This window comes from Scatophagus argus, chromosome 14 (genome assembly GCF_020382885.2).
Source record: "Scatophagus argus isolate fScaArg1 chromosome 14, fScaArg1.pri, whole genome shotgun sequence".
Classification (NCBI taxonomy): Eukaryota; Metazoa; Chordata; class Actinopteri; family Scatophagidae; genus Scatophagus; species Scatophagus argus.
Genome location: NC_058506.1, coordinates 16,689,820 through 16,821,079, shown reverse-complemented (window position 1 = coordinate 16,821,079; position 131,260 = coordinate 16,689,820). Strand labels below are relative to the sequence as shown.

General features: G+C 39.9%; 7 protein-coding genes and 1 long non-coding RNA gene across 15 annotated transcripts; 3 read left to right on the top strand and 5 right to left on the bottom strand.

Moving 5' to 3' along the window:
- Nucleotides 1-20,769: 20,769 nt before the first annotated feature.
- On the bottom strand, nt 20,770-27,344 carry LOC124070882 (solute carrier family 22 member 4-like). Its single transcript, XM_046411204.1, has 10 exons — nt 26,814-27,344; nt 25,946-26,049; nt 25,675-25,829; nt 25,288-25,459; nt 24,098-24,224; nt 23,520-23,620; nt 23,143-23,357; nt 22,601-22,783; nt 21,933-22,068; nt 20,770-21,495 (listed from the first exon to the last, which is right to left on the bottom strand). The coding sequence occupies exons 1-10, from the start codon at nt 27,219-27,221 to the stop codon at nt 21,417-21,419; spliced, it is 1,680 nt and encodes a 559-aa protein (XP_046267160.1). The 5' UTR covers nt 27,222-27,344; the 3' UTR covers nt 20,770-21,416.
- A 536-nt stretch (nt 27,345-27,880) lies between these two features.
- Nucleotides 27,881-37,507, bottom strand: LOC124071066 (solute carrier family 22 member 4-like). The gene is made up of 10 exons (XM_046411500.1): nt 34,174-37,507; nt 33,981-34,084; nt 32,295-32,449; nt 31,986-32,157; nt 31,750-31,876; nt 31,105-31,199; nt 30,762-30,976; nt 29,873-30,055; nt 29,613-29,748; nt 27,881-29,253 (listed from the first exon to the last, which is right to left on the bottom strand). The coding sequence occupies exons 1-10, from the start codon at nt 34,561-34,563 to the stop codon at nt 29,148-29,150; spliced, it is 1,683 nt and encodes a 560-aa protein (XP_046267456.1). The 5' UTR covers nt 34,564-37,507; the 3' UTR covers nt 27,881-29,147.
- Nucleotides 37,508-38,180: 673 nt separating this feature from the next.
- Nucleotides 38,181-49,177, top strand: LOC124070502 (solute carrier family 22 member 4-like). 2 transcript variants are annotated; one of them, XM_046410456.1, is made up of 10 exons: nt 38,182-38,952; nt 39,188-39,291; nt 40,504-40,658; nt 40,772-40,943; nt 41,668-41,794; nt 43,525-43,622; nt 44,892-45,106; nt 45,297-45,479; nt 46,618-46,753; nt 47,472-49,177. In XM_046410456.1, the coding sequence occupies exons 1-10, from the start codon at nt 38,422-38,424 to the stop codon at nt 47,566-47,568; spliced, it is 1,818 nt and encodes a 605-aa protein (XP_046266412.1). In that variant the 5' UTR covers nt 38,182-38,421; the 3' UTR covers nt 47,569-49,177. The 2 variants fall into 2 exon arrangements, with proteins under 2 accessions (XP_046266413.1, XP_046266412.1); XM_046410457.1 differs by lacking the exons at nt 40,504-40,658; nt 40,772-40,943 and having other exon boundaries at nt 38,181-38,952.
- On the bottom strand, nt 43,090-54,021 carry LOC124070503 (solute carrier family 22 member 5-like). Of its 4 annotated transcripts, none has more exons than XM_046410459.1 (11): nt 53,046-54,021; nt 52,260-52,442; nt 51,886-51,989; nt 51,408-51,562; nt 51,108-51,279; nt 50,773-50,905; nt 50,442-50,542; nt 49,621-49,835; nt 49,171-49,353; nt 48,934-49,069; nt 43,090-44,671 (listed from the first exon to the last, which is right to left on the bottom strand). In XM_046410459.1, exons 1-11 carry the CDS (start codon nt 53,250-53,252, stop codon nt 44,647-44,649), a joined length of 1,614 nt encoding a protein of 537 aa, XP_046266415.1. In that variant the 5' UTR covers nt 53,253-54,021; the 3' UTR covers nt 43,090-44,646. The 4 variants fall into 4 exon arrangements, with proteins under 4 accessions (XP_046266415.1, XP_046266414.1, XP_046266416.1 ...); XM_046410458.1 differs by lacking the exon at nt 43,090-44,671 and adding an exon at nt 47,931-48,185; XM_046410460.1 differs by lacking the exon at nt 43,090-44,671 and adding an exon at nt 47,931-48,185 and having other exon boundaries at nt 51,085-51,279; nt 51,408-51,476.
- A 597-nt stretch (nt 54,022-54,618) lies between these two features.
- On the bottom strand, nt 54,619-73,530 carry LOC124070507. Of its 2 annotated transcripts, XR_006845198.1 has the most exons (6): nt 73,428-73,530; nt 73,080-73,181; nt 71,411-71,476; nt 62,277-62,371; nt 61,631-61,866; nt 54,619-54,972 (listed from the first exon to the last, which is right to left on the bottom strand). It is a non-coding gene; the product is annotated as an uncharacterized LOC124070507 (long non-coding RNA). The 2 variants fall into 2 exon arrangements; XR_006845197.1 differs by lacking the exon at nt 73,428-73,530 and having other exon boundaries at nt 73,080-73,229.
- LOC124070506 (sodium-dependent phosphate transport protein 2A-like) lies at nt 57,524-63,915 on the top strand. The gene is made up of 13 exons (XM_046410463.1): nt 57,524-57,736; nt 57,884-58,145; nt 58,356-58,499; nt 58,665-58,776; nt 58,855-59,047; nt 59,318-59,410; nt 59,535-59,586; nt 59,850-60,017; nt 60,155-60,271; nt 61,022-61,146; nt 61,393-61,505; nt 61,606-61,889; nt 62,315-63,915. The coding sequence occupies exons 2-13, from the start codon at nt 58,010-58,012 to the stop codon at nt 62,596-62,598; spliced, it is 1,821 nt and encodes a 606-aa protein (XP_046266419.1). The 5' UTR covers nt 57,524-57,736; nt 57,884-58,009; the 3' UTR covers nt 62,599-63,915.
- LOC124070504 (T-cell surface antigen CD2-like) lies at nt 64,002-70,829 on the top strand. 2 transcript variants are annotated; one of them, XR_006845196.1, is made up of 6 exons: nt 64,002-65,228; nt 65,466-65,539; nt 65,765-66,082; nt 66,826-67,146; nt 67,304-67,435; nt 67,652-70,829. XR_006845196.1 is itself a non-coding variant. In XM_046410462.1 (6 exons), the coding sequence occupies exons 2-6, from the start codon at nt 65,473-65,475 to the stop codon at nt 67,759-67,761; spliced, it is 936 nt and encodes a 311-aa protein (XP_046266418.1). In that variant the 5' UTR covers nt 64,004-65,228; nt 65,466-65,472; the 3' UTR covers nt 67,762-70,829. The 2 variants fall into 2 exon arrangements, 1 of the variants encoding a protein (XP_046266418.1); XM_046410462.1 differs by having other exon boundaries at nt 64,004-65,228; nt 65,466-65,527.
- A 10,587-nt stretch (nt 73,531-84,117) lies between the features above and the next one.
- Nucleotides 84,118-126,954, bottom strand: pdlim4 (PDZ and LIM domain 4). 2 transcript variants are annotated; one of them, XM_046410309.1, is made up of 7 exons: nt 126,620-126,954; nt 116,938-117,089; nt 106,943-107,024; nt 96,690-96,955; nt 95,144-95,301; nt 88,321-88,459; nt 84,118-86,677 (listed from the first exon to the last, which is right to left on the bottom strand). In XM_046410309.1, the coding sequence occupies exons 1-7, from the start codon at nt 126,719-126,721 to the stop codon at nt 86,473-86,475; spliced, it is 1,104 nt and encodes a 367-aa protein (XP_046266265.1). In that variant the 5' UTR covers nt 126,722-126,954; the 3' UTR covers nt 84,118-86,472. The 2 variants fall into 2 exon arrangements, with proteins under 2 accessions (XP_046266265.1, XP_046266266.1); XM_046410310.1 differs by lacking the exon at nt 126,620-126,954 and adding an exon at nt 121,888-122,533.
- Between the last annotated feature and the right edge of the window lie 4,306 nt (nt 126,955-131,260).

Genomic DNA, 131,260 nt, shown 5'->3' with positions numbered 1-131,260 from the left:
TTCCACAAAAGATGAGGTTATGACATCACAAGTGATCAGATTAAACATCCTCTAGCTGAATACAGTCTGGAGTTTTCATAGAAACTCCTCATCTTCTGCCTGACCATATTCTTAGTTATAACAACTTCAGAAAGGGTGGAGCCATGGGATGAGACAGAACTAGCATGTATTTATCTAAACATCACACAATTGCCCCAGATCTGCCCCAGATCTGCCCCAGATCTGCCCCAGATTTTATCCTCAGTGGAGTGTACAGACCACCTACTGCAAAATATGTGATCTTTCACAGATTACATATTAAGGATCGAATGCTAAGTAGGCCTTTAGAAAATATGCAAATAGACGAAAGACAAGCAAATTAAGAAAAAATCTTCATCAATTTGACAACACGTGTGAAGCATTTAGAAAACATGCTGCAAATTCAAAAAACAAAAAAACAAACAAACAAAAAGCTAAAAAAAAGCTAATCTGATTCGAATTTGAAAATGCAGTTGACTATGGATGATAGCACGTCTCTGTCCATAATTTAAAAAATAAAGCAGAATAATTGCTAAAGAAAAGGAAATCTGACAGAGAACATGCTTTGTGAACATTTCTTAATATTAAGTCATTGACAAGCATGTCACCTCTCTGTAATTTCAGTACTAATGAAGTGATTAGAGTTCTTCTACACTTGGTATGATGACTGCAATAAATAAAGGTATCGGTAAACATGTCGCATCAGTTGTTTTTCTCTCCTTATCTGGGCTTCGTACCAAACTTTTGTGGTATTGATGTCATGACACGCACCTTAGCCACACAATAAATAGCATTAACACAGACAAACAAAGAGTGTGGGGAATCCGGCTCAGACCTCAACCGATAAAGACGTCTGCATGTTTGGCAGCTTCTGTTTTCCCTCAAATGAAACCTCTAAAGTGTAATGAGATTCTTTTCATTTATCACAATGATCATTTCAGGTTTGTCCAGATGTTTGTTCACGACAGCGAAGCACACAGGTCAGTTTGTTAATCCATGTGCACGAGGATGACAGTGAATTGGCAATGCCGGCTGTAAAGACTTTTCAATCTGAGAAACAGGTTTAAAGCCCAGATGCGAGTGTGTCGATTGGAGATAAATGTTAAAGTATGTCATGACACATCAAAGGCCTTTTGAGGGAAGGCCACATATTTCGAGTTCAGTTCTCAGATTATGCAAGTGTTTTTGAATTTAAAAATCTTTTAAATTTCAAACCTTATCAGAGGTGTGTGGGTTTGCTTCAGATGCTGTTGTATGGACCCGGATATGTTCTCTGTCTTATCTCTGCACCTGCTTAACACACTCAGCTCTCTCTTGTTCTCAATTAGAGAACAAGAGTACAATCAAAGCAGTATGACAAATTTCACTGCTGAAAAGGATTCTCTGTTGGGTTATCACTGGCTCAAATTCACTGTATTCAGACGCTGGTCTTTTGTTTTCAGACTCTTTCAGATGAAATCAGCTGTCTTCAAGCTGACTAATTCATTTTAAATTAAAGAAGTGGTTACCCACATCTAGCCAATAGTGCCTTTCAGCAACATTTAGAGGAAAAAGGCAAGCCATACTTTCAATAAACGCTTGATTTTAGGGATTTAACAGCATACCTCTCCAGTTCAAGTAGGTCTGTGATCACTGGGGTGTCTTCAATTGCATCGGCATAAATTTCTAGTCTCTTCTCAGTCTATTGTGGCTTGAATAAACAGAACTGCCATTAAGGACCTACTTTAAAGTGCTGCAATCCAATTTTATAGAGTGATGCACAGATGCAGTCACAAAAAACTGCAAATGGATTTTGTATCCTGGGGAATACAGCTATTTAACAGGCTGCTGTGGAAGAAAGGGCACCAAGTGTGTGTATTTTAAGTCACAGGAAGCACTGAATTCCCACGTGACTTCATGCTAGTGTTCAAAAATATAGTCGTCATTGTTATCAAAATCCAAAACGGCAGCATCCGTGGCCTGACTCTGGCCAAGTTGTCATTTTTATCTCATATTATTTCATACGTTCATGTTGAAAATGAATGACATTTTCACAACTTTGATAATCAGGGTTTGAATGTATGTATGATGAATGTTTGTATGTATAAAACACAGACACACAGACACACAGACAGACACACACAACTTATCTCAGAACTAAAGGATTGCTCTCCTGAGCTGTGAGGTGTGTCCCCTCCCCCACACAGGTTGAAGTGCCTCCAGCCGTGAGCTGCTACTAGCCACATTTCCATAACAAAAGGGAATATCCACGGGGGGGCCTTTAGTCATTTGGCTTTCTTGTGGGCATTTTAGGTAGAAAAACCAAATGGCTCTTCTCTGGGACTTCTAGTGTTAAGTATATATTTCCCAGATGAGGGCATAAAACATTGTGAACCATCACCCTTGCAACTTACAATTCAATGTTTCTATTCTTCTCCAACAATAAAATATCAGATGCATTAAAAAAAAAACAAAAAAGCAGCTTTAGTACAGAATTGTATAGTTTTATTATATACCACATGGATAACAGCAGCACACATTACAGTTTAACTCATCTCATGCATCTGCATCATCAAACCATAACTTAACTTACCATAACTTGCATACCCAAAGCAGTATTTTGTTCACTGTGGCTCTACATGGGTTGTTTATTGCTTTACAGGAACACATTAACTCATCTAACTAGCAACTAAGGTTAGACTGATCATCAGTCTAACATTTCATGTTAGAAATGTTCAGAATCCATACCATAAAGGTTTGAATTTACTGACTCGTGTCCTGAGGTTGGTAAATTGTTGACTGGGCAAATTGGAAAAACCAATAAAAAACAGACGTGAAACTGTATAAATACTGACTTCAGACCTCTTTTTTCTTTCTTTCTTTTTTTACCATATGTCCATATCTGACACTGAATACTTTGCACTGAATACAGTTCCTTGTCAAACAGACAGCCATCATCCTTTCTTCCTCTTCTTCCATCCTCTTCTGCTGTGGACGAAGACGTGGCACACAGGTCGTGATCCTATCAGAAAAGAGAACAAACAGCGTATGTTAAAACACACCCGTACTTCTATCATACAGCAAATATTCAAGTATTGGTACACATATCAGTCACCTAACCAGCCATGACATTACAAACAGTCATTTTAAACTGTTTCACTTTAACCTTAGTGGCTACTGTGAAGATCAAATCAGTTTGGGATCTTGGGATTTCAGGAGACTTGAATTACAGCAGACAAGCTGTACGGAGCTATTTTATGTTTACCTATGCAATAGTCTATCATTCACAATTTTAAACCAGTTAAGTCCCTGAAAGTATGTTGCTGTACTCAACGTTTGACAAGACCCTCATTTTTTAAAAGATTTATACCCTTCTGTTTCAAACTTCCTGAATGTGACTACATGTAAAAAATTTGGCAAAGCACTGCAGGAAAGACCAAAAACTTTCTTGCTTCCTGTTATAATCAGGACACATGAAAATACAGGTATAATACATTTTAAAAATAAAACATTTTCTGCATATTACATGTGTGTTATTATACAATAAAAACTGGCCAGTTCTCCTTTAAAATATGCTGATTTTTATTTTATTTTTTTGGTATGGATCTGTTTTTTTCAGAATTTCCAGAAAATAGTCTATCATTTACAATACTTAAAAGGTTCCTACAGAATTTGAGACATACAAAATATATTCAAAGTATATAGAAATAATTTAGCCATAACTCCTTGTCTTAAATATTTAATGGCAATAAACATAATTCCGATAAGTCAACAGGTGTTCACCAGGTCCTGTCAGGGTACAAAGTTAAACAAGAGGAAAAACACAATACGACTGTGCTGTCAGCTCCAAATATATTTCCTGCTGCTTAATTCAACAACGGCAGGTTGTCAAGGACGTTGTCAAGGACGTCTTGATATGTTGTTATCTGAAGCTCCTGCGACTTAAACATTGATCTTAAGGATTTTTTTAAAAACGTGTATAAAATTCATGTTTTTGCATAGATCGAATCAGTGCATTTGCTTGGCAGCTGACCTTTCAAAAGTTTCAATTTCTCATTTTTGATTTATTTTATAAACTATGATTTCAGTCATGTGAAATATGAGCTTTACGATGTCTGTGTCCAGTACGTTTATGTTAATTGAGTCGTGTTTTAAGTCTATAGTTTTTCCGTTATAAGCGATAAAATGTGTAAACCAATTGAAACTGGAGTTGAAAAACACCTGCTAGTGAGTCTTCAGGTGGGACTTATTTTCAGGTTAATTACAGTTAAATAACGCTATTTTCATGTGGACAACTGTATAGATGGGTTTCTTTGACTCACTGTATAGTCTGTGGTTGTGGTCAAATGTTTTTTAACTGCTTTACTGTGGAACAAAGGTATAAATCTGCTGTTGCAGCAGACAACGAGAAGGAGGAAGTGGAAAATGGCTCCATGTTTTCTTGAGACAGTGTTGATGTTGCATACCACATAACCTGGTCTAGAGACAGGGGATGATGGTGGTGACTAATGAATGTGTTGACTACCTGAATCTACATTTCTTGATACCAGTTTACCGAGGCGGCCAAGGGTTGCTGTGAGGAATATCTGCTGTATCCCACTTCACCTGGCAGTAATAACATTAAAAGTCCTTTTAATTTTAATGTAATATTCTGTAATCCAGCTCTTTGGAATTGTTTCAGATTTCTGAGGGTCTGAACAAAGTTTATGTATTTCACATATATTCTCATATATTATCATCTGCTACAGCTTTAAAATTGCCCATCTGTGTTATTGTGGATGTGCACTCATTATATTTTATATTTACCTTATATTTAAAATATACATAAAATATAAAAGCAAAACACTGGTGTTATTCTATGCTTTTCTTAATGTCAAATACCTTTGGTGTGTAGATGAATTTATCCTTCAAATCTATCCTATCAGATGATGAAAAGTAAAAGGGGAGTCCCTAAAATGCTTCAATAATTTCTCAGGAAAAGGAGTGGCACTCGAGTGGAGACACCAAACCTATAAAGGAAAACTGTTCCTCCCCTGTAGATGAGATTGCAACAAAAACAACCAATTTATTAAAACCACAAGAGGACTGCAGAAGCAGACAAGACAGAGGAGCAGCTGTGTGTGTGTGTGTGTGTGTGTGTGTGTGTGTGTGTGTGTGTGTGTGTGCGTGTGTGTGGGTGCATAAAATAAAAGGGGAGGAACCTAGACAGATATCTCTGGTGCTTTCCATCTGAGTGTAAACATTTCGTGTCATGTGCTAATTTTAATGACACTACACTGTGCGTCACTTTAGAGAGGAGAGTTGTTTTTTTTATATAGTTATGAAATTAGAGAAATGCGAGATGACTTCCCCTGAAAACACATAAACACACCTCAGTAACCAGCAGGGTAAAGTCAAGTCGACTTGGTATTTCCCTAGGTTTTTCATTCTCATGACACTGACTGATATCACTCAAAATTTAACAGTGTGGTTAATACTTCAATTCAGTATTTTTAAATGCTAAACTCATACTTAATATGCATATATTTTGGCCGGTAAGACAATATGCTATATGATTTCTTCAGCTAACAATCAGCTTGACTGGTGAGTCATTGCTCTGAAAATAGACCAGATGTTGCAAATAAAAGAGTTTGCTCTAGAGCTGCTCTAATTGGAAAGTGGCATGAGTTTTTTGACTGTTGTTGTGATTTGGTGCTTTATAAATAAACTGAATTACTTACAAACTTACAAATTACCAGTGAAGGATCATTTTGAAGCATTACATTTCTAGCAATAAATAGAACGAGGAAATGTTATTCATGAATGTGTCCACAGTGTTTTCCACCAAAGTATCCAGTATTGCATTCCAACACATCCTCAAACTCAAACTCTAAATTGGATTTTTGCATCTTGACCTTGGCTTGAAGATTTTATTTATATTTATTTATTTTTTTTTTGCATTTTGGGAAGCGATCTATCAGTATTGGAACTTGACATCTGCAGTAGCAGGGACTAAAAATCAAGACATCTTGACTTTTCCTGTATCATTTTTGTTAGGACACAGTACAGTATGTAATTTGGTATTCTGATAGGGACGTGATTTGCTCAGCCTCCTCAAAACTTCTTGCATGTGTCACTTCAAATGTATTAAGAGGCTGAATTTGGTGCATGGTCATTATTATATGCTTAGAATTTTCCGAGCTCTTTTAGCACTTTAACGTTGGCAGATGAGATGAAGCAAAGACTCTCTGCAGATATAACAACCAGATTCCACTATGAGTTTTTGTGTGTGGGAAGTGACAGAAATAAATTCTGTTTGTGGTTCAGTAAGAAATGATGTCAAGTTCTGTAAACTGTAAGGAATGTGAGTTTGTTGGACCATTAACTTTTTTGTTAAATACGGGTGCAATGTATTACTCTTTCATATGCATCCTTCACTCAGTATCTTTCTTGGAAAACATGTCTGAGCGTGTTTTACTTGGCAATAGATATCAGTTTACTGGAAACACAACCTGTCCGAGATCAACTCCAGCGGACCCCTTGGGAGAGACGTTTCTGTGCACGTATGAATTTGTAATGTATGTAAAAGTGAACAAAACATATACAAGCAGCTATAGAGAGCCGAAAACTATAGTTTTAAGTGTATTTTATATCCTTGATTTTCTAAACTTGAGCAACTGCTGCTATTTATGGCTGCAACACACATTAAACATGAAGGATTTTCCTGTTTGGATCTCCTAATGATTCTCATTGCAACTTACGTGGGACTGAATTCATGCCCACATTTTCAGGAGGACTTGTCCATGCTTGCACTGATACACAGTGATGTTATTGAGATGAATGAACCAAACATAAGGGAGGAAAGTCTTCCTTGTTTTTTAAAAAAAACACCCTCAACTGGACTGAACTGACCCTTTGTATGCATGCTTAAAAGATGAGATCATCTCCAACACATCTCCTAATGCACCTTTTGCTCTTTTATTCCTTCATGTGTAAAGTTTTGAACTTATGAAATGCTGGGCAAAGGAAAACCTCTGCTTTTATTATTACTCTTAGGAGCTCTTGCACATCATTCCGAGATATTATTCCCCCTGTGGTCAAACTATGCAAACAGCCCACATTTACAGTGGCTCAGAGATCTCAACGGACTGCAACGTAAGAAACACAAGCAAAAAAAAGCTAAAGAAAACACAAACTGTTGCCAGGTGATATTAAAAAGGATGAACACAGCTGGGACACACTTATTACTGCCATGTTTTGTTAGGCCAGAGCTTATTAAAGTTGAGGATGAGTAAGTGGGGTTTTGAAAAGAGCCGAAACATTTTTCGTGGGAAGTGTCGCCCACTTGTCCCGCAGGTTTTGTTGTTGTCTGTGCTTCAGGTAGGGTTTTTGTAATACCTCGTGGGTTTTTTTTTTGTTTTTTTTTAAATATGCACTGTGTTCACCTCTCAGGGCCACTGTAATAATTAGCTTTCATTGTGCTACTTGTGGCAGTTGGTTATTAGATGAACTCAGCTAGAAAAGGTGAGCATTTCCTTCATAATTTGCATATATTTAACTGTAACTGCCACAACTAGAAACTTCTTTTTAGCCATCAGGTTGACACTTTTGTATTACTTTCCATCAAGTGGGAGATGCAGTCCTCAGAAATTAGCAATATCTCTGATTCAGATTCACAACTGGGAGACTCATACTCATCAACAGCCATGCTTATTTCATGTTGTGTGTATTTATTTAGGGAGGTATTTAAGCTATTTATTTTTTTGCACTACATTTCCTGTCCTGGAGCTATTTGTGTGGTTGTTACTGTAAAATAACCAAAATATTACAATGTCAGGAAAGAAACGTGCTTATGGCTTGTTCAGTTAATCGTTTGACACCACTGGAAAACAAAAAAGCAGAAGAGAGTAGCAGGAAAGAGTTAATACGCAAGTGTAATGTAATTTGATTTCCTCCAAGCTAAAACACTCTCCCGCCAAATGAAACTTTGCCCTTTGTTTGACACTCTTTAGCAGGAAACAAAGTGGTTTAGTGCTGCAGAAGAGCCATTTCTACACATTAAGTCCATGGGAGACAATCACCCTTCATCATAAGGCCATCAACTGTCAGTTAAACGATTTAGTCTATTGTATATATATATATGTATATATACACTGCAGCGCCTGGTGTCAGATTACAATTACAATACTGTGTTCTCTTTTTGAAAGCTCTTCACACAGTAAGTGTGTACTAAAATACTTTCATTTGCTTTGACCCAAATTTCATCCCAAATCTCTCTCTCTCTCTTTACATTCCACTTTGTACGTGTTTACATACTACCACAAAAACTTACATTTAACTATCTTAAGATAACACGAAATTGTTGAAAATTAAACTTAAATGTACTAGCTTCCTCTATGAGGTTGAGCATCCATGACGACCAGGCACATAATTAGATGTCCCTCTTGGACAACGCTGGACATCAGGACACATCTGCAGAAGACTGAGTGCCAGGGATGAATCAGATCAGGCGTCAAAAACATTCTCTCTCAGGTGTTTGTGATGAAGTGTGATGTGGATGAAAACTTCTGGCCAAATCTGTCGTGACATTAGCCCATAGAGAAATGCGTGTTGTTGTAAAAAACAAACACAAAAACTGATTGATGACAGAAAAAAGACTTTCAGCTCATACTGTCTTTATGATTTAATGAGTCAACCAGCATCTGAAAATCACTGAAGCAACAATTATTTGCAGCAGCGGAGTTTCGTTTTGAGTCAAGCTGCAACACAAAGATGACTCATAAATACTCCTATCCCAAAACTACAAGCACTCAAAGCTGGAATTGTCCCAGCCTGTTGGAGTTTTCCCCAAAAGGTGACATAATCAGGAAGTCGCTTCTAAAGCAAAGACTGGAGGTTGAACAAAATTAGCTTCTGGAATTTAACATTGTAATGGTTCAGGATGTATGGTTCTTTAATATCATGTAACACCTGGATAAACTGCGACTGTGCTCATCCATCCCAGTTAACAATACTTGAGTTAAGGGGAGTTTAGATGAAGCATAGTCTCTCTGTAACAGCTCAGGACAAAGATCTGGCACTCAATGTCGTCTTTGAAAAAAAACCCCAAAAAAACAAAAAACAATGGCAGGAAGTAGAACAAGGAAGGACATCAACTGGAGGGCTTATCTCAGTAACCCATGCTTTAATTTTGCTCTCCATCTCTAAAAGGGTGTTTGCTAAATTAAAGTCTTTGGAAAAGTTCCAACTTTGTTTGCAGTTTTTTCCCACCCAACTGTTTGAACGTGTTTCATTAAAAGTACAGCTCAGCTTCTCAAAACTCTACACACAGAACAGTCAACAATCCACAAGTGTCTTGCACTGGACAAACCGTGTTTTCTCTCGTCGAAATGGATTGTTTCCGACAAAAGATACGCCAACAAGTTCTTGCGCCCAATTCGTCAAATACGGCAGTTTGGTTTGTGCCTCTCACATCACTTTTTCACATGCAGGGCTCCACCATCAAGCTAACAATAATAACTTGACGGTGGAGCAGTTTGGTTAGGCTTTGCCATAAAAACTACTTGGTTAGGGTCAGGAAAAATTCATGCTTTCGGCTAAAATAAGAAAGTTAAGTTAAGAACTTGCTTAAGTTAACAACGTACATACCTGACACATTTGCGTAACTTACATCATTACATAAAGTAAGTTCAAAACCAAGCAACTGACATTTGTTTACACGTGTGTCTCGAGAAAGGGCTCGATATGCCCAGATCTCATATCTCTCACAGAGTATTTAAATGCTGGTGTGAAAAAAACAAACAAAAAAAAAAAACCAAAAATTTTATGTTTTGGCTACATGAGGCCATGTTACATCCCAGAGTCATACTGTAAACCCATACTGCAGCATTGTGAGAGTTCAAACCCAAGACTTTCAATAATTATCAAAGCATTAATGCACCACCAGTATATCATTATGTTTTATCAAGCGGGATAAGGTAATAAGATGGTAAAAAGTTTTATGGCTGCCGCCAACTTTTTTCTTTATTGACTGGTTTGTTAATTATTGTCAGTTGGCACTTCATCACAAATACTGGCTTGCTTCCCTCCCTTCCTCTCGTCCGCTTTCTGTCTTTTCTCCATGGAGCTCCAACACATAAGGGGTTACGTGAGGCCTCTTTTATGCTCTGACAGGTAACTGAAGTGTTTCGCCAGTTGAGTCTGAATAGGTGAGAACAGAGCGAGACCAGCTGGTGATGGGCTTAGTATTTTGAAGGCCAGTGACTTCCATGTGAAGAAAGTGCACTAAATGATGTGATTTGTGTTTAGAGTTTTGTGAAAATGAGAAGGCAAAGGAACTGTGCTTAGTGTTTCGAAGTCCAGAGATTTGATTTTGATATGTGAGCTTTTTGGGATTACGTGTGCATGCAATAGAGAAAAACTGCAATAATCTAACTAGTGTAATTATTTTATTACAGTAAGTCACATTTAATCACTAAGTTATTTAGTGGATCAATAAATTTGAGGGTGTTATTCACCATCGTGCACGGATACCAACTGATGTAGAAAAATAAATTAGTCATCCATCTGTACAAGGACATCCACGAGTGCTGGACCATATGCCCATCGCTGCGTAGGTATTTGCTGTCTGGCAGAGATATGCAGGGAGGGAGGGTGAGGGAGTGAGCATATGTGTGTGTGTGTGTGTGTGTGTGTGAGAAACAACTAGTGGTAGTTTGTCTGCTGATTTACAGGAAATGGCAGAGCCGTCTCTAATTTCCACAAATTGAAAAGAAGTGGTAAAAAGCTTGTGGACACAAGTGTTCTGTAGGAATCAGAAAGAAGGTAAAGGAGTCAAATAAATGCAGCAGGAACCTTGACTCCTGAACCTTTACATGCTTCACTATTTAGACAACCATTGCAAGCATTGCATTGCTCAGTCATCAACAAAACAACAAAGACAGCATGGCAGACTGATACAGGACATGTAGGCACTTGCTGAAAACCAAGGTCAGATTAGAAATTAGGCCAGACGGAACCCAGAAGTCACTTTACAATGTAAAAACACAGATGTAGTGTGTGTGTGTGTGTGTGTGGGGGGGGTAACTTCAAAAATTTGAAGTTACTTTGTAAAGATGGATGGAGGTTTGTGAAGCTAATGTCTACCTGCAACCACTGGAATGAGTTGAGTGCTTGTATTCAAGGCAGAGGTCGGGGTACTAAAGAGGGGGACAACCAAGTACAGTTTGTTGTTTTTATCAGCTGAGAAGCACCTCTAAATCCAAACTGTTTCTGTCTGCCGCTGAAAGTTATTCATGCCCTTATTTAATCTCGTATTGTATCTCCCCATATGCAGCAATGTCTTCCAGTTGGGCGACTTTGCATTTGCTGTCACAGCACCTGAACTGTGTAATTAATCGCCCTTCACAATCTGCGTGGCTAATCTTGTATTTTACTCTTCACTGTTGGTTAAGCAGCTCCCGTATGTTGGCAAAAACCACTGCAATTGCACACAAGCTGAAAAAAAAGTGAGAATGTTCTGTATGTCATTGTAGGCTCTAAAATGTTTTCCTGTCCTGAATAGATTTTATGGCACCGTGCAGATTTAAGCCTGTGTAAATACTGCAATGAAATATATAACAGCTAACTAACTAATAGAAGACAAACTGATGCAGACCTTTGAGTGAAATGTAAACAACATTTGGTAACCAGTGCTGGGGAGTAACTGAGTACATTTACTTTAAAAACATGCTTTAGGTACTTCTACTTCAGTTGAGTATTTCCATTTTATGCAATTGAATACTTCAACTCCAAAAGTACTTCAGCTCCAAAAATGCATTACTTTGATGATCATAGTTACTTCTAAGATTCAGATTTAACATACTAAACATATGATAATCTCACACAGTTATTTTATATAAACCAATAAAGCAGCTCCAGGTCAACTAACAATATACATACACTGAATAATAATACAATCAAATACTAATAAATACTGTAACACTCACTTTCATTTTCTGAAAGTTATTTTTTTTATACTTTTGCCATTAATACCAGGAATTTTTACAGTGTAGTGTTGTTGTAGTTTTATTTACATAAGGGATATAAATACTGAATATTACACCACCACTGTCAGAAGGACTACAGAGACCCTATTCATTCGTGTTTAATATTATCAAATTTGTTTTGACTCTTCTGCAAACAGGAGTTGCCTGTGTGAGTGCATCCCTGTGTGCATGAATGAAAAGTAAAATTATATGTGAGTGTGTGAGGGACAGAGACTTTAAGTCAGCTGACTTTCTGGAAAGAGCAAAGCTGCAATTGTGTGTGTGTGTCTGTATGTGAGTGTGTGTGTGTGTGTGTGTGTTGGGGGGGGGAGAAAGAAGAAGATGACAGTTTGCCAAAGTCTGCTGATTTACTGGAAAGACCAGAGACTCAAACGCAACCCCCCCCCCCCAACACCCACACACACACACACACACAGAAGAGGGTGTATGCTAGACACTGCAGGGATGCCATGGTGCCTACCACACCACACGAAGCAGTGAAACAGGTCGGACGAGATAAGTTTAATTTTTATCTGGCTCTAACCATGCCCAAATTCACATCATGGTGAGAGATTAATTCACACCACCCAACCACATTATTACGCTCAAAATGTCCATCTGACATACTGATATTTAAATTACCACAATTTGATGACATCCATGGATTTAAACAAAAATCATTATCCTAATCAAATACTCATTAGCAAATGTAACCATATTTAGAGCTAAGCCTAACATTACTACCAGTTCTAGTGTTACACTATAGGCTACTGCAGTCCCGCATGAGGTTTGTCCAAGTGGTGTTCCTGTACCTCGGCAGAAGTTGTGTGTAGGCACCATTTATATCAAACACTGGACTTGGACTATCTCTGCATTCATTTTAAATGTATTAATTGGTGTCATATAAGTGTCACAGAGGCTATATATGACTGTTGATTGTGATAGTATGTGGAGAGTGTGTGATTACGGTCACCAAAACCTCACGCATGTTGACGATGATTGACTACAGCTATGGCCTTGTGTGTATAGCAATACTACTTGAAAAAACAACTTGCAAACTCATTCAGGGAACACCTAACATACAAATCATAACTCATACAATTAACACAGAATGACTCCTTTAAAATAAACACTCCAGGGATAACCGTGTGACTCAGCCAAATCACCATGAATGACTCAGTTGGCTAAAAATACACAACTGCCATTGTGGTGCTTTCCTGAATGCATTTCACCATTCTTGAGTTACATGTCAGTGCACCGCAACATGTCTTTCTTCAAGAGCAACATACATGTGTTCGACTGTTAAAAATAATAAATAAATCACATGACGAGGCTGCGATTGAGGTTTGGTTACATCGGACAAAACAGGTAACAAACATCCGTCCCCCCCGTGTTAAAGTTTCTTTGAGCCATCCATCCATCCCCACCTCGTCGCCCTTGTTTCTCCCTAACATTACACGACTTCTCCCTTTGCTTCGGCAAAAGCTAAGGCTGCTAAGAGGTCTTTGCCATCTGTTTTTAAGGCAATTGCTGAAACGACTGATGCTGTCGTTTCTCTTGGGAGGACAGTTTCGGAATCCCATGTTTTATTTTAGGAACATCGTTTTACTAGCCCACAGCGTTGTATCGCTTTGTGTTTCAGCCTTGTGTTACTTAAGCGATGGATGTCAAGCCTCAGGAATGCTTGTTGATTACCCTGCTGTCTGACTCACCAGATGAACACAGCTGGCATAAGTCTGCCACTGGCTGCCTATCTCAGACAGCACTCCCCTATCTTCTGCCTATCCGTTACCATTTTCAGAATTTCTTTGGCCAATGGAAATGACCACAACAACAACCTCAGAGCTAACAACCTACAAGCTGAAACTGGGCAAGTCACCATAATGCTAACCTGGTCGCTTATGGCACTAACTCAAACAAGCAAGCAGCTGTTACCGTTTCTTTTTTGCAGTGTCTTAACCGTTACCAACCAACACATTATGCAAGTGCAAAAGGTTATCTGTGCATACACATATTGGATGCAGCTAACAGCAATGCTAATCTAACAGCCGTCAAGAAATGAGTTGCTGCCACACCTCAGTGTGGTATGGTATGTGTTATTTAACAGAACTGACACACTCTTGCCTTGGCAGACAGGAAACACTTAGAATCTAACCAAACCTTCCCACTGAATACCTCAAATTCTTTACCAGCTCACTGTTTGTAATGTGTGTAATGTGTTGAACTCTATCTGCAATATCAGTCTGATTTTGATATCAGGACTGGGTCAACATGAGCAGAGGTCATTACAGTAAATACAACGCTGCCCTTCTATGTTCAAAACAAACAAACAAATACAGTTTGAACGTGCAGATCTGTTTTTTTTGTTTGTTTGTTTGCTTTAAAAAACTTCTCATGTGTACGTGTGACAGCCAATGTACACATCTGAATCCCTCATTTACCTGAAATGCCCCTTTGAAAATAAGAATGTCTTTGTGCTGCCATGCCATCTGCTGTGGGAGTGGCCACAGGTGAGGCATACTCACGTTATCAAGTACAAAGCCATAGCAACAGCAGTTAAAGCAGAAAACAGGAAGAAAACAAAGAGGAGAGAAGCTAAACATGCGGGCTGCAAAACCTGTTCAAAAACATGCCACAGACTTTTATTTATTTTCTTTAGAAAAGCGTGCATGCATGTAGCTCTTTGTACTTTTAGGCGGTTTTATGGTGGCTGCTATCTCAGTCTCAGGTTAATTTGGGCCACCTCCATTTGATTTTTGCTTACTGCATTTTTAATCCACACCACCTTTTCCTGTCCAGGACGCACACCACGCTGGGGTTATATCACTGGCTTTGAAAGACTAATCACCCTGCCACATCCACCCTTAATTTCCAGGGGAATTTGTACACATCAACTGGCCCCACTTACTCCCTCCATCGCTCATGAATGTTCCCTGGATAGCCTGGATAACAGCTCTGGCACAACTCTGCTTACCACAAGCAAAACAGTTGCTAACAAGAGTAGAGGATCATCCTCCAGTTTTTCTCAAGTTTGAAAAAAAGCCATCTTGTGGCTAAAAGCGCCAATTCACTCTGAGTCAGAGAACAAAAGCAAAAGCACAGCTGCTTTTCTGTCTTTTCAAACAAAATATGTCGGCTTCATAACAACTTTCTATCTGTAGCTTTGCTGCAAAAGGATTCCATGGGAAACTCTGGGTGATCAGCTCTAAATGTGGTTATGATAAACAGATCCCAATAAAAGGCACTTGACTGAAAATATGAGTCTCACATTGAAGTCACAAGACAAAGACAAAGCTAAGACCAGTCACCACCAGTGACTGACAGGGATCATACATGCAGGACTTGTCTGAAATTTCAGAATTGTCAGATAAGAGAAATAAAACTCCACAAACACATGATGCAAGTAAGACTGCTGAGTCAGCAGCCACACAATTGCTCCGCGAGGCTGTGGGACTCAGCATGCAAAATCTGGAGGCTCGATTTCTTCTAAATCACGTGACTTGCAAGAATTGCAAAGCATTGCTGTGCATTTCTGTCATCTGACCAGAAGATGGCGCTGCTCACAGGAGACAACAAGGCATTTATGAGAAACCTGCCTTGAGTTGGGAAATTCAATTCTGGGTTTCTAACTTCCACCTCCCCTCCCTGCAAACATGCCATCCTCTGTGAGCTTCACTGGCTTTACAGTAAAAAGCTTTGTAAGAAGCCAATGCAACTACAGCGCATTTACAGAAAATCACCTGAAAGGGTCTTTATGTTTCCTTATGAGGGTTACTTTTTTTCCAGATAACCAAATCAGCAAATTTTCTACTCGATGCATTGGTTGTTTACTGGTGAGGTGAGGAGCTGATAGACGACAGTTTCCTCCCTGTATATCACACTCAAATCATCCTCGCAGATGTTTGTTTTCGACGCCTTATTCGTGGCGAGAGTACAAGTTTAAGGTGTCACACCACATAAATAAGCTTCATACGTTAGCACTGCAGCCATATGAGAACCACAACTTAAACCTGCAAGGGTTCACAAGGTCAAAACATTACAAGTCTGGTTACAGTATTTTAGAACTGATTATCCTACTGTGTACATTTGGTCATCTGTGGTATTGAATTCTATCATTTTAGCATCACTGAAATCACCAAAAAAAAATCCAGTTTACTCCAAGTTCCATGTCTGTCTGGCCATACTATTTTGTGCACTTATAACAAAGTGTATGTTCAACAAAAAAAAAAAAAGAATCTGTTTTCATGACCGTCACTGTAACTGATAAACAACCAAATATGTAAGATTGCAAAGCATGAAATCGCATCGCACATACTCTTCACTCCACCGAAGCTGGAGCTGGCAAGGACAAGCAATCACTTCCTACTTGTTTTTGATGACTTCCAACTTAAAAACTGCTTTCAGAACAATGGGTGTTTGTCTCTTCTGCATATCCCCAGCTCTCGGTATCTCTGGCAGCCTGCTATCTATTTGTCTCACAGTCGTTAGATCTCATTCACTAAGCAATGAAACCTGATAAGACAGCAACAGCAAAACAGATTCCTGGGAAACAAGGCAAAGACATGCCTAAAGCTCAGTCATTCATATGCCGTGACACACGCAGAGCTGCTAGAGTTGAGGCTTTTGGATGGCATTTTGTGTGAGGGTTTCATCAGACAATGGTATGGTATGGTATAAGTTTGTGAAATCTTATAGATCTGCAATACATGTTTATGCAGCACAAAGGTCACTGGTTTTATGCAAAGGCCTCTCCTGGCTTTTTGGGTTCAAAGTAGATCAAGTATCACTGACCTCATTTAGAGTCATTTCCTGTTTTCACTGTCGGACTCAGCAGGGCGATTGTGATATTAAGAAAAAGGTTAGTGCTTTGGGGCGACAACGTGTCTTGAAGTGAACTGATGTGGGAAAGTTAAATTTCAAGGTGAGTAAACAAACTATGCACAAACCCAGTGAGTCATTAACAGTGAAACCACACTTCCTTTTTCACATGCCATTGACAGACTGTAAGCTTGGGAAGAGCGAGTCAAACTCAGGATGGTTATGTTAAAGGCTTTACTGCCATCTAGTGGTCGTTCATGATACAATGTTTATCCATATCTTGACCAATGATGACATCTTGTGTTCATGTATGAAATCTTTTAATACTGTTCCTTGAACAAAAATCATTTCAATCATTTACTCAAGTAAAAAATAACTATATATATATACATATATATACAATAAATAAATAAATGAAACGATGAAAGATCTGATTTAAAGTGAATATATCATATATCAGTGTGCTTAGTGTACTTAAGTATAAAAAGTATTCACTTAGAAACTTGGTCAGTGTCAGAGTTTTAGTTGTACGCGGTTCTGAAAACTCTAAACTCAGGTATCAAAACAAAACTCCAGACTGCTAAACTCTAAGCACAAGTACTGCGTTTTCCCTTTCAAACAGAAATTCTAAATCACATTTTTGCAGACCTCGAAACACAAATCTTTTAGCACACTTTGTTCCCCTTCGCTGTCTTTCAGAACTCCACACAATAACTGCCAACTGGTCCCACTCACTTCTCACGTAAAAGGGGGGGTGAAAAGGCGAGCCGATATTTCTAACAAAATCTTCACAACTTTTCTTTGACCATGTACTTCATTATGGCCTAACGAGGGCCAAAACTGGTCAGTGAGTCCAGCCTATTGTGAGGACGTATATCCTTTTCACTAGGTCATATTTTTATTTTATTTTGTTGTCATTCTATGAAAGCATTTTTTTCTCCGAACCAGTTCAGTCAGTAACAAATAAATAGGCTGCTGTATTTTCTTTGCTACCTTTTGCATTTGTTCACTGATTTCATCATTAGAGGACAAAAAGGAAACAATTCTGATTTTTAGTTTTATATGTTTGAACATGTGCCATGGCCTCATGGAGCCAAGACATATAGAAACATTGTTTCAGTGGTATTGTTTTCGATTTATCACACCAGCGTTTGAACCTGTGTATGGTTTTGACAACAGCAAGAGATCTGTGGTGTTTTGACTAAATGTCCGAGCCTTTTTTCAGTTTTGTGTTTGGAGCTTTAAGAAACTGAGCTACAGTTTCGGGAAATGTGTTTTAACAACGGCAAGAAATCTGTAAGCAGTGGCAGAAGTAGTACTCGCATCTTGTACTTACGGAAGAGTCACGTGTAGGAATACCGAAAATTCACAATGTAAAAATGTAAAGGTATTTGCATCAGAACATACTTAAAATACCAAAAGTAAAAGTACTCATCATGCAGAATCCCACATCTCAGAATAACCATGAATATTAAATCATATATATCAATATATCATACAGTTAGATTATGATAACTGATGCATTCGTGTACAAGTATCAGTAATATTGCAGTTGGCAAAGTTGGGCCTAATTATAATCACTTAATGCCCTGCGGTGTAGCTTAAAAATTTTCCTGTTGGGGAAAAGTACCGTAAGTAAGTTATGCCTTATTTTAACTTACCTAACAATATGTATTATTACAACTGTAAATTAACTAGTAGTCAAAGTTATCACACCAGTGTAGTTAAAGTAAAATATTTGCCTCTGAATTATAAAGTAGCAGTAGCTCAAGTGACACTCAACTTAGTATAAAACCTCCGGTCTAATCATTGACAGCGTATTAATGACGTATCTTAAAAGCTTCATCATCCGCTTTATTGTGCTGTTGCAGGGTCAGTAATAATTAATACAAATTTCCCTCTGCAATGTAGTGGAGAAGAAGAACAGGAGATCAAAATTCTCAAATAAAGTGCATGTAAGTGTATTACGATTCTGCATTATTTTGGATACAGCGTTAGAGTGCCAAGTGCATATCACAGATAAAAGCAGATGACAAAAAAAACACAATGTACAGGAAAAGTGAAAAGTCACCCAAAAAGACAATCAATTTGTTAAGGCAAACTAGACCTAAGAACACACTAATTCATAAAAGGTTAAAGATATTTTTGGAAATAAGACTGGTTAAGAGAAAATAAATGTTTTCCATGAAACATGCGCATTTGGCGACATCTAGCGGTTGTGCATGGTACAGCGCTCATGTATATTTTTAACTAACCTCTGAGGACTGACCTGAGAACAGTTATTTAAGAACACGGCGATTTCTTTTTTTGTTTCACGTTTCTGATTGGCTGTTACAGATTCGACTCTCTGCCATGCACTCCTATAGCTTAACATCCAATTAACGGCATGGTGTTACGTTAACAGTGTTGCTGTACATTTGGATTAGATCAAATACAAACGTAAGGACAAGAAATCCGTTCATTTTGACTATATTTTTTTTTTACAACAATAATAAATAAATAAATACATACGTCAATAGATCCTCAAACCCTGAAAATGTACGTGAGACATCCATCTGCTATTCTATGGAACCCAGTGCAATCAAAACTAAATGTGCACGCTGGCCTCGGTTGTGTCAAAGAGACATTACAGGCCTGTCGAAACAAAAACGAAGGGACTAAAAAGTGAAATAGCAAGAGAAAGAAACGAGTCCTCGTTTACGCACCGTGACTGGGCATTTTTTTTTTAAAAATAAAGCAGAGGAAATCTCAAGAAATGTACTGATCTAAATCTCCAGACTGCGTTAAAGCATGACGGTACATTTAAGACATTTTGTGTTTCCTTTAGAAACCATATTTCGAACGTGAGGATATTTGTGTAGCGGGCCACGGGATGTGGACCAACAATTTAGAGCAAAAAAACTCACCTTATATCAACGTCCGTCATATTTTTCCATATGGATGTTGTGCTGTGAAAATAAAATCCATCCACAAATGTGATAAACGTCGTATAAAGTGAACAAAGCCTGGGGAAACGACTGACTGAACGGACTGGGATGCCTGCGTTGTTTGTACTTTCACTTTTGATTTAGCGAGAGACCTTCAGGCGTTGCGGGGTTAACTCCCATCCACAGCTGCTGAGCCGAGCTCAGTTTACCAACAGCTGCTTCAGTTCCCAACAGCGAGTACAGCGTTTCCGAAGAGGACGTGGGGCTATTTTTAAGTACAGCTGAGAGATTTTAAAGGGTATGTTTTAAGAGGTACATTTTAAAGCGTCTGGCAGATCTTGAATTGAAGGTGAAATGAAACAGCTGAGATGTCTTTGTGGGGTTTTCCCGGGACACTCAAAGCCCACAGGCTTGTACAGTGCAGGCACTTTTTGAACCCTTTTTTTTTTTTTCAATAAAAAGATATTTAAGATATTTCCATTCAGGTGTATTTATGAATAATGCTGAGTGATGAAAAGAAAGTGAAATCATCTTGCAGACCAGTTAACTTGCCCACACACGCCTGTGTCAAACAGCTGTGGCCTTGTTTCTACTTGCTGCAATCAAATGCATTTTTGTTCATTGTTTTTCCTGACAGAAATCCAGTGCATTTTATCAGACTTGTTGTCGAATTACCCAAATGAAGGAGGTCACGCTACACCGGCATTAAAATCAAGCAGTTTCAGCCTGTTAAAAAGATTTTAGATGTACACCAGTGGAAATGTAAATGAATAAAATTGGAGGACTGAGTCCGTCAAAAGACACCAGTAATACTTCATTGATTTGTACGGGTTTCACGTAACAGAAAAAGAAACTTATTCATAATCAGCATTTGGCTGGATCAATTTTCAGTCAAACTTTAAAGATATGCAGGAGGGAGTGTGAGTAAATAAAATATGACAAGTCAAAATGACAATTAATTAGATCTTTTGTTTGGAAAATAAAACACTTTGGATGCATTAAGCCTGTGAATATGAGGAAATTCAATCGAATGCAACTGGACTTAGTTATTTGTCTTTGAAGACGTTTCACCTCTCATTCAAGAGGCTTCATCAGCTCATGCTCGCTTGACTAGGCTGGGACTAGTCCGATTAGTCAAGTCAAGACTAGTCCCAGCCTGGTGCCAGCCTCCCTTTCCTTGGATTTGGATATATTTTTAACTTTTGCTGAGAGCTGCATCTGGTTGTCGGAATTTACACCTGAAAACTTCAAGGAAAAAAGCTATTGTTTTTGCTTTCTCAGATATTCATGAGAATATGCAAAAGTCAGGAAATAGACAGCATCAGCATGCATATGGTCACCTTGTTTTCCCTTTTTCCTTCGACATCTAACCCCTACAACTTGTGCTGTCAAGTCCTCCTGTTTAATGCTATCATGTTCATATGGATTTTGTATTATTCTGATCCGCAGTCCAAAAATATTAAAAACGTTGTATAAGAAACAACGTTTTAAGAGAGAGCTGAGAAACTTCAGTTTTGACATAGATATAATACATAAAACAGATTTAGATCTGCAAAAAGGGTATTAAAATCTAAAAGTCTAGTTACAACGGGAGACCGTTATTGTCGTCTACGGAACCTTTGGCAAAAGAACAAAACAGAAATACATACAAACAAAAAATCATAACTAACTACAACTTGGATTCTTTCTTCTGACAGTCAGCCGTGATCTCTTTGTCTTCAGCGGCCTTCCCTTTTTGTCTTCTTCTCCTGTTTGAACATTGAGAGGACATTTAGTGACAGTGTAACAGCAGGGACATCGAAGGTCATTGGTCAACGCAACAACACACACACCTCGGCCTGTTGTGCGCGTAAGAGCAACAACAAAATAATTAACTTCTTATGTCCTCTGTTCTTGAAACCAAGTGGTGTCAGTCATTAAAACTATCAGCACTGAAATATTTATTTGCATTTCATTAGTTGGTATTGCCATTGACAAGTGATACAAAGTGTTTAATTGGTTTCACTTAATTTTCATCATATAGTAGTGGAAGAGGAACTGAAGAAACTTGTTTTGTTTATTCTAACTCTTTGTGGAAAAAACGGAGCCAAACATACAGCTGTGACCTTCACAGTGCCTACAGCCTTTCTAATAGTGAAAAACCGTATCCAGTAAACATACATGTACATCCAGTGTGTACGCTCACCTGCATATCTGCTGCATTTGTGTCATAGTCTCTGGTAAAGCCTTCCCATATGTTTCTGGCAGCAGGAGACACAAGATAGCACCACAAATGGCTAAACTTCCCATCAATATGTATGGGAGTGACTTGTAGTATTGCCCTGCAAAAAGGAAGCAAAATACACTAAACACACACAAATCTTAATGCTTCAGCATACCAAGACATTTTGGACAATGCTATGCTTCCAACTTTGTGCCAGCAGTTTGGAGAAGACCCTTTTCTATTCCAGCATAACTGTGCCCCAGGGCACAAAGCAAAGCTCCATAAAGACATGGTTGGATGAGTTTGGTGTGGAAGAACTTGACTGGCCCACACAGAGTCCTGACCTCAACCCCATCCAACACCTTTGAGATGAACCGGAATGGAGATTATGAGCCAGGCCTTTTGGTCCAACATCAGTTTCTGACCTCACAAATGCTCTACTGCATGAAGAATGGAAGCTGTTACAATGGCAAAACTGTCTGTGTATTTATAATACAATGTCATTAAAACCCCTATTGGTGCAATGGCCAGGGGTCCCAATACTATTGTCTACATAGTGTATAATGAGAAAATGGCACAGGTACAATTCTGTACTGAAGGTGTAATTTTAATTTAAAAAATGCTAAAAACAGAAAGCTACATGTACTTACCCAGATAAATGATGAAGGGAGAAATGATGGTTCCAACACGAGCAGCCATGGAACAACACCCCATGGCTGTATTTCTGATAACAGTAGGGAAGAGCTCTGATGAAACGGCATACACCACACAAAAAGAGGATGTGATGCCAAACTTCCCCAACATCTCAAGAAACACAGCGACACCTGGTAAACCTGGAAAGGACATAAAAACAGGATTTATTTTTTTTATTTTCTGTAAATTGTAGCAAGCACTAACAAAGATAAACAAGCTTTATTTCCTCTGTGTGATAATGCTGCAGTAGCTACTGGATGGGCTGGCACAAAATTAGGGAGACACGTTCATCTCTCCCACAGGATGTAACGCCAACACTGTCACTGTTGAACATGTTTGTATGCCCATTTTTTGAACTCAAAAGATCACTTTGCCTTGTCTCACAGAGCTGTCAATATGGCTGTAGACTCTTGGTCTTATTAATATTTCTTGGTGACAAAATAAAGCCATTGTGATGTCCCTTGATCATGTTTCAGGAACTAAAGCATTTGGACATTACCTATTGGAATGAGGTGAACACACAGGATCATAATGCCTCCAACGAAAAGTGTAGAGGACTGGCAGAAGTGCCTGGAGCAGAACTGGAGCAGTAACAGGGCAATTATGTAAGCCGGCACTTCTGTCACAGCAGACAGGAAGCAGTTTATGTACGGATTGCCGTGCAGGTTGGAAGTGTTGAGGATTAAGGCATAGTAACTAATGGTGACGATGACCCTGCAGAGACATTCAGAACAACAAACTGATTACACACAGGATGGGAAACACCAGAAACTAAAGCATAAACCAAACAGTTTTTTTTTGTGCAACTGTAATAATTTCATCTTTTGGTTTAGATGCTTGAGGAATTTATGCAGTGAGGAAAATCCTTAGACGTACCACAGAAGTGCACACACTAATGTGATGGAGAAAGTATTGCAGCTGCTTAGAATAGCCAAAATGTTATATTTCTTGTCTTTCATAGCCAGTGCATCTTCGATCTGGGAAACACAAGAAGAAAAGGGTAAACCTTTTAGTTTGTAGTTGAAACACGAGCCGTGCCACAAGCGTTGCACTGTGGACATGGATTATTCATAAAGCTGTATAGATCATTTAGACCATATGGACAAATATAATCAGTTCTACAGTAGCTCACATTGTAACTAGCAACATCATATTATAAAATGTGACAAAACAGTGTTTGAACTGCTGTGCATTTCAAAAATAAAACAAAGCTTTTCCAAGAAAAAAAAATGGAAGGGAGGCAATAACATCCAATACTGATGAGGCCCAGTAAACAAATGTTACCGGAATACCTGATTATAACCAAAGACACTAATGTGTGTGGAGGTGTGTGTGGTTATTTTGTCCACACCAGTGGATTTCACATACTGTAAGAGTCAGGCTGTCCTGAGGTGAAAGAGTGTCTAGTTTATGTTCACCGTATGTTAAAACTAAAAACTAGCTGATAAACTCACCTCAGCTTGTGTAAAAATGGTCTCTGGAGCCTCTGTTTTATTTGCCTTGGCCGCGTTTCTCAGTGCGGCTTCAGCCTCCTTCACTCTTCCCTGATAGAGCAGCCAGCGAGGAGACTCGGGGACTAACCTGCAACACATTGAACACATTGATATAACATCATCAGGTGAATCTTCCCTTAAGGGGAACTGAAAACAATATAAAGGAAGTCATCATATTGTGCATAATCTAAAAATCTGGTCTAATGACATATTAATCCGGTTTAAGGCTCTTTTATCACTGTGTGGATAAAGCAGGTGAGTATTGGAGATGGTAAAGCCATGCTTTGGCCAAATCATCCATATCATTTTTGCACGACTTGTTCGAGTAAGTCTTTGAGTGAGTGAGTGCGTGTGTTGTTTTTTGACACATTCTGATGTGTCAAGCCACAATGGGTTCATTATGATTTCCTGAGGGTGGAGAGAAGAGAACAGTGAGCGAGTGTGGGTTTTTTTTCCCCTGCAGCAGGTACTGGGTGCAGCAACAATTCCTTTTCATTTTGGAAAGCAGACTTACAGTAAACCACACAAAGGTGAGATGTATGCTGTTGGAAATGTTTATGATCAGAACTATTTTGTTTTACGAGAGATAAGGCTTCAAAGGCAGAACAGCCTACAGTTGTTTACGCACATTCCTTTTTGTGTACCATTTTCTTGAAGTTCTTACTTGCAAGTTCCTTTGCAATATAAATATGTTTATGCATCACCGCAATACCTCAAAAGCTAACCATCCATCCATCCATCCATCCATCCATCCATTTTCTATACCGCTTATCTGTCAGGGTCGCGGGGGAGCTGGAGCCTATCCCAGCTGACTACAAACAACCACAAAGACAAACAACCACACACTCTCACACTCACACCTAGGGGCAATTTAGAGTAGCCAATTAACCTAATGTGCATGTATGCAGGTATTGTGGGAGGAAGCCGGAGTACCCGGAGAAAACCCACGCAGGCACAGGGAGAACATGCAAACTCCACACAGAAGGGCCCAGACCGGGATTCGAACCTGGAACCCTCTTGCTATGAGGCGACAGTGTCAAAAGCTAACCACTTCATTTTATTGTTTGATTTCTAAAATTTTTGTTTTTTGCAATTACTATTTGACCATGTTTCCTTTTAAGAACATCATTGCAGTATATGACTGTTCTTACCACCACAGGGGGATGTAGATCAGGCCAGAGGCAGCCATGGGAATCAACAGCAACCGCCAATCACGGAGAAAGTAAGCCACAGCTGGCATTGCCATGTACCCCAAAGCAGAGCTCATGAAAACCCCAAGGGAGCAGAAGACCACTCGGGCTTTTGGGCTTAGAGTTTCTGTACCTGTAGGTGTATTAAATTAATTTAGAATTTATCAAGATCAGCAGGAGCAAGAAAATAATCTTTTCAATACATGGGTGTTCTTATGCAATCAAATACTTTAACAATAAGCATCATATACAAAAAGTTGCATCCTATAGATGGGCCATTACAACATATGGTACCGTAATTAAACACATAAAGCAGCATATATTGGAAATTCTTTATGGAAAACATACCCAGCACAAATGCAATGGTATAGTTGGAGAATCCTCCTGCCCCCGCAAAGAAGAAAATAAGAGTGAAGACCTCCCAGTTCGGGGAGAATATCTGTGCTGTGATTGAAACAGTCTGAAGAAACATCATGAGAAAGAGTGCCGGCCTCCGTCCATACCTGTGCATAACAAATATAGTTTGTAGATGAGTAAGTTTCATGATTTCCCTTCATCCCTTACAGCAAAACTGGATTGTTTGTTAAAAATTTCAGACAATGTTGGGTTCAGTACAGACCTGTCAGACATCTGGCCTGAGATAAACGCTCCCATCAGCACACCAATGTAGTGGATAGAGGTGGTCAGGGGAGTTTTGTATCCATTGTCACATACCAAGTCCCACTGCAACATCAACACATTATTCTCACTTTCAGCTGTAGCTACTTACACTGTAAACATTAGGAACATCTATCTCATGTGGACATCCTCAAAGATTGGTCATCTTAACACAGTGGAGGGGTTTTTGTGTCCGTGATCCTGGGGGCTGTGGCCCCTTCGCCTGTCTCCCACGGGAAGGGCCAGACTACAAGAGATTCACGCATCATAATGAATTGGCCAGAGTTTCGAGTTTCGTCTGTAGGGTGGCTGGGCTCAGCCTTAGAGCTATAATGAGGATCTTGACAGCCACAGGCAGCTGAAATGACTGACAGACTAGACAGCTTCTAAGCTTCACTGAGGATGTAATGTGAGGATGAAATCTCAATAACTGCAATTGGCAGTCCTGTTCACTTTGGCTAAATTATCTCTCACAGTTGAACACTAATGTGTCACTCAATCCATTAAAATACAATGCATATACTGCTTGGGAAGTGCTTAATTTCATGACTATAAATAGGCTTGCATGAGCAATGAATCAAAGTAGGGCCTTTGACCCTGCTAAAAGCTGTTGTGACTGTAACTGCTGCCAATTCTTCTTTTGTCAGGGATTGTTCATCACTATGTTTCACTCCTAGGGGTTACCTCGTTGCAGGTTTATAATAATACTACTGTAACTATGCAAAAATATTAACTTTATCTGAAAACTATAAACCTTCTAAATATAATTATTTGTAGAAACCTTGAAAGCATTTTGAAGGAAAGTTAATTCATAATCACTTATCACTCACCTCTGTGACAATAGTTGACTGGTAGATGTCCTTGCTGTACGTCCACCCATTCAGACAACCCTCCAAAGGAATTTCACTTACATTCACATCGATGTTCGGGAGGAATTCATGCTGAGAGTAGTTCCTGACGATTTCCAGGTTAAGCCTTGAGCAAGAGCTGCGCTTTTCGATGCCATTGACTGTTTCCAGAGGGATTGTCACATTTCTCCATATCTCACTGATACTGTAGTCTTCGGGGATATAGCACTCGTGAGGTGGGGTATCAGCCACAAATACAATATAGATACCAATAAACCCATTCGGGAAGATGCTAATGGCCAGTGCTAAAAAAATCCTTCGCTGAAAGGGTCCCCAAGATCCAAGAAAAGATGCAATGCTGTCATAGTCTCTAATTTTTCCGCTAGTCATTTTCTCACCAAAATCTTTGTTTTTTAAAAAGGGAAAGGAGGAAAAAGACAAGTAGGAACTTAGTCAATGCTGGAGTGTGCTCTACTGCTGTATGCATTTGAGCCATAAAGCTGAGTTCAGGTTTTATATGCCAGCGTCATCTGAAGTGGGAGGTTACACAGTTTCATGCAGGGCTTTGAAAAATAAAACAACAAGTATAATACCATTTCCACTTTCGCTTATGCACAATTTTGTGCTATAAATGCTTTCAAACATATACTTCAGATTAAAATGTTTTCTATCAAACTTGAGCAGTAAGAAAACTATATTCATTATGTAACACAAAACAAAAGGAGACATTAGTGAAGGAATCCTTGAAAAGGGAGTTAATTATTTCCAGGTGAGTGAAACATTAATGAAGATTGTCACTGTCATTTCCAGTGAGGCTTGAGTTGCATTATTTTTCTTCTAGTGCAGAGAGATGGTTTAAAGATAAAGACAAAGAAGGCTTCAAGACATTAGCTGTTCAAACAACACTGTTGCTACCCAAATAGCAAAAACAGCAGATTATAACACCACATGAGCTCAAGCTGTAGCAAATTCTTCTCTGATATCACATTTGTGTATTCAGAAGAGGAGCAACTTGAGCCAAACAAGTTTTTCCAAATTATGTTTGTTTGTTTGTGGTCTTCTGAGTCCGCGAGGAATTTTTTAATTCAGCTTTGACAAAAAAATACAATGAATTAAACGGGCTTGTAATTCATCAAAATTCACACAGGGACACTCATTTTGTATTCAATATTTGTGAGCATTCCCACTCAACTCAATATCTGGTTTGGTAGGCATGGTTTATAGCCATTGCCACAGGAATGTTACATACTACAGGACACTATTTAATGGCACAACTGCAGATAGATAAGCACAATAAAACACAATAAAAATGTCCTAACTTGAAAACATTTATACGGCAGTTTCAAAACAATCTAACCAGAGCTGTGTCTCTGGTTAGATTGGATTTTGAAGCCATTATGACATGTAGTGGGCTCTAAAATACATTTTCTATCACACGATTTGTCTGTATACCTTTTTAAACCAGTATAACTCATATTCACAGGCATAGATTCAACATTTTTAGCTCACAAGGAGAATTCACATGAGTCCAAAAGTTGTTATCTCAGCTGACTCTTCTAGGGTCTTCAGAGATTCTTGATGCAACAGCATCACAGCATTGTCTGTTGACACCAACCTAGTGGGAAATAAATTCTCTCTCACCCAACTTTGACTTTTCATTTCAGTACTTTGCTCAGTCCACATTAGGTAAACTGAGCTTAATGCAACTGTTAAGCAAACAAGACAAATTGTGTTACTAGTGAGCTTTAAAGAAGCTCATAGATGGATGTTTGTTTCATTTGGGCAGAGTCTTGCTAGCTGTTTCAACCCATTTCCATCTTTATGCTAAGCTAAGCTATTTGGATGTGGGCAGTAACCTTATATTGACTGTATTGATCTCAGAGTAGTCATTTTTCTCAAGTGTTTCTCAAAATGCCAAACCACTGCTCAGTGAAAACAGCTTACATAATCATAACACACAAAAGACATAAGTTAATTCATGATCTGTTGTGTAAAAGACAACAACTCACACTGTGCATAAAGAGAGTTCATATTTTAATTACTTGCATTGACAGAAAGTCAAGACCGATCAGACAGGAGTTTCAACTTTGTACAAAATTTTTAAGATCTAAAAATGTGTCAATTCTTTGTAATATTTCTAAAACAAAAAAAAAAAATCTTGAATTAGCCAGCGTCAACTGAGTAAAAAAATATTTTTATAATTTTTTGTTTAAAAAAATCATAAAAAACCAACAGTTCTTGGCAGCAAGAACAATGTATTTTCACTCTTTCTGTCTGTCTGCCTGTCTTAAAAGTGAAACCAGGCCACTGACAAAACTATGGAGAAAAAGTCTGCATGTCAGATTTGGCTTCATGTTGTGCAGGTGGATTCCCACTTCCTACATTTTCCACATACTTCTTCTTTTGAGGTCCAGTGCACAGCCTGTAATCAAAAGGAACACCACGTTAAACAAATTCTTTTTCAATTCTCTGTTTATGAAGTTTGCCATAGCCTGAGATGGAACCAGAAAAATTGAAAAATATGTGTCTCATCATATCAGTGAATCAACCAGTTCTGACCAGATCTTTCTAATGGTTAAAAATTCTGACAATATGTTTTCTTTCCCTGTCAAGTTCTTTCAAGGATGAGCACTAAAATCACTGAAGCATGCGTCTAGTGCAGCTCTTGCGAGACTGAGCAAGTTTATCTTCTCTAAAGTGTGCTCTAAAATAATGTCGTCATGCTGACCTGACATATTTGCAAACTTCAGTACACTTTGTGAAAACGTGACATGCACCTACCCCTGACATTCCTGCATCTGCTCCACAGTTTCCGGAAGATCCCTGTGGAGAGTCTCCGGAAGGAAGAAGTTCACCACAGAGGAGGCGATTGTGAGACTTCCCATGAGAATATAAGGCAGAACCTTATTATACGTACCTTTAATAACAAAAGAGCAAAAATTCTACATGAGAAAATGACAAATTTTACTAGAAGGCAAATGATTATTCCCCATATCTGTATGAAGTCCTTCAATTAAGTGAATATCTTGACATCTGCACACCTAAATAGATGACATAAGGAGCTGTGATGCTGCCAATGCGTGCAGCAGATGAGCACATTCCCATGCCGACGTTCCTGAGTACTGTGGGGTAAACCTCGGCGGTGTAGATGTAGACGATGCTGAAGGCCATGGTGAAGCCAAACTTTCCAGTCATTTCCAGTGTCAGAGAAACATATTGAAGGGCTGCAGAGGTGGAGGAAAGATAACAGGAGGGATTTATGAAAGACTTCCTATACTCTCAAAGAAATAAAAACTGGTCACAGAAAAGAAAACACAGCAGTTATATTTAGAGCAGTTTAGGTTGTGGTGCAAGGCTGAAGTTGGTAAGCTCACGTGGCCCAGTTCAATGTGTAGCTTCATGAGTCCTATGATGATAAAACACTGATGTCAGCAGCACTGCATGCACTTTAACTTGTACTTTGAAGCTTAGTAAGCTTTTTCTAAGAATGATTACATTTCCTGTGAGTGAATGTGCTTCGGCTGACACTGTGCCAAACCCTCAGTGCTTGCACTTTAGCACAGTCCACTTATATAAACCTTACGTCTAGGAAACCACCTGTCCATTCACTTGGTGACTATACATTACACATAGCTACACTCTTCAGAAAGAATGACAGACGAAGGAAGAAATAAAGAAAGAATGAGATTTATGACTGAGTCACAAGGAGGTAAAGTGCATTTTATGTTGAGTAGCTTTTCCGAAAGTCCGGTGGTTTGAATTATCCTCTGATTATCCAGAGTAACAGGATGCTGCCCTGTTGTTTTAATTCTCACTGCTGGAAATGCGGCTCGCCTTCACTGAACCGCCGTCAATCCAAAGATGAGTAAATGTGTCAGCAACAACAAAAACACCCGCCACTAGAGGTAAATGAGAAAATGTCTGTCTTACTGTCAGGGATGAACTGAATGAGAAGAAGAACTCCTCCTCCGATGACGAGGAACGTTGACAGAAGTGCTCTTCTTGGACATTTCTTTAGCAGCCAAGTAGAAACAACATAAGCCGGGACCTCAGAGGTAGCTGATAAAAAACAGTTCATGAAAGGGTTGCCGCTCAGGTTGGAGGTGTTCAGGGATAATCCAAAATACCCAATGTTTATTGCCATCCTGGTAACGAAAAGAACCAAAAAAACAGAATTAATGGTGCATATTTGTATTATCTAATAAATATCTCCTTATTGATTGAATAAAGGTTTGTAAAGTGAGAATTATCAAGGCATAAAACGGCAACTTACCACAAAAGGAGACACATCAGTGTGATGCATCTGATGTTCTTGGATTTCATGATATCAAGCATGGTGTATTTCCTGCTTGGAGGCATCGTCTGTAGCTGAAACCAGTGCAAACAAGAGAATTCATGTTGCTGCACACATACACTCTTTATATTGCCTTGTATATATATTTTATTTTGCCACTTTTTTATATTGTTATTTTTAACATTTTGTATAGCTTATTGTAAGTATTGCTGCTGCTGCACCGTAATTTCCCGGCCTGGGATCAATAAAGTATATCTAACTATCTATCTAAACATGTTATGAAGAGATTCAGTTTAGGCTTTGGCCAAGGAATAATTTATGCAGACTTGAAGGAGTTTAGGATATGGGATTATATATAAATACCTCCTTCTTTCAGACATTACTGTAAAATTACAAAATAATGCCTAATTTCAAATGCACATAAATGGTTCCAGAGTCAAAAGATCAATTTGAAATAAAATGTAAAGGGACAGGAATAATATGTTTAGCTGGACAGAAATATGAAATTTCTCTTCCCAGAATCACATGTGAAGACCCTGTTTTGAGTATTTCCATGTATGAAAAACCAAATTTTTGGCACGACACATGAACAAATGATCCAACAATATTAATTCAAATCTTCACCTCAGGGTCTTTAAAAATTACTGGTGGGGCTTCAACTTTATTCTTCCTTGCAGCATCCCTCACGATGGCCTCGGCCTCCTTCACTCGCCCCTGAGTGATCAGCCACCGAGGAGACTCTGGGATGAACCTGCAAAATCAGTTTAGGTGTACTATATCAACATATCCTTTAAGCCATGGATTCTGATTATGAGGCCATTATATTCATGCTCAAAACATTAGTTCAAAAATCAACGTACCACCACAACGGGATGTAGACCACAGAAGTCATGGAGAGAACAGCAAGAAGAGTCCTCCATTCTCTGATGCCGTAGGCAATCCAGGGTAGAGTCATGTACCCAATGCAGTAGAAAAGAAAGGCACCGAGAGTTGTGAAGACTACTCGCATCGTTTTACTTAACACCTCCGTTCCTGCCCAAGAGAAAATAAAATGTGAAAATTTGGTGGTGAGCAAGAGATTAAAAAAAGACAAACATGCAGGCAGTGAGAGTCATGGCGAAAAAAGTAAAACTATCAATGCAGATGTAGAAGCGGTTTACAGTTCCTACCTAGTACAAATGCAGAAATATAGATGGAAATCTGGGAGGCTCCAACAAAGAGGAACATGATGCAGAACATCCTCCATGAATGAGAGAAGGACTGAAGCAGGACAGAGACACACTGTGCGGCAAGAGACATGAAAATAATCTTCTTCCTCCCAAACCTGAAAGGAAAAGAGGTGCGTGTTACTGATTCATAAGCACTTCTGCCATCCAAATATTACATCTATTAACTTTACTCAAGTTTAGATGTCGCTGTGAGTAACTTTTTGCAAATGAAGACATGTGTTTAAGGTTTGTAAAGTACATTTCATATTGGTTAAGTCACACTCCAGATAAGCTAAATATGTTTTGTGTGCAAAGTTGACTTGGCACTGGCAGATAATTTATCTGGCAATTAAATGAAGACAAGTAAAGACAATCATTTTGGGTAAACATAAACCCACTGTAGGGCCATCCAGTAACTATCACCATTACCTGCCAAGCACTTCAAATGGTGATCTGTGGAATCTGGATTTTCTGAAACATTTTGGGTATTACTAAAGGTAAAAAATATTCATGCCACTTCCCAGTACAAAAAAATACATGTAGCATTTAATTTTTAATGCCATAACAAGATGCTGTGTTCTTAACCGTCTGATGGTCACCACATCACACCATAAACTGGATCTCAAAAAGAAAATGCTGGGACAGGTTGGCTTAAATGATTATTGTTCTCATTTTGCTTGGACGGGCAAATGTTAGCATCTTCTCCTGAACCTTTACTCTTCAGCAGCTTAGTTTGAGTCTTTAATATTATGTGACACTGTGATCAAAAAGATCTTAAACCTCTGAACCTGTTACCCCCTCTTTCTCAACCACAGTTTTCACAGCTGCAACAGAGCTGAATAGTTCAACACACGAATGCTCCACACCGCTGTGTCCTGAGCCCCCTGCTTTTCTGCAATCAAAGGTACAAGCCATGAACATCTGCCAGAGACGATCCATAAACATAAGGAACACCAAATACTCTAAACTTTAAAAATACTTCATAATAGTATTCAGTAGTATTCTCACACCTGTCAAGACCAACAACCCTGACTGCTGTTGTCTCTTAAATTAAGTTAATTTCCATTGGCAGCCTGTACCACAAGACAATGCTGAAATAAAACATATCGACAGTCATTATTACAGAAATTTACCCTCGGGGACAAATTGTAGATAAATTCTCGGTACATAACTTTTAAAGTGTGTTCTTTTGTAAGACTGGTGAAAGTAGGAGACGTCCATCTCTTCTCTATTCAACTTCAACAGTAGATGGAGCTGTTGTCATTATAACAACAGTCACTAATGACATTCATTACATAGGCAGTTTTTCCTCACCACTGTTGCCAAGTGCTTGCTCAAGTGGGAATGTTGGGTTCTCTATATTAAAATTTAATTAAAGATTTTGGTCTAGACCTGCTCTAATTGGACTTCTGATGCGTTAACTTTTGTCGTGAATTGGCGCTATATAAATAAACTGAATTGAACTGAACTGAAATTATACGAAATCCTCATGTGGCAATTTAATATTTTTATAAGCAAAGTTGTAGGTACATTTTATAAAAGAGAAAAAGCCATCAGTCTTACAATGCATAAGGTACAAATGACCCATACTGGGATATGACATGAGTGTGTTTAGGGGGGTTTCACTGAAAAAGAAGGATGAAATACCTGTCAGAAAGTTGGCCAGAGATTAGGGACCCGAGGAGATATCCCACAAAGAGTGTTGAGGATGCAAATGGAACTTTCCACTGGTTGTCACAAACAAGGTCCCACTGTGAAGACAAGCGATTTAGACACATTTCAAACAGAAAGGGGCAAACTGTAACTCTCTCACACACACACACACAAAAATCATGCTGACCTCAGTGACTATGTTGGATTTGTAGATCTCGTTGCTGTAGTTCCATCCATCCAAACATCCCTCCTGCTCCAGGCTGGTGAGGTTGACATCCCTTCCAGGAATATATCCCTCAGCGGAGAGATTCCTCACCACATCCAGCTTGTATCTGCTGCACTGGCTCTTCACCTCCTCACCATCCGCTATCGTGAATGGAATGATGGCATTTCTCCACTCCTCAGTTAAGTTAACATCTGGGATGAGGCAGTGGTGTTTCGGCGCTGCCCCAATGAATACAATGTAAAGTCCGTTGAATCCAGTTGAGACAAAAACTGTGTTTAACAGGAAGAATGTGGTCCAGAAATAAGGACCAGTCTGTTTGAGAAATGCAGTGTCTTCGTCATAGTCCCCCATTCTTTGGAAAAATGCCTCCCTGCTCTTGAGGGAGAAAAAATCCGGTGAAATTCTTCAGAGTATGAGACGAGGTCTCCCTCTTAAAGTCTTAGTACCACAGTTGCAGGGTTGAGCTCTCCGTGGGGGAGACTGAGCTGGTCCCTCGGTGGGACGGAGTCACCCTGAAAAAAACTTCAGTTTCCAGTACTGGGAGAGTATTAAATCTCCTTTTCAAGGGGCTAACTTTTTCATCCGAGAGTGACTTAAAGCAGTGCTGCTGGATACTGTGTCTCTCAGTTAATGAATAGGCAGGGAAACAGTTTATCTGAGATTAATGAATGGGGAGCCTCTCGCTGACTGATTTGATTTACAAAAATGAAAATGATCAAAAGCTTCAGAGTGGCCCATTCTATCCACCCAGCCCCCACACGGCTGTGGTCAGATGTGGCATTTTCTCTAAACAACATTCCACACTTTTAAATACCCCAAAGAAGTGCACGTGCCTGTACTCTAAATGTTGCTAAGTAGCATTGCAGACACCCATTGGACAATTTTAAGTCATGCAAAGGCAAGAGGCCTTTATGGGAAGCTCAGCAGAAACTGCAGCAATCCTGTATTCATGTATTCAGGCTTTGAATTGTAGAATAAATGGGTTCATTTAACTATATTTAGAGTAATCTGCCAAAATGGCTTATTTAGAAAAAAAGTACACTTTGTTTTATGGTAACACATTTTAGTCTGTTGAATGTTCAGTGCATTCTTGTATTCACTACTTCAAGTAAATTTTCTTATTTACTGTACAATTGTGATGTACTGTCTCTTGAGCATTTCCGTACTTAATACTTTGACTCCACTACATTTTGGAAGCCAACATATTACATTTTACTCCACTTCACATTAATTTGACAACATTAGCTTCTAGTCACTTTGCAGTTTCAGATTATTTGTGCAAAGTATAAATCAACTAAGAGATAATGATGTGGATTAATCTACCTGGCAGCATGAAGAGATAATATGCAATATCGAAATGGGTCAGTATGCACCGTGAGCACTTTTTGGAACTTTAAATATATTTTGATTCTAACGCCTTTGTGCTTTTATTCAAGCAATGATGCCACACACTAGTGATCAGTTTAATCAGTACCCACTTCAACAACTTTTCAGCAAGATAAGCAGTAATGTTTGAACCGAGTTCAAGGCAAAAGGGTGATTCGGGACATTTATGCATGACAAGATTAGGCCATTGTGAACTGTAGGCTTTTATCAGTGAAGACACCACACGGCTTCTAGAGACATCCCATCAAAACAGATGAAAGCAATGTAAACCAACACAAAAGATGTAAGTTAGTGACTGTATCCCAACCAGTTTCTCATGAGTGGATAATGAGCTTAAATGATTTATCCTAACCAAGTTATGATAGACATGTGACATTTGTGACAAACAGCAGTTTACTCTTTCAACCAAGTTACGGGTGGGTTTCACCCAGCAGAAATAAAGTGAGTTTCTAATTCAAGAGCACTGCAGCAAAGCAGATGCCTTCCAATACATGGGCTGCAGCCCAGGTTTTCATGTGGAGGCATATTTATGTGAATTTTAGGCTACTTAATTGCAGGAAAGATATTTTATAATAATTTTATATGCATTTCAGGATGCAACATTTCTTATCAGAACTAGTCATGTCTAGGGGAAAAAAACAAGACCTTATCTTCCTTCCAGTTTCACAACATAATCAGATCATAACATAATCATTAACTTGGGCTTTCGCAGGGAAAAAACTAATTGCTATCAACACTGGATTTTAGTAGCCTGCGACTGATAAGGTCAGGGTTTACACAGTCTTCAAAGGTTTTAATGATGAGAAAAATGATTTTTATTTTGAGTCAGGGGACATACTGTTCGTACTGATGTGGGTTTGGTCAGCTGCTAGACTCCTGAGTAGTAATAGAATAATACAGGGAAATGTTCCCAATTGGATTTAGATTTATCTGAGTCTTAATTTATTTGCAGACAAATATCGGAAGGTGTCGTCCTACTCTTTGCATGTAGGACTCATTGCAAACAAACTATCATCCTAAAGGTGTGTAGCTTGCATGAGACTGTAGAAAATATGGAGAAAACAGATGGAAGCAACATTTTTCCTGCTGCTTAAATAGAAATGTTGCCTGGAACAAGTTGGTCTAAAGAGCATGGGGAGCAGGTTTAAGTAGCTTAGCTCTGTCTGATGAAAACAAAATCCACTTACAAGTGCCTATAAAGATCACTATCAGTTTGCTGTTTTATGTGGGGTGGTTGTCTGACTACTTAGCTGGGAGCAAGAAAACCAAGAAATAGTCCAATACATAGCAGCAAGTAAGCTTTGTACGACAGTGAATTATCTTTTTTTTTAAAAACAATTCCTTTTTTGTGAGGACTAAACAAAAAAGCTATAATGTGTTAATTAATGAGCTTCAGAGGTGCTGGCAGCTGGATTTTATCAGCGTGTCACCCATATCTGAGGTAGACGAAAGTGTCTGTTGTTCTGGGAAGAGAGACAGGAGATTTTTAAAGAGTTGTAACAAAGAAAAAAACAGTGTTTTCTGTTCTGACCTTGGACCAAAGATAATTAGCCACTGTTGTCATCGCAGAGATAAAGGGATACAGAGTGCATCAGAGTTTTGTGTGGCAAGCACAGAAAGGCAGTGTAAAAAAATCCTAAATTGCTGGTAGTGCAGGGGAGGGAGAGTCTCTGTCTGCTGGACTCGTGCTCCCTCTGCCGTCTAATGACAGGCTTTTCCAACGCGTTGGTTTGAGTTTTAATGCTTTCTCTTTGATGATACAGAGATCTAAACACAAGTTTTCCCACATCTCCAGCTGGAGCTCCACAACATGCCTGCTTTCATTTCATAATACTCATGGTGAACAAATGATCTCACACCAGTTCACAGAAACTCTCTAAATTTGATCGAATTTATATTTAGTGCCAGCAGCAGCCTAATCTGTTCTGGGTCAGGGCAGCAATTACAATATATAATTCATGTATTCAAATGCTCAGAATATCCCTCCACTATGTTGACCAAAAAATACAAATCAAAAAACTGCTACACTATGACAGGCACCCACGCTTGGCCATCCAAAGTAGTGATTAGCAGATATAATCCCAATCAATACTATGCTGGATTTTCCTTAGATAGCTAGCTGTCATCAGCATCAGTATTTGACAACCTGGTAATGAGACTTGAGCAATCAGTTTATCTGCTGCACCATTCCAGAATGGTGCAACAGCAGCTGAGAAACCCTGCATGGCAGCTAGCTATACCTTAAACAAACCGCCATCATTAGTAGCAAACAATTCTAGTACTGCAGTTCTGTGGGTAGGCACAATTAATGTACTGTATTCAATTCAGTTCAGTTTATTTATATAGTGCCAATTCATAGCAAAAGTTATCTCATAACACTTTTCAATTAGAGCAGGTCTAGACCAAACTCTTTAATTATATTTTGTAATACAGAGAATCCAACGTTCCCCTATGAGCATATGTCATATGAAATTTGGTGAGAAAAAACTGCCTTTTAGAAAGCAGAAACCTCGAAGCAGACCCCGGGTCTAGGTGGACGGCCATCTGCCTTGACTGCTTGGGTTGAGATAGAGAGACTGATAGAGAGAGGGTACTGTAGGCCCATACTATCGCTCTGTCACCAGCCTATTTTAAAATGTATTGAAAAGTGCAAAACTAGAATGTAAAAGCGTTACACAGGCGACATCACCGTAAATAATAATGACAGCACCTGCCTGATAATGCCTGATTTTATGTTTGATTTGGAGAGGAGAGACCCGCGGCAGAGGCCCCCCGCCCCCGAAACTCCATGGCTACGGCCTTGGCTAATTTGTTGTGGGAGGGATGGTTTTTACAGCTGTAACAAAACCACTGCTTTTGAAATGCCCACTGCAAAGTCCTGTAAATTCGTGTCCGCTCTTCTGCCCCAGCACTTTGTGCGTCCGGCGCGTACAGGAAATATCAACGCGCACACGCAACATGACCGATTATGAAGATGCAATCGCCTTCCTCGGGGAGTGGGGACGTTTCCAGCAGCAGGTGTTCTTCCTCCTCTGTATGGCCATCATCCCTAACGGTTTCGCCGGAATGTCCATCGTGTTTGTGGCCGACACGCCGCCCCACAGCTGCTCCATTCCGGCGGACGTCAACCTCACCGCCGCCTGGAGGAACAGCAGCATCCCTCTGGAGGAGAGCCTCACCGGCGACCTGGTGCCCAGCAAGTGCTCCAGATACAGACTCACAGACATAGTGAGTTTCTCCGAGAGGGGCTTGCTGCCGGGCGTTGATGTCAACCTGTCTAAGGTGGCAGTGGAGGGCTGCTTGGACGGGTGGGACTACGACCGCAGCGTGTACATTTCCACCATCGTTTCTGAGGTTTGTGTTGTTGCTCCTCAACGCAGAACGTTTGCATATAGTGTTTCTAATATTTTGTCCATAACAGCTAGTGAAACTGCAGAAAAAAAAATACCCCAGCATTGAGTCAACATTAAGGTGTGGACAAGGTTTTTAAATTCTAAAATTGTAGTAGACTATACTTATTGCAGTTATTTATTATGTTTTGGGTTTTTCTTATTATGTGCACTGTTCTCTTGTGTCTGTGTGTTTGCAGTGGGACCTGGTGTGTGATAACAAGTGGAAGAAGCCGCTGACCTCCTCTCTCTTATTCTGCGGAGTTTTCACTGGCTCCTTCATTTCAGGACAGCTATCCGACAGGTAGTTTGTTCAAACTGTATATGTCACTTAGCACAGTTTCCTGCCAAAAAGAAAAAAGAAAGACATTTAAAAAAAAGAAGAAATCTGGGAATGTGGCAGGCTAATCTGTACGAGTGTCAAAGTTCAGTATATAACCTTCAGCTCCCTATCCCCTCTCAGGTCTCAATATGACAACAAAGCCTTTGCCAATGAATAGTTCTTTTAATTATTAAACCTTTAAGACTTTGCATTCAGACTCAAGTTAGGTAGCTTGACATTCCAGCAACAGGAAGATAGGAGACTGAAAAGTGCTTTACAATGAGATCTGTGTATTGTGTTTGCATCGTTTTCAGTGGAATTCTGACTGACAGCAGAATGATATTGGTTGTACCTCATCTGGCTTAGACATTATATGAATTTCTTCCTTAAAATGTCAAAATGACTTTTCCATCAATGTTCAAACCCAGTGAAATACATTATTTAGTTACAGTGTATTTGCTTCAGGAAGAGAGTCAGGGAGTGAAGATGGAAGTTCACAAATGTGAATAAACCATTACCATGTCTGTAAACATTTGTGTCTGAGTGGTGTCAGTAACTTTTCATCAGTTGTTTGACAATGAAGACAACAACTCCTGTGATCCCAGCTGCTTACGTATGTGTGTGTCAGATAAAAATCAAGCAACAGCATAAAACTTTCAAGAATTTCCAAGACTACACTCATGTTTTGGTTCTGCTCAAAATGTACGGCACAAGTTTTCAACAATGAAGAAGAGTGTTTCTGGTTCTGCTGCACTGACCTTAACAGGCTATTTAAAGAAGATAATAATGAAAAAATAATCCTGCTATTTAAAGCTCTGCCCCAAAATGTAGCAAAATTGTTTTAAAGTTTGCTTTCATTGATTTTTGGCTGCCTTGGGGCCCACGATCTAAATAAAAGGGGAAAACACAAATGACATAGTTAATATGACTAATGTGCTATGGCTGTACAGTCACCTTGACTATGTATAGCTCTGGTTATTCTTAAAATATCTGGGCCTTTGTTCGTTGCTCGATGTTTAACTCTCTTCAGCAGCTCGTTGCTAACACTGCCTGCCATCTGATGCTTGGCAGATTGTGCACAGTGGAAACAAGGCTAATGAGCGCAGCGAGAGTGGGGTCGGGTTGTTTGAACTTCCCATCGACACAGCTCTCTTACTTTGTCATTTACTCGCGCTTGTGCCAAATCATTTTCAGGTATGGGAGAAAAATAGTGTTGTTTGTTGCCATGGCGGTCCAGACAGTGTTCACCTTCGCCCAGGTCTTCTCTCCATCCTGGGCCGTGTTCTGCACCCTCTACTTCATTATCGGGGTGGGAAACATCTCCAATTATATGACTGCGTTTGTGCTAGGTACCTTTGTTCTCCTTTACTCATTAAGTTGCTCAAATGGTTCATGATAATGCAGAAAACTGTGCAAATCATTTCATTTCTTCTTGAATGCTCCCCTTTTCTCTTGTGCAAAGGAACAGAGATACTAGGCCCACGGGTCCGGACAATTTTCACCACCGCTGGTGTGAGTCTTTTCTTTGCTGTGGGCTACATGCTGCTGCCAGTGCTTGCTTTCTTCACCAGAAACTGGAAAATGCTAGTCTTATGCCTCGCCCTGTCAGACTTTCTCCTTGTGCCTTTGTGGTGGTAGGTGTGTGTGTGTGTGTTTTAAGTTGATGTTACATATAGTATTTGTCCATCTGTGATGTCAACTGATTTTATAATGTTGAGAAATTCTTTTTCTGCCATGCTGATATGTACAGAGTGCTTGGGAGCTTTCAGTCGGTAGATTCAAGCATTTAACCTGAGTCCTCCAGCGTATCGATCATTCCCATCTCTTGCCATGCCTGCTTTTGTCACATGTTTAGAATTTTAACATCTGGCCAGGGATTACACATGAAACTTAGTCGTCTTGGCTGTGAATCAAAATAACTGTCTATATGTGTGGATCTGCGCTGTTTTACCGCGGAGGCAATCAGTCGATTAATTGGTTAGCTGATATACAAAATCATCAGCTCATCATTCATTCAGCATCTGCTTTGATTGTTGACATTTCAAAAAAGAATCTTCTCAAATGTTAATATTTTTAATGTCTTTTTTGATAATGAACTGAATGTTTTGGGGCTTTTGAACCATTTGTCAGACAAGTAACAAGTAATGTGAAGATGTAATGTTGCATTAGTCTAAGCACAGCAGCATGTGCTTATTGCAGTGTTTTGAAAGCTTCACAGCTGGCTAGCTGTAATACAGATTTTACTTTAATGGTGCAATCCAAATTAGGAAAAAGCCTCCATAGTACTTTCACTGTGTAGCATCTTTTCCTCTATCCCAGGAGACTGAAGCTTCATCTCTCTGTTGTGTGATGACGCAGGTACATCCCAGAGTCTCCTCGTTGGCTGCTCTCACAGAGGAGAGTAGAAGAGGCTGAGGCTATAATCAGACAGGCTGCTAAGAAGAACAAAATCGAGCCGCCGCAGGTCATCTTTGATCCTTTGCAGGTGAGATTTCACACCAAGATGCTGGTGCTCTTTGGCCACTCTTGTGGTAACCAGAAGTACTTTGGCGAACAGTATAGTCAGTGAATGGGTAAACATGTTAGGGGGAAGGAGGGAGTCAAATCTTTTTGATAGCTTCCAGTGACTGATGTAAATATGTTGAATTAATAGTTCAATTTTTTTTTAAATTCTTCCTTCCTATATGGGGAAAGATAATGAACAATTTATGTTTCACTGTTCAGTCAAATGTTATCATTTACTATTCTGCACAGAAGCAAATAATCTGAACTAATCTGCATGCCAAGTGATAAACCCATTTCTGTCTGTTGCTGGAATTCTTTGCCAGAATATCAAATGCTAACTATAACAATAACTATAAATAAAAATCATTCTAACTCAAATGGATGGCAGACTCCCAATGACACCGGCAAATTATATCGCTGGGATTATTTTCGGTTTGATAAACAGTAGAAGCACTAACAGCAAAACAAAATCTGTCCATGCAGTGCTTATAATATTGACTTCCAACTGTAGCCGACCTCTTTTATGTAAACTAATTGATGGCATTTAGGAAACACCTTTAAGATGGTCTACTCTTATCACACTCATAGCTAATGTAACATCAGACTGCAAATTACAGATAAATAAACATAATTTTACCTGACATACTACCAAACAGTCTTCAGGGTCTCTCCTTGCGGATGTCTTCCTTCCTGTTTGCCAGGATACCTTGAAAATGATGTTGACTCATACAAAAGTAGGAATAAATTTCATCTTCAACAGACATCAAATTCTTGTAACTCCTCTCGCCTTTGAAGAATTTCGTGGTTTTCTTTGTGTTTCTCTGTTCAGCATACAGCAATAACAAGTCAGAAATATCCATTTAACTACCAGTAAGCTGCTGACAGAGCTGTAGTGCACAGTGCGTGATTTGTGCCTCATTTTATAGAACTTTATCATTCATCAGTGGATGTGCATGCTCACATCGTTCTCATTATAGTTATTATTGCAGTTATGGTGCGGCGTTTGGATTGAAGGACGCGTTTGGATTGAAGGAAATTTCCCTCAGTTACAAAATGAATGAATTGGAGTGTACTGTTGCGTGGCATACTGGTGTAAAAATATTATTAGAATGTAAATTTAGGAGGTCCAGCAGCCCCGCATGGAACTGGATGTTGCTCTTCCACCAACAGAGTTAAAAAGTTGCTGCTAAAAGTGCTGTTGTTTGGCAGCAATTTTGTGAAGCTACAACAATATTTAAGAGTTTGAAAAATGTAATAAGTGTTTTTTTTTTTTTTTTTTAAAGAACTGAGACCAAAGGTAGATACCAAGTGGGACAGCGTAGAAATAAACCAGTGCTCTCTGGTGGACAAACTAAGTAATACTTTGACACTGTTTCTAAATGACCTCAGACCTAGTTTCTGTTCTTACTTATCAGCCCACATATACTCTGATATATGCAATAAGCTATAATTTTGCCAATTTATCTGTCTAGCGCTATTTATACTTATTACAAGCTTCTTTGTCTGCTCAGCTTTTCATTGCACATTGTTTTTGCCTCACTTAATCCTGATCCTGGCATTTGGGTCCTATACATGCACTCATGTGCACATGCATGTGTCCACTCACCAAGCGGCCATGCATTCATAAGCTTCTCTCTAACGAAATTATTTCCAGACTGATGGCTCTGCTAGTTAAGTGTTTGTTGTTCCACATGCTCTGCTGCCCCGCAGAAGGAACTTCAATCTGAGAGGAGGAAGGCACAAAACATCTGTGACCTGCTCCGTTCTCAAAACATTCGCTGGATCTCTGTCACGCTGTGGCTGGTCTGGTGAGTTCCTGCTGTCCCACCGCATTCAGTACAGCGACCCCGCACGCACAAATACACACAACAAAACACACACATGCGGACGTACTGTACACTGCAGACACATGGTTACACTTCCACTAACACACATACATGCACACACAGCGTGGCGCCTGTTCATGCATCACCTGCGACCACATGTCAGCCCATTTCACTAACAACAAATAATGACCTGTCAGGTGCTGTGAAGCCTGCGAATAACGTCCAAATCAGAATTATGTAACAGCCAACAGCAGAGTATATCTGTATTTTTCTTGTACACACTTCCTTGCAGAGTCTGAACTGTGTGTATTTTGCCTTGCAGAAAAAAAAGAAGTTGTTAGCCAATCATAGCAAGTGGATAACCTTGAATGTCATTTTGAAGGACTTGTATGCAAAAGCCAAATGTTTTTATGATCAAATGTGTGTCATCACAGCTCAATTAACTGTCTTATAAATCTCTCAGCTAGTCGCATTTCTGCCTCGTTTCTCTAAATAACTTCAGCCTTTTCCTTCTTCCTAACTTGTCATTAAGACACTTGAAACCCTCCTTATATCTCCTTTCTGCCTTGAAGACCATGTATTGCAACTGTTCTTTAAACATTATGTACTGTTAACATTTCATACATATGTTTGGGCCACTTCAGAGCTGCGGAAAGTAGTTGTAAACCTGTGAGCAGTTACGGTCACTATTCACACATCCAGCAGAAAGTAATCCATGATGAACCTAAGTCCTGTGTTAACTCTCCATTAAATAAAAACACAGCAAAACCAGAAAACAATGAGCTGGAAGATGCTACAGCTTGGTGATAATTCACACCGAGGTCCCCGTTAGTCCCTCCTTCTTATCATTTGATCTATAGTAAAAATACTGATTGTAGCCGCTTTAAAAATCGATACAATCACCACATAGAGCTTTGTTTTAACGGACACTTCATACACTTACCTGAGGTTGGTGCTTGGTTGACAGCCATTGTGATGGTATCATCAGTGGGTCTGCTGTGGACATCTAGTCGGGCATATCCGGTCTTGTTCTGTTATGAGAGAGGGTAGATCCAGTCTTTGGTGCCCAAAGTGTGACCATCTTTCCCTTTAATTCTCTATAACCTTTCAATTCATCACAATCTTAAACACACACAAACACATTAAGTGTACAACAGATGACAGAGAGACTAATAACATGTTAAAAGTTTCTGATTACAATGTATTATCATCTCATAGAGCTACACAGGATAATTAACATTCTCCCCACAGGAACATCGTGACCATCGCCTACTTTGCTCTTTCCCTCAACACAGCGAACCTTCATGGTAATGCCTACTTCAACTGTTTCCTGTCAGCACTGGTAGAGATTCCAGCCTACGTTTTGTCATGGGTTATGTTTCGCTGGTTTTCCAGAAGACTGAGTCTTTTTTCAACCCTCTTCTTGGGAGGATTGTTTCTACTCCTCATACAGCTCGTACCAGCAAGTATGACAGACTTTTTAAAAACAGATTAATATAGCCTTGATCGCTTTAAGATCATTAAATATCATTATATAACAGGTTAATATGCAACATTTTGTTTACTTGCATGCAGCTACACTCCAGATGCAGTGGGCAGATAGACCATTCAACTCACTTTTTAACCTCTAACAAAGTAATGCTTTATTCCCTCTAGACCTGACTTACCTAGCCATTACACTCGAAATGATGGGGAAGTTTGCAGTAACGACAGCATTTGCTGTTGTGTATGCATACACAGCAGAAGTCTACCCAACTGTACTGAGGAACACGGCTTTGGGCGCCTGCTCGATGGCCTCCAGGATCGGCAGCATCGTTGCCCCGTACTTTATTTACCTAAGTAAGGATGATCTTATTTCTGTTCAATGTACAAGAAATTCACTCATCTTAATGAGCAGTCTGCTGCTATACTGTCAGATGAGCGTCAGTTTGCTTTTGAGGCAAACATCCTGAATATCCAGCTTTCTTTTTTTTCTCCTTTATTTCGCACAAGCATGTAAAAGCAATGCAAATGTACATCCTGGTCCCAGGTGGTCCAGACCAGTTGTATGAGCACTTGCTTGATGTAAAATTACAGTTTGGTAATTTACTGCAATATTTGTAGAAAATCTCTCAGAAATGAACACTAACAAAAATAAGAAATATAATAATAATAAAAAAAATATCCAGTTGCCTGCAGCTGTTGCAGCCCATTCAATAACTTCATTCACAAGTTTTCTACTTGCCTGCCTACGACCGTATCTGCACCTCCCTGTGCACTATGCTCGTTAGGGATGAACGAACACAACACCATCTGTATTTGTATCAGTTCAAACAACTAAATGCATCTGTAGCTGTACTAGAACCAGCCGGGGCTTAAACTGGAAGTGTGGGAACTGTGTGGGACAGTTAATTAATTTTAAGATTGAATATAATATGGGCTGTTGCTATATTAATTATTTATTAGAAAACTATTTACAGAGGAGCCTTGCAATTGGGCTGCAGGTCAGTGTTTTTGATCACAAAGTATAAGAGAAGGATTTACACATTTTTTTATAAACCCAATCATCACCAGTATAGATATCCACACATTTAACTTGGATGATATTCGTAAAAAGTACATTTAAAAAAATGTACATTATCTGTAGCGGATACTCGTTTCCACCCTCATTGCGAATGACTCGCTTCTCTCCCAAGTGACTAGAACCGAGAGATTAACAAGAGCTGGTACCTTCACAGAAACAAAACTCACTAGAACAAAAAACATAAAAGCAGCCTTGATTAGCACTCAGATCGGATAGACCAGTCTGTCCCAAACCCAAAAGCTTTCTGTTAAAATTTAAGTTTCTTTTAGGATTTAGTGACTTGGACTGAAACTACTGATGTAGCCACATAAAACTTAATTGAGTTAATCCAACTTTTCTTTTTTAACTGCTCAATGGCAGCACCGTAGCCAGGGTTGTTTTTCCACTTTGTCCTCTTTTGATGTGTTGCCACAGGAAGCTATTCAGTTTCACTGTCTTACATCCTCATGGGAAGCCTTACAGCTCTGTGGGGGTTGCTGAGTCTCCTTCTGCCTGAGACCTATGGAATGCCTCTGCCTGACACCATCACTCACATGCAGCACTTCCCTGGGTAAGACTACATCCTCCCTGTCACAAAGTACACCAGAGACCAGCTACTGTGGATGTGGATTGGTTGTTTACATTTTCGTACGTTTTTTTTTTTATTATTATTGTCATGTTGATTTGAGCTTAGTTCGAGTTTAATTGTTTCATTTTGAGCTTTCTTTGCGAATCATAATCTTCATTTTTCAAATATAACTCTTTTTTTTCTCTTTTGTACACACAAAAAAAGAGACCCTGGCTAGCTGTTTTCAGTCTAAGCTATGCTAAGCTAAGCAGCTGCCGTAGTTTCATATCAAACATATGAATGTGGTATTGATTTGGTCAACTAACACCAGAAATACATTTATTTCACAAAATGAGTAACATTGTTGGTTTATGCATATTATCTCTTATTTATTCAAAAATATTGTTGTTTTATGGAATTTGAAGTTCATGTCACATCATCATTCAGAAACATTTTAGTTATTGCCAAAGTGTGTTGCAGGTGTGTATAAGGTTTGGTTTATTCTTATTATGGTTATTCTTACTATAAATATGTGTACTGGGTACACATATTTATACAATGAAACATTTTTAAAAGGTGCTCTTCCTCCTCTTTTGGGCCAAACTGATGGTGCTTTAGTTGCCCTCCAAAGTTCATCCACATTAACTTTTAAAACAGCCCCAGACAGCCCTGTGAATCATTACTGTAGCTGTATCACTGTTTTTGTTTTTTTTTGTTCTAGATGTTGTCAGAAGACACTTAATAAATGCACAGACATAGAAGAGAAGGAAAACGCCAATGAAGTCTCCAGCTGTCCCCTGAACAAGCAGCAGCAGTGACATCCTGCTTGAGGCAAATAACTGAACGTCTGTCGTCATCTGACCATATTGTCAAATGATACAACTTCAGCAGGACCAAGGAACATAACAGTTAGCTCCAAAAAACTGAAGCAAAAATCCAAGTCATTGTACATGCTCATGCACCAATGCAGCTGTTGCCATTCTCAGACAATACAGCTGTTCACTGCTGTAAAAGATGAAAATACTAACAGTACATACAGCTTCTAATATTCTGATACCAATTTAATCACAACCAGAGGCCACAGGTGTGGTGATATGGAACAAATGCACCTTTAATTTCACATTTACCTCTTGAATACTAAATATTTTGTATACATCTCGATTTCAGATAGCATGCACAATTCAAGTCCAAGCACAATTTTATTTACTCCACTTTTTACGAAAAGGTCATGTAATGTCATTAAATCTTGTTTATCTTGTACTGACTGGCATTTTACGACATGAATCCTCAACTGAAACAGTAAGGAGTAGGAACGAAATGCGAAAACAGTGTTTATTAATGATTAATTCATGTAAGTAATGGGTCAAACAATCAGAGTCGACTTTCGATTTCAGGATTTGAATGTTCTTTTTGAGTGATGATCGGACATGTCATGCTGTTGGAACAAAACAAAACACACAAAGAAAACATAATTTGGTTTAGTTTTCAGCAAAGGGAAGGGTCAAGTTTGAATATTTTTTTCACTGCTACCAGCTTTATTATAAAATGAACCCTGCAAAGACTGAAGCCACCACTGACACATCCTCTCAAGAGCGATGATGATGATGATGGTTTCTGCGGTTTTATAAAAATAATTATCTGTGATATTTCGTGTTGTTGTTTTTGTTGCTACTGGCTTGTCTGAATACTGAGTATCAGGAAGTTTTGTGTGGGGAAAAACCTCAGGCACTTAAAATGAATCCTTTTCCAGCACTTGTCACAACACTACAGTTCGCCATACATTCACAGTATACTGTAAAGTGTTTACTTCAAATCCACAACTGACCACTGGGTTCAGCTATGGGATGAAACAATATTACCAGAAAAACAGAACCGTCTGCAGAAAGCCACGGCTGAGACTTGAGCTAAACACATGCTGTGTGAGGTAAAGCTCTTAAGATGAAGTAAAACTTGCTGATTTTGGGCTGTGACAACAGAGTACTTATAGACTTTCTAACAGCTGATATGTTACAAATTCAGAGTGAGTAGTTTAATTGACTTTTGTCTTTTAATACTTCTAGGATCTGGTTAGTCGACACACTGGGGCCTTAAATACATAAGTGCATCATTTCGAATTGTTTGTACATTATAATAATATTGACAAAAGAGTTTTCAAAGATGAATGCATTCCTTCAGGGACCCACCTTTCTGCCTTATGCATCTGTTGAATAGTTTGAGGTAGAGGTCGTCTAAAGGTCTCTGGCAGGAAGAAAGCCGCAAAGGCAGACGCAACAGCCAGAGTCCCCATTATGATATAAGGCAGGTGCTTAAAGTAGAATTCTGTACAAGGAGAAGGGGACATTAAGTTCTTTGCCACTGTGCTAAGATGAATCCAGGTTAAACAAGCGTCGGTAATGACTATTAAAGACAAGTTTACTCACTCAGTTCCAACAAGAAAGGTGTGATGCAGCTTCCTACTCTGGAAACTGTGCTGCATGCCCCTGTGGCTGTGTTCCTGAGCACCGTTGGGTAAAGCTCTGCAGTGTAGGTATACATCAGAGCTGAACACGATGTGACAGCAAATTTACCCAGCATCTCCAGAGCAACAGACAGATACGACAGACCTGAAAGATAAGAAATGTGTTCCTCTTATTCTTAACAATTCTGCAAACTTGGAAGGCCTCTCAGAGGGGAAACCAAAAGCTGGGGTGGGGTTGCATTGTGGGTAATTAAGGCACCAGTTTATGACAAGGAAGAGTATGTACAATAAAATCAGATTGTATTCTCTTTTTTTAACTGTACATCTCGAGTCCAACATTGTTATGGGAAGGCAATGCTGACTCCGAGGAGCATAAACAACGTAAACATAGAGAAATATAACAGTATCGTACTTTGAGGCACCAGTGGGATGAAGTACAGTGACATTGCTCCGAGGAGAAAGATACTGATGACAGACAGTCGTCGTGGAAAGTACAGCAGTATCAGCCATATGAAAATGTATGCTGGTATCTCTACCACGGCTGAGATGAAGCAGCTGAGATAGGGGTCAGCATAAAGTTGTGATGTGTTCAGGGACAAGGCAAAGTAACCGACGCTGTGACTAAACCTGGGAAGAGCAAGGAACAGACGACAGAGAGATGTGAATACAAATCTGCACTTTATCACACCAAAACCATTAGATTCATATTTATGCTTCACTGTCATCAAGACAGAAGAGGTTAGCATGCAAGATATGGGGAGGAAAAAAAGTAACAACAAAAAAAGAGAAAGAAAAGTAAGACAGAACCTTCTCCATAGCTGCCCCCTCCCTCTCGGACTTTTGGTACAGAGATTTATGTTCCACATGTTCTACAGGTGTTCTTTAAAGTGACTTTAAGTACCATGAAAAACACCATATAAATAAAATGTAGTAATATTAAACAGTGAAAATGTGGAAGTGTGAAATGGGTTGATGGGAAAGACATATAGAGTATTTACTAATTATGATGTATTAAATATGATATATTCAAATTTCATTAGGAACTGACCCACTGAATCAGCCAGGCATCCAACTCTATGTTTTTTGACTGTTTAGTTATAGGCTGTAGTGTGTCTGTGGTGCTCAACTGAACTGATGAAGGGGTTATAAAAACATTTAAACATTCAGTATAAATAAGCAATTGTTAATTGATGTCTAAACCTTACTAGTTTGTGGCTCAGACTGGATACTCACCACAGCAGACACAGAATTGCAGTTGTCTTTCGAACATTTCTCGTACTGAGCAGCTGGAGGACACTGTTGTGTTTCTTAGAGCGTGTCTTTGTCTCTTTGGCCTGAAACACACAAAACTTCGGTCTCAACCAGCAGTTTGTTGTGTTTTAGCAGGACGGTCTATTGGTCCACCAAGTTTGTCCAGAATCAGTTACCTCAACAGCTACTGGATGGATTTCCATGAAATTTGGTACTTATATTCGCATTCTCTATGGGGTGATTTGTACTAACAATGTGTGTAACACTGGTTACTGTGCTTGGCTCTGCATGATTGAGGTCAAAGCAGACTTACATGTGCACTGTAATCTTCAAAGATGACCTGAGGAGCCTCAATTTTGTTGATCTTGGCAGCCTTTCTTATGACAGCTTCTGCCTCTTCCACACGTCCCTGAGAGATTAGCCATCGAGGAGACTCTGGGATTAACCTGCCTCAGAATTCAATGAAACAGAGAAATTCAGGCTGGTTTAGAGGGACTTAAAACACCAAGCTACCAAAAGGATGAATGCAAATTAGAATATTTCTCTAGTGAAAAAATGGTTATTTTTTAATCTCCTGAGAAGAGCAAAATTGTGACATTTATGAAACGCGGTAAGGTAAACTTACCAGAAAAATACAGTACAACCTACCACCAGCAGGGGAGGAACACCAGGCCAGGGAGCGAGATACCCAACAGCAGAGATTTCCAGTCCCTTAAGAAATAAGCGAAGAGAGGCAGCACCATGTAGCCAAAGGCAAAACTCAGACACACACCCATGGATGAGAACATGACCCGCACATTTCCAGGTAAGATCTCCACGCCTGCTCCAAAACAGAACAACACAGAAATGCATAATAAATGATAACATTATTGCAACGAGTAGCGATACAACAACGCATGTAAAAAAATATTATTTGTTGTTACTGGAGCATAAAATGTTCACACTTACCCAGCACAAAAGCAGATACGAAGTTGGAGAACTGTCCCAAACCCGTGATGAAGAGGAAGACAGCGAACACTGTCCACGACGGTGAAAAGATTTGCGCGAAGCTAAAAATGGTCTGAACTGCTATGGTTGCAAAGAGGAGAGGCTTTCTTCCAAACCTCGAGTCAGAAGTTAAACAGTGACATAAAATTTTCATCTAATGTATACTCACTACAAATCCTTCAGAAAATAACAGTCTATCGTAAAGGATGCTATCTTTACTTAGGCTGCAGTAGAGCCATTTTCAGGAAAAAGTTAAAAGATTCTCAGAATGTACATTTTAAACATGCTGCTCAACACTTTGTACTTAATGAAGGATAATCAAAGACTATCTAGTCAAGTCAGATAAATATAAGACAAACATTAACAGCAAGTTTAAAAGTAATTTTTCAAACCACTGAGTGTCTACTGTAATTTCTCTATGAGATGCAGTTTTCAGTACCTGTCTGAAAGCTGCCCTGAGATGGAGGATCCGAGAAGAATTCCCAGGAACAAAACTGTGGTGGTGAACGGCTGCTTCCACTGCTCGCTGCACACCAGGTCAAACTGCATTCAAAGCATGAACAAACTATTACATACATGTGCTAGGAGGAATCCATGTCAACTGTAGTTTTGAGTGACTGAGTTATATCCAAAAAGTCAGACACTTATCTATATCTATCCACAGAGCTGATGCCATGTTTTAGTCAAGATAGATGAGTAATTAGAGGACTGAAACATAATTGTCTAAAACAACCAAATCTTAAATAAAATTCAATACAACTCAATACAAGTCTCAACTTGACCAGCAACATATGAGGAGGTATACACGCTCACCTCAGAGACGATGGTGGACTCATAGATGTCTTTGCTGTAGCTCCACCCGTCCATACAGCCTTCCTGTTCCAGGCCTGTGAGGTTCACATCTATGCCGGGAATGAGCCCCTGAGCAGAGAGATTTCTGACCACATCCAGTCTGTATCTGCTGCATCTGCTCAGCTCCTGTTTCCCATTCACCATCTCACAGCCACAATGATACAAACATTACTTATAACATTTCTGTGGAGCTACACTGTGCTTTTTAATTTAACTTGTGATTCAACAGCAGGTGGTGACAAATATGTTCCTGAAGTATCTGTAACTTAATGTACCCGAACTTAATCCTGGAATGCAGCTATACTGCCAACATAACAACAATTATTCCCCAAGGCTGAACTCACAAGTAGTATCACTGTAATGAGCACACACCAGTGCGGAATATTTGACGTAGAGATCAAAAGGTATCTTTTGAAATATAGATCTATATATCTTTCTATATCTATATATATAGATATAGATATATATATAGATATATATAGATATCTATATATATACACACATACACACATACATGTAAAAAGTGATAATTTATGTTGTGTATTGTTTCATGAAAATGTTATTTTTCATCAATTATAGCTTACAAATACCACAGCAAATACAAAAACAAAAAGTATCTATGATAACGTCAGAATACAAACGATTTCTATTGACTTCGTGTTCTCTGGAAAAGCTTTTGTAATGAGAAAACGAGGGGTCAAAACTGCTGCTCTCTATGTACAGGAGCTTGTTCAAAATCTTTATTACCTGTATTGGGATGGTAGCATTGCGCCAGTCCTGTGTAAGGTTTACCTCAGGAATCAGACAATGATGACTGGGAGCATCGGCCAAGAAGACGACAGAGAACACGGTTAATCCATTAGGAATGATGCTGCCACAGAGCAGGAAAAAGATTATCTGTTGGAAACGACCCCAAAGACCCAAAAAAGCTGTACTGTCATCAAAATTCTTCATGGCCTCAGAGTCCTGACTGTGGATCTCACAGTGTGCATCTACTAATGCTGGAAAAAAAGGATGCCCTCAGCTCACCTGTCAGCTGGCCACGCCTCAAAAGTCATATAACAAGCCAGTCAAAGCGCAAATGAAAAGGGAGGGTTAGGCTGTACAACAGGACAACGCGTCTCCAAGGAGTCTGTGCACTATGCGCCCGAGGCTGAGCTGAATTTGATACTTTGGAGATGGGCTGGCAACTTCTTCTCGCTCACTTTGATTTGATGACTGACATAAACCTGAGAGAAATATCTGTGTTCTTGCAGATCAGTTGTTTTTCTCCTCTGAAAGCACATATGACTGAGACACCAATTCATGAGGAGTTAATGTAAATATACAGCAAACAACCCAAGGGCTTAACTGAAGAATGTTCTCGTTCACCAAGAATGAAAACTTAAATACACTAGCCTGTGCAATTTAGCTGTGGGACAAAAGCAGGCCAACCTGGCTACCTAACTGGGACTACATTGGAAAATGATTGTTTTACAGAAAGTAATAACTTAAACAAACTTACTTCCTGTTTTGTCAGTGACTCATATTTACTTAATATAATGTCAAGAAGACATTTTAATAATTTTGAAACCAATTAATGTTTAAGAAACAGTACTCCTGTTTTACATTATCTTGATTACTCCTCTTTGTAAAAAGTTGGTGTGAACAGGAACTGGACTAGAGTTTGCTTGTTTTGTAGAACAAATAAACCAAACTACAGCTATGCATGCATTTTCTCTTTTCTCCAGTAATATAATCTTATCAAACAAACTGAGTAAAAAAGAAGAACAAAAACAAACTACTGTAAAGTAAGGAGATGGGACACCGACATGTTAGCTCGACATACAATCATACTTTAATGGGTTACCTGTGGAATTCCTGCACAACCTATCATATAGCATTATGGGTACTGTAGTCTACCGCTATGACTACCAGTAATCATAACACACCACTACAATATCTTTATTTATCAGTGACCCAGAATTGAAAAAATCAGGTTCTGTTGTTTCTTTTTGAGCGATGCAGAAACATTTCATCCTGTGAAAGAGGAAGAAGACAGGAGGAGGAGCTAAAAGTTTTGAGTACTATTTAGACAAAGGTATTGGGATGGGGCTGTCTAACCACGAGGCTGGGGTTGGCTCCTTGATTCCAGTGCTGGGAAATCTTAATGCTTCAGACATTTTGGACAATAATATGCTTCCAACTTTGCAGAAACAGTTTGGCTAATGCCCTTTTGGTGTAATGGTCAGGTGTCTCAATACTTAATCAAAGCGTAAAATAACGCATTCTGTTATTGTTGTAACAGTTGTAATTATGTAAGCATCCATGTAATCATATAAAGAGTTGAAATTAATCTTTTAATTTTTCAAAAATCATCACAATACAATACTGTATCACAGAAGTAGCACCTTTTGCTTTCATGCATCCCTTGAATAGTCTCTGGTAGAGATCGTCCAAAGGTCTCTGGTAAGAGTGTGGCCAAGGCACACGCAACAGCCAGAGTCCCCAGTATAACATAAGGAAGGTACTTAAAGTACACACCTGTAAGGGAGGAGTTCCCATTTTAAGATCAGTTTACTCACTCAGCTGGAACAGAAAAGGTGCTGTGCAGGTGCCCACTCTGGAAAATGTGGCACATGTCCCTGTGCTCCTGAGCACTGTTTGGTTAATTTCCCGCTCTGTAGCAGTAAATCTGAAAGAGGAAAAAAAAAATTAAATCACAACTCACAATAAAATGACCAAGTGAAATTTATTAGGTGAAATGATTTTTTCCACCCTTATGATGGTCAATATTCACACATAATCAATATATAATCAATAACATATAATATTGTGTGTAAAACGATAAGATCTTCTGAGACTTAATATAACAAGCAGAGAATCAGAGTTGAATAAAATATTATAAAATTAATTTCACTTCTTCCAGAACTGTATTTGACCCTCACTGAAAATTAAACTCAACACTCATCCACATTCAGTTCTCACAACTCACATTCAGTTCTTGAAATTCAAATTCAGTTATTAAAATGAGTTTTAGTTTACCAAGACAGCAGCCCGAGCAAATTCTAGAAAACAAAGCTTGAAAGTGTGCATTTCACATTTTCATTGAGATAAGTCCATTGTCGATCAGCAGAACAGAGGCTGCTGCTCACGGTGGACCAACACATCCTGAACTCCATCATATCATTGGGATATAATATATATACATACTTGTTTTATGCAAGGTTACAATGAAATGCTCCTTTAAGTTCTTAAGGAGTTTACAGTAAGGTTACAGAGTTCATCGATACCCATTGTTCATTGATTGAGTTCACGTGCACTGTACAAAATGTACTTTCTTAAAGGAAAATTCATCAAATCAATCAAATTCAAGTGTAAATGAGTAAAAATTCAGTTTCTGCTGATACACATTTTTGCCCATAGGTTTGCATGCTTTCATGTCTATCTCTTGATAGACTTTAGACTATAGTGAGGCCCATATAGGATCATTAAAACAGGTTTTTCTGGGTGTAATACTTCCTGCTTGCCAGCACTTGTAATACTTTCTATGACTTGCCATGGAAAGGTCCCTCCCTAACATGTTTCCTTAGACAGTGTTTCCTTGCTCAAACTTCAGTTTGCATTTTTACACAGAACAAAAACAGTGTATTTTGCCCCCCCACCTGCTGAAAGCACAAAGAAAAGGATGTTTTAATGGATACAAAACCCGGTTCAGTGTATATATGGATAGCATCATTATCTGACTAACTGGGAATGAGACTCAACAACTGGTTATCTTTCTCCAGAATGTGCTGGAACTACACCATTAAGAGAACATTTTTCATGTTCACAAAAGCAATACTGATAATAAAAAACAACTGCCTTAAAATAGTCAGTAATCAAAACAGTAGCTGAAACTGCACACAGTAAAGTGAGTCATTTTAACAAGTACAACCCACCACCAGAGAGCGGTGTAGAGCAGGTCAGGCAGACTAACAGCCAGAAGGAGCGATCTCTAGTCTCTTAAAAAGTAAGATAGGAGTGGTAGGATCTAGTAGCCAATGGCAAAACACAAACACACACCCAGCGATGAGAAGAGGACCTGCACATCACCAGTCACAGAAAAACACAGATTTCCTGTATTACGGAGACCAACAAAAAAAAATTGTAGCAAGAAAACAAACAAGACATCTGACATGTACACATGGAATTTTTATTGTTTAAAAATATGCTTAAATGCTATCTGTAGAACATATTTCTACCTGTCTGTGCTTATATCAGGTTTGAGAAATAAAGTAGTTAAGCGGAACTACATTAAAGATAAAAAGCAATGTCACTTTATCATTACAAAAATACAAATACAGTATTATTAGACCTGGTGCTTGGTCAACTAAAATGAAAACAAATCACAATTTAATCAATAAAATTTTTACTTCATCCAGTGAGAAGAATTCAACACATTCAAAACTTTTCAAAGCAAGAACGACCCGACAAGAACTAAAAGGAAGTCAAGTGTGGATGTGAACGGCTGCTTCCACTGTGCTTCTTATTCCTATGGTTCAATGTTTGAGCTCCACTGTGCAGAATGATGTGGGATTGATTTGACATGATGAGGCTGTTTTCACATTAATTGCTGCAAGTGTAAATAATCTTTGTGCTCACTGAAAATCTGATTTCTAAGAATTGAAGCCTTCAAACATGACGTGATTTCACAAAGAGTTTGAAATCAAATGCTGGTCCAACGTTAAGCATACACTAGCGTGATGGGAAAACTTGAAACTTCCAGCGCACACACAGTGAAATAGGAGACATTGTGTGTTCAGCAGTTAAACTTATGAAATGAATGTTTGCATATTCATATATTATAGAGTTTTTGATGAGTGAGACAGAATAAGCATTAAACGAGCGCAGTACATTTAAAGATACGCTGATCAAAATTCATGTTGGAATCAAGTCATGACAGTTCCACTTTAGTCAGAATCAAATTAGAAAGATATGAAAATAAGGGTTTAAAGTGTTTCCTCTGTGATAAAAACATGCCTTGGTTATTCCATGAGCAATTTTTTCTATATGTAAGCAATCTGACTGTCTTACGTTCCATAGTGTAGCAGTTTTTTAACAGTTTGACACACATTTATCTTCACTGGGATGATAAAACTGAGCCACTCTGGGCTGAGAATGAGAAAGGACCTTAGCTATCCATTATACAAGCTCTACCAGTAAGAGTTAATGTACACTGCACAGTAGCGCCTCCCTTTCTTTTCCTTCTTCCTTCTATTTCTCATCTTGATGTCTCTCTTTCCCTTTTTCTTTACCTATGCAACAGTAATGCGTGCTGTAAAAAGCGCAACCGTTTTGTTTTCGTCGTTTCACTCAAAGAAGTCCCTTGCGTTTTTGTTTCTTCTTTTCTTATCGGCTTCAGTTTAAGTTTGTACTGATTTTCTGAAGAAGAGGCACCATTTCATCAAAAACCAAAGGTATGCTGAAACAATAATATTTGTACAAAAGTAGTTTGTGCTTGATGCAGCACTGATTGCAAGGATTTTGTTCTACAATTTATTTGTGTTTTAGGTCATAGCTTTATTTATTAATGAACATAACTAATCTATTGCTCTTTGTTGCAGTGATCCGATTTACTGCTGTGGATTCTGTTGCTGCTGCTGCTTATGCACCAGTATCATTACCACAGACACCTGCTAGTCTTAATTTTACTTCTTTAAACCATTACCGACTCCCTTCAGGATCTTAACATGGAAACTCAGCCGCAAACACAACGAATTAAAACAGCAGTATCTGCTCTCTGCAAAATCCCGTTGCTCTTTGTGCTCCTTTACCTCTTTGTGTGCTCCCTTGATATTTTGAGCTCTGCGTTCCAACTAGCTGGAGGTAAGCAGTGTCACCACCACCATCCTTGATCAAACTTTCAACTTGTCAGTACTCCCAGTAACTCACATAGTTAGATACTTTAGAAAATATAGCAACATGTGTGGTGTTATAGACATGTAATTGTATGTTTTATTCATTATTATGGAGGCTAAGCTTGATTTTAAATGTCAAAACTGTCCACCTGTCTGTCTCTTTGTTGCTTTCCTCCAGGTAGGGTAGCAGGAGATATCTTCCAGGAAAATTCCATCCTGTCTAACCCAGTGGCAGGACTGGTGGTGGGAATACTGGTGACAGTGTTAGTGCAGAGCTCCTCTACTTCTACCTCCATCATCGTCAGCCTCGTCTCCTCTGGTTGTGAGTTAAAGTATTTAGCAACTTCACTGCAGACTACTGAGTGCAGACATGTCAATGCCAGCACTTGGATGAAGCATGGTCAACAGAATACCACAAACTAAAACCTCAACTAGCCAATCTAAATTTATATCTACAAACTTATTACAGTTATTTTTTTCTGCGCAGTGCTGGATGTTCAGTCAGCTGTTCCTATCATCATGGGCTCCAACATTGGAACATCAGTCACCAATACAATTGTTGCCCTAATGCAGGCTGGGGAGAGAGATGAGTTTGAAAGGTACAGCTGGGAGTGCAGGAGCCACGTGTAACTAAGTAAGTACGTATTTTAAAACCAAACATCTGAAACTCATTCCAGGGCCTTTGCTGGAGCTACAGTCCACGACTGCTTTAACTGGCTGTCCGTGTTGGTGCTTCTCCCTCTGGAGGCTGCGAGCGGGCTGTTAAGGCGAGCGTCACGGGCTGTGGTTGATACACTACAGCTCAGTACTGAAGAAGCTCCTGAACTTCTTAAAGTCCTCACCGAGCCACTGACTAAAGTTATTATTCAGGTACTGTGCCAGAGAAGACTGAGAGAAAGAGCTCTCTCACAAAAATGTAACCTATTAAATATTTTTAATGTAATTATTCTACATCAAATAATTACCTATTAGAAAGAGGCAATGGTGCTCTTGGGCACACCTCAACACTTTCAAAAAGCAGCAGGTAATAATAACACCCTTTCATTTAGTACGTAGTTACTGTGTAACCTCTCTGTAGACATAAACTGCAGTTCTATAATTCTGTAATAATGAAGTCAGAACACAATTCTCTCTGTGTAGCTGGATCGGTCAGTCATTACAGCCATCGCTATAGGAGACCAGAGTGTGAGGAACAAGAGCCTGGTGAAGAAATGGTGTCAAACCAAAACCATGGTACCGGTGCCGAAAAATGTGTCCGAAAAAATGTCAAGTTATGCCTGTTTCATCAAAATGAGCACAGTGTTTTACAAAACTGCATGAGACCAGGTTGGTTATACCCGTTTCTCACTGCTCACAGGACAATCAAACATCCTGGGGAACACACAACCTTTCAGAACACACACAGAAATGTATGTCATTTTGTCAGTTTTTGAGCATTTCTGTGATTTTAAGGCCTGAAGCTCCCTGTTATGGAACAACACCTCTCCTCTCATAAATTTTTTTCCTGACGGCTTGCTTCGCTGAATTTAACCTGTTCGTCAATCATCAACGTGCGCTGCAAATGAAGCACACTGATCACAAAGATTTTTGCCAGTAGTTCTTAGAAATCTTATGAATTAAATTTTGCTTCTCATACACACTCACGATGTCACCTCCCTGTCTCTCTGCCCAGGTAAGCATCTCTTTGTGGACTGTTCTCTGTCAGACTTAGCCATAGGTCTGATCCTCCTCGCTTGCTCCCTGTTGGTGCTCTGCAGCTGTCTGATACTGCTGGTCAAACTGCTCAACTCCCTGCTGAAAGGCCAGGTGGCCAGTGCTATTAATAAAATTGTTAATACAGGTAAATGCGTAGTAGAAGTAAGAAAACAAAAAAAAAGCCCTCATCATAAATGTCACAGCTTTTATTATTCTCTTGACCTGAAATTGATCTTAAATTGAATGTTAATGCCCTGTGTGTTCTGTCTTGTCCTGTGTTAGATTTCCCCTTCCCTTTTACCTGGCTGGCAGGTTATATGGCTCTGTTAGTGGGAGCAGGTATGACGTTTTTGGTTCAGAGTAGCTCTGTCTTCACTTCTGCCATCACTCCTCTCATAGGTAACACACACACACACACCATGTTTCAGCTTATTTTTTTTTTTACTAAAAAGCAGAGCTTTGCACTGATTTACAGTTCTGGTTTTCTGAAATGCTGCAGCTCTGAGGAAATTCTGCTAACATTGTCCTCTTTAACTGTCTACTACGACTAATTAACTGCCACAGTGTTTTTACAGTTACATGCAGCACTCTCCTGCCTGCTTGGTATAGCATTAACAGGACTGCAGCACATAACGGCATCTTTATATATGTGTTTGTAGCTGTTTGGTTAAAATTTGCCACATCTTTACCTCTTCAGCTATGAATCTTAACTAACTGTACTGTGCCATCAGCTGTAAAACGTTTTAAAACAGACTGGGATTCCTTGTAGAACCTTTATGTAAATTTTAAAATGTTTAGATTGACCCACACTTTAGTATGTTTTTGGTGTTTTCTGCTCTGTCACAACTGTTGGTTCCTTAAAGTCCAGTGAATGATAGCTCCTAATGATTACACTTTACAATTACACTTTTTTTCTAGCCCCCAAAGACAACCCCACTATCAAATGGATTACATTTTATAATTCATCTTTTTACCTTCAGTAGGTCTATTACTTGTTGATAATTGACTGGTGCAAATAATTAATAGTTGACCTTTTTTATGTTTAACTTGTGTCTTCTTTTGTTTCTTTCATTTTGTGTTTTGTATTATAAGATTAATTTAGCGCAGTCTAGATTTTGACCTGCTGTTAATCATACCATGAACCCTCAGGGATTGGTGTGATCAGTATTGAAAGGGCCTACCCTTTAACCCTGGGGTCAAACCTTGGAACCACGACAACAGCGACACTGGCAGCCCTGGCTAGTCCAGGAGACAAGCTAGCTGCTGCCACACAGGTATACACACACCTGCGCACAGTACAAACAGACTGTGCAGATGATTGGCTGAATTGGCTGATCAGATGATTCCCCCTTATTAGTCCAGACCATAAACACATTCGCAAGTTACATTGAGGGCAAACATGTCCTACAAAACACAGTGCACACCAGCAACCTCCAAAAGTTGCCTTATTAAACAGCCTCATACACCATGTTTGACTCACTTTTACGTACTTTTCTCCTTGACTCATTCTTTTGTTCCAGGTTGCTTTATGTCATTTTTTCTTTAACCTCTTTGGTATCCTGCTGTGGTATCCCATACCAGCCACCCGCTTACCCATACGTATGGCCTGTGGCCTTGGCAAATGCACTGCCAGGTACGATCAACAATATCTTCTGTTTTTACTCACGACAGGCAAAATGTTGAAGTAAGTAGCTGAAGCATCAAAGGAAATCAAAATACTCGTACACACACAGGTACCGCTGGTTTGCTGTTTTGTACCTTCTTGTCTGCTTCCTGCTATTCCCATCCCTCGTGTTTGCCCTCTCCATGGCTGGGTGGAAGGTGATGGCCGGGATTGGTGTACCAGTAATTATACTGATTATATCTGGAGCAACAGTGAACATTCTCCAGGTGCGTAGACCAGATTGTTTGCCACTTCAACTGCAGAACTGGGACTTTCTTCCTGTCTGGATGACCTCGCTGCAACCCCTTGATGACCTCATCACCAGGGTGACCTTGTTGTGCAGACAAGGAAGAGGTAAATATCTTAAGTGAGACTTTTCTGTGAAATTCTTTACTGATTGATTAATTTTTTAACAAACTAGTGACTGTGTGCAAAGATAGGCGACATGAGAGCTACAAAAAAGTGACATCATCTTGATTGCCCCCTGGTGGCTGGTTGTAGCATAGCTCATAAAAGAAAAATTCATTTTTCTGATAAGTTTGCTTTTAATTACTTATTTGATGCTGTTTGTATTGCTTGAGTCAAATGGGTACATAGTTGGAAACTTGATCTTGTGAATCCACCACCAGATCACTACTAATCAGACACATTCAGGATATTTTGGCTTCACCTTTTCACAGTGGGAGGAAGTGGAGACATGTCGATCATCTTTAAACATGTCAAATTATGAAACTGATTTACCTCTCCCTGGTTTGCTGTTCTATGTGTTCTGATCCTAGGTTGTAAGTCCAGGCGAAATGGACAAGAAACATCACTGGAGGGCATTACTGTCAACCCTGAGAGAAAAGGGACAGAAAAATGGCAGCAGAGTCAGGAAGGGCAAGAGATTGATAAACACTGCCAGAAGCAAACCGTACTGGACAAAGCAGAAAATTGTGATCTACATTGCAGTCAGGAAAGCAACAGAGACTACACAGCAACCAACATGACTTTAGAGAACAATATATTCAACTTGGCTACAGTGTGCAACCAGAGTAGTCAGCTGAGCAGCACTTACTTGTAGTGCTTTACAGGAGTATTTGAGTGTCTACATGAATTTAAAGATCTTAATTGACATCATCCCTGAAAAAGTGTGAATGCTGAAAAAGCACATACATGTAATTGTGAGGATATGTACTGTATATTTAAATGTCTGCTCTCACATCAGTAAGGTATGAATAGTTAATAAATAACATGTTGGTGTCTTGGCACCATACAGAAAGATAATTATTTATAGGTTAGCTTTAATTTTACACAATGTACACAAGATGACAGGATGACTTTGTTTTTTCCAGTGTAAGCTTTCTGTGTAGAGATTTGCACAGATAACTGCTTGAGGTTTGACATTGCTTTGAATGGTGCATTTTTTTTGTTATGATAAAGTATTTAAAATTTTAAATCTGTGTTGGAAAAAAGTGCAATAGCACTGGTGTGTTGTTATTGGCTCTGGTCATCTGTTCTTATAATAAATTAACAGGTTATCGAAAAGTGTCATGTCAGTTGACTTGAACACAAATGAGGGTGCTGCCTAAAATACAATCCAATTTATAGTGCTTTTTGTAAGCGCTGACCTTTACTGACTCATTTGGAAAGAGTCATGTTCGGCTGTGTTTACAGCAGAGAGGAGAGTCTCTTCTAGAGCCGTGAGTGTTTCAAACCTGGAGGGAAAAATTTGTGTGGTTTCTAAGTGTCAGGCTCACCCAAAACTGCAGCATGTGTTGCAATATGTGAGAATGTTTACAGACACAGATTTGTGGTAGTAATGTGTAGCATATAAAAGGCTTTTAATACATAGTTTATAAAAAACCAAAAAACTTACAGGTCTCCAAGCACGGATGTTGAAACCATTTGTTTTTTTTAAAAATCACTGTGAATATATATATAAAATTATCCCTCCATTAGCAGTTGTAGCAGTAGTTGTAGTTTCTGTGTCTACATCTTTAAGAACAAACCTTCTAAAGAGCCTACTTAGTTCAATCTGTAATGAGTCCAAATCTATGCAGTTCAGGAAGGAAAATCAACTATAGTTAAATGCCTGTTTGACAACTGTGAAAGATGAAACATTCACACCAGGAGGCTTTGTGAGCAGTGGTCACGCCTGAAACTTAAACGGAAACTAACACCTTGAGCTGAGTAAAGACCTTCACCAGCTGCATGTCTTTGTTATTCAGCTTACATTTCATGCAGATGTGGTGTATAGGGGGAACACTGGTGTGAGCAGTGGTTATTTGTACATCGCAATTATAACTGTTACAGCTTAGGACTGGTTACATTGCTCTCAGTGTACGTAAGGGCAAAGCACAGTCTGATTTAATTTCATATTAAATGTGCTGCCTGTGAGTAATTTCAGTGAAGCAGATGTTAACGAGCAATGTACAGAATATGTTATATAGAATATGTCAGAATATGTTTTGTTTTTTAATAAATAGTTGTGCTGTAGAATATGTTGTTACAGTACGTCATAAGAATAATGAAACAAAGTAAATAGTAAATGGTAAAGTACCTCAACTACAGACTTGTTTGAGAGGTTTACATAATTGTTCACAGGGAAACATGGGAAATTGTTATGTTTAAGAAGTCAGTTTAATCTGTGTCTCCAACTGTGTGGTATCTTGTCCTTAAACAGCCATCCATTATCATCATACTGTAGCTTTTTTCAAGGTTACGTGAAGGAAATGTGTGCTGACAACTTCAAAAGCCGAAACCCATCACACATTTTCACCAAGCTTCTTAGAGGTTGCACTTACAAAGGCCGCATCATTGCATACACCTGTACAATTTGATGCTGTTCAGTGCAACAGCTCTGGAATAAATTTTACCTCCACTGTAACTGTGTATAATGTTGAGACTGACTAAATTCAATTACATATTTATGTTATTGAAGTGGTCGTATTTAAATGTGTTGTTGTAGCGGATTGCCTTACACTGAGAGATGGTGCAAATGTTACTTACTTACATATGAGTGGGATAGAATAAGATTGCTTCTCAAGATAATGCAGCACAAAGAAAATAATGACCTTAGTGCTAAAATATAAAATTGAACAAACAACTTCAAGTCACTGGAAGATCGAGATTCAGGCCCATTCTCGCTGATACATACTTATTTTTACTGTTTTAAGAGTTTAAAAATTAAAATCTTTTGGTTGTAAATATTAATACTGGGTCCCTCTGTAGAGATGCACAGGAAAAAGCTTATGTCTACAATCAAAATTTGTTTTACAGAATAGCTGATAATACATGCTTGCCTCTTATGGTCATAATCTTGCAAAAATATGTTGTGAACTACATTTAGAAAGTGTTGGCATCCAAACTGCAACATCCCCGCACATGATAATATAGAAATATTAAAATTAAAAACCTCAGAAAATGTTTTTCCACTTTTTGCTACAACAAATGATAAAATGATAAAATAGCACATTATTTCAGTACTCTTTCTTTCAGCATTACCAGATGAAAGATGCAAAGTAAACTATCACAGCAGTGAATTGTAGCACACTGTCAACTGGCAACTTGTGGGTGACAGTGCAGCAACCGCTTCCTTGATTCTTACCAGACAACATAAAGACAAGAACACAAACTAGCCTTCTGTCAGTGCAAAATTCACAGTTTAGACTGAAACAGCCAGGAAGAAGATATTGCACCATTGTGAAGGCAGTGAGTGATATTTTTCAATTTTAATCTTGAGCTATAGTATTTTTGCATAATTTTTAGCGTGTAGAGGGTGGAAAATCATAATGAAAATAGATGCAAACTCCAAATATACTATTCATACTGTTCACACTTTTGGAAAAAATTTACTTCAAACTAAAAACTAGAGTATAATTCAGTAACGCTATAAGATATTTAAAATAAAAATGAATATAATAATGTTTGATTTATGTGTTGCAACAGAAAAACAATGATTTGCATCTACATGATCTTCACTGCTCTGGGAACAGCAGCATCGGCTAAAGGTACATCTGAGTGTATGTATGCACAATAATTCAGGAAAATATTCAAATGTTGAGAAATTTTAACAGAGACATTTTTGTATTTATTTAATTTAGAAATGTAGTTATAAGTAGATTTAATGTTTATTCTTTATACGGGAAAAAGTAGGACTTTGGCAGCAAAATGTTAAAATATAAAGAAATCACAAAAAATGTTTACAATTGTTAATAATATTATGGCGATTATGTTGTGTTTTTTAGGATCAACTGAATGCAATTTCTCTGAACTCACTGCAGCTCAGTGTTTTGGAGCAGAGGGACAGATGCTGACTTTTCATCTTCAACATAGCAACACATACCAAATCACTCTGAAAAAGGATCATAATTCTCCGATTGCAAGAGCAAAAAATCACACATGGACGTTGTATGGGGAACATGTGAATCAGTCTGAACTCTTCACCAATGGAACACTCAAATTAGGCAAAGCAATGAAGAGACACTCAGGAGATTACTTGTTGGAAGTATATGACTCTGATGGAGTTTGGGTGAAAAATGTCATAAAGCACCTAGAAATACAAGGTAAGTAAAAAAAAAGTACAAAAATTTTGATTCTTCTGGAACAAAAATGTTTTGAATCAATTGTGGGTTAAAAACTATTGTATACGTAAAACAGGGAGAGGCCATTTTATATTCATTTACGGGAAAGAAAAATGGAAAATTGGAAAATAAATCAAACCGAAATTTAAATCAAATATCAGAATATTTTTGACTAAATACGTTTGTATCCGTATTGCGACCATATTGTAGGGATGACTATTGGTGTTTCCACAAAATATCGACATTTATTGAATTTGAGCGCAAGGAGAATCAGGAGCCATCAGTACAGACTGCTGCGTGTGATGCCACCCAGTACTGCCTGAGAAACCCTGACACTAGTTCTTTATACAACTTGAAGAATGCTCAAGATCGTTTCAACCATTCTTGGCAAAAGTCCAAAATAGACGATAAGGAAGGCACTGAGCATATACTTCACAGTGAAACAGCCAAAACAGAACAGTGTAACGCACAGAGTCAAGACTCACACAGTGAGCATCCAATTATCTGCCACTATCAAGGCCTTGCTATCTGTTGGCTCCCCAGCTACCTCTGGGAGAGACGCCTGTGTGTCTGTCACTGACATTTTAGAACAACGGCGATGACCAAGGTCAACCCCTAACGTAAAGGGAGAACGAGAGAGAAGTAAAAGAATTCCCTTACAGTAGGAATTGGTCAAATGACTTCACAATTAACAATTTAGCTGTGGATTTTACTTTGTCCTCCAGCTCCAGTGTCAAAGCCTGCTGTGTCTCAGACGTGTCTGTCACCAGAACAGATGATCATCAGCTGCTCCTCTGAGGGAGATGAAGTAGAGTTCACTTTGACCTTGGATGGTCTCTTACTGGTGCAGACCAGAAACCACAGCCAGTCCCAGACAAACTGGACAGCAAACATGAAGCCACTGGCTGGGAGTGCAGCTGAACACAAAGCCAGCAGTTCAAATGTTACCATCAGCTTACATGGCCAAGTGACAGGAAGCTTGAAGTGTCATGTTGGGAACAAAGTCAGCAGAGACGAAACAGTCATTCACCTGACAAGCTGTGAAGGTAGTGCAAATCAAGGAATTTTATTTTTATTTACCGATTTACTTATTTCTTTCATTAGTTAATGTAATATTGTCACTGCAACTGCAAAATTTTGGAATCGATTTCTTAAATGAAACAAACTTTCCAGGATTTGCTTATTATTGTTTTTCTTTCCAAGGTTCCATTTCTCACTTGTCTCTCTTGGCTGTGGCTGTGATCGTGAGTGTTGTCACTCTGCTTCTGCATGCGGCTTTGTTTCTTTGCATCAAACATTTAAATAATAAAACAAGACCAACGACTGCCAGTGAAGGTAAGATAAATATGTTCCTGCCTCCCTTTAGAGAACTGAAAGCATTTTTCTGCATCTAAGGTAGCTGTTGCACGACATTCAATTTAGTGCCCCACGAAAATTGGATGTTTTGGATGTTTTCCCCTTTTATTACTTTAATAATATAATTTGGATTTTTTTTTCAAATGAAATATTTTGACAAGACCCAAAAGTTACATTTCAGATGTCTGTGTTTAGCTCTTTCAGACAACCCTGAAGATAAAATCATCTACTCAGACGTGAGGGTGAAGAAGAAAACCAAACCAACCCAACTCGACCCAAACTTAACAGTTTGCTTTTATCATTAGATATTTGACTATTGAACATATCGACTGTACGTTTGTACATCATCAGCAGACAGCAGCAGCACTTCCTTCAGTAACAATGCCTTTTGTGTTTTTATTTTTCAGTGGCCTATGTAGCTACATAGCCTGTCCTCCAGAGTCTAATTTTAAGCTTGCTGAAGAGCCTTTATGTAACCATGCAGACTTAAAAAAAATCTATTTCACACATTAAGTTTTGTGTGCGTGTTGTATTGAGATAAATGCTACCCTACCCATATATCACTTTACATTTTTCACAGTGAACTCAATGCCGAAAACTGTGACATTATTTTTTTAAAGCACCCATGCATTTGTTTGTCATGCTGTATGTAGATTTTACAATATTATATAATTATCATTCAATTCGCACAATACAGAAGCCCACAGTAGGAATTATGGTCATACAAATAAAAATGCATCAACAGTTTAATCAGTTGTTAAAAATATTAAATGTTTATATACAATTGTAAATATTAAACAGAGGACTTCAATAAACATTTGGGCTGACATGTTCTGTAATCTGCTATAACCTTTGACTTAACAGACTCAATTTTCCACTGACTGTTCAGTTGTTCCATCTTTTGTTGTAATCAAAGTCCAAGTCAAGCATCAATTCAAAAAGGTGTCGACTATCATAATTCTGCAGTCTGAGAGAGCGAAGTTCAGACTGCTTTGTGTTACCTCGGTTTGAAATTAGTCAGAGATTTAACAATAGAAAAGTGTAGCTCATGGATGACTTTTCGTAATCTCTCGTATTGACTTACTGCACTTACTGTAGATGAAAGTAATGTAGTGATCATTATTGACCACAAGATGGAGTCAAAAGCCATCACAAGAAACAAGATAATGGTGAAGAAAGGAACTCGCTATAATCTTTTGTCTTTGGTAACTTCTTGGTTGATGCAAAGCATTGCATCTTACTCTATCTATCTATCTATCTATCTATCTTCCCAATACTTTTGTCTACACAGTATTTATTTAAACAGCTGCTTCAACCTCAACACCAGGGTGACCCTTGTTGTGCAGGCAGGAAGAGGTAAACATCTGAAGTGAGACTTTTCTGTTCAATTCTTTACTGACTGAATGATCAAGTTTTTGTTCTATCTCATGTTATACTCTGTTACCAATTAGTGACTGTGTATAAAGGGACACGAGTGCTCCAAAAAAGTGAAGTGATAGCATCTTGATTGCCCCCTGGTGGCTGGCTGTAGTAAAGGTCACAAACCAAATCCAAATCTTCAAGTCATATATATTATTCCCCACTGGTGGTTTCTGTCACTTTAGGTAGATCTTAGGACATTGATGTATGTTCAAGTGTTCATTTGTCTCATAGAATTGGCTTTAATTTGTTACTTGATACTATAAAAAGTGGGTGAAACATCAGCAGCTGAGTGCTGCTCATTCTTGGGTCAGATAGGTGTATGGAACTCCACCCATCGCTCCACCACCTGTCAGGTGTGAAATGGAGAATCCAAGACACTCATTTAGTTTGAAACTGAATGAAATAACGTCATGCATTTAAAGAGCCCAATCTGTGTCAATCTTCAATCTGTATCTCTCAGACAAAGCAGTGCTATGTGCACAGGAGCAGCCAAAGTCAGTTCCCTCAAAATCTATGCACTTCATGAAGGAACATTAACTGTAGTTAAATGCCTGTTTGACAACCGTTAAAGATGAAACATTCACACCAGGAGGCTTTGTGAGCAATGGTCACATCTGAACCTTAAATGGAAACTATCACCTTGAGCTGAGTAAAGACCTCCACCAGGTGCATGTCTTTGTTATTCAGCTTACATTTCATGCAGATGTGGTGTATAGAGGAAACACTGGTGTGAGCAGTGGTTATTTTTAAACCGCACTTAAAACTGTTGTAGCTTAGCTGTGGTTACATTGGTCTCAATGTATGTAAGGACAAAGTAGTCTCACACACAGTTTAATTTCACGTTATATGTGTCACCTGTGAGAAAGTTCAGTGAAGCAGACGTTAGCGAGATACGGGAAAAATATGGTTTTATATTTTAATAAATAATTTTGCGGTTCGAATATGTTGTCACAGTACACATGTCCCTTGCAGGAACACCCCTCTTCTCTTAGCAGGTCTAACATGCTCTTAGAACACTGAGAATAAAAAAAAAAAACTTGTTTGAGAGGTTTACATAATTGTTCACAGGGAATCACAGGGAATTGTAATGTTTAAGAAGACACTATAGTCTATGTCTAAAACTATGTGATACCCTGTGCTTAAACAGTCGTCCATTATCATCACATTGTGGTCGTTTTCAAGGTTACATAAACAAAATATATCTCATAGTTTCATCGATATACTAAGATGCAGTTCAATACAACAGCTCTGCAATAGATTTTTACCTGAGTTTAACTGAGTTTATGTTTATGTTGAGACTGTAGTTGAGACTGAGTCAATTCAGTCTTATAATTCTGTTTATTAATGGGGTGGTGGTTCAATGTGTTGTTTTACTGAACTACTTTGTACTGACATGACTGTTCATGTCAGAATCATGGTTGTTTATTTAATTTATGTCACCATCTGAACAGCTGACAGCATGGACTGATTTGACAAGTCTCAAAAGCTACATTTCAAGTGTTTGTTTTTACTTCTTTCAGGAAACCCTGAAAATGAATTGTCTACTCAGATGTGAAAGAATGACGAAAACAAGACCAAACATACATACATAATGATTTAACTGTTATCACTGCATATTTGTCAACATACCTACTGGACATTTCTACTTTATTTCAGAGCTGCCAGTTAAAAGATTAAATTTGTTGTTCATGCACTGATGCACTTCCTTCTGTAACAGTCTTTTGTGTTTTTAAGTTCAGTGACCTTTGTAGCTCCACAGCCTGCCCTAACCTACACCCTAATTTTAAGATTGCTGAAGACTCCTTATGTAAGCCTGGAGATAAAACTATTTCACACAAAGACATTGTTAAAGAATTATTTTTTCTGTTTTCAGTTCTGTTTCTGTGTTATACCAACAGAAACCTTCAAACCAAGGTTAAATATTAAAGTGCTAATGAAAAACAACATTGTAGTCTGGGACAGAGAGGTTAAGGTTAAGTTTTGCTTTGCTTTGTAATTGCTCAGAGACCTAACAATTTAAAAGTGGAGCTCATGGGTGACATTTGGAAAATCTGCAGTCTCTCGCTTTGACTGTTGTGGCTATTGACGTTTGAGATGTCAATAATGTAGTGATTATTACTGACCACAAGATGGAGTCAAATGCCTTCACAAATAACACAATAATGGTGAAGAAAGGAACTCACTGTAATCTTTTTTTGTCCCTGGCAACCTCTTGTTCATTTTGTGTGGCTGGTGACTTCCAATCCCTAAAAGCTGTTCTCCTGTCTTTAACCATGAACACAGTCCTGCCCTAAACCTTAATCAAGCATTTTGCCATTACAGCCATTTTGTTTTTTCATTAGAACATCTTGGCACGTTCAGGGCACCTGGTGGCAAACCCAACTCTGACAATTCATTTATATTTATTTAAACAGCTGCTTCAACATTTTGCAGGATTTCCTGCATCACTTTGTTGGTCAACTTCTCTTATCATGTCAGAAATCAATGACAGGTCACCATATCATCTTGTTATCACTCTAATAAACAACTCACCATGTCTGCACTGTTCATTCAGCTTCATGGAGCAAAGTGTCGGTCACTCTTTGGCTGAGGGAGTAACTGAGTAAGAGAGGGAGAGAATGAGGGAGGTTTAACAGAGTGCAGAGGGTGAGGACTTAACTTTGTGCAAATATTCAGTGTCACTTTAGTATTGTTTTAGTATTTAGTATATGTTTTAGCATTTGTTTAGTATCTTATTAAAATTGCACACAGTATACACTAGGTGGGCAGCCTTTTTGCACAGTCCACGAACTTTAGCATGTTCTCGAAAGTTTGTCAATAATGTTTTCAAATTCTTGCATGAAATGAACCATTTAAAGAAACCTGTAGACCGAGACTGACCTCCAATCATCTTTCTCTTTCTCTAAAATGTTTGCTGCCATATCTGCTCTTGTGTGCTTCCAAATGGGGATTCCCTCTGTATACTACAATCTCCAGTCAACCATATGTCGTTCCATGAGTACCACACTACAACATATGCCAACTCTCACCCACAGCATTCGAAACTACCTTTACACTGAGGTCATATGGAATAACACTTATGACTTTCCCCACTTTCTGTCCCTGCCACCCTGCCTCTCTCCCCTCTGTGTTTTTATGGGGTGACTGTAGGAGAAAGAAGCAGGGCTTCCCCCCTCTGCCTGGCGGCCCTGCTTTGAGAACATGTGGCCTGGGAATAATTGGGTTACAACTGCAGCAGTCCAATGAGTTGGCCTTGATTTGGAGAATGACTCCATTTACTTTTGTCTGACTGCCTGCTGCTTCCACAGCTGGAGCTTTTATCCTCCGTTCAGGCTGTGGATTTTACTGTATAGATTTGGCAGTTAGCCAGATGAGAGAGTGGAACACAATCTGATCATTAATGTACTAACCCACATGCAGTGGGTAAGACAAGAAAATATTATGGTCGACTTTCATATTGTAGGATATCCCTCAAACTAAGAATTAATTTTAAGATAAAATACTGGATTTTTTTTTTTTTAAAAAAAATATTCATTCCTTAAAAGACACAAGAAAGAGACTTAAATTGTGTTCACTTATGCAGCTATTGGGGACAACAGACACATAAAGTAGAATACTTTGACAAGTAAGATGGCACTGATAAGTCCCTCAGTCTTGTAAGAGTGACACTGTAATTAGAAGATTTTGCAGTTATAGTAATAAGTCGTACTCTAAATTACGTACACTGTGGTTTAACTTTTGAAAACTTTATACACAAATGGGCCGAATGACCTCTTCTTCGTTTCTGAGCTGTAGCACGGCAGTAAACTCATTTTTTGAGCCGTTAGTAGCGGTTTTTTTTTCTTCATTTCATTGTGAGACAAAATGTCTTCTTTAATAAACAATGTGCCTGAAAGAGAAACGCACAGGTGTATCCAATAACGTTCATGGCAGTTAGTTAGCCATGTCAGTGAAACCGACACAATGCAAGGACCATAACTTACATTCATTTATGTAATTAATCACACCTGCGCTTTTCATGCTGTGATAAAATGAGTTACAAAAGTACAACATTACCCTTAAAACCGAGTGGTTTTAGTAGATTTAAAAAGTACAGGTTGTACATTTAATCATTCTCAAAACATTAATGTAGTACGCTATTAGCCAGTATGCTAGTGAAACACAACTGACTTTCACGGTCAGCTACTTCAACATGCCTTACCGGGGAATTGGTGAGAGAGCTGTCAGTACCCGATCTGCCCGATCCGTTCTGCACTTGCGCGAAAGTGGTCCTGCCAGTCAAAGACGGTTACCGCAAATGTGCCTGTACAGAATTACCCGGCCAGGAATCACTGATCATGAAACAGTCCTACTTAAACTCAACCTTTCTAATCAAAATAAGAAAACGTTTATAAGTCATTGCGAGTGTATCCGTTTACAATTATGTCATAGGAAATTTAATGAAGTTATCATAAACCTTATCAGTTTTGCAGTAAAAGTAAACAGCAGCTGTAAGTTAATTATTTTAAGCCCATAATAGTGCCTAGATTACAGAGGGAGCAATGCTCACAATCAACATCTTTTCAGGCTTCTGTTGAAACAACAGTGGATGCACTTGTTGGCCTTCAGGGCTATTAATGCAAAAGATGATTCTTCTCAGGGTCATCTCTGTTGATTTGTTTTCATGGCAACAATCACTCCCTGTCGATTGGCCCGTCACACATCAATGACATCAGAGGTCAAGGTGCAGTAATTGGTCACCAAATACCATCGGATTCTTTCAACAATGTGGAGGTTTATCATGAGCCAAGATTGTGGCGAAACGTTTTCCAGCACCGTCCATCTGCCTAATCGGAAACCTCTCCCCCATCAAAACAGGCCAGAGCTCTCCCATCCCTCCGCTTGAAACACAGTAGCTCTTCCTTTCTTCTCAGCTGGAAATGAGATAAAGGAGGGTCAAGGTCTGTGAGCATTGTAATTAATGTTATTCAAGTTTGGAATGAGCAGTAGCCTGTTGGGCTTCAGTCAAACTCTCAGGGTCACTCAGACAATGAAGGCTGTTATCACCAAACAAAGGCTCGTTGATCAGTGAAGTAGGTGAACACCCTAACACACCCATCTAAGAGGCACTTAGAGAGGGAAATGCCTGTAAGTATTTAATTTAAGAAAAAAACAATGATAAAACCAGCTTTTGAGTTACCAGTTCCATTGGATGAAATGACCGGAAATTAATCCACAAATTAAATGTTAATTTGGCTTGTCAAAAATACAGTGTGAGGTGTAATTTCCTTTTTGAATGTTTTGAAAACCAGCCTCAAAGCTTTGCCACCCATTATAACTTTTCATGGTCACTACCCAGACTGAATTGTGAATGAATAAAATGGTCAAGTAAGCATTCGTGTCAGTACAGAACACAATAGGTCCAGTGTAGTCTCTGTCCAGAAGGGGAACCACTGTGATGCATAAAGAGAACCTGCCGGAAAGAATTGTGTCATTCGGATTTTAGATTACTGCGCCAGTGAATTAATTCACATCCCAAATGGTCTGGTGGTGCATGAGAGGAATGAAGACATTATGTAGCTCAGCAGGCCAAATTGGATAGTCATTTAGACAAGCCCACACAGGTTGGAAAGGGCATGCATGGACATAAACATGTATGCACAAACACATGCCCACTTGACGTGTCCATGTAAGTAAATAGATGAACGTGCGTAGCGAAAGGCATGCCCTCTTTCATGCAGCCATTCTCACCCACGCTCACACACGCACAAACCTCTTTTAAGCCCCTGCCCATGGAAACCATGGAAATGCCAAGCAAACAAGTGGTCTCATTTGGCAGGCAGGCAGGCAGCTCTCTGGCTTTTGTCTATGGAAACTACTGTACCAAGCTGCTGTGTCAGATGTATGATGGAACACCATACAGGTCTGAGTCAACCATTAAGCTACAATAAAGGTGGTGAAGTAGGTGATAGTTGAAAAGGAGAGGACTAATACCTCACAGATTAGGGCATAAGATAAAATAAAGGGTTATAAATTGTTATTTATGTTACATAGGAATGACTGGGCTTAGCAAAATTTCTGTTTGCACCCACTGCATTGCATCCAGCAATGAAAATGTCAAAGATGTTTTCTGTGGCATTGGATGTCTGTACGTGTGAGTCATGTGTTAGAGAACGGAGATTTGCTGGAAACTGTCTTCTCCACTTCTCAGATTTGTTCTGCTTGCTTTAATGGGTAGCACTATATTCCAAGTAATGGACTAATTTAAGAGATCCCATGCATATTGTCTCCACGCTGGTATTGTAAAATGCTGTATTTGATCAGTAAAATCACCTTTTGAAGTGAGTATGATTTGAGGGAAGAAGATAGGAACTCACTAAGACTTTCTGTTCTTCTGCAGGGCATCAATCAGCAGCAGAGTCAGTGCATCTGGGCCACAGATCCTAATCCTATTCATCTATAGTTATTGCCAGGGATCTGGCAAGCTCACTGAAATTGAAAGTTCACACCAGCATGATGTGGATACTGTAAATATGTGACAACATTATCTAAATTGTCCAAAAAGTGCGTCCAGCTTGTACAGATGAAACTAAGGACTGGTTAATGATCAGCTAAACACTTTGACTTGTCACAGCAGAAAAAACACAGGTGGATTAAATAACAGTAATGATGACTCGGTTGCATTAGGTGTCCCAGTAACACTGACACTGAACCAGGAGCATAGTAGCAGGCCCTCCTCTTAGTAGAATGGAACAATCCTTAATTCACCTGCAATGACATGTCAAAATACCTGCTCTGCAACCAGTCCATTGCGGACCTTACATCTTATAATGCTCTTTTTATTTGTGTTTGACAACAAACTTTTACAGTCTCTGCCCCTCTGGGGTTTGTTTTATGTCTCAATTTTTTGCAAGGTATTTTGCATAAAGATAAAGCACTTCCATCCACTACTTATTCCATTACATGTGACTCCTTGTCCCAGAATGCCAAAGCTGTTATACTGCCTCTTTATCTGATCCTACTTCTTAGCCAAGTTTTGACATGACTCAGAGTTTGACATCTGAAGTCATTTCTCATCATTACGATGAGAAATGGCTTCAGATGTGAAGCCTGATTTCAAAGTTGAGCCCATCGGTACCTTTGAGCTATTTCGCCAGAGAAACTAGAGACAACAGTAAAATTGTATTTGAAGTGCTATGCTCCCTTCAAGGTATTATTCTTGGTGAGGTGGAGTGGCCTCTGAAATAACATTTATATGAGGTAACATTAAACCTCTTCCCCGAAACTAATCAATAATAATGAAATTCTGTTGGCTGGGTGGCTGACAGCTCCTCAGGGCAGAGCCAATTATAGCAACTTAATGATAAAACTCGTGAGTTTTACCATTTCACCCAGAAAACCTGCGGACATTTACCCAAAGGTAGCATACATAGGTCAAAACACAGTTTCAAATAGCTCCTTGTATTTGTTTTAGATTATAATATCATGAGAAAGCACTTCAGAGTTAATTTGATACACTTCTTCATGTTTGACAAGCTTTGTGACACAATCTGGGCTTTCATGGTACAGTGCACCTCACCTACTTTTTACTCCAAGTAGGTTAATGGAGTTTTCCAGCTGCAGATCTCAGTTTAATGTGTTGAATTGGAAGAGGAACATGAAATCTTCACTCTTGAGTGCACATGAATCAGCTTTTAAGCTCCAAGTTCAAGTCATGAGTCTAAACATGGAGATGAGCTCATGTTTGCTGGTGACACGGTGGAGCTGTGTGGTTTCATCCAGGCGATCTGCAGAAAACCCCCACACATCTTTGGATGGATTGAACATTATGTCATATTAACACAACTATAATTACACAATCCCTGTCATTTGCACAGGGGTGGATTGCTGCAAGTTAATGTGTGTGAGCGGATCGTTTTGGTGTTCTCAGGATACTTATTTTTATGAACTGTTCATATTGCGGTCTGTGACTTTTTGTCATATTTTATAGATTTATTTTGCACAGCTTCCTGCCCCTGGCGTAAGTCCATTCTGTTAAACGCGAGACAAAGTGGAGATTATGATCAGCAAAACATGGGGACATTTCTATCTGTACTCTGATCCTAATTTTTTTAAAGATTTCCTCCACACGAGGCAGACATAAAAAATCTGTAATGTTAGTCTGACATGGTTTTTACGGAATGTATAATTATCACATTAAAATCTTTTTATAATTATTGGAAAAGCGGCTTTCAGGCTATTTGTGATGTTAGAAATCATCCTTGAAAGCTCGCCTCTTAAAACCTGCACACCTTCTACAAGCTCAAAAATTCAGCTGTAAGATGAAAAAACACATTTTTTAACAGGAGGCGAACTTTAAAACAAGCAACAGCTATTTTTTTTATGAACACAACAACGACTTACATTATTTTTAACGTGACATAGCCAACTTGTTAAGAACCATTTGTTTATTCTCAGAGCCAGTATTATGATTCATTTGAAGTCATGCTTTTGGCCACCTGGTGAGTGTAAGTCCAATATTCATTCTGGCTATTCTGGCTTTGCTTTTGGTCTCTACCTGAGTAACTCCTGAGGGAAATATCTGTCTATCGGTCTTTAGCAGCTAAATGCTCCACTGTGGGGTGGCTGGTACTCAGGAGGCAGAGCACTCATCCACTAACTGGAAGGTTGGTGGATTGATTCTCAACTCCTGCTGCCTACATGTCAAATGTCCTTGGCCAACATGCTGAAATAAAGCCAAAGTACTGATATGATAAGTTTTTTGGTGTTGATGTTTTTACAAAATGACCACAGTGTTTTATTTGGTCCAAAAACTGTTTTGATTTTGGTGGCATGTTATTTTTGGACACCAATCCATAACCCAATGGCCTCTGGTTGCCCTTATATGTTCTGACCTCTTGCTGGAATCTGTTTATGTCTGTGCGCCTCAGAGGGATGTGAAGAGAAAAAAAGGCAGTGTGAAACTCTGTGAGATGGCAGTGGGATTGGTAAAAACATTTCCTAAACACCACATCCGTTAAGTAGAAGTTTTACTGTTTATTGTTAGTTTTAACTGTTCAAGTTAAGTGATGGAGAGACTGTCTTAGCTGTCAGTGTTTGTGTGATTCATACCGTAGCCAAAGCCAGCAATACAAACAACTCCAGTAGACATGGAGGCTGGGTCCACCTCTCTCTGTCTCTCTGATAGAATTATGACTCTCTTTGCTCTATGCTTAGACCCTCAGACGATTGTATCTCCAGTCCATGTGCTACATGAGGCCCGGACTGAGTTGTGTAGGGAAAGAAAAGCCTTTTTCACTCAGTTAAATATGTCTGGGAAGGATGAAAGGCACGAAGAGGAGAGAGAGAACAACACATAAAGAAAAAGTCAGAGAATGCTGCAGTGTTTGTCCTGTGGTGCCAACCGCCGTGAAACTTTTCATGCAGTCACTATGGCGTCCTCTGAAACACGTAGCTACGTCTTGTTAGGGTATTGAGAGGGGGGTATGTAAAGAAAAGTGTATGGGAATGTGTGTGTGTGCTTCAGCTAAAAAGAGTCCTTAAATGTGCAGACAGCAAGAAATGAAGAGAATAAAGGAGAATGCCCAATGGGTAGTTTAAAAGTCTTTAAAGTTGACAGCATCTCTTTACGTTATTGTTGGTTCAACTTAATTCAGCAGTTCCAGTTTCCTGTCCCTCTAACTTTGCCTAAATGTCCTAAATCAAAAGCCATGACCAGCAGGAAGGGTTTTCTAGGAGGGATGCAGCAATCAAAGTAGTCCAATTTGAGGTACTTTTAGGTTTAAATCCTCAATATACCTGAATTTGAATGTGTTAAGAAGATTAAAAGCTTCTTCACTCATTTAATGTGTTTGTATCATTTCAAATTTTATTTTTTACCTTGCATTACTTCACTCTCACAATTTCATTTTCAGAAAGTATGCATTATCAATTTATTTGAAATAAATATATAAAATGTATAAATTCAGATTGTTAATTCTGATATATTACAAAAATAAAATTGGCTAAATTAGCAAATTCTTCTTTAAGGGAGAAATTGTATTTTTATATAATCTATGTAAAAATCCATCTATTGCTTCAGTCTCTCATCACTTTCAATTCAATTTACCTCATCCTGAGCCAAATCTTGGTGAGAGCACATGTGCCTCTCAAACATGAGCCATCTGCTTGGTTTTTATATCCACTTTTACATATACAGTCTTGAGAGGGCGGAGATGTGTTGCATAGATACTGTAGCCACTTCAGCCTTAGAGTAAACAAAAGACCCCAGAGGGTGAATTCCTTCTCTGCACTGCCGTGTATGTTCTGTACATCATTAACAACGCCATCACGGATAAATATTGACTGTAAACATTTTGGTCTCCTGAACAGACTGCTTTGACTTGTTTTCAACACAAAGTCATTTCTTGTTTGTGCATCTTTGGCAATGTATATCCTGTCACGGTCTGATCAATTTGGCACGACCACTGGCAACACAAATGACACGTTGTCAACACGGTTTCTGAGCTCATTGTGTTTCTTTACCGGTGTAATGGACTTTTTAACCGTTTTCATGTGAAACATTGTGCTCAAGGTTCAGTGTAAGCGGTTTAAGTTCAGGGTGAGGCTGCTAACCAAAACTAAATTACTGAAAGAGTGCATAGCTCAAAACAGCACAAATAAGATTAATGTGTCATTACTCTTGGAAATATTTTTCTACATTCAATCTTTGCAATAAAAAAGTGAATCTATGATGTGCCAGTTTGTTTTTCATTCAAGTTAGTTCATGAGAAAAGTGAATTACTTGTTCCCTGGTCCACAGTATTACATTCCATCAAATATTTTATTGAGGTACTTTTAGGTTTTGTTGAGACAAAACCACAATTGTTGACACAATTTTAAGATATCTTGCCAAATCAGCCAAACCACTAGGAACAATGTGAACGGAAACACAGCACATCACAGCAAGTACATCAGGTTACAAACACTTCACTTACAACAAAAACAACTGAATTGCAGGGCTGAAAGCTTTTTCCCGTTGGGCAACACATCAGTTTGGGTCACCGAGGATGAGGACAAATACATTCTGCAAGTTAGACCTCAAGTTTGATCCACTTGTGCTCTTCACATTATCCACTTTGTGAAAACTATATTTCTTGCACAGTGTACTGATTTAGCACACTTTCACAAGACCTCAGGGGCAGAGAGCCTTTCATCAACACTGCATCAGTGCCGATTTCTTCGACCTCTTCAGGACCACCTGCTGATTTCCCCCCCCAGGAATTTATTGCTTGTCTGAGAGCAACTTTGGGGTCATCCTATTGGTGTCTCAAGATCAGTGACTGTCTCTTTCTAAATCTCCCCTTAATGAGAATCAAAGCAAAGCTCAGTCAAAGCTCCATCCCTTCACAAGGCCAACTAAAATATTAGATGGATAAAGGGGGTTTCCAGTAAATCCTTGCAAACAAACCACGAGAGTCCCGTATATACACAAACTGTGCACCTTTTCATCCTCAGTGGGTAGATTTTGTCTTCATTGAAGAAATACAAGAATACACACACATGTGAATTCATAAATAAACACAGCAGCTCTGCCAGTTCTTGAATAAAAGAACAAGAGTATTTTTTCCATTTAAAGCCTCTCTTTCAGTCTGCATATGTTTCATCTTCTGTGTGATTCAGGTGTGAGTAAAAGCAGCCACATTCCATCAACAGGTGCATATAGTGTGTGAAACAATCATGAGGGATGAGTGAATTATGCTTATCACAAAAATCATTTTTTTGAATCAGCATTTCATTCTGGAGAAACCTCTGCAGGCTACACAAACGTTTCCTAAAAAGTCCAGAAATCGGTTGGCAACTGAACTATGACAAATATTCTAATGCATCGTCGATTCTCATATCAAATATTGTGCCAGCATTGCGACTATATCAGTAGAAGTATTGTCAGGTCTAAACTTTCACATTACAAAGTGCAAACATATGAGACTTTAGTAACAGATGGAAGAACCCTTTTACATGCTGCGTATCTGGGGCTACACTCACAGGCTCTACATGCTTTATATCATACAGTGTGGTTATAAATTGTTATTCCATTCTGCTGTGCACTTTTTGAATCATGTGAGGCCATAAAAACAAAATTACTTGCATTAGTGCTCCAGTTGCACCACAGCCGTTAGGAATAAACTTGATTACAAAGCTGTCAGGCCTTTAATATACACTAAACTGTGAGTGTTATTATAAAGCAAAACTGAAGATTATCTCCAGTCTCTTTCATCATCGACCAAATGCTCCTCTAACCGACCTCCATATTATACCCTCTCAGAACCTGCACTGTAGTAAATTTAAAGATCTGTATGTTATATGCTATCTCTTTTGAGTTACAGTACACGTTTACAGTTTACATCTGAGGAGCCACGGCCGATACGCTGCTCTGATTTATGGAGAGTCTCTTATATAAAGGTACAGAGACTTGACAAATCATGGCTGTCACAGACAACAGGTTGGTACCGTATGGACTCAGAGATCAGGAATGAGCAGCATGCGCCATAAAAAGTTCTCAGATAAAAGAGAGAAAATAGAGAGATCACACAGGGGATAAGGCTTTATTGTTTTTGATTTGCAACTGACTTTTTTTTTCCCTCAACAGAACAGTTTGATCATCAAAGATGTTCAGAAGGTGAATGGGGCAGGAGGCGGGAGATGAATGAATGACAGTTTTAAAGCGGGTGGGAGAGAAAGTGATTAGAATGAGAACTTGGTGTAATGATGATGGTTAGCTATGAAAGAGCTGTTAATCAGATCCAGATCAAGCAGACACAGAGTCAGAAATTTTTCCAAACAATCGCTGCTGTCGGGTTGTGTACCTTTCATCTTTTGTCTTAAAGATTATTTCAAATTGAGACATTTTCAAGCAGAACAACATGCCAAGCCTGCAAAATGATCAAGTTACATTAGATAAATATGACACGACAGAATACAGCTTTATTTTATAGGATTCCCGATGTCATTTTTCATTATTTCAATGTGAAAAGCAATGCGTGTACAAGCTTGTTTGTGTGTTTGTTATTTCCATCTTACAAGATAGCTCAGCTGCATGGGTTGAAACTGTTGTGGTGACTGCTCAGAGATGTGATGACCACAGCACTAGTCGCTGCAGCCTGCTGAGCAAAGCAAACTCGGTTTCTGGGCAACTCAAAGTGTTTATCTTCAAAGTGGACTGCATGTTTATAGATAGAAGCATAACTCTTTCAACGTGGCAAAGTCGCTCTCTCTATCGCTCTCTCTCCCTGTATCTCTCACTGTCTGTGGTTTGCTTACATTTTACTGTGTGGGTTTGTTTAAATCAAATCCATCCATCCATTTTCTATACCGTTTATCGTTCAGGGTCGCGGGGGAGCTGGAGCCTATCCCAGCTGACTACGGGCGAGAGGCGGGGTACACCCTGGACTGGTCGCCAGTCAATCGCAGGGTCAACACACAAAGACAGACAACCACACACTCTCACACTCACACCTAGGGGCAATGTAGAGTAGCCAATTAACCTAATGTGCATTGTGTTTGGTGTTGTGGGAGGAAGCCGGAGTACCCGGAGAAAACCCACGCAGGCACAGGGAGAACATGCAAACTTCACATAGAAGGGCCCAGACCGGGATTCGAACCTGGAACCCTCTTGCTATGAGGCGACAGCGCTAACCACTTCATTTTTTTTTTGGGGCCCTAAAGAGGATATAACGCGGTAATAGACTTATCCAAATCTTAGAACTGACACTTCCAGAAATAGATTTGTGGATTTTGTCTGTAGCATAATAATAAAGATGCGCAGCCATGGTACGTTATGTTAAATTTGGGTCTGTGCGCAGTACAAGTGTCATGCATATGGGAAGCATTAGCAAATGTGACTAATGCTGATTATAAAAAACACTTCAGAGGGTAAGTAACTGCAGCACGTTGTTTACTTCTCCCTCTCTCCCTCTGCTGTATGACTCTCACAGCTCACTTAAAATCTGCCAGCAGTCACTCTGCTTGTTGAATGAGTTATTACTGAAGGTGCAAAGTCATTTAATGGGGTATGAGGTGGCCTCTCACCTCCTGGTTTTCTTACAGGAATTCCATTTAGACTGTGCCATATATTGCAACTGTGTGTATTACAATATTTGACAATGTGCTCTGGTGTTGATACTCACACAGCAACACGTGATGAAAATCAACACGTTTACTGTGCCATAAAGCATCACTACAAACTGTGGGACTGCTTATGCACCGTTGGCCCATTTCCCAGAGAGGCACTAAGCTTACTTCTTTGACCAAAGTGCCATTTTAAATCGCATATGCTCAAATTGCATTTTCCGGATACGGCTTGCAATAGCATCGCGGTAAACTGAGCCTCAAAGCCATTAATTAGCCGATCTCTTTAAGAGAAACTACTGCAGGACAAAAGGCCTCATTTAAACCTCCAATGATGCAGGTTTACCTTCAGATTAATGCTATCCAGCAGTGGAGATGTGTGGACTGCAGTGTTTCTACTAGAACCCTGATCAAGTGCAAGTACTAACTGACAGAAGCAAAATTTACAGTTACAAACTAGTTTGCATGTACCAAAATGCACTCTTGAGATGAGAAAAGTCTACAGACCCTTTTTTTTCCTGACGACTAAAAGCACTTCTTCTGTTCCTCTTTTACTTTTTCATTGTTTTGTCTGTTTTTACTCGTCTTCAGCCTTCTATGACGCCAGTTTTCAAGGCTTCATTGGACCTGTGCTGTCTGCAGAAACTCTCACGTATGTTTAGTCCAGGACTCCAGAGTCAAGCAGTTACTACTCTTTAAACAAAGTAACATGTGTTTCAGAAAGCCACTTTCAAAACAAGGGTTAACTAAATTAAGGCCTGTACCCGGTTTAATTTGCACTGTCCCCTGAAACAGGCCCCACTATAGTTCGAGTTTAATGAACAGAGAACGACTTTGTGTGTGCTACCTTTTTAACTGTTTTAGCTGCTGCTGTGGCTGCTGATAAAGTTCAAAAATGAACTTTTTATCATGAGCAATGAAATCGTAAGAGGGGCAGATTTTGCGTCCTGACAAATTTATACTCAGCTTTAAAGCCTCGGTGAAGGGGATGTCTGAGGATTTAAGCAGCGCACATATTAGAGCCTGGTGGTCTTGCCATGTCAAAACTGGGGAGTAAAAAGAAATTAAATCCCTCGTGTTTTTCACAGTGCAGCCTTTGACATTTTTGTGCGGCATCCTGCAGTTAAGACCAGTGAAGAATGTCAACGATCGTGTCATGGTAATGCACTTCTCATTTTATTTAGATCCTTGGAAAAAAAGGAAATAAGAAGCTCCAGAGCCAAAAAAAAAAAGATGTGTTGGTAGAACAATAAGTTAAACACAAGAAGAGGATTTATGTCAAAGAAATCATTTAAAGACAATGAAAATGCAAAAGGCACGCGAGTGACTTGTTATACACCGTATGCTGAATCACAATAAAACAAATATGTACAATACCAAAGGAACAATGTGGTAACAACAGAATTTTCACATAATTTACAAGATAACTAGTATAGATGGCCTATCAGCAGCTACACATCACTGTTGATATCTAGAAAAACTGTCTAAGAAAATTAATTTTCTTATTCTCATTTCAAATTTAAAAAAGTAGTTTGTTTTTAGGAACTATTCTAAAATTAAGTGTTTATTTCACTTTTCACAATGAGCCAACACCGAGGTCCACGAATTGCAGTCATGATGACACATTTTCTCTCTTCTTGCAGTAAGAATTTCTGTCCCAAAAAAAAAAAGAGAGAAAATACATGCTGTCCTCTCATTTCTCCTTCTCACTTCTTCCTTACTCCCTCCCTTTCTGTTCCTCCTCTCTCGGAGGAAACCTAGAAGTATATTTCATTCCCTTTGATTCGAACTTGGCTGTGACCAGCAATTTGAGTTCATAGTAGGAAGGGAATGAAACTTTGCTTACTTCCAACTTCTGTCTTTTCCAAAGAGGAACCGTAATATATCTGTGTTGTGGGTCCAAAAAACTAAACAAAGCGAATATTACTCCCACATGTTGTAAGCTGTAGAGTCCCAGTTTACGAGTCTCTAACAGTTTTTTGTGGTCCATGTCTCCAGTCTCAAATGCACATGACCATTTTTAAAAGTTGTCATGAGAGCATGCCGGTGTCAAAATGAAGTGTTTCTAATAAACAGACCCAATGAACTCTGGGCTCTTGTTTTTATGAACTGGAATTCTTTGGTGTGAACATGAGTAAGAGCAGAAATTCCTCTCTCGGTCAGGTGCTTGAGAGCACTTCACTTACAATCTTTTGCAAATGTGTATGACGCCCGTTCAAAATGTCACGACTGCATGCACGCAGTGCTAAGTCGCTTCGCCATTAAAGTCTCATCTCTTGCAATTTGTTGCTTAAAAATTGTGGTTGCCGTGATCACATCTGGGAGAAATTCTTTAAATTGATTCTCACCAGCTCCTGTGGTTCCTCGCAGAACTTTGAGAGTGTCTCCAGCAGGGTTGTGTTTACATTTCAGAAGGTGGTGCTCGGATAGCCGCATATGGAGACATTTGCTACAGGTTAGAGTTCGGTAAAGCCATTCACCAAAGCACATTCCAGATGCTCACAACAAGAGATCTGCTAATAATGAGTTATTGCTTGTATCACGTAGCTGAAAAGTGAGCAGGAAAAGAGGAGCATCCAAAACAGGGATGCTCTCCAGTTTTGTAACATAAACAATCTGAAAAGGAATGAACTGTATAGATGTAAATTAGAAAATGAAGAAGTCCATCCACAACAGGAGTATAAATGTGTAACTGTAAAATAGTTAAAAAGACAACGAAACCTTTAAACCCCTTTAACCAAAGCTTAAACAAAATATTGTTATACCTTAAATGCCTTTGCAAAACACAGACTGACATTTTGTAGTGCTGTTGTTATAATGGCTAAACGCAAAATTAGTCCAAAGGCAGAAAAACCACCAACTCCTCATCACAGCAAACGCAGCTTAAATTCTCTTGAGATAATCCACCAAACAGGCATGTACTAGTGTTTTAAAACTATTTTAAGGCTTGAGTGTGGGTTGTTGTGAGACACTGATTATTATGCTGGTGATAAATTCATGTGCTGATTGTTAGAAAAGCAGATATCTGGAGTACGCTGGTGTTTGTTGCAATTTGTGCATGTCTTGCTTCTTTGCACGGAATATTCTGGTAATATGCTGTGCTTGTGATGTGGATATGAGGACATGTCCTTAGCTGGTGCAACATTTTTCTTGGATCGAATTCATACTGATTGAAGGATGAGGGCTGTCAGGCTGGGGACATACCCTACAACGTCAGCTTTTTAAAGGCTTCGGGTTTTAGGACACTCATCAGATCCAAGCCTTGTTCTGTCAGCATATTTCAATATTCTCAATATACATAGCATTTATCAAGTCTGTCAGCAAAGAAATGCTGATCTTGGATCACCGAAACACATTTTGAAGGACTCTCCCAAAAGCAAAACTGATCCAAGATTGGCATTCCTGCTTGACAGAAACCTGATAAATGTAGGATATGATACTCAGTAGCCCCATTCTCCCAGACTTTAGTTTCCCAGTCATACTACAGTATAGCCAGTGGCAGCTTCTTCTCAGACTATCTCCACTTTGGAGTTGGGGTAAACGGCAACAACGTCGTAGCCTTCTGGGGGCTGGACGCGTGCCTTGGCGTGGGTCTCACAGTACAGATTGTCCTCGATGAAGAAGTAGCCTTTCTGTTTCAGGTTGATGCCGCAGTCATCACATATGAAGCACTCGGGGTGGTAAAGCTTGTCCCTGGCCTTCACAATGGTGCCACTGGATGGAGAGATGGGGGGTGGGGGGGGGGATAAAGATCGTTTAAGACAATTTAGCTTGAAATAAATTCATTTTAAGCCACTTCAGGGTTATGATTCATTTCCTTCATTTCCTTTTAAGACTCAATGTGAGATAGTTCTCCTGTCCTGAAGTAAAACAGATCGTGTGCGGTGATGACAGATTTATTTCCATCTTCTACATTTTCTGCTGCACTCTGAGTCTGAACCAGAGTTCTATTTTTATTGGCAGTGCCCAGAAAGAACACTGCCTTAATGTAGCGTAAGGGAAAAGCGGAATAAAGATATAGGAGACCAGACTTACAGTAGAGCACTGAGAGCGATGAAAATGCATGAAAGCATGATAGGAAAATCATGTATTTGCAAGCAAACTGCAAAATGCAGAGTGCCTTAAAAGGCACCGCAAGCAGTTTTTAGAGCGGTGACATCGCCGCAGATCAGGAGTTCTCGTGACTGTAACCATGCAGGCATTTGAATACATTTTATCATATGTCGTATTTATGGGCTGTTTTCATAAAGGACATCCTGAGCGCAGTCGGCGGTGAAGGTATGGTTACACGCATTTATACTGTCACACCTGGGAGCTGAATAGCACATGTTTATTCTGCAGATCTGGCTGCTGATCAACACTGGTGCATTCAGAAGTTCAATGCTTCACCCGTTCACACAGTGATGGCGGTTGTCAAAGGGCGTTGTTCATTCAGTGTTCCCAGTAAGACTTTCCTTTCTGGACTGGGGATTCGGGCCAGCGACCATTCAGTCATAAGCCTGCTTCTTTTTTTAGCCGCTTTCCCCATCTAACCACAGGATAAACTCTTGACACAGTGCTCTATATTTGTTTAAAACACTGTAAAATGCTCCGAGGTCATAACGGCCTTATTGTGGCCCGCGAGCTGCTACAATGCAGTCTTGTTAACAAGTGAGCCGGTGACATCACTGCTTACCTGCAGCTGGTTTTATAGAGGGGAGGATTACCGGTGCATGTGGTTAGTTTGGCACAAGTGTGTGTGCATATGCTCGCACTTAATGTTTGTGTACGTGCACTTGTGTGTATGGGTGCAGGTAGGTATGTATATAGGGTGTGGAGGATGACTTGGCTTAATCATTAAAATGATAAATGGGAATAGATCTTCTCTGAGTACTGAAAAGGCCTGTCAGTGCAGGTCGGCCTGCGTGAGTTAACCTCTTTGATTCAAAGTCAGCAAAGAACCTTGACTCACCTCACGTAAAAAAAAAGAACCTTTATGACCACAGGAGGAGTGATAAAACCAGTAGCAGACATACAATTTCCAGATGGCGATTAAAATAGTTGAGTATAAATCACTCATATTTTCAGTATCACATTTTCTTTATCTTCAGCACACTGTTGTTTCATGCTGTGGTAATTCCATTTAAAAAACAATAATTACCCTTAAACCATGTGTTCAAATGGAAAAAAAACTTTTAAAATATTTTACATATGAATTAAACATTTTGGATGTACTGAGTGGTCTTCACACCTCAAGACCACAAATTGAATGGCAGCTATCTGAAAAGGGTCCATATACTTAGTATAGTTGAGATGTTCTACCTGTGCACTTCTTAGTATTTACTTAAAAATCACGCCATGATCTATAAAATACTTACACTATGCCATTACAGCAGCGTGTGCACTGGGGCAGCTTCTGGAGACCAGGCATGGGGCTGGGGATGGGGCTTCCCAGTTTGGGTATCGGAGACCTGACCGGCGACTTTAAGTTTCTCATCCTCTCTGTTGGGGACACGCCTAGAAAAAAGAAAATAGCCACAGAATAAATGAAGGAACGATGGAAACTGCACCATAAGCCGAACCTGACACACAAACATACTTCTGAGAAATATTTATTATTCTCACAGTCAAAATCTTATATATGTATTCCAATATGTGTGTGTGTCTATCAAAGGAATAAACCATACAGATTTATGAGAGCTGTGTTTGCACTTTGCAGGAAATTCCCTTTGAGTTCCAGGTAGTAAGACTAGAGGATGGTGATTGTCAGGTCTGAAGGAGCCTGGTAAGTGATACAAAGATGGATTAATATTTCCCACACTAACCTCAAAAAGAGGCTCCAGGGGTCAGTTTCTGTTCCCCATTGAGATATTTATCACTATTTCTGCCCCCCCCCGCCCCCGCCACAGATGCATGCTATCCTGCTGGCACAAGGACATGGCACAGACATCCATGTGAGGGATAATTTATGTTTCATATTATTCTTATAGTCTTCTGCCACGTTTTTTTGGTAGTCATTAATCATGCACTCTTTGCAGGTTTGTGATAAATGTATAGCATTACACTGACAGATGTTTCTCTTATTAAAACTGTGCGACTTGGAGCATTACAGCTTTAGCAACCACCTGCAAAACACTTGATAATATTCTAACAACTGTCTGAAATATCAGACATACTTGCGTCCTTCAACATGACAAGAAATCGTTTAAAAATGACCTATTGTATCACCCACTTGAGGCAATATAATACGTTTTGCTCATGCAGTAAACATAACACTACAGGCAGCAACTTCAATTGTCTGCTATATTTGCTAAGGAAAAATAGGAACTTGGTGTTTCTGAAAGTTGAGTCACGTTTCTCATTAACCTTGTTGCTTCCTTCCACAAACAGGATGCTGCCACTTGACCTCCTCCTCGGCCCCTTCATCATGTTTGTCTACATGTGATTATTCTGAAGAGATTTATGCTTTCACTTTCAGACTTCTTCAAATACAACTCGAAGTATTAAATCCATTGTAGGTGTCAAAAATGAATTACGCCATCAGTCATCTAAATTAACGTGGTAATGATGCATTCATGCGAAAATGTTTGAGCCACCGAATAAAATTTCTGATCTCATTGGAAGGTACTTCCTGTCCTCAAATTCTTTCTTCTGCTTTCGCTTCCTCTATGTCTTCCTTTCTCTTTGACCTCTTGGTGTCTCTCACTGCTTCCTGTATGCTCCATTCTAGAGTCTCCAGTGGTACTTTCTAGTAGGAATTCATCAGTCAATCTGGCCAGGCAAGCGGCAGGGAAAACTCTCCTGTGTTACAGAGTCCAGTTTTAACCATCACACCAATATGCTACAATCGTACGATAGCTGTGACTGACACCAGGTCAGCTGTGGTTACATTCATCTTAATGGTGAAATGACTCATCCTTGTAAAATGTGGTGAAATGAAAAACGACAGCTAACGTAGATTTTCATTGAAATTTAACATGGATGTCGCTCATGGTTGAGAATACAGCTTTCTGTAGCCATAGGAGGGAAAACATTTAGGCTACTTAAAGACTAAAACAGCTACATCAACAATTGTTTCATAGTATAATGATCATTAATGCCGTTCATTTCCGCCATTGAAGGCTGTGTTTTTTTCTTTTACTCACAGATAAACAATTAGACAAGGGTGGTTGCCTTTCCACGGATGGCATTTTTTCTGTTAACAACAGTCAACTCCAACCGCCAAAGGTTTAGTTATGCCTGAGTGGGATACATGAAAGGGACACACTTAACATCTAGAGCCACTGCAGCTGTGAACTGCACCGTAAGGCTTCCCCTTACTGATGATGTGCCAGCAGAGGCTACACAGGCCAACAGGCCAGCTATCACTGCCACTAACCACAGTCTAATTACCTCGCATCTGGCACCTGACTCAAAGCACTTTATATTCCCCAGTAATAGTCAGCCTCTGAGTGCTCTGCAGTGAGTTTAATAGCTGAGATTAGCCGGCCACGTTGTTTCTGAGGTTAATATTTTTATTATCTAATAAGGGACTTTAATGGAAAACCTTTTATGTGCAGCGCTCTCGTGATTTTCTCACACAGGGGAAAGTTAACTAATGAAAGTCTTTCGACCATAGTCAGGAACAGCCACAAAAAGCAGAATGAACGAGTGATTGTTTAGTCTTGTTGCTACGTTTTCAAATAGCCAAACTACTTAGGCCCTATGCATTTTGATGCCAAGTGCAGAAAGACATCATATTTTATTTGACAGACATATGACTACAAGCTGGACGCTTACAACACGTATCTCACCACCATGCAACATTCATGGCACACTGCATGTCCTGCTCCGACTAACATCAACCATGCATACCGTAAAACAGTCCCACATTAGCCCACATCCTAAAACCTGTCAGACTAGAGTCTCTGGGAATTTAAAGCAAAGGAAATCACAACGTTGAAAGATAAATAAACAGCTGTAATAACACTTGCTGAGGGATAATGTGTCAACTTCTCAATGAGGAAAAGAAACCGAGAGTGCTGCACATTTTGGGGAATTATATTATTATTATTAGGGGTTTTAAAAAAGGTTTTATGAAGACTTTGTGACAAAAAAGATGATTAAAAAATGGCCACTGTGATTGCTGAGATGTGTTGGAGCCCTACAAGTAGTCAGAGAAGAAAAACACATCAATGAGAATCAAGAGAAAGAAAAATACTGTAAAAAAAATGACAGTGCTGACATGACAGTTGACTCACAGCAAATCAAATTAATTAGCCATATTTGATTACTGAACTACTGCAAAGTAAAATTAAGTATTTCTACAGTGAGTACTTCAAGGCTTTCCCACAAATAAATAAAGCAATGACTTCACTTCTGAGCGAGTCAAAGAATGTCAAACAAAAACTATGATGGCAATAATAATCTCTGCTTTCTGACCCATGGTGCTGTCAGAAGAAGAACTCTCCTGTGCCGAGAGGCAGACGAGGGGTTAAGCCCCTCAAGAGCTGGAATCACATGTGTACCCCCCACACCGGACTGGGAATATTGCTGGGGCTTTAAATCTTGTATCTTTTAAGCTCGGTCTTGATCCCTGTGGAATAACAGTCTGAATGGAACGCTCCCACTACTCTTCCTTGGAGCAGATTTGAATTACTGGGCTCTAATGTTGGAGTGAGTACCACATAACAGGACAGAACAGGAGTCCTGACTGCAGCTGCCTGGGCCCTTCGCTACATGTCATCCTCTCCTCCCTCTCCCCCGTCTTTCCTGTCTCTCTGTAGTGTGAACGAAGAATTGAATTCCTCTGCAGCGCGTCTGAGGTGGGAGGCGACTGAAGCGATGTTTACCTACGTCCTGTGACCCGTATGAGTCGTGGTCATGGCTACAGATTATTCTAATCACATATTTCAAACCAAATCCCCGTTGGCTCATTGGGACGGATTCATGTAACTTCCCCACATAACGTTTGAGGCTAACAGTAATAAGCTGCACTGTATGTGAGCATTCCAGGTTTACGTGTTGTACACCAGGAGGCAATCAGTAATTGGACAAGTCTTATACTTTGAAAGTATAACATGTCCTGCTCTGCTTAGCACTGATGCTGATGGATGTCTTAGCACACTGAGGCCATCTTCTGAGAAAGGACACGGCCTGAATCCTTCCCGAGCAGTTTCTATCTGCTGAAACTGTGGATGTCATTCATCACTGAGAAAAATGTCAGAGGCAAGCTGACTGACTGAAGCTGGAAATAAACAATCTAATGTACAGTAAAAGCCATTTTCTCACAGTTTTCTTTAAACAAAATAAACCTGGAGTTAGGCGAATAGATGAGCTTTCACAGGTCATTCTGGAAAAATAAAATCTGGAATTTTATTTATTTCTCTTTTGAGCTGCTGGAAAAACACTCCTCCATCACGTTTCCTTTATTGTTTATAAACGATAACTAATATAAACAGACGCTCATATTGGTACTATGGACACAGTTTGCAATTCTCTATTAACCTGCTCTAAACAGCCTGACTCGACAGCAGTATTTAACAGTCTTTCCACCCCTCTTCCATCCACACTGTGATCCAATCACGACAGAGTCTGTGGAATTCTGGGAAAACTGACACTCTTGTTTGCTTTTACTTTTAAAGCTCTCGAAAGTCAACATGGCCTCTACGGGGGGCTTTCACCTTCAAAAGGGCACCAACTTCGATGTTCCTGACAACAAGGTATGCATTGAAAAACAGGATGGTTTGATTTCAGCCTGAGCGTCCAAAGTGTTCAGTTGTTGACTTGTTTCTACTTTATTGAGCCATTAAAAAAAAAAAAAAGATGTGAACCGAGGGGACAGACTTCAGCATGTTCATGGCAGGATGTCACTCTCACACAGATTAAATGACACCGAATGCCAAACATCTAGTGAGAGGCAGGTAGCTTTTAAAACGATCCCAAAGTAAGCCTGAGGTGTCTCTCTGTCTCATTGACGGCTTAGCCTGTCAATCAACCTCCAAGCCTCCTGAGGTGAAAGACAGTGACAGCAGACAAAGAGAGCTCCCTTTAAACCTCTTTAATCCATCAGCGGTGTCTCTCCCTCCAACGCCCCTCTGTCTGTCGTTAGCATCTGTCGCTTTCTTTAGCTCTGCCTCTCTCCTCTTGCTTTGACTGTCATCTTAAGTGCTAAATTAAGAAAACAGTATGGTCTGGCTGTGCTCCAGATCTCACTGCAGGAGCAGCCAGCTTTGTTCCTTGTGCTGCGGATTATCCTGTCAGATCTCGCTTCAAAGGTAGACCCAGAGATGTGATAACTGAGCGGGAAGTTTTCACTCTCTCTGGGATAATAATGTTCTACGGGGGGAAGAAAATCACTAATGGATTTATTCTGAAATCTGAGAAACTGAGACTTTTCCATCTGTGTGGCTTTAGTATATGTTTTGGCTAAAGATACTGATTTGAAAAGCCATCAACCTGGTTATTTGTTTTTTTTAATACAGTCATTTATCATTCAGAACAAATATTATCTTGGACTGAAAAGTGAGCAGTGCTTTCATCCTGGGTTTCAGACAGTTCAAGTTTATTTTTTAATAATGTTTCAAACTAAAAAACATGAGATACATTTTTTTCTCCTGGAAATTAAGTTTGAAAAGTCTTTACTGTAATAGTGTTTCGTGTACTGCTGACCAGCGTCGGGTCGGGTCAGAGTTAGGGTGTGTTGGGCTCAGGTGAAGAGGGGAAATATGAACTGACGGAGCGAATGACTTTGTCAGTCACAAAAGTGTTAACCAACATAGAAAATCCTTCTGACCATTTCAGGAGAGAGTGTGAGAATATGACATGCTGCACAACTGTGGGATTTTTGTTCTGCTAAAGCATTTCACTTTTATATCATTTACACCTCCTTCTATAATCTGGATTGTCTTATATTCAGAACAACGCAGTATTTGCTATATTTTCTCAACCGTCAAAAGTGAATATCAGGAGGATATCAAGAGTGTTGCTTAGTGTTGCATGATGATATTCAAGGAATATTCAAGATTTAGCCATCATGAGGTTCTCTAACAAAAACCACCATGTCAGTGTTTGCATTCAGAACCCACAGAGCGTGAAAATTCTCTCAGAACAATTTTTTTTGGCAATGAGGGGACGCTGACACTCGAGCTTCAGACATTCACAGCTGGTAACACTCCGCTAATAGCAGCCAAGGGTTAAAGGACTTTAAGGACACCTCAGTGTTCTTTAAGTCATCACTGAGGTTCTAAAAACATTAATCATCGTCGGTCCAGTGCAATGCAGGTCATAAACCCACTTCTTTGAGGCCCGGGCTATTGTTGCTCTAACATACCGACACTTGGCTTATACCGTAATTACAATTTTCACAACTTTTGGAAAACATAGAAGCTGTGAAAGGAATGTTTCAGTTCAGAGAATTAGCCCTCCTCTGCTGCTGTCAGCGTCACATGACTCCTCCGCAAGAGCTGGAACGCCGAGCGGTCAAAAGGCAGGCAGGAAAACCATATTTCTCACTTTATTATCTGATGTGAAGTTGTTTTTGCAGTAAATTACCAAACCACGACTTTCCTCTCCTGTTCATCCATGTGTGAGCTATTTAAAGCATGTCATCTTTCTCCCTCTCTCTCTCTCTCTCTCTCTCTCTGAGGCTTCCTCTCAATGCCCCAACCTCGCTGTCTGTGTCTTTCTATAAAAGGAAAACTATGTCAGTTCGACATGGGAGATCAGAACAGTCAGACAGAAGCAGCCTGACGAAGGCAGACTCCTTTGCATAGTAGGAAATATTTTCTTTTCACCTTAGTCATACACAAAACACAGTCTGTGCGAACTGCATAGATGCATGCAGACAAACCAGCTGCGTTTGCACATTCAAACTGTCTCATTTTATAGCTGCTCAACAGTGGAGCAGCCTCGTGCATCAAAGCCATAATAACCGATATTATATCGTCACAGAGTAACAGAAATACAACATTTGAGGATGGGATTTGGTTGGTGATGTGGAAGTGTGTGTTTGGTATCTTTTAAAAACAATTAACTATTTGTCAAAAATGATGCAGATGGTAACAAAATGCTGCCTTTCAAGTCCCTCTGAATTTCAGCAATTTTCCCATACTCAAAAGTACACTAAAAATGTAGGTTGCAGCAGAACCGCATGATGTTTTTCTCCACCATCACACAGACATGTAAGCATTCACAGAAACACACCCACACAGAAATCCCTACCTCCATCCTCGGCCTCGAGGATTTCCTGGAGGTATTTGAAGGAGCCGGACTGTTTGGGTACAGAGGCGGGCTCCTCGTAGTCCTGCAGCATCTTGTAGACGTCTGACTGCGTGTCGAAACCATTACGGCTCACAGGGGAGTGGATGGGAGGCTCCGGGCTGAAGGAGACAAGATGGGGCAGGGATGCAATATTACTGCAATGCAATCTGTTTAATGGTGACTAGATGATGAGTGACAAAAAACATTCACTTCCCGTGGATCAGTTAGTCAAGACATCCTGTAAAGCAACGACTGCAATGAACTTTGACTCCTACTGTTTCTTTAATGACTCATCAGCCAAGTTGAAAAACAAAATCTAGTTGCATTTGGCACTTGGTGGATGTGAATTTCAGACCCAGCCATAAAGGATCAAGAAAACAAGTAAATGCGCTACCACTGGGGTCACTGGGTTTGTGTTTTTTGTGGCGTCAAGTATGGCCACTGTATTTTTTATCTTTTGTTAGATGGTGTCATTATGTGATGTTTAACCAAGGGAGCAGTGAAAGGAGCTGAAGTAGCCTAAACAAAAAGATAAAAGAAGTAGAAGACAGCTGCTAGACCACCAAGGGAAGAAAAGAAAATTTGACAGAAAAGCAGCTGTAGAAACATATTTCTTTTGTTTAAACAGACTATGTAGAGCACATCTCACGGATTTTCCTTTCTCGGAGACAGCAGAGGGGAAAGCAGAGGTGTACACTTTGCACTCGGCATGCGATTCCACAGAAGTGAAGTCTTAATCACAATAGCCCTGCGCTACGGTTCTGCATATTCATCCATCCATCAAGTTATTCCCAAACCTACCAGGATGGAGCCCTGTCATTCGATAAATGCAAAACTCCGGGAGATGAGCAAGGCCGCTGACAGATGTGCTCAAATCCCGACACACTTAACTGCATGTTTGTCTCCAGACTCCCCTCCAGGAATCTGAAGAAAGCGCTTCACCGCAGCCTGTGTGTGTGTGCGTGTGTGTGAGAGAGAGAGAGAGAGAGAAAGAAAGATATAATCGTGTATAATCGTGTCCTGACTGACAGCGGGCAATGAGCAGTGTCACGACGTTGTTTAACTGCGTGCCTGCCTCTATGCGGTGTGTGGGCCTCGTCAGGATTAACAGTCCATTCCCGGGGAATCCTGGGAGTGCTGGAGAGGATGTTCACCGGGAGACTAAACACACACATTTATTGCCCGCTTGGGGGAACGCACAACAACAAATGGCTTTACCAGTCCACGTGGCCATCTGCGCAGGTGTGTCAAGAGACATGTGAAGTGTGTCTATGTGTTAGAGTGTCACATAAACACATGGAGTGTGTAGCAGAACATACTGTAGATGACATTTTACATTAAGTCTTGCCAGGTGATGCTTGGACTTCAGAGATTAAGATGGAAATTTAAGATGATGGGCCCTATTTAAATGATTTACAGTGCATGATGCTTCCAGTATATATTAACGTACTTATCTTGTCTTCTGAACCAAGCTATTGGACTCTTTTGCATAATTTGATCACCTCACCTATGTGTGGCGCTGATGGTAAGGCCTCCCATCTTGCTTGGCAGAGATCTGTCCCCATTGCTGCCATTGTGAGCGTAAAGTCCTGCCGGGTTGTTGTACTGAGCGTGCCCGGTTCCATTTCCATACCCGTAGCTGTGGCCGTTGTTCGGTCTGGAGTGTCCATTATTCAAGTGAGCTGGTTGGGGGGCCTGCGGGGACTGGGGTTCAGGGGTGTATGAAGGTTTACGGCTGTAACCGCTGTATCCACTGCTGATAGGACGGAAATTCTGAAAGGAAAAAAGTAAAAGAAAACATCACGAAATATCCAATGTTTTTCATTCAGAACTGCAAACAAAAACAGACAAACATGGATGCGATGATAAAAGAGAAAGTGCATGTTACATTAAAGAAAGAATTCAAGAATTCGTCATGTTGGGAGGAAGAAAAGAACGGCTAATGGACCTATTACAGAATACCCCGTTATGTTCTGGCCCAGGAAATGAAAGTAAAAAGAAGAGTGGAACGAGAAAACAAGCCCAGTGGTGCCCTGAGAAGAAAACCACATTTCTTCAGAGGCGAAAATGTGGTTGTTCCCAAATGAGGCTTTGCAGCGGCGAGGATTGAAAGAAAAGCTTTTTCCACTTCATTTCTCCTTTTCCCTCTTTAATAGCGAGGCTTGCATCAGATTTCCTGCAGATGTTTCTGTCAAAACAAATTAACTTGCGGGGTGTAAATATTGAAAGAATGTTTTGTTTTTTTTTTTTGTTTCTTTCCTGGCTGCTTCTTCTATGGATTGAAGAGTTTGTGGAAGCCGACAGAGCTATAAGATTATTATCTTTTTTGTTGATGTGCTGCAGCAGGCTTCCTACGTTCTTGCCACACAGTTGCTCTGCAGGAGCTGTTTAGAAGAATGTGCTGGACTAATGCAGGACAGATGCACAGTCACCTACTCTTACACCACTGTATACCCAACAAGTGTGTTTGCTCTGAGGTCAACGCCCTCCTCCACAGTGTCACCAACGAGCCTCTCAGTGGTTACCACAGCTATCAGCACATTTGAGTGATAACGTTTACTGCCAGCCTGGCTCGTCTGTCTCACAGAATGAACTTTACAGATAAAGTTTTATTGCATGGCCCGCGATGATGTCACCACCCCTGATAGTGCTTCAGTGCTTTGAATTTGACATTCAGAGATAGCCAGCAATTTTGAAACGACTAAACAGGGCTGCATATTATCATAACTTTAGACTGTAAACATTTTAGCTCAAACAAAGTGACTTGTTTATAAATTAAGCAATGCAGTAGGATGACTGTTGTAACTGTGACCCACTGGAATGAGTGTGTGTGCTTGTGGTGAGATTGTCTGTTGTTGTGTGTGTGTGTGCATGTGTTTTGGGCAAGATTAAAGTGCCTGAGCCACAGGAGGTGGAGGTTCACAGCTTCTCCAGACAGGACCCCTGTCATTACAACAGATGGGTCTGCTGGATGTCCTCCTGTCCGCAGCCCTCGCCTGGACCACACATGCACTAACACTCACGCACACACACACACAAACACACACATATAGGTCTTCTGTAATCAGCATTTCTAAGAGACCTCCTATCCTCTTGAACTTGGAAAAGCGTTCTGTCATTGCCATGCCTCCTGCAGTTAAGACAAATGACTTTCAAGAAATTCAAAACCACCTCTTCCTACTCTCCCCAGTAACCTCCAACAGCAAAGATGGATGAATTCAGAAAACCTCTGAACAAAATGCTGATAGACATTCATGGTTAGAGTTTGGAGAGGCGGGCAGGGGAGTCAGCATCGAGTGCGGCTTCTCTCCCAAAGCCAAACCCTGTTTGGGCAGGATGTCAGAACCACCCAGCTCTCTGCGGCTCCTTCTCCAAGTAAACCAGACACTCTGAAGCCTGGATCTCACCACAGGGCAACATGGGCCAAACCAGATCTTACTCGTTATCTTTAGCCTTATTTGTTCAGATGTTGGACCTCATGTGATTTTCATCAAAGGTTCCCTCAACCTCAACCTTTTGGGAATAGGACAGAAATAATCACGTTTGACAAAAATCACAGAAGCTTCGGCAACATTTGTATTGACTTGTGCTGGTGTTACTGAAGGGGAATTTTGCATTTAAAAAAAAAAGCTTTCAAAATGATTTGTAAATTCCACCATCTCCTCCAAAAACTGCATGTTGTAGCTGAAATAATTCTCAAGAGATTCAAATATTCTGGTTTGTAATGCTGACATATTATTGATCATTTTTAAACACACGCAGTTTGCTTGAGCCTGGGATTTACATTTAATGATCATGTCACCAATTGTGGTACCACCCTGCTGCCGAAAACCTTCTGTGAATGGATGGATTTAAATTTCAGGAGGGACGTTTTACTGCCTGAAATCTCTTAAGTGCCCTTTTTGAGCCTGGCTGTCTTTTATTCCACCGCTCATTTCCTGCGAACACACCCAGAACTGGACGGGTGAAGTTTTTCAGTACAAACTGCTGTCTCTACATGCCTTTGTAGTTTTAAGAAGAATCCATTATTCACTATTACTACAATAACTCCATGACTGTCAGGCGAGCTTATTCATGCCTGTATTCAGAGAATTAAGGAGGCAAATGGTGGAAAATCCCTCAGAGTGTATTATGTTACCTGTTCCTGTAGTGGCACGACAGCAAAGGCATTTATAACTCGTAATCTGTACAAACATGGCATGCAAAGGAGGACAGGTAATTGCCTGCTAACACACAATATATGGTGATATATTTAAAGAAAGATAAACAAACAAATCAAAAAGCATTCAGTGGACTTTTACTGACTGGAGAGGAAGTTTCCCTGAAGATGAAATCAAGTCAATTGTATCCACCGATGGGCTCCACAATCCAAGCGACCAATGACATCCTCTATCCTAACAGCCTTAAACTTAACATCAACAGCCAAAATCATGACCTCGTTACTCACAATAACCTTGGTGTTAGCAGTTTCACATAGGAACTATTTTCTTACTGTATCACAGCACAGAAGAAAGCTTGCATCTACTCATGGACGAGAGGCTTCCTAAAAGCTAACTAAGCTTGCTAACGTTAGAGCTCAGCTAAGGAGGATGCTGTTAATGTTTACATCCTGTCCTGTATGAGACTCTCACTCATGAGTAAATGTATGTCTTTCTTCTGTGTGTTGATACACTGGAGTTTGGTAGAAAGAAAATAGTTCCTACATGACTACTGCTACAACAAAAAAATCTTCTGCTTCAGTATTTCACTGGTGGCAGCAGCAGGTACATGTTGTCCCATTATTTAAGCTCACACCCCTGCCTCTGTTTCAGCTGAACCTGGACCCCCTTTCCTAAACATTCCTCTTGTCTTTCTTTCTCATAACACTTTTTCCTCTCTGGCCTCGCTTGTCTCTTGCACAGATATGTGCTTTGGGCGCATGGCAGATTTATAAGGCAGCACATCTGGTGCTTGCCTTATAAAAATGCCAGTTTGGTAACATTCAGATCCTGTAAGTGCTTTCAAGTTGCACTAAAGGTATAAAGGCTTGGTTTCTTTGTTAGTACAAAAATCATCTGTAGGCAAACTAAAAACTAAAAATATTTAGTCCATTTTTCCATGTCTGGACTACATACAGGTTCAGTGGAGATATTGCTTTGCACTGGTGAATGCCTGATCGCCCCAATTCCCTCGGTCACCTTATCTTGTTTTCCCAATGTAGTCCAAACAGCTTAAAAGTTAATATGAGCAGCTTTGGTTTATCTCCAGCAGAAACTCAACACTGAACAAGATTGTTGAAAAAGGCCATCTGTGAGATAATCTATTTCATAATTTTTCTCTCTTGAGAATGGCTACGCTTTCATTTCCCCCCAAATCTTGACTCCCTCCTGGGTCAAAGGAGGAGAAACTTCGAAAGGAGAGTGGGGAGGGGGAGTATTGCCTACTGCTGTATCGACATAAATTCAGGCTGCCATGATTTCACTGACCTGTTTAACACACAGTAACCAAGCATGGCTAAAGGTTAAGAATGACTGGCCATACATGAGCATATGTGCACGCCAAAGAAGCAGAGAAAGAACAAGATAGAAAAGGAAGAAAGAAAGACAGTTTAAATGTATGTGCATTTACCTCTGTTTAAGCTCTTATACACTGAGTTATGTTTAACTGAGGTGAATTCACGAAGGCACAAAGTTCTTCCATTCATCAACCTGACAAAAAGTTACCCTGACTAATAAGGGCTTGAACGAGAGAGGACTGCAGTTTCAGCTCTGCGACCTCAGTCCACATTTTGGTCAGAGAGCAGTAGACAGATGAGAAGGGGAGGGGGTTAGAGGAGAAAAAGGTGGAGGACATTAATTGAAATCATATGAGTGCCTTAGACTGAGGACTGAGACCTCAGCCTGCCTGCCTCACACATGCACAAATTCATGTTAACACACACACACGCACACACACAAACATGTGCACCACCTCCTTCTTTCTGCTTCCTGCATCGTTTAATCCCCCTGGACCTTCGAAATTAAGCTTTTCACATGGTGCTCTGCATCGCTAAACAAACAAAGCCAGCCCTTTAGGGATCCCTGGGCCTGGCCCTGGGTGTCTCACTGGGAGGACAGACAAACGAGCTAGAGGAGGTGGCAGGGAGCTGAGGTGGGGGTCTGAGACAGAAGAAATGCTTCACAGAAGATGGATTTAGTGTTAGAATTCAGTGTGATGTGATGTATTTTCTCAGTTCCCTAAAGCTATTCAGACAAGTTGACTTCCACACTTTGCTTGAACTGAATTCTATCTGACGTATACCAGCCTGGATGTATTAACATGGGCAAAAATCTGATTCAGCTTGGACTAAATGAACATCACATTGTAGAGAAAGCTACCTGGGCTAAAATTAGCTCACAATCTTCAGTGTATGAAAAAGACAGGTTTGTTAGTGCCCGACTAACGGTTCTCCCAGCTGGCCATATTTTCACCTCCCGATAAATTATTTATTTCATGTACCTCATTATGGATTTTTATTTCTTCATAAGCCAAAAACTATGAATTTAGTTGGTTATCAAACTCTAAAACTATAAAAATGCAAGCCAGTTCATATACAAGTCCAGGTCCCTTTCAAAATTCATGGATCTCTTACCCTGCTACCACTGTGACCTCGAAAGTAGCAGAAAATGAATGGATGGATAGACCTTAGAAATCTTATTTTAATCATTTGAACAACCTTTGAAATACAGTTACTTTCAATCTTCTAAATTTGAGTGCGCTTGGATGAATGCAGTCTCTTTCTTTCCCCTGCAAAGAGTGCTCTCAGTGACCTTGACAACTTCCCAGCCAAGCAGAGCAAGAGGGCCCAGAAGACTGATTTGGACATTTCTGAGGATTACCGTCTGATTAGTGAACACAAACAACCAAATAAGTAGGGTCACAGGTCTGCGATCTTAAAAGCCCGCTGTGTGAATGAATGTGGAGCTGCTAAGAGACGTGCCAGCAATGCTGCACTGCTCTGAGATTCCCGGGTACAGGATTAACTAGCAGTGGATGCAGTAAATTTGTTTTGGAAACCTTTTAGAGTACTCTAAACCCTTTAATGGCCACATATCAGGATCTTAATGGTGTTTAACTCATTTTTTATTCTAACTGGCTGAGTTCACTTTTTGTCATTCCTCAACGTAAATATGCATCTTTGACAAATGAAGGTTTGAACTTATGACCTCTATCAAGTGTTTAACTTATCACTACCATGTGTTTTTAAAGGCAAATGACAGTTATTGGAAAGAAACCGCCTTGTTCCATTCATAAAACAAATGTGTATCATGCAACCATTTTTTTTTTCCTTTTTGTCTAAAGTAAAAATCAGTTCTGAGCACTGAAGGAATTACGGCCTGTAAGTCATGCAAGGACTTTGTCTGTCAGCTCCTATTAATGTTGGCTTGGAGAATTCGCTTTCAGCTGCCAGCTCCTGGGCTTGGGACTGGAAGCTTCTGTGACGTGTGATCCAGATCTTGCAGCTTCCGCATTGCGAAGCCTCATTCTTTCCACAAGGCCATAGTGCTCGGCCACAATAGCTATCACTTTAATAACAGGGTGGCCGCCATCGATTGCATTCTTATACCGTTTGCCAAAAAAATACTTTTTGGCTTAAGCATTGACCAAGAGGCCATTCCCACCTACTTGAAACTGCCACTGTGTAATTTAAGGGAAGGAATTTTGAAAACCTGAAATGTCAGAAACTGGTAGTATTGCTTTACTTCTGCATAAAACCGTTCCAGGAGTAGAAACAACAGATGTACAATGAGATAACCATTTACAAGGCAGAGAGGCATTTACTCTCTTTGACTGTCTTTCACATTGGGAAAAGATTCAGATTTAAGATAAGTATCTGCCACTAAAGCCACCAGACATTATTTCATCTTGCAAAACCTGATGCAATTCACATCTTGATATCGACCAAAGCGATAATTTGCTTATTTCACCACTCAAGCTTGAACACTGCAGATGAAAATATCAGATGAACTACCGGGATCAGATGACATCAGCAGCAAAAGAAAAGCTGCTAAATGAGGGAATAACAAACCGTCTGTCATGATGCTACTCATCAGCCATCCTGTGATCTAACGTGTTTGGCCTTGATTCTTTTTGTCCAAATGAGTAGAGGTGGCTAATGCTGAAAATTCAAATACCTTTTCTCCAGTCCAGTTCAAGACTTGTTGACACAGGCTAAGCAGTTTCCATTTTATCGCATCAACGTTCTGATGCAAATCAGGACACTCATCAGTCACAACACTGTTGTTAATACTGGGACCTTATGGTGCTGCTTTGCTCTGACAATATTCAAGTGAGGAAAGTTTATTCAGCCAGAAAGATGGACAAGCTTATGACAAGGAAAAAAAGGTGACTGATTGAACTTAAATGACAAATTATTTCAGTAAAGTTCAGCTTTGAAGGTTTGTGTTGCTGGTTTCTTGTTAATGGTTGATCAGTATACGCATTTCATCTTTCAAAAGTCCTTAATGTCCTCTCTCTCATGCACCCTCTTTTTTTCATGAAATGTGAATGCTTTGTGAAGCATCTAATTAGAACTCATTTATCTTCCCATAACTACATGGGGGAACTTATGACATCTTATCATTATCTCTTCCTTGCCACCGTTCGTTGGCAAATTATTTCTATTTCAGGAACATGTGTGTGTCATCCGGTATGAGGACAGTTCTTTGGAAAAACATCATGCAGTTGTACTGAATACCCCCAAACTGATATGCTGCTGTGAATACAATGACGTCAACAATATGGAGTCATACGCTTACTGATATCCAACAATACAACATTTCCTCATTGACTTTTATGAGAGACTCCCGTGTCAGCCTGGGCAAAAGGAAACACCTCATGGCTTCCATGTGTCACTTCCTTCTCAGTAACTAATTCCCACAAGTAAGACTGGAAGTTCCAACTCAGCCAGGTGGTCAACAGCAGGGAGCCCATGAATAAAAAGGGAAACGTTAAATACAGAATGTCCTGAAGGATGTCGTCATCGGATTCATAACTATTTGGGAGCTATTTATAGAGCTCAAGAGGTACAATTTCTGCCTTCTGATGCTCCTTTTGCAATATTCTTAGTAAACCTGAGATATATAAACACCACTGAATCCCTGTGTAAACTGGAAAAATGTGTGGTCATTTTCCACAGGGTTTGTTTTGTTTATACATACGTTGAAGTGTCCTGGTATGCTTCTTTGGTTTCGGTTCTCGCCCTGCTAGCCAAAGTCTACTCCTTCAACAAGAGTCCCAAGGTCGTGGTGGTGGTAGGCAAGTTGTGGACACGTTGTGGACACGTTGTGGACACGTTGCTTCAAATCAGCGAATTCAAATCAGCAATTGTGTTGTAATTCTCATCCAGCAATTAGATTCAGTTAAATTTTACTCATGCTGTCCAAGCTGGCTCGTCATTGGAGTGACTGTGGGTCAACAGCATCACATAGCTCAGAATGGATTTGGTTCGGCCAGCGTGAGAGAGATCCGGTGCGTATATTGTTTCCACTGTGTCTGAGGAACAAACGGCCTTGTTGTGTGTCAGCCGCATCTGAATGCAGCATGAAACAAAGAAAGAGAGGGCCTTGGTCTTTTACGTGACCCCAGGGAGCGTATGTTTCCTCTTTTCATGCAAAGAGGAGTCCACCTGAGCATGACGATAAAGTGGCCCTGATTTGGCAGTTTCCAGCCGTTCAGGTTCACTTCATTAAACAACACGCCAGGGAACATTCTCGACTTTAGTGAGGGAGAGAGAGGAAAGACTGGATAAGATGTTTCCAAGATACAGCGAGAGGCAGAGTCGGAGAGAAAAGAGCACGAGGCAGACAGATTCGCTACTCTCGTATTACCCACACGCAAAGCCCTCTTGTCATGCATGTCTGTGTTTGTATAAAACAGTTGTAGATGATGGCTCCTCTCACTCAGGTTTGGTATTTCCTGGTGTTAATCAATGCAAGACCCGACCGGTTGCTGGGATTGTGACACTGGTGCAGCGGATCGGACCACTGGCTGGACAGAGAGCACTTAGGTTACTCTGAGATATACATATAATTGGACAGTTAAAGCTTGTGGGTTGGCTGAATCTTGGCTTGTCCTGCCACCTGACAACCAATAAGAATCAAGTAATTTCTATGCCCACACCTGTGATTAATTTAGCAATTGGTCATTTAGTAATTTAGTAACTGTTCATTAATTAATGTCCACTGATAAGCCTGTAATATTATTAATGTCAGACAAAAATATAATTTAATAACAATTATGGTGCTACAATCATAAACCATCCCGATGAATCACGAATGCTGAAGCCTCTTTCACTTTTGTCTCTGCCACTGAAAGCGACACTTTCCTGTAAGGTGTGAAACTCCCACTGATGAATGGAGAGATCAATTTCACTTCTTCCTCTTTGTGTTTTCATTCAGCGCCCTCTCAGACAAAGAGACCCTGCCTCAGTGAGGGCTGAGAGACACACACATCAGTCCTGACTCCACAGCTACCACAATACAAGACTTGACAAATGGACACTCACATGTCTGAGCAACAATATGTTCATTGTCTGTCACACAGACTCCATGTTCACGGCATACACACACACACACACACACACACACACCTCCTATTCTCTCTGTGCTCAGAACTGAAACCTGTTGGCTTGCCAGCTCTGGAAAACTTGGGAAAGATCATCTGCTAGAGTTCATCATGCCTTCAATATCCGTTTGGCAGCTCATACGATTAGAGAACAATCAAGACACTATTTCAAAACCATTCAAAGAACAGTGGGGTGCATTATCCCATTTATAATAATGTGAATGATAGTGTTCATGCAATTTACAGATCAAGTGTTATGCCCGTTTCCATGGATTCTGTTTATGGTGTAAACAGACTGAGAAGACTTGGGTCACACGCCCAGTGAACTGTACTTTAAAGTTATGACCATAGATGTGAGTGATCCTCACTTGTGATGTGGTAAGAAGCACAGCACTATGATTCAAAGCCATAGATTTTAAAGTAGAAACCGAGTTTAACATAAATTAGACCGTAGAAATGTACTGCTTCATCAGTAGCCACCTTGTTTTCAAGTGAAAAAGAAGAATTTACTGTCACTGACATCTCCTCCAGAGTCAAACCAGCATTCTCTGTAGGGCTAATGACCACAAGGGGTGAGATATCAGACAAAGCCTTTTATTTCTTTGGATTAATTAATCCTTAAAATGTGTGATCAATCCCTCTTGAACGGACTTACTCAACACTGTTGCACTTCCACAGACATGAAACACTCCTGTGCATAAGATCAGTGCATAAGATCAACAGCTGTGTACTCGAGGGTCCATAGCACAAGCATGTGTACATCAGACCTTGGTGGGAGAAGTTAACTGTGACAGCCAAAGCGCATTTCTTCATATTCCCAAACTTTATGATTTAAAGAAACGTCAGACATTTTTGGAACCAGGCGACGCCTTCCACTTCACAGCTCTGTTTAATGAACACATGTGCAATCCAGTGTTACTGAGACAATCATATGTGGTGGAAGTCCAAGAGCCAAACAAAGACTTCATCGAACCTCGCTGACTAGTTCTTTCTCTCATTTGTGAGTAATTTTAAGGTCATTTAAGGCCTGAGAAAAATCTGAGCACTGAAACTCTGCGTTAGTAGCAGGAAAAATTCAGAGGTTCAGACCTGACAGAGTCCCAGTGGGTGTGAATTTGAATGTTAAGGAACCCTTGTGACTTGTGCTTCAGTAAATCCAGAGTAAACAGTGGTTACCTGTGAGTCAGGCTCCATGTAAGGGCTTGTCTTGCCATCTTCACTAACTGTTGGCGACCACACTCTGTCTCCTGATCCCGACCTGAAAGACAACACCCATGAGAGCGAGAGAGTCAGATAAATCTTGTGCCATCTGACACCCAATCACTGAAGCATGCAGCCTTTTCTGCTGAGAAGTATGAATTTTGCCTTTGCTGACAGGTTTTCCACAGAAGATCCAGTGTAAATATATCAGAGTGTGAACATTTAAAAAGAAACTGAAAAAAAGAGCAAAAGTAAAGACATTATTTACTTTTAATTTTCTTAGAATTACTGTAAACTGGGAAAGATGATGGCTTGAGCGTCACATGATATCTCAATAACTGCTGTCCTCTTTATGTGCCAAAACACTCACTTAGCTGCAGCTAATAAATCAAAAACTGTACCGGTAGCTTTTTAAGAGTGATCATGTGTTCGTTTGTGTGTGAGGATGTGGTGTTGTACATTTGGCAGGTTTTCCCATTAGGAAAAGGGATAAAGCCTCTTTGTGCCTCTGGTACAAAGATAAAGTCATCATCACATCATAACTCCACGGTATGCACTATGCAGTTTCTGGAAAAACCCATGACATTCTGGGACATGGATATTTTAAAAGTAGCCATAACTGAATTACTAGAATCCCTCCCCCCCCAACTGGCAGGAATGATAAACTCAATATTTACAGCACGACTGAATGCGCCTACTGTGCATGCAAAAGCAGAGGTCCACATGATTTACTGTAAAAGGCAGAAGTTACATGCTTTGGTGAAATTAAGGGTGTGCAACTTATTTCTCAGGCCGCTAAGACGCTGTGATTAATCCCCAAAGGCATCGTTTGTTATGTGCTGAAGTAGTGGAAGTTTGCATGTCATACTCAATCGGAACGCATCCAACTTTCAAAAAGGAGAGCAGAGCAACTTAAGGTCAGCATGTGTCTTTGTGTTTGAGCTTCTGCCATCTACCCTGTATTCTTTCACAAGTCCATCCCAAAAACTATTAACCATGAGTATGTGTGTGTGTGTGTGTGTGTGCATGAATTTGTCAACCCCCGCAGTGGAGAGAGTTGACGTTGAAAGAGGTGAGGTCATCAGGCTGCAGCTGGCACAGCATTGGCTGTGCTGAGGCAATGCTTCAGATATGAACAGCGGAGGTGTTGCTATCAAGGACTCTCTTATGAGACGGTGTGAGACTGGTGGACAAGCAACAGCTACTGCGTGGGATGATGCCTTCGTGTTTGTAGACTGTTTGGTTTCGATGGTTACCGCACAAACAGCCTACTGAGTAAAAAAAAAAAAAAAAAAATCAGTCTGAAGTGGCCTATTCGAATTGACATTTCAACCGTCCATCTATAATAACGGAGATGTGAATGCTGAGGCGTGAATGGAAACTGTGAGAAACAGACCAGCTTGGGATTTACAGTCCCACACTCATTACACTGTAGGCCAGTCTGAGGTGGGATTTCAGTAACGCACTTTATATTTAAAGAACCACTTGAAACACCACTGTTTGAACTTTTGGCTTATTTCACTTATTACATTTCAGTCTTAGGGCATCTCAAATGTAACATAAATAAATAACAAAAGCAGATAGAAACAATCTGCTGCACACCAGTTTGACAGGGGACAATGAACTGTATTGTTGTTTTCTGTCCTTCAGTATTGAGTCACTGTTTGAATGATCAGGGCCATCTGGGTCCTGAGGTCCTAAACAGACAAACTGCTGCTATGCATTCATCAACCTGTTGATCTTTATGGCTTTTTTTCCTCTCTAACCCTTCTGTTCTCTCCCTGTTTTACTTTTCTATTTTCCTCTGCTAATTTTTCTGTCTGATTCAAGGTTGAATCTAGCCTGAGTACTAAAACCCTTCCTAGCCTGGAAATTTGATGATCTATTAACCACACAAACGTGACTTGTGAGGTTATAGGAAACTCGATGTTTCTGATTAAAATCCAGTTGCAGACCGAGTGGCTTTATGTCATCTTTACCACAACCTTCTCCGTCTGGCTGCCATGCTGAGGAATGTCTTTGAGAGGACAAATCTGTGCACTCAGATTCTTTATACAGATTTGCTATGATAAATAGCATAAAGGTGAATAGGTCCAAAGCATTATAAGAATCATAAATATGAAGGGCGAGAAAACAAAACAAACTTAAAAGTCAACAACAGAAGACTTGATATGGAGTAGTAAATGACAACAAGAGATAAAAGTGAAAAAAGAAAGAACTACACATCCAGATACAGAAGAGAAAGAAGAAAAAGTCTAAGGTCATCACAACGTCTTTCCTATTCTTTCATTTGGTCATATTTTCCCTTGTCTGACCTCCCCCTGCCAGGTTTAATTTCCTGATTGGGGAGATCTGGTTTTTGGAGCAGTGCATAAGTTTACTTTGGCTGCACAGGATCACCATGTTTGAGGAAGAGCGTGAGACAGATGGCTGAAAATCAAGTGCCCTCAAATTAATATCACAGAACTTTTCAGGGGTCACTTAGAGTCTTGCCTCTTTGTCTCACCCTGTCAAACCCATCTGGAAAAAAAGAAAGACTGTTTTCAGCACTATGGTACATCAGACACCACTGCAGTCGTGCCTGCGTTATTTTGTAATATGAGAAGAGTTTAAATCTCTATTATAAGAGTTTGTTCTCCTCGGGGAATAAAGGGAGACAGTCACATTTTAAAGAAGAGTTATGGAGGTTTCATCAGCAGACCTGCAAGGGGGGGGGTCGTCGCTTGGAAAAATCTGCATGTGAGTGATGATAAGATCAATTTGAGAAGGGTAAAAAGGGAGGGAGGTTTGTCTCCCTTTCTTCCTCTCAAACGCCATTGATGTTGCGTTTAAAACAACCACAAAAAAGGGACCGTGGGAGAGCATGAGAGGAGTGATGCAATGAAGGGATGAAGGGGGAGAGGGCAGCGGGACTTTGGTAGTGGAACGGCGTGTGAGCGAGTGTGAGTCGGGTCTTTTGGAGATTTCTTTTTTGTATTTGTCCCAGCTGGAGTCCTGTGTTCCTTTGGTCTCATGGAGCCTTGTGCATAATTCCTCAGCTGTGAGTCACAGGTCCTTGAGTCAAAGTGAGACAAAGTCCTCCACCGGAGTGGTGTGACTCCCAAATCCTCTGCCTTGTGTTTTGTTTAGACTTTACTTTCCAGATCATGATCAGATTTGTGTTTGTCCCTCTGCAGGGCTCAGATATGCACTCTACATGCGTTACATATCCCAGCATTACCCATCACTACTGCTTGTCTTCCTTTCAGTCTTATCTACACCTAAAAACCAATGGCAAATAAAATCTTGTTCCAAGCCCTAACACACTGTATAAGTAGTCCTTTTTGTGATTTTTAACAAGGTCCATTCTCTTTCTACACCAAAGACATTATTTGATCTGAAACAGGGCTTACGATCTCATAACCACCTGTTGTCACATGAGCAACCTTTTATAGCTACGTAACCAAAGCGGAAAAGACTCAGAGGTCAGTTTCACTAGCGAAGGCTGTGAGATGTGGTTGACGCCTCTGAAAAAGCTCTTAAGTGAACTGCTGGACCTGACAGCTACTTTAATCGATCAATATTTTTGCTATTTTTCTGGATTATTTGAATATAGAAATACAGGACCAAACACAAACATTTGTTGAAACCTTATGTGGACTTTCTACTGAAGTAATTCATTCCAAGTTCACCAAAGTACAAAAAAAACTGAAACTTTTTTAAAGTTATGGCTAGTGGTAAGCCATATAGTATTATTTTTATGTGCAGAGGTTTAAGAGAACATCTTCTTCTTTTTCTGTGGCCTCATTAAAATGAATGCGAATGGATATCATTTATAATGCTCTATTTCTTCAGTAGAGCGCATAGTTCCAAAGAAAACTCTCCATCATGAGGTCAGTGGATTATTCTGACTAATGTGGACTTGATTTCTGACAGCTGCTGTTTTCTAAACGTCATTTGGAGTTGCTTTGTCTAGCACACTGTATTGGAGTAGAAGCAAAAAACCCCAGCGATGACAAAACTGAAACTACATGCTTGGATATATGTCATTGTGTTATTTTGGTGACATGACCCTTTATTCTAGCCTGGACCAAATCCTACATTTCCTTTCCAATGGTAAATAAGACTGAAACAAGGACGGCAGGGATTCCTTACTTCACTTTTTTTTTTTTTCGAGTACAAGAACAAGACACACACAGTAACACACACAAATCAGGCATCATGACTCATTTCTCAGCACATTCAACTTGCCACCCCAGCAGGACTTTTTCCGAACAGCCTGACCAGCGATGGAAACACACATCCCCAACCACCATCATCTGTCTCTCAGGCCTCTGCAACCACACAGTTTTCTCCAGTAAGCTCTGGCAGAAGGAGGGAAACTGCAGGGTGGAAGGGAGACAGATGAAGTGGAGATATAAAAAGAAGAAATAGTGTATGAGTGGGATTTAGGTTTGGAGAGGGAGACAGCAGAACAGCACTTGGAGGTCAGGCATGAGGGAGGTATGGGATGAGGAGGTCAAAGGAAGGGGATGAGAAGAAGAGCAAGGAGGAGAAAATGGAAGAGAGAGCAGAAGCTTTCCCTCCACAGCTGGTTCATGTATTCAGAGACTCTGTTTAGGTCTGAAGATACACAGGCCGAGCCAAGCAGACATGACACACTCCAATACGGGCCCTGTGTGTCTGTCCAGAGCCTCTGACACTACAGTGAACTTGGACAGTGTGTCTGTGTGTGTGTGTGTGTGTGTGCGTGTGTGTGTGCGTGGCAGAGGTGGCAGCCATTTTTTCTCCCCAGCGAGACGATGCTGCTCAATTTGACCACCGATGCCAGGAACTAAGAGAAACTAGCCCGGGTGTTTCACCTCAGAGCGAAGCGCTGACAGGCCTGCATCAGTAAGAGAGGCCTGATGGAAAATGGAAAGCTGCGGTAAAGTGGTGACCTAAGAACATTTCTTTCTGTTTACTTGTTCTTGTCTTTCCTTCCTAATTTCTCCTTCATTCTTTCGTTGTTTCTCATCAGTTCATTGGCTTCCTTTATCCTCTCACCTTTCTCCTCACTTAACTGCGATATGTCCAAACTTAAAGCCATAAACCCATCAAAGGTACATCCTACTGGCATCGGTGTCGTCACTGGTTGGATATAGAAGCACTTAATGACAGTTTTGTTTTAGACTAAAGATGGTCTGGGTGCTTTACGTGGCCCAGTACCTTGATAACATACTTTATTTAGTATTTATACACAGCTGGTGCTTTTAGGTAAATGCTAACATCAGCATGATGCTGAAGTTTGGCAGGTATAATATTTACCTTGTTTACTATGCATGCTATCATGCTACAATTTACTAATTAACAGAAAGCTACAAAGTACAGCTCAGGTTCTGCAGTTACTTGGTTATAAAACAAAGTACTGAACAAAGTTTTGAACTGATAAAGGCCCCAGATGAAAAGTCATCAAAGTTACTACAGCTCATCCTGAGGGAAACACGAAAGTCTGTACGAAATTTCAAGTGAAACGTCATGTCACTCAAAACCACAATATCAACCTAAGAGAAATGGCTTTTAGAATTATACTTAAAAAACATCATATCAAGCTGGGCTGTATGTATCATGTTTGCCTCAGCTCACCAGAATGTAGTTAATCACATGAAGAAATAAATCCGGGAAGCACAGATTAATAACATCTAAAATCACATGAACATTTGAGGGTGGAAAGTATCCTTTGGTGACAGTATTCTTTGAAGGAAAAAAAAAAATCTACACAAACAACTGTCAGCCCAATTTTCTTGAAGCCTCTTTATTTCTTTATTTCACGAGCTTCCCGGGGCACCTTACCACAAATCTCCCCAATGTAGAGTTCTCTTAAAATGCTCCATAATAGGAACTTTGAAAAACGGGGGTTATGAAAGTAATAAATGCAAAGACATCATAAAGAAACATTCTTGTGTTACACAAGACCTCAAGCTCACATGCATCCAGTGTGCTGTAATTTTGGTTCGCAGCAGACGTGTAGACTCATATATTTGTCCATCGGCAGCAAAACAAAATTACAGGTCTCCTGTTTCTCCCGCTATGTCTCTGTGACTGCTGTGAGTGTTTTATGGGGTAGTCGTTTAATGAGGCCTGAGAACTGTTGTGCTCTGAAATATGATTTTCTAGTTAGTCAGCATGGCTTCATTGAGTCACTCCCATTTCAGTCCTGACTCCAGAATCAATTGTTACATTTAAATAATCCTCAGTTATTCCTGTAGCCCACAACTGAGGAGTGTTTCCAATAAACCCCAAATCCCATATTTCATAATCAGTAAACACTCATCTCGTACATATGAACATGACATGCATTGTTTAGATGATTAATACCATGGGGCTTGGACTTTATTTACCAGCCAGAGAACTACCATGTGGCTGCTTTTTCACAGCGCACTGGATTTCTGAAAACTTTGTGAGAACGTTTTGAAGCCTTCCCCACACTTTGTATTGTATGTGACTATTTGTTAGTGGCAGCCAAAACTGTGACCTCTTTTATCCTGCTTGTGTAGGTGGCGTGATTTTGTTTGTCTGCTTGGTACAGACATTGTTGCTGTTCATTAACATGATTTCCTGTGCAGTACTTTTCCTGTGGAAAAAGCTACCTCACAGTAGGTGTTCAGGACAGCAAATATAAACAAGGGTATGAGACATTACCCATTATTTGACTTGAGAGAATGCTTGAGAGAATGCTGGAGTCACGTCCCTTCACCTCGTTCCATAATTTCCCACAAGAATATTTAAAGATCACTTAAAAGCTCATAGAGAGAAAATCAATAATGAGATTCACTATGCTGTATATACTGTAGCTGAATTTCCAGCAATGTGGATTGCACAGTTGGTCTCTCTGATTGACCACCCGTCTACTTGACTAAAGTTTCCCTCTCTTTGTCTTGGTGTCTGTCTTCCTCTCTGTCCATCGCCGTTATCTTTTTTTCTTGTCATATTTCCAACCCTCTCTCTTCTTGCTCTATCTTTTCCTCCCCTTCACTACCAAATCATTTCAGCCCTGAGGTCTGGAGCCAAAGGTGCATGCCGATCTCACACCGGACCCTCCTCCTGTCCAGCAGAAGGGCAGCTAAGATTGTAATTATTTAGTTCTGCAGAAAAGGTCACATACCAGCAGCTAGCTTTGCTCTGCCTCTGCTGTGTCACTATCTTGTCAGTTTAAATTGATAATTAAGGAGGGCTGATGAACAGCACGGGTATGTCTGGTGGTTTCCATGTGGTTATACTTTAGACTGATAATTTTTGACCAAATAAGGAAGGCAAAAGACATTAAGGAGCGTCAAATGTCTATGTTGACATCATGAAAAAGTCATTCAGTTCAGATAAAAGTGTTTTGCGGGATTAAAACATCAATAATGAGGTACTTTTTTTTAACCACTTCAACCCCACCCACTATAGTCTCGTTGACAAGAAATGCTCAAACCCACTGAAATTATGTCTGCCTAAAACTACATGGAAAATGTGTGAAAAACAAACCTTCAATTTTCCACTTTGGTACAGCCATAATAAATGGATCTCAGACTAGAATATGACGTTCAGCATAACTGTGATGGAGTGCCAGTGAAATAGGAAAACAAGCAGCTAAAGGATTAATGCGAAACAAAATGTCAGCTAATGGAATCAATTATATGCTGCATATCTATCATTCTAAAGGGCTCCTGCTTTTTATCACACTAAATTACTTTTTACACTCTTTAACGTGTTCGCTGTTTAAAGGGAAATCCAAGCTGAATTTGGGTAACATTACTGTGCAAGTGGTTAAGTGTGGGAGTGCCTTTTTTTGGGTTCCTGCAGCTGTCGATCTTGTGCGCTGCATCCTTACATAAATTTACTATCCCTATGTGGACAAACCACTTAACGCTCAGCCGCTTGGTTTGATATATGGATGTATGGGTTCTTCTGCAGGCTGGGGGAAAGGGAGGGCTGTTGCATGCTTGAGTGCATATTATAAAACACAAATAATGTGCAGAGAGAGAGAGAGAGGAAAAAAGTTCTTCTCTGTCTGAATCTGGAGTTTCTCCATGTGAGAATCTTTGCTTATCTGACGGGTCCAATTACACTGGGAGTGACTCTGATTTCCACTGCATCTGCAAGTCAATTTCATGCTCCAAACCATTATAGGAGAAAGACTGTGTTGTCTACTGCCCTAAAAGGCCAGAGCTGAAGCACCAGTTGGCAGTTGTCACTTGTAACCAACACTGAAACCACACAGTGGTCTTCATATGAGAGGACAGGATTCAGAGGTTGCCAGATTCGCTCTGCACTTTCCAGTACTCTGGCAACCCAAAGTAACCATCTAATAGAAATGCGGGAAGCAACTGACATTTCAGTTTTTCCTTGGTTATCTCCCATCCCTCTCCCTCTCGCTCTCTGCAATTAACTGTTTAGACGGATGATTTCCGCTCAGCTATGTTAACAAAGACAAATTGCTCCTGTTCTCTACTGAAGGCCGAATCATCCATCCTCACTTACTAAGTCTAACAATCAAGCTGAAGTGTGGAAGAAAATTTTCCACCTCATAAGCTGATAAAATGCACAATCTCAATCTGCAAAAGCCAATTCTAAAAGGTCACTGTATGCGCAAGCCCCATTGACTTTGACAGCACTCTATAGGAGAGAGTCGATCATTTAAACCGTCATAAACCTGTCATCCGTCCCCACGACTCGACCATGCCAAGCTGAACAAACCCACCATAAATAGAAACAATATGTGTTCCCAGATGAGAGGCAGTCACTGACCATTAGTCATAGAAAATCAGTCAAGTTTTTCAACTCAACTGACTTAATGAGACTGAAAGCAAAAACCATAAGCAGCCCCTGCTGTGGGTCAAAACAGTAACGACTCATTAGAAAGTAACTAATGTTCAACATTTTCTGATATTAAGTTATTGAATATCATCATTCCAGTCTGTGCAAAATGGGCTGAATTTACTGTTTACATTCTGAAGAATCAGGTGCCCATAAATCATCAGGTCTGTAAGTAATTACAGTAAATATACAGTAAACTACACTCTAACTATGTGTAAACTCAATAAACTCTGCAAGGTAGCCATGTCTCATATGCAGTATGTAGCTTCTGAGTATAAATATATGTACTACATGTGCATTTTTGGCTATTTCTTGTGTATATGTGTGTGTTTGTGTTTGCCTTCCAAACTATCCCATATGATCATTACAAAAATTGTCTTTTTCTAATATTCCACCTCAGTATGTAGTGTTTGGTTTAGTTAAGAATTCTCCACCGATTTAGCTTTGTACTCCTCTAACACCGTCCGAGTCTTTAAAGAGTTTCTTCCCTGTGCGGTTTTTTAAAAATTGTCCAAATTTATGCAGCGGAACCAGAGGTAACATCTTTTTTATTCCACACACTGTTCTTCTCTGTCAAAACCTGAAGCCTACATTAACCACAATGCAACTCATCTGGAAACAGTTCAGTCTGACATTCAGTTGCGTTATGCTAGTAGAGGCTAAAGTAGCCTTGAGCCACTAAGCTCAAGCAAACATGAGGAGTGGACTGCAAAGGTCTGGTAAGCTCACCCAACTGCTCACCTCCTGTTTTCTGTTTTTTTTTTTCAAAATTTCGATGTTCAGCTCCAACTGATGCTGACTCAAATGACATCATCAGAGGCAATTGATCAGATTTAGTAAACTTCACACACATCTGCAGTAATGCTCACCAAGACCGATAGTTAAATCAGGGTGATTCCCTTTAAGGCAACTAAAGAAACTACTCAGATGACGTGAGGCAAAGGTCTTAATCATAGCTTAAAGAAACCAACATTGACTTAAGTCTCAAATGTAAAAGTCAGTATTCCTTAAGCGGCTTTGCGGTACCATAACATCATCACGCTAACAAGACCACAAGAGGTTGGAAAATCTAAACATACTGTAGGTGGTTCAAAAGGTCTGATCTAATTACCAGTGCTGTTGCAGTTCTGGTAAGCTTCATGTTTTCATACCTGCTGATGTTGAGCGTGAGCTGCTGAGTGCAGGTTTTGATCCTGTTCTGAGCCTCCATGTGCGTCATGAGCTCTGTGCTGTCGCCATTGATAGCCAGGATGGTGTCGCCTGGACACAGGTCACCCTGAGCAGCCTTGCTGCCTGGCGTTACCTGAAGAAAACATTCATACACACACACACACACACACACATGCACGGACATACACACAGACACAGAGCAACCCAAGCACAGCCAAGAAAAGAAAGAGCTGTTATTAGTGATGTTGGAGTGTCAACACGGAGGCCAAATTCAACAAAAGCAGCTGTCTTCATTTACATTTTCAAAAGTCAGCAACAACAAGGAGGGCTGAAGTATTTGAGGGAATTGATCATTTTTATATGCATGACCTTTTGAAATTCATTAAAAAATGAACAACCTGCAGTTTTATGATCACTCAGCAGTTGCATCAGACTAAACCCTCAGTGAATAATTTCATGCTTCTTTGACCAGAGTCTGGGGTTGAACCTTGAACCTCCACAACAGTCTCTGTGTAATGTCACATTGATTTGCAAGCATCTGCTCAATAGGTCCGCATAGCTTTTTCTGATTTGTCACCTGGGCTGTTTGCCTATGTCGTCTTTATGTTAAAGATTATCTTTTAGCCTCTGGACAATGAGCAGAAACACACTGATGTGAGGACCTTTGAGCCCCACAGGGAGGCAAAGGGGGTGAGGACGAGAGGAGGAAGGGGGAGGGTGGGCGTCCCACAGGGTACGCTTCACCTTCACAGAAACACTAAGACACATATGACAAAGATTTTCCATTATTACACATACGCATAATGCCTCTGCTATTTCCAAGCCTGCCTCTGACTGACAGCACGGTTTTGGCTGTCATACATAAGAAGAAACTACCAATCAAATCCTCCATCATCAAACCAAGACATCCACAGTAAAACAGTCACTGTCATATGGAAGCAAGCTGCAGAGGAAAATACTCTTTACTAGCAATGAAACAAAAATGTAATTAAATGTGAACTATTGTCATCATGTCTCCGGTCTTCAGTGTGTGCTCTGTTTGCTGTCAAGCAACGACACATCTGAGTATTAGTTTGACTGTATTTTTCCGACCATTAAATGTGAGGCGAATTTCAGCAGCTGGATGCAATTGCTAAAGTCACATGTTCTTGGATGAATTTCAAGCAATATTCTGTGACATTTTCATATCACTTAAATAAGAGTTGGGTTTACTACTCAGTGCAGCAGACTGAGAAAGCACAGAAGTGACTCAGTATTCACATACTGTGCTAAAAACCAAGCCTTGAGTAAGGTTTAAATATCTAACAGCAGCAACCGCTGTGACCCAAATAAGCCAAAGTATAAATGATAAAGTCACATTTTTGGCATTTTTACTTGACTTAAACTTATTCAACCATCATATTTTCAGATTAATTTTCTTTGAATTGACAGTTTGTTATTTTGGACAAACCAAAGATGTCACCAAATAAAAGAAAATGATCTTTTGTTCACAGATCTGAACCAGGCGGGTGTTCAGGCGTCAGCACTTTGTAACACGTCTGAGACCTAAAAGGCTAAAATGACTACCTGTCCATAAATACACAGGGTGCAGAAGATTTAGGATGATTTTCCTGTTAATAAGCCCTTTGCATGTCAAGTGTTGGTAATTAATCTTTGTCCTGTCTTCCAAGTTTTCAAGCTGCACATTAAGATGTACAGCGTTTGGAACGGTGAAACCTTGTGTTGGAATAACCTTTACTTCATATTTCATAAACACAATCCAAGCTAAATAAAGACGTGATTGTCTACAAGCTTGGGATGATGAACAGAACCCGGAGTGGGAGACAGAGGATCTGCTTGTTCAAAGAGGAGCTGCTTCGCTAACTGGGAGGAGCGTTTTAAGAGCAAAGGCACACAAGTTCACGCTCCATGGAGCACTAATAGCTGAGTCGTGTGGTTCAGATGTGGAATTCCTAATTTACAGCCTCTGACTGCCCCCGATGCTCCTGACTCAGTTCCGGTAAGCGAGAGGGGTCAGAGACAATGTGGGGAAGGGTGTGTAAATGTGTGTGTGTGTGTGTGTGTGTGTGTGTGTGTGTGCGTACTCATTTTATTCTTCCAGAAATCTGACATAAACAACAAAACTGAGCGATCAAGTTAAAGATTAGTTAAAGATGGAGCCTGTTAAAGGAGCATGAATATAATCTCTTATTCTGGGTAGGAAATGCAACAGATTCTCATTTGACAGTGACTAAGTGGAGGTCATAGTTTACCCGTCATTCAGCATGACACACATTTTAAAGGTTTGTCTTTGTGTGTGTGTGTATTCGGTTTATGATCTCAGGGTCAGGCCACACAGACACACGCACACACACACACACACACACACACACACACACACACACACACACACACACACACACACATAAAGTTGCTCCAAGTGACTGAGGTCATCACTAGAGGACAAATATTTCCCTCTGTAAGGCTGGTGTACAGTTAGGTGGCTCAGATGTTTTATTTTTGTCTTCTTACTCACTTGAAACCACTGGTAGTAACAAAAGTTTAGTGATCCACATCGACTGGCTCACGACTTGACCAAAATAAGAACAAAAACATCTAAATCAAAAAGAGGAGGGAGGAGAGGAAAGTCGTCAGGAAACAAATGGGGTTTGTGAGCGCAGCTAATAAAGAGTGACCTTGGAGTGATGGAACTGAAGGAGCTGTGAATGATGAAAAACAGTTTCTAAGTTTCCAAACTACTGTGGAAGAGGAGAAAAAGCCAATAAATTCAATTATCCACTTTTGCTGGAAATAGAAACCTTAGATCAGGTGATATAAATTCAAACCTCAATTATACCAAGTTAACCTACTTGCAACAGCACCAGATTTTTCTGGAATTGGTTAAAAACAGCAACAAAAGGGAATTTTCTGTCACAAAAATAGAAATTTAAATTAAGCCAAGCCTAAATTGTATTAATCAGGTTCAGGAATAACTGCCTTTGCTGCTGGTGAACAAATGAATCAGTGAAGATAAAAATTAAGACTTCAGACAATCACTTTAGCATTCACCAGTACACGTTTTTTTCACGCAGGATGTCACGTAACACCAATTTGATGATGGCGCTGCAGAAAACGTTTCCTCTGCCTGTTGGGAAATCTAAACAGTCGCATCATCCATCCAAGGGAGGCCGATCCACAAGCAGTGACATAGTTAATTGCTAACAGAGAGAGCGGTTAGCAAATGACGGCCTCATGTCACACAGAGTCATCGTGTGGCACACTGAGGCCTGATGAATGTGTGGTTTCTCTGTAGCCACTTGTGCTTTCCTTTATGTGTGTGTGTGTGTGCGACAGGGAGACCGAACATAGCAGAGAAATGGACGAGTGTGTGTGAACGCTTGTGTTAGTGTATGTATGTGTACTGATTAAAGCTGCAGCGAAACTGTTGCTGAGTGTGAGTGTGAGTGTGACATGGACCTCGCTGCATCTGTCCGTTTCTTTCTATTAAATCTACGACCACAAAATGAAAAAGCATTTTTGCAGTTGCTGAAAAATTGACCTTTTGAGTAAACAATCGTGTGTACTTATTTGATATCTAATACTCTCGTTTTGAAAACAGCCTCTGCTCTGCAAGATTTTAAATAAACAACAAAAAAACAGACATTTTAATATTACATTCGTAGAAATTCTTGTCGGCGCTGTCAGGATTAATTCGATTTAGAGAAATTTAAAATTTCCTGCCTCTGGATGTACACACACACAGACACACACACAGATACAGCATCCTTCATAGGGACACTGTAAATCTTACATTAGAGGTCAGAGAATGAGTTTGCAGGTTAGATTTTTCAACTTTTAGGTTGTTCATCGTTGATTTCAAAACTTTTCGGTGACAGTGTTACAGTGTGGCATAGACCTGACTCCTCTTTGAAATTGAATAGCTAAATTAAGAACAGGCAAAACAACAGCTATGAGTCACCTGGACGCGTCTAGATGTCTTTTTAAAGAGCAAATCACGAAATCAGCCACTTCCTGGTTGGTTATTTATAAGCTTTATGCAAGAAGAATCTGTCCTTTTCAATTGTTTCTCTCATGTATGATTTCCACAGAGACGTTTTCTGCTGGGTGGGAGCTCTGAGTCTCAGCAACAGAGAAAATAATTCCTGGCAACACGTCAGACGCCTTTGTTTGCTTGCTGGACCTCTGATAGGAACCATGGTTATGACCTTCATGACGGAAAGCCATTACATAGCCTGGGGTGTGAGGATCTGACTGTGGGGTGTGTGTGTGTGTTATTATCACACTGAAACAAAGAGGTTGAATCTGCCAAGACCAATAAGCAACACTGCAGCCGATGATTAAATGTGTAAGGTCTAACGAGAACACAAGAAAACTGGAGAGTTATGTGAAATTAATTGCAGTCTGTAATGCAGTTGTGTGTATGTTTAGGATGAGTAATGACATTGCTCATCAGTACGCGTCATCAAAAAGTGTGTAACAATCCCTTTAAATCTGATTTGTAATCAGGTTAGTATTAATTCTGACTGGTTCATGGTTCCTTGAAGAGTTCCCCACATGTCACCCTTCAGTATGTTGTGCACAATAAACATATTTTAGATACTCAGCAGCAAATACAAGTGGACAAAGACAACATGAGATCTTAGACGCAAAGATTAGAGAGACTAAAAAAGTCACTTCATAGCATGAGAGAAGCTCTGCTTTATTAAATGTCATAAATACAAGACAAAGAAAAAGAACTGGCTGTTTTCCACAAGGCCTTCATGTAAGTTTATCTTTAAAACTATAATTAATTGACTCCACTGTGATTTTGTCATAAGACCAAAAATGTGCTCATCAATCACAGAGAGTTAGTTTCATACATCAGATAAACCAGACGAGCAGGAAAAGCTCTGCAAAAACCCAAGGACTCACATTGTTCTCGCTTACCCTACCGTTTCAGGAACTCCACAGCTTCTCTGACAACAGGAAATTGTTCGAGAGCACCATCTGTTATCTTTAGCTCAGTTTGTTGTGGAGATGCAGGTCTTAGTGTCTATAAATCCAGCCTTTAGAAAAGGAGCTGCCAGACAGCAGTTTAAAACAGTGCTGGAGAAACAACCCATGTGGCCTGAGGTCACATGTCCAATCTCTGGAATGTGGCAGACAGACCTGCACTGAGAGATTAAAGGGTACAAAGGACACACACACACACACACACACACACATCGGATGCAGTCTCACTTTTATATGCACTTGTTAATTCTTGCACTGTGATTCTAACGCCCTGACAAAATCAAAGTGAGCAGGAACGCACACGCTTTGAGTTTTAGCTCTTAACTTTATCTTCAGTGTCCAAAAACTGAAAGAGTTTCTGGTGTCTGCAGACTCTTCTTACTCTTCATGTCGGCTGTGTAGAAATCCCTTCATCACTGTCCCCCCATATGGACCAGAGGATTGATGACCGTGAATAATAACTCCCTAAACGTATTAGCATGTCAGCATGTTTTGAAATATACTTAAGAAAATACAAACATATCCTTTAAAATGGTCAAATAGGAGTGTTCCTGACTACTAATTTCCCAGAGCTTAAAACTTAATTTTATACTTGCACTAGTCGCCCAATCTAAAAGTAAGAAAATACTCAAGAAAACGTTATTTGTTTTAAAGTTAAACATTATTTGAAAAAAAAAAAATAGTTGTGTATAAATTATAAGAGCCATTTCAAACTATTAATCACATTCTTTAATAACCAAATCATATTTTAAATGCTGCTGACATTTCTGGTACTTGGCAGTGTGCATTATGGCCATTATAACTCATATGCTTTGCCAGTTTAATATGACTCAGGCTAAACACCACCTTATTTTGTGTTTCTATTTTAATTTCAAAATCCTGGCCAAGTCTCACTGTCTTCACAAGATGTCATCTTTGTCCCCCACTGGTTTAGTTTAGGTTGTTTAGGGCATTAGGGCAGGGGATGGTGTTCGTCACATTAGTAACAGATGGAATATCTGAAGAGAAAGACATGACATTTGAGACCAACTTCCCATTCAGATGGAAACAAATGGGAGCCACAGAGAAAACAGTGAGATGACATAAGTTACTGACTGTATTTACCACATGGATCTTTATGAAGAATGAGTCTTCAAATTCTGCTAGGTTGGCCGTGTTTTTGTTGTCCATAGTCTAAATTCTGGGGATTTGCCTTTTTTGCTTTGTTTTACGCAATTCACTGAAATATTTAGAACAAGACAAGCAATCTGAAGACGTTAAATTGGATTTTATGTGTATGGGTTTTATTTTGCCACTACATTGTACACTACATTAGAGATGTGAAGTCACATTTCTTTAACTACCACTATTTCTAAAATGATTAGTTTATTAATAACTTATCTGACTAAACTTCAACACAAATTTTCAAATCTATGCTTTGAATCATCATAGACTTTAAGTTTTAGATTGCACAAAAAGGGCTATTTGAACATGACCCCTTCAAGGTTTATGACTGTAAATTGTGATGGATATTAACTGTGTTTACTTTTCTTTCATATTTCTTAAACTGTGCAAAACAAAAACTCTACAGTAGTCTGCACAGCAGGAGTCTGACAGCTGCACAGACCATTTCCCATCATGCATCAACAAGACATAGCACACTGCTGCGCCCACAGTGTAAAGCTGTCAGAAGCGAAGCTGGACAGCGATTCTGTGCGCTGCTCAGGTTATTGTTTAGCCAACACTCAGTCGTGAAATCCTGTCCACAAGACGACTCTTTGCAAGCTGGCAGGACTGACTGGAGTCCTGCGTCACCTTCCGCCCGCACGTCGGTTTGACATTGGTTTACAAGAGTTTTTATACCACAGCTGCCATATCCAGCATATCTTCTCTAAATGCTTCTGCAGTTACATCAGCGGTTTTACAAGGTTTCTGTTTCTCTGCCACTCGTTCTCTCTCATGCACGTAAAGCCATTTAACAACCTACCACCGCTCGGCACACCATTAACTGGCTACAGTCAGAACAGGCTGGCAAGAGACTAATGGGCTTATCCAGGGACATTATCACCTTAAGCACAAAAACCAGCTGCTGCATTCAGAACTTTCTGTCTGGTATTTTCACAGTCTCCAAGTGCAGGTGTTTCGTGGCATTGAGTGTTATACATGCAGAAGGACGAGGAGAGGAGGGGAGAGCCCTCTGTCAGCCATGCAATGTGGAGGTATGATAGGAAGGACTGAATAAAATACTGTAATCGAAAACAGCTATGAGGTCTAGCATTTAAGTCTTGTCTTTAACCTCACCCTAACCCTCTCGAAGAATTACACTGAGCCAGCAGACACTGTTACACAATTCACAGCGTTCTGGCTTGTATGAGATTTACGTGATACTAAAATGCACCCTAAAGAGGCATTTTGGATATTGTAAGACATAAACTATCCACTCCTCTTCTCACTCCATGTATCTCTTTCTCTGTCGCCATTCAGCGCATTGTAATCGTATTCTTGCGAGAATGCAAGTAAACATGTGACAAATAGTGAGTTACTCCAATATATCAGCAGCAACTAACCACGCCATGCTTCAAACTCAACTGGCAACTAGCTCCCATGAGATGAGGCCACAGTATCTCTTTCCCACCATTTCTATTTTGTGTCACTTCTCCTTGAGTTTAATTTATTTATCCTCTGACATAAATTAGACACCAGAATAAAACGATTATCTAGTTCTGCCAACAAAACAAATTTTGTTTTGTCAGCGGATGTTTCAGAGCGTGTGACATCATTTGTCGCATTGCTTCGCAATGGCTAGTAGACAGCGAAAACAAAACAAAGAAAGTCTTCACAGTCAGTGTAATGTTGGGTTCTACTGCCAAGAGACTGTGTATTTATGCCTCTGACATTACATATTTTACTAAATATGCTTGCATCTCACCAGCTGCTTCCTTCTCTAATTTCCAAGCCAAGAATTAAGAATTAGCCGAAACTTCCCTGTCTACGCATACAAAGCAGTGAGTCCATGTGAGCGCCGGTTTTTATTGCCGTCTTTGCTATGTGCTGTATCTGTCTGTAAAAATGCAACCTGTAATTAATTTCACTGATTCCATCATCACCGAGTTACACAATGTTCAGAATGCAAAAGGCTTCCCTGTGCATGCCATGGCTTTCACATTGGCAGTTATGCAGGTATGCACAGATTGAACTGGCAAAATTCAGAAGTTGTTGAATCACTGATATTGAAAACTGCTGTATAAATTATCAAAGAAGTTAGGAAGGTATGAATCACCAAACCTGAGATGCCCTGAAGCATCTTGACTTTAAATTCAGCATGAAACACATTAGTACGGCTTCAGGCTGCAGTTTAGATTTTCCCTTTTTCAAAATGAATTCTGGACTTGTCTATGGTGGAAAATCTGTGCACACAAAGACAAACTCAGAAACTAAGATCAAGCGTGAAGCAGCAACGGCTCTATCCACAGAAAGCTGGATTTACCATAATATTTGAGCTAAAAGGTATTCAGGTACAAGGAGCATGGAGCTTTTCTGAATTTTGAAAGTTTCTGAATACAATTAACATCTATTATGATTTGGAGAAGCAAAGGTGCCAAGTGAGCGAATGAGTCTTAAAGGTTAAAACCACAAACTCTGCATACATTTATGGGTCTCAAAGTCTCACCGCTGCATCACAGCTCCTTTTAGGGACAGGTTTAAAAACAGAGAGCACTTCAGGTGACCTTCAGGGGTTTGTCTGCTTCTCTCAATGTTGTTAATCACCTGCCGTAAATCTAAAAATTACACCTGTAGTTTGAAGTGTTCGGGCCCTGTAGTTAAAGGGTCGGTTTGGGGCTGGTGATACAGCTGAGCACAACACCTGGAATCCCTCAGCAGCACCAGTGAGCTCTGATGAAAAACAAATGTCAGCACCCCCCCTCTCCCCTCCTCTCCTTTCCTTTCCTTCTGCAAGCCCTGCAGCAGGACCGGGCTCTGTTTATCCTGGCCAGGATGAACTATTGGCTACTGCCAGATCCACTGCCAGCACGCTGACTTTTGACCCATATTCTGAGGGTCAGGAAAGTTCACCAGGCGTTGTGCATGCTGCCACTACCACTACTTTTACTTTTAATTAGCTATCAGTACTGCCACTATTTTCTGCATCAGTTTAAGAAGATCCTGAGCCTGTCTGACAAAAAAATAAATTACTGACACATGGTCAAAACTTGAAAATGAAAAAGTAAAGAAATTATTTACTTCATTTCAAAACTGTTTGATACATATTGCATATTTTGGGAGCTCTTTGTATTTGATATTGGGTTTTGTTTTTGTCCTCTATTGAAGCTGACAGTTGTGCCGGTCAACGGCAGTGGCTCATCCAATTGAACTGGCAACTTCAGGGGCCAGGAATTAGATGGCACCGTGTGTCTGATTTAAGAGTAAAGGTCTTCCTCACGCACGTTTATCCACAATTGCTGCTGTCAAATGGTGATACACATAAGCGACCTCTTATTAGAGATTAACTGGTCGAGTATTCCAGCTTTCACTTGCGCCTACCAATTACAGTCACTTAAACGTAATTTAATTTGATTGTAATGAGGATAATTATCGTTTTTAAACCAGAAGAAGAACTTGATGCCAAGTTCCACTTTGCGCACGGCTCAATGAATGGACACGCACCGCAAGCGACAGAGAGTCACCACCTACCCTGGAGATGGTTAACGGCGTGCTGAAATCCCGTCCTCCCACCAGTCGAAAACCCCACGGAGAGGGTCCCTTTAGCGTCACGGTCTGGGGCATGTTTGGCATATGCAGACAGACAGACAGATGACAGGCAGACGGTGCCGGGAAGCGTCCGCGGTTCCTCGATAATAAGAGCGAGAAGAAAACAGAAAGCAGGCGACGTGAAGTAGCGAGAGCCCTCTGCGTGGCTGCTAGGCAACGCTGTCCCGTCTGAGAAAACTTTCCTGCCCTCCTGATTCAAGTTTAAATAACGAAGCCGCCCGTGACGTGAGCCGGCGGGCTGTACGGAGTGGGAGGGGACGGAGCTGAGCGAGGGGAGACCTGCAGGGCTACGTGTCAACTGACGGAGAGGGAGTAATGTCCCAACAACCAGCGGTGGTGCATTCAAAGATCATTTAGTGGAGTTCATTTACGGATACCACGCTGTAGAAATACTGTCTTATGAATAGAAGTCGTGCTAAGCAATCTCAGTATAATCAGACACACTAAAAGTAAATAAAAGCAGGATTGTATGGTAACTAACTGCATGTACTTAAATACTCTATTTAGGTAGCCTATGAACTTAAGTTTCCATTTTCTGCTACATTAAAATAGTGCTTTTACAAGGTTTCATAGGGAAATAATGTACTTTTTATGCCCCTATAGCTTTAGCTAGCTGCATATTTACTTTTCAGCTTCATTTTATTAAATAAAGTGAATAAATTAATGGTGATGCATTATTATAGTTAAAGTACCCTTACCTTTATCAAGTGCAACATAAAAATAATGTTTATACTTTAATGCATCATGACAATATTCTGACATATAGCAGTAGAGTTACTTGTAACTGTCAAGAATATTTTGTTGCTAATACTTCTGTATTTTTACTTGTACTTGTATTTTTACTTACGTTATAGGTCTGAGTACCTTTTTCAATACCAAATATAAGTACTCAGTGCAGAAAAATGATCCATCATTAGATCCTTAATACTCACAAACTGATGTAAAAGCAGGATTTTACTGTGGTAGTTGGTTGAGGTAGAGAAATGTTCTGTTCCTATTTTGTATAAGACTGCAACTAATCATCGTTTTCAATCTGGATTTATCTGCCGATTATTGCTTGTTTAGAGACAATGTTTATCTTTGGGAATAAATATCATTCTTTCTGTTTATTTTCTCCTCAGATATTTTGCATTTTATCTCTTGTTTAACATAAGGCTTCACTGATCACTGAATTTCTTTAATCTTTCAGAGTGTTAGCATGCTAACATTAACTCGTTAGCCCTAATAAAAAAGTGTAGCTAAGGCTGATTGGAATGTTATTAATTTTGCAAGTGTTTGGTCATTCATCCAGTTAAGATTTTGATCCGATGATGACGCTAAATGAAAAGTTTGGATTATCAAAGTTGTCACAATTTATTCTGTGGAGGACGTGAATATTTACTCTGAAAATGTAATGACTGTCCATCCAGCTGTTGTCGAGACATTTTAAAACAAAAACAAAAAGAAAAAAGAAAAAGAAAAATATAGACTAGCAGACTGATATTGACTGAAAAGAAATGAAAGCATAAAAGGGGGCTCATGAATACTTTGGCCGTTGGGGTTTGCAGGATAATCTGCACATGCACTTAAGACTAAGGCCGGTGAAGTGATGTTGCGCTGTAATTTGGATGCCCCATTGGCACAAAAGACCTGTCCCGTTTGTCCATGGATATCCTTCTATCCTCTCTGCCTCGCTTTCTTGATGCTTTCATTTCCCCAGCCAATTACAGAGTGAGTCACTGAGATCGAGTACGATTTTTCTGCTGCTGAGGGAATGATCTCATAGACATTCCTGGGAATTTGTCTTTCAGACATCTGCAGGCATGTGGGGCTCTGTCTGAAGTTCTGAGTCAGACTCAAACCTATCCGACATATTGTGTGAAAACAGTGGCACTGATGTCAAACCAGTTGGATGTCAGTATTGTTGAGGTGTTGTTGTCAGTGCATCAGGACTGTGTTTTGCAAGACTTGTATGAACATTGCACAATCATCTTTTATGATGCAACACTGAGAGATTAAAAGCTGATGCACATGCTGACGATGGCAGCAACTTTCACAAAATAAAACAAACGGCATATCAATTCAGTATCACAAAGCTCCTCTGGGGACTTTGGGTTCAGGCTGTCAAATAATCAATCACATGCTGACACTGACAACTTTTAATTGATTTGATACTGGAGGAAAACACGCACTTTAGCCCTTTCCTATGTTACTCCTGTGCATCAGACTTTATGTACCAGTCCTATTTTCACAGCACAAATTGAGGAGCAACGTTTCAAAGTAAGAAAAACAAACAAAAAAAAAGCTGTCCTTTCAGGAAACTAAGTGGACGTGTAAATAAAACCAGGGTGTCACCAAGGTGTATTCACAGACTGCCCTTTTACTTTGTATCCAGGGTACATCAAAGGATGACTAACCAAAGACCAGGAAAGGATGAGAGGGCTGTAGTCTGCACTAGAGATTTATTGAGCAGATGAACAGGCTGACATTTCGGATATGCGTCTTCTTCAAAGCCTGTCCAATAAATCTGAGTCAAACTACAGAGAGCTCCCATCCCTCTGTTCTTTCCTCCCCTGACGGTCATCATTCGGCATACCCTCAGCTGAGAAGTCCTTTTAAATTCCTACAAATCTATTTACTCTCTGATTTTGCCTCTGTGTTACGTAGCCAAGAAGAAGAACCTGAGGGGAAGCAGGTAAGACAAGCGGCGTTGTAATCATGAGCTGTCTGCCTCAGTCTGGATTATCTGTGCTGTCTGGGATAATGACGTCACCTAAACTGTTGCACAAACATGGACTCCTGCTAAGGCTATTAATTATTGATGTTGACAGACAATGCCTAGTAATTTCCAATAAATTTAGTTTTATGAACTGAGCAAAATGTTTACTGATGGAAATGTATTTTTAATGGGATACCAAGAGTTTATTGAAGACTCTTTGCTCTCCACTTCTTCAGCTGAGCTCCTCCGACTCGGGGTGGAAGACACAAAAAATAAATCAAAATACATTTTCTCTGCTTGGTAGACCTGATAACACAAAAGCTGTGAGCATACCGGATAGAGTATCCAGAGGTGAGCGTCCCACACCTGTGCTTAGAGTAACTGTCTGGACTTCTTTCATGGAGGTGAATGTTGATAATTAACAATTAATCAGTCTCAAACAACTTAAAACTTAATCTTCCACAGAGGGAGCTAAAATAACATGTACATGGTAAACCATGTTGATCAGTTTGACCTGCTAGCGCTGATAGCGCGGTATCTTTGAGCCTACCACGTCCTCCATATTGTCCACACAACATCTTGCCTTACTGTTCAAATGCAGCAGCTTAGTGAGACGACTCGTGCTGTTGCATTTGGGAGACAGCCACACCCCCTCATTTGCATATAATGGTGGAAATAAAAAGAGCTGGGAAATATTACATGAAAACATTAGAGCAAATAATACAAATATTAAGCTTTAGCTCATAAGATGGTCAGAAACTTCACTCAAAATGAATTCTAATGTTGCTATATACAGAAGTGTTGTGAACAAAACAACAGAAATAACTCATTTTAAGTTAAGTAAAAACCCACAGTTATAGTTTTGTACCTGTATGTCATTAGGTGGTGGGTTTAGAATCACAACCACAGTTGTGAATGAGCTCCAGAAGTCTACTGCAGGCAAGTCTAGTGGCAGCTGTAGCTCCCAATTAGAAACATCTTTGCTGCATTAACTAAAAAACATTGCTCACTCAACGTTTGGTAGCTTTACATCCCCTGCATTGAAAATGGTTAGTTCTTTGTAATGATATGGGTAGGAAACAATGGTGCCACTTACAGCGCTGTGCCTGGGGCGCCCCATGGGGGATGCAAATAGTTGCAGGGAAATCATGAAGTTTAATTTATGTGGTTGCAATATTGTTGAGTCAGAAATGAAAAACAGATGATTTCATAGAATTAGACCAGCACATGCCCAAAGCTATCTCATAAGAGCGCTGCAGTGCTGTGATGTGATTAGAAATAACTGATAGAGAAGTAGAATTGATACCACAGGGGAGTATTTATCCCTATCTGAAGAACACGTGTCTGCTTCTTTCACAAATACTCGTAAATCAGAACTTTAATCCCTAAATGTCCCAGTCAAGCTGCTAAATGGCAACCAGTTTGATGTGTTTGTACTGAGCAGCTCCTACGTGTGAACCTCACAGTTAGTTAAAGCACTGTGGCTTAAAAGGTTTGCTCAGTAAATATCAGGATGGAGGCATGACTGAATACACAGAGATTTATTAATTTCACTTATCAGTCATTTTACAATACATCTGTTTTGTAATTGCCTCTTTGGTTAGTTTTACTTTGGTCGAGCTGAGGAAATTGTTGAAAGCAACAAGCAAATCATCCTTTGCTTGTAGTTGTCCATCATTGGATGTGTAGTTAAACTGTTTCCTGGCCACACACAGAGATGCACACATGCATACTGACCAGATGCCTGTGATGAATATTTAACGTGGTGCTGAAGAATTACAGTCAGAATAACAAACAGATGGGAATGGATCTTCAAGTGCAGTCCATTAATATGAGATACAGTCTAAGGAGAAAAATGTATTCGC

Excerpts from the sequence above, each read along its gene's own strand:
- LOC124070882 (XM_046411204.1), bottom strand. The coding sequence starts at position 27,221 with ATGACTAGCGGAAAAATTAGAGACTATGACAGCATTGCATCTTTTCTT. Across the intron at positions 25,460-25,674 it reads TACCATTGCATTTGTGCTGG|GTACAGAAACTCTAAGCCCA; the intron begins GTATGTTTTCCA and ends ATACACCTACAG. Across the intron at positions 24,225-25,287 it reads ATCTACATCCCCCTGTGGTG|GTTAGTCCCCGAGTCTCCTC; the intron begins GTAAGAACAGTC and ends AATGTGTTGCAG.
- LOC124071066 (XM_046411500.1), bottom strand. The coding sequence starts at position 34,563 with ATGGGGGACTATGACGAAGACACTGCATTTCTCAAACAGACTGGTCCT. Across the intron at positions 31,200-31,749 it reads TAATTTTTAAAGACCCTGAG|CTACAGACGATGCCTCCAAG; the intron begins GTGAAGATTTGA and ends CACTGGTTTCAG. Across the intron at positions 30,056-30,761 it reads CATTCAGTTCATCCCTGACA|CCCTTCAATATGTTTCTCTG; the intron begins GTAAGACAGACA and ends CCACCTCTGCAG.
- LOC124070502 (XM_046410456.1), top strand. The coding sequence starts at position 38,422 with ATGGTTTTTACAGCTGTAACAAAACCACTGCTTTTGAAATGCCCACTG. Across the intron at positions 38,953-39,187 it reads TTTCCACCATCGTTTCTGAG|TGGGACCTGGTGTGTGATAA; the intron begins GTTTGTGTTGTT and ends GTGTGTTTGCAG. Across the intron at positions 46,754-47,471 it reads CACATGCAGCACTTCCCTGG|ATGTTGTCAGAAGACACTTA; the intron begins GTAAGACTACAT and ends TTTTTGTTCTAG.
- LOC124070503 (XM_046410458.1), bottom strand. The coding sequence starts at position 53,252 with ATGAAGAATTTTGATGACAGTACAGCTTTTTTGGGTCTTTGGGGTCGT. Across the intron at positions 51,990-52,259 it reads AGTCCACCATCGTCTCTGAG|TTTGACCTGGTGTGCAGCGA; the intron begins GTGAGCGTGTAT and ends CTTTGAATGCAG. Across the intron at positions 51,280-51,407 it reads CGTATCTGCTTTTGTGCTGG|GCGTGGAGATCTTACCTGGA; the intron begins GTAAGTGTGAAC and ends GTTTTGGAGCAG.
- LOC124070506 (XM_046410463.1), top strand. The coding sequence starts at position 58,010 with ATGGAAACTCAGCCGCAAACACAACGAATTAAAACAGCAGTATCTGCT. Across the intron at positions 58,146-58,355 it reads TGCGTTCCAACTAGCTGGAG|GTAGGGTAGCAGGAGATATC; the intron begins GTAAGCAGTGTC and ends GCTTTCCTCCAG. Across the intron at positions 60,272-61,021 it reads TGCCATCACTCCTCTCATAG|GGATTGGTGTGATCAGTATT; the intron begins GTAACACACACA and ends ATGAACCCTCAG.
- LOC124070504 (XM_046410462.1), top strand. The coding sequence starts at position 65,473 with ATGATTTGCATCTACATGATCTTCACTGCTCTGGGAACAGCAGCATCG. Across the intron at positions 66,083-66,825 it reads AAAGCACCTAGAAATACAAG|CTCCAGTGTCAAAGCCTGCT; the intron begins GTAAGTAAAAAA and ends TTTGTCCTCCAG. Across the intron at positions 67,147-67,303 it reads TCACCTGACAAGCTGTGAAG|GTTCCATTTCTCACTTGTCT; the intron begins GTAGTGCAAATC and ends TTTCTTTCCAAG.
- pdlim4 (XM_046410309.1), bottom strand. The coding sequence starts at position 126,721 with ATGCCAAACATGCCCCAGACCGTGACGCTAAAGGGACCCTCTCCGTGG. Across the intron at positions 107,025-116,937 it reads CTCACGCTCAACATCAGCAG|GTCGGGATCAGGAGACAGAG; the intron begins GTATGAAAACAT and ends GTTGTCTTTCAG. Across the intron at positions 96,956-106,942 it reads ACATGGAGCCTGACTCACAG|AATTTCCGTCCTATCAGCAG; the intron begins GTAACCACTGTT and ends TTTTCCTTTCAG.